The 104,287-nt window shown below is 49.8% G+C and overlaps 7 protein-coding genes and 1 non-coding gene across 28 annotated transcripts; 7 read left to right on the forward strand and 1 right to left on the reverse strand.

Moving 5' to 3' along the window:
- Positions 1-9,611: 9,611 nt before the first annotated feature.
- Positions 9,612-27,162, forward strand: ERBB3 (erb-b2 receptor tyrosine kinase 3). Of its 2 annotated transcripts, XM_027106611.1 has the most exons (28): positions 9,612-9,822; positions 13,642-13,793; positions 14,313-14,499; positions 15,199-15,324; positions 15,955-16,020; positions 16,193-16,311; positions 16,420-16,561; positions 16,938-17,051; positions 17,160-17,280; positions 18,901-18,974; positions 19,114-19,204; positions 19,451-19,656; positions 19,861-19,993; positions 20,201-20,291; positions 20,516-20,670; positions 21,075-21,128; positions 21,473-21,614; positions 22,215-22,334; positions 22,460-22,558; positions 22,749-22,934; positions 23,093-23,248; positions 23,490-23,565; positions 23,748-23,894; positions 24,209-24,306; positions 24,403-24,591; positions 24,752-24,823; positions 25,033-25,327; positions 25,515-27,162. In XM_027106611.1, the coding sequence occupies exons 1-28, from the start codon at positions 9,741-9,743 to the stop codon at positions 26,036-26,038; spliced, it is 4,017 nt and encodes a 1,338-aa protein (XP_026962412.1). In that variant the 5' UTR covers positions 9,612-9,740; the 3' UTR covers positions 26,039-27,162. The 2 variants fall into 2 exon arrangements, with proteins under 2 accessions (XP_026962412.1, XP_026962413.1); XM_027106612.1 differs by lacking the exon at positions 13,642-13,793 and having other exon boundaries at positions 9,694-9,822.
- A 920-nt stretch (positions 27,163-28,082) lies between these two features.
- Positions 28,083-39,051, forward strand: PA2G4 (proliferation-associated 2G4). Of its 3 annotated transcripts, XR_003432838.1 has the most exons (16): positions 28,083-28,421; positions 30,226-30,354; positions 30,616-30,721; positions 30,814-30,883; positions 31,131-31,223; positions 32,798-32,861; positions 33,089-33,167; positions 33,344-33,422; positions 33,513-33,646; positions 34,301-34,395; positions 34,521-34,648; positions 34,807-34,860; positions 35,079-35,145; positions 36,647-38,027; positions 38,410-38,432; positions 38,702-39,051. XR_003432838.1 is itself a non-coding variant. In XM_027106634.1 (14 exons), exons 1-13 carry the CDS (start codon positions 28,334-28,336, stop codon positions 35,142-35,144), a joined length of 1,185 nt encoding a protein of 394 aa, XP_026962435.1. In that variant the 5' UTR covers positions 28,084-28,333; the 3' UTR covers position 35,145; positions 35,982-36,202. The 3 variants fall into 3 exon arrangements, 2 of the variants coding, with proteins under 2 accessions (XP_026962435.1, XP_026962436.1); XM_027106634.1 differs by lacking the exons at positions 36,647-38,027; positions 38,410-38,432; positions 38,702-39,051 and adding an exon at positions 35,982-36,202 and having other exon boundaries at positions 28,084-28,421; XM_027106635.1 differs by lacking the exons at positions 36,647-38,027; positions 38,410-38,432; positions 38,702-39,051 and adding an exon at positions 35,986-36,202 and having other exon boundaries at positions 28,084-28,421.
- A 94-nt stretch (positions 39,052-39,145) lies between these two features.
- On the forward strand, positions 39,146-44,837 carry ZC3H10 (zinc finger CCCH-type containing 10). Of its 4 annotated transcripts, none has more exons than XM_027106632.1 (3): positions 39,146-39,565; positions 40,350-40,413; positions 41,869-44,837. In XM_027106632.1, the coding sequence occupies exon 3, from the start codon at positions 41,924-41,926 to the stop codon at positions 43,220-43,222; it is 1,299 nt and encodes a 432-aa protein (XP_026962433.1). In that variant the 5' UTR covers positions 39,146-39,565; positions 40,350-40,413; positions 41,869-41,923; the 3' UTR covers positions 43,223-44,837. The 4 variants fall into 4 exon arrangements, with proteins under 4 accessions (XP_026962433.1, XP_026962434.1, XP_026962431.1 ...); XM_027106633.1 differs by having other exon boundaries at positions 41,872-43,852; XM_027106630.1 differs by lacking the exon at positions 39,146-39,565 and adding an exon at positions 39,611-39,900 and having other exon boundaries at positions 41,869-43,852.
- Positions 44,838-47,676: 2,839 nt separating this feature from the next.
- On the forward strand, positions 47,677-63,119 carry ESYT1 (extended synaptotagmin 1). 4 transcript variants are annotated; one of them, XM_027106621.1, is made up of 31 exons: positions 47,677-49,059; positions 50,848-50,889; positions 51,060-51,194; positions 51,299-51,372; positions 51,489-51,561; positions 51,718-51,807; positions 51,979-52,034; positions 52,458-52,581; positions 52,670-52,846; positions 52,963-53,045; positions 53,321-53,369; positions 53,498-53,584; positions 53,687-53,779; positions 54,738-54,809; positions 54,990-55,076; positions 56,407-56,556; positions 56,883-57,038; positions 57,168-57,344; positions 57,500-57,582; positions 57,692-57,740; positions 57,848-57,937; positions 58,081-58,176; positions 58,450-58,521; positions 58,614-58,700; positions 60,662-60,802; positions 60,912-61,054; positions 61,161-61,259; positions 61,343-61,474; positions 61,552-61,657; positions 61,906-61,955; positions 62,151-63,119. In XM_027106621.1, the coding sequence occupies exons 1-31, from the start codon at positions 48,676-48,678 to the stop codon at positions 62,188-62,190; spliced, it is 3,297 nt and encodes a 1,098-aa protein (XP_026962422.1). In that variant the 5' UTR covers positions 47,677-48,675; the 3' UTR covers positions 62,191-63,119. The 4 variants fall into 4 exon arrangements, with proteins under 4 accessions (XP_026962422.1, XP_026962420.1, XP_026962421.1 ...); XM_027106619.1 differs by having other exon boundaries at positions 51,284-51,372; positions 62,151-63,053; XM_027106620.1 differs by having other exon boundaries at positions 51,284-51,372; positions 51,724-51,807; positions 62,151-63,053.
- A 5,425-nt stretch (positions 63,120-68,544) lies between these two features.
- MYL6B (myosin light chain 6B) lies at positions 68,545-72,843 on the forward strand. 6 transcript variants are annotated; one of them, XM_027106645.1, is made up of 8 exons: positions 68,551-68,779; positions 70,045-70,279; positions 70,994-71,021; positions 71,234-71,377; positions 71,607-71,780; positions 72,310-72,387; positions 72,542-72,579; positions 72,717-72,822. In XM_027106645.1, the coding sequence occupies exons 2-7, from the start codon at positions 70,091-70,093 to the stop codon at positions 72,568-72,570; spliced, it is 642 nt and encodes a 213-aa protein (XP_026962446.1). In that variant the 5' UTR covers positions 68,551-68,779; positions 70,045-70,090; the 3' UTR covers positions 72,571-72,579; positions 72,717-72,822. The 6 variants fall into 6 exon arrangements, with proteins under 6 accessions (XP_026962444.1, XP_026962446.1, XP_026962442.1 ...); XM_027106642.1 differs by lacking the exon at positions 68,551-68,779 and adding an exon at positions 68,816-69,332; XM_027106643.1 differs by lacking the exon at positions 72,542-72,579 and having other exon boundaries at positions 68,545-68,779; positions 72,717-72,843.
- Positions 72,844-73,059: 216 nt separating this feature from the next.
- Positions 73,060-76,298, forward strand: MYL6 (myosin light chain 6). Of its 3 annotated transcripts, XM_027106655.1 has the most exons (7): positions 73,060-73,198; positions 73,469-73,496; positions 74,351-74,494; positions 74,700-74,873; positions 74,971-75,048; positions 75,359-75,403; positions 76,107-76,298. In XM_027106655.1, exons 1-6 carry the CDS (start codon positions 73,196-73,198, stop codon positions 75,385-75,387), a joined length of 456 nt encoding a protein of 151 aa, XP_026962456.1. In that variant the 5' UTR covers positions 73,060-73,195; the 3' UTR covers positions 75,388-75,403; positions 76,107-76,298. The 3 variants fall into 3 exon arrangements, with proteins under 3 accessions (XP_026962456.1, XP_026962455.1, XP_026962454.1); XM_027106654.1 differs by lacking the exon at positions 75,359-75,403; XM_027106653.1 differs by lacking the exon at positions 73,060-73,198 and having other exon boundaries at positions 73,361-73,496.
- Positions 76,299-77,132: 834 nt separating this feature from the next.
- On the reverse strand, positions 77,133-96,170 carry SMARCC2 (SWI/SNF related BAF chromatin remodeling complex subunit C2). Of its 5 annotated transcripts, none has more exons than XM_027106613.1 (29): positions 95,963-96,170; positions 93,770-93,889; positions 93,064-93,149; positions 92,530-92,611; positions 92,342-92,434; positions 91,675-91,744; positions 91,375-91,444; positions 90,623-90,698; positions 90,322-90,453; positions 90,104-90,219; positions 89,307-89,431; positions 88,249-88,308; positions 88,055-88,092; positions 87,656-87,786; positions 87,300-87,371; positions 85,440-85,553; positions 84,848-85,001; positions 84,074-84,166; positions 83,721-83,840; positions 83,567-83,629; positions 82,976-83,234; positions 82,576-82,737; positions 82,239-82,303; positions 81,912-82,047; positions 81,669-81,835; positions 81,136-81,270; positions 79,755-80,136; positions 79,006-79,428; positions 77,133-78,448 (listed from the first exon to the last, which is right to left on the reverse strand). In XM_027106613.1, exons 1-29 carry the CDS (start codon positions 96,071-96,073, stop codon positions 78,372-78,374), a joined length of 3,732 nt encoding a protein of 1,243 aa, XP_026962414.1. In that variant the 5' UTR covers positions 96,074-96,170; the 3' UTR covers positions 77,133-78,371. The 5 variants fall into 5 exon arrangements, with proteins under 5 accessions (XP_026962414.1, XP_026962417.1, XP_026962418.1 ...); XM_027106616.1 differs by having other exon boundaries at positions 77,280-78,448; positions 79,345-79,428; XM_027106617.1 differs by having other exon boundaries at positions 77,280-78,448; positions 83,721-83,837; positions 95,963-96,104.
- Positions 96,171-96,981: 811 nt separating this feature from the next.
- On the forward strand, positions 96,982-97,063 carry TRNAS-CGA (transfer RNA serine (anticodon CGA)). Its single transcript has one exon. It is a non-coding gene; the product is annotated as a tRNA-Ser (tRNA).
- Positions 97,064-104,287: the final 7,224 nt, after the last annotated feature.

Genomic DNA, 104,287 nt, shown 5'->3' on the forward strand with positions numbered 1-104,287 from the left:
TAAGCAAATTACAGAATGAAAATGGAACATAGACTGCACAGATACAACACAAACACAATAGGGTTTTTTTTTAATGTTAATTTAAATGTAGTTTTCCATTATGGCTTATCACAGGATATTGAGTATAGTTCCCTATGCTATACAGTAGGACCTTGTAGTTTATCCAGCCTATATATAATAGTTTGCATTTGCTAATCCCACACTCCCAATCCTTCCCTCCCCCACCCCCCTCCTTGGCAACCACAAGTCTGTTCTCTATATTTGTGAGTCTGTTTTTGTTTCATAGATATGTTCATTTGTGTCATATTTTAGATTCCACATGTAAGTGATATCATATGGTATTTGTCTTTCTCTTTCTGATTTCCTTCGCTTAGTATGATAATCTCTAGGTCTATCCATGTTGCTGCAAATGGCATTATTTCATTCTTTTTAATGGCTGAGTAATATTCCAGTGTATGTATATACCACCTCTTCTTTATCCATTCATCTGTCAATGGACATTTAGGTTATTTCCATGTTTTGGCTATTGTAAATAGTGCTGCTATGAGCATAGGGGTGCATGTATCTTTTTGAACTACAGTTTTATCTGGGTATGTGCCCAGGAGTGGGATTGCTGGATCATATGGCAATTCTAATTTTAGGGTTTTTTTAAATTAATTTTTATTGGAGTATAGTTGCTTTACAGTGCTGTGTTAGTTTCTACTGTACAGCTATACTTATACATATATCCCCACGTTTTTGGATTTCCTTCCCATTTAGGTCACCACAGAGCACTGAGTAGAGTTCCCTGAGCTATACATTAGGTTCTTACTAGTTATCTGTTTTATACATAGTATCAATAGTATATATATATGTCAATCCCAATCTTCCAATTCATCCCTTCCCACTTTCCTCCCTTGGTGTCCATATGCTTGTTCTCTACATCTGTGTCTCTATTTCTGCTTTGCAAATAAGATGATCTATGCCATTTTTCTAGATTCCACATATATGCGTTAATATATGATATTTGTTTTTCTCTTCCTGAATTACTTCACTCAGTATGACAGTCTCTAGGTCCATCCACATCTCTACAAATGACCCAATTTTATTCCTTTTTATGGCTGAGTAATATTCCATTGTATATATGTACCACATCTTTATCCATTCCTCTGCTGATGGACATTTAGGTTGCTTCCATGTCCTGGCTATTGTAAATCGTGCTGCAATGACATTGGGGTGCATGTGTCTTTTTGAATTATGGTTTTCTCAGGGTATATGCCCAGTAGTGGGATCGCTGGGTCATATGGTAGTTCTATTTTCGTTTTTTAAGGAACCTCCATACTGTTCTCCATAGTGGCTGCATTATTTTTAGTTCTTTGAGGAACCTCCATACTGTTTTCCATAATGGCTGTACCAATTACATTCCCACCAATAGTGTAAGAGGGTTCCCTTTTCTCCACACCCTCTCCAAGCATTTATTATTGTAGACTTTTTTTTTTTTTTTTTTTTTGCGGTATGCGGGCCTCTCACTATTGTGGCCTCTCCCGTTGCGGAGCACAGGCTCCGGACGCGCAGGCTCAGTGGCCATGGCTCACGGGCCTAGCCGCTCCGCGGCATGTGGGATCTTCCCGGACTGGGGCACGAACCTGTGTCCCCTGCATCGGCAGGCGGACTCTCAACCACTGCGCCACCAGGAAAGCTCTATTGTAGACTTTTTAATGATGGGCATTCTTACTGCTGTGAGGTGGTACCTCGTTGTTTTTATTTGCATTTCTCTAATAATTAGCATTTTTTCATGTGCCTATTGGCCACCTGTATGTCTTCTTTGGAGAAATGTCTATTTAGGTCTTCTCTTCTCTTCTCCCTGGTCAGGGAACTAAGTAAGATCCCATACGCTGCATGGCGCAGCCAAAAAAAAAAAAAAAAATTTAGGTCTTCTGCGCATTTTTTGATTGGGTTTTGTTTGTTTTGTTTGTTGTTGTTGTTATTGAACTGTAGGAGTTGCTTGTATATTTTGGAAATTAAGCCCTTGTTGGTAGCATCAGTTTGCAAATATTTTCTCCCAGTCCGTAGGTTGTATTTTCGTTTTGTTTATGTTTTCCTTTGCTGTGCAAAAGCTTATAAGTTTGATTAGGTCCCATTTGTTTAATTTTACTTTTATTTCTATTGCCCTTGGAGACTGACCTAACAAAACATTGGTATGGGGACTTCCCTGGTGGCACAGTGGTTAAGAATCTGCCTGCCAATGCAGGGGACACGGGTTCGAGCCCTGGTCCAGGAAGATCCCACATGCCAAGGAGCAACTAAGCCTGTGTGCCACAACTACTGAGCCTGTGCTCTGGAGCCCTTCAGCCACAACTATTAAGCCTGTGTGCCGCAACTACTGAAGCCCACGCACCTAGAGCCCCTGCTCCGCAACAGAGAAGCCACCGCAATGAGAAGCCCAAGCACAAAGAGTAGCCCCCGCTCACCACAACTAGAGAAAACCCGTGTGCAGCAACAAAGACCCAACGCAGCCAAAAAAAAAAAAGCAACAATGGTATGATTTATATCAGAGAATGTTTTGCCTACGTTCTCTTCTAGGAGTTTTATGGTGTCATGTCATATTTAAGTCTTTAAGCCATTTTGAGTTTATTTTGACACAACAGTTTTTTTAAATTTTACTTACTAGATTACTGGTTTATTGTAAAAGGATACAACTCAGGGAGCAGCCTGATGGAAGAGATGTATAAGGCAAAGTATGTGGGAGTTTCCATGCCCTCTCCAGGTGCCACTCTCCCCACATGTCCACATGTTCACCAACTCAGAAGCTCCCACAACAGATTTTTCAAAAAATAATAACAATATTGGACTTCCCTGGAGGTCTAGTGGTTAAGACTTCTTGCTTGCACTGCAGGGGGCACAGGTTCGATCCCTGGTCTGGGTAATATTCCACATGCTGTTTGGCCAAAAAACAAAACAGAACAAAACCAACAAAACGATATTATTAATAACCATACACTAATGAATTTATAAGTCTAGGTGAAATGGATAAATTTCTGGGAAAATATAAATAGCAAAATGGATCGAGAAGGAATTTAAAACCAGCAAGCATTAAAGAAATGTAATGTTAATCAAAGGGACTTCCCTGGCAGTCCAGTGATTAGGACTCCGTGCTTTCACTGCCTTCGGCCCGGAGCAGCCATAAACAAACAAACAAATAAATAAATAAAGGTTTGAAAAATAAATAAATAAAATGTTCATCAAAGACTTTCCTGCCAAAAGTTTTGACCCAGATGATTTTACAGATATGTTCTACTGATTTTCAAGAACAGTTTCTTACTACTTCATGCAAGTTTTTCAGAAACTAGAAAAGGAGTGTGCAATTATTATTATTATTATTTTTATTTTATTTTATTTTATTTTATTTTGTTTTTTGCAGTACGCGGGCCTCTCACTGTTGTGGCCTCTCCCGTTGCGGAGCACAGGCTCCGGACGCGCAGGCTCAGCGGCCATGGCTCACAGGCCCAACCGCTCCGCGGCATGTGGGATCTTCCCGGACCGGGGCACGAACCCATGTACCCTGCATCGGCAGGCAGACTCTCAACCACTGCGCCACCAGGGAAGCCCCAGACAATTATTTTTTAATATACTAAGTTAACTAGTATTTTACTTAGGACACTTGTATATACACACATAAGTATAAGATGTATGTATATACATATACGTAAGATGGACCAGTAACATTCATTTCATGCGTTTTCATTATCCAGTTTTAGGATCAAGATAACGACTATTGGTTGGGTAATATTCATGCTGTACTCAGAAATTTTTTTTTAAATAAATTTTAATTAATTTATTTGTGGCTGCATTGGGTCTTCGTTGCTGCGTGCTTGCTTTCTCTAGTTGTGGCAAGCAGGGGCTACTCTTCGTTGTGGTGCGCAGGCTTCTCATCACAGTGGCTTCTCTTGTTGCAGAGCATGGGCTCTAAGCACGTGGGCTTCAGTAGTTGTGGCACTCGGGTTCAGTAGTTGTGGCTCCCGGGCTCTAGAGCACAGGCTCAGTAGTTGTGGCACATGGGCTTAGTTGCTCAGCGGCATGTGGGATCTTCCTGGACCAGGGCTCGAACCCGTGTCCCCTGAATTGGCAGGCAGATTCTTAACCACTGCACCACCAGGGAAGTCCCAGAAATTATTTTTTATTTTTATTTTTTGCCCCAAGGCATGTGGGATCTTATTTCCCTGACCAGGGATCAAATCCGCACCCCCTACATTGGAAAGACGGAGTCTTAACCACTGGACTGCCAGGGAAGTCCCCAGAAATCTTTTTAATGTTCTTATTAGTTGTAATTGTGTATGTGGGGTTTTGTTTGTTTGTTTTTGCATTAATCACTCTTGCAGGGGCTCTTTTGTTTTTGTTTTTTGGTGCGGGGGCCGCACCGGGCGTGCATTCAGGATCTTAGTTCCCCACCAGGGATCGAACCAGCACCCCCTGTAGTGGAAGCCTGGAGTCTTAACCACTGGACCGCCAAGGAAGTCCCTGCAGGGGCTTTATGTTAAATGAAACTTACTTGGCATATACATTTTACCTCTTCTAAGTGTTTATTTAACAAGGTCCATTTCAAAGGATTCTGTATGTAAAATACCTCCCCTGAAGTTTTCTCCCCTAAAAAATAACTTTTTAAAAAAATGCCCAGTTTTTCTAACTATGTAGTATTAGAATTTTTTAGTATTAAAAATTTACTACTATTGGGACTTCCCTAGTGGCGCAGTGGTTAAGAATCCACCTACCAATGCAGGGGACACAGGTTCGAGCAAGGGACACAGGCTCAAGCCCTAGTCGGGGAAGATCCCACATGCCATGGAGCAGCTAAGCCCGTGTGCCACAACTACTGAGCCTGCGCTCTAGAGCCCGCGAGCCACAATCACTGAACTCGTGAACCACAACTACTGAAGCCTGTTCGCCTAGAGCCCATGCTCCACAACAAGAGAAGCCACTGCAATGAGAAGCACGCGCACTGCAACGAGGAGTAGCCCCTCTCGCCGCAACTAGAGAAAGCCTGCACGCAGCAACAAAGACCCAACTGCAGCCAAAAATAAATAAATTAAAAAAAAATTTTACTACTATCAACAAATGATGCTGGAACAACTGGGCATACACATGCTGGTGTGGGGCAGGGGGAGATAATGGGGAAGGAGGAATTGCCAAAAGGCACAAGGAAATTCTCCTGGGTGATGGATATGTTCATTATTTTGATTGTGGTTATGTATGTCAAAACATCACATTGTAGACTTGATATATGTGCAGTTTATTGTATATTAATTATATCTCAATTATACCTCAATAAATCGTTGCCAGGGTGGGGAAGTCTTTAAACATATCAAGATCAGAAACCATAAGAATAATAGTGACTAATTAGATTATACCAAAATTAAGGATTTCATAATTGACAGCTAATGATAAAATTTAGGAAGAGATATTTGCAATGTCTAAAATCAATGAAGGACTAATATGGTAAATACATATACACTAAACTGCTACAGGGAATTCCCTGGCAGTCCAGTGGTTAGGAGTCGGCACTTTCACTGCCGGGGCCTGGGTTCAGTCCCTGGTAGGGGAAATAAGATCCTGCAAGCCAAGTGGTGCAGCCAAAATAAATAAATGAATAAAATAAACTGCTACAAATCAATTTTTTTAAATGGGAATCTCAATAGAAAAATAGACAAAGGAGGGCTTCCCTGGTGGCGCAGTGGTTGAGAGTCCGCCTGCCGATGCAGGGGACACGGGTTCATGCCCCGGTCTGGGAAGATCCCACATGCCGCGGAGTGGCTAGGCCTGTGCTGAGCCTGCGCGTCCGGAGCCCGTGCTCCGCAACGTGAGAGGCCACAACAGTGAGAGGCCTGCGTACCGCAAAAAAAAAAAAAAAAGAAAAAAAGAAAAATAGGCAAAGGAAAATGAATAGGCAATTCATAAAAGGAAAACCAAAAGTAAGAAAAAATTTGAGATGTTCAAACACATTAAAGAAATGCAATGAGATTTTTTTTTTGTTGTTGTTGTTGTTGTTGTATGTGGGCCTCCCACTGTTGTGGCCTCCCCTGTTGCGGAGCACAGGCTCCGGACGCGCAGGCTCAGCGGCCATGGCTCACGGGCCCAGCTGCTTCGCGGCATGTGGGATCTTTCCGGACCGGGGCACGAATCCACGTCCCCTGCATCGGCAGGCGGACTCTCAACCACTGCGCCACTAGGGAAGCCCTTTGTGTGTGTGTGTGTGTGTGTGTGGCAATGAGGTATTTTTAATTCATGGCAACTTGGAAATTTGAGTAATGTCCAGGACTTCCCTGGTGGTGCAGTGGTTAAGAATCTGCCTGCCAATGTAGGGGACACGGGTTCGAGTCCTGACTCGGGAAGATCCCACATGCCATGGAGAAACTAAGTCCGTGTGCCACAACTACTGAACCCACATACCACAACTATTGAAGCCTGTGTGCCTAAAGCCCGTGCTCCAGAGAAGCCACTGCAATGAGAAGCCTGCACTCAGCAAGGAAGAGCAGCCCCTGAGAGCCACAACTAGAGAAAGCCCCGCGGGCAGCAATGAAGACCCAACGCAGCCAAAAATAAATAAATAAAAATAACGTCAAGTATTGGCAAGAAGGTTGGGATACAGAAATCCCACTATTAATGGTGTGACATTCCAGAGACTGTGGAGCTCAATATGCAGAAGAAATTATCACAGAAACAAAGCAGACATGTGCGTACAAGGATATTTATTGCAGCATCGCTTGTGGTAGCAGGAAGCTGGAGGCAATCATTGGAGTAGTGAACAAATAAAGGATAGGGATTCCCACAATAGAGTATCTTGCAGCAGTTAGGAGCAAAGGACTAGAAGGCCACGAGGGGCGTGGTCAGAGAAAGTTTGTTTTGTTTTATTTTTTTAAGATGGTAGATATTACAGCACACTTGTATGCTAATAGGAATGATCTAGTAGAGAGAAAAATTGATAATACAGGAGAAAGGGGATAATACAGGAAAAAGACAAGAAGAAATGGACTGACGGGGCTTCCCTGGTGGCTCAGTGGTTAAGAATCCGCCTGCTGGTGCAGGGGACATGGGTTCGAGCTCTGGTCCCAGAAGATCCCACATGCCGCGGAGCAACTAAGTCCGTGCGCCACCACTACTGATCCTGCACTCTAGAGCCCGCATGCCATAACTACTGAGTCCGCGTGCCACAACTACTGAAGCCCACGTGCCTACAGCCCAAGCTCCGGAACAAGAGAAGCCACAGCAATGAGAAGCCCGCGCACTGCAACAAAGTATAGCCCCCGCTCACCACAACTAAAGAGGCCAGGTGCAGCAACGAAGACCCAATGCAGCCAAAAATAAATAAATAAATTAATTAATTAAAGAAATGGACTGAGGTGTAGAACTGGAGGGTCGGGGTGAGGGTGGGGTGAGGGATGGGAATGGGAGAGTGACAGTTAGCTTAAATAGCAGCAATGACAATTCACTGTAACAAGATGGAAGTCAGAATACATAAGTGAGGATGGAGGTAATTTGGCCAGATTGGTGTGAGATAGATAAGGATGTCTTCTTTTGATTACTTTTCACAATAAAACAAGAACCAAAGGAAAAATAAAGGGATGCTGGATAACTGCAGAGAGCGTTCGTAAATAAAGCCTCCCTTCCTTCATTTATTGAGTCAGAGCAGCACCCAACAGAGATGGCCCCTTACTTGTCAGCTTTATCCAATGTTTACATCCCTGATGTTTAGCATAATGTATTGAAGAATGGATACCAGCAAGCACACCTGGCTATCTAGTCGGGGAGGGGAGGGTTAGGGTTGGTGATAACAGGAAGAAATACAGCTAGCTTTCAGTAATGAAGACCTCCCTGTCTTTTCTCAGTAAATACAAACGACAACCTTTAAGTAAATATGACTGCTCTACAAACAAAGAAACTAAGGAGGGTTTCCTCCTTCAGAACCAGAGCCTGAAGACTAACTAAGTCAAGGTGGATGAGTGATAAAATGAAAGTCCCCTTAAGTGCTGTTAGCTCAGTTATCACGGCAGTTTGATTCTGAGCAGGGGAAGCTCCAGTCTCGGAGTGACAGATGAAATCCTAGCAAAAAGCCGGAGTCCCTTCTTCTGATCACCTGATCATCTCAGCATTGTCACCGGGTGGATGACCTTGGAGTAGTCCTACATTTCCAGTTCTGTAAACTAGAGTGAAGTCCCCTAGGTCACATAATTTTTATGTTAAGTGAAACATTCTCTAAGTTGAGGAAGCACTTGAAAACCACGTGGTATATGTATGTATGTGTTAATGTTGCTATTACTATTATGACTGTTATGTAAGTGGTCAGGGCAAGATCAACACCCAGAGGGCAAAGGTAGCCTCCAGAGAGGTAGCCTCCCCAGAGAATGGGCCCTCTAGGATGAAGATCGATACAAAGCAAGTTTAAAGAATTTTAGCCAGTAATCTTTGCTCGGAGTCAGAGGTGGAATTTTTCTTAATCAAAGTTAAAATGTTCTCGAAGTCTTCAGGCTTGAAACTCCGGGGAAGATAATTAGGCTCTCTGGGCAAGATCCGGAATGCAACGCCGTGTGGGGCCTCACTGCCGCCGGTTGGGCACCAGGGGGTGCCCGTCGGATCCACTTGGAGTCTGGCTAGGTTTGGGGCAGCCCCTCGCGGTGCGCCCCACCGCCTCTGGCCAGAATCCTGGAGCTAGTGCTGGAGGTGCCCAGGGTTCATGCCTTTGGGGGACGCAGTCTCTAGTGCCCTCTCCGCGTCCCCCTCCTTCTCCTCTCCAGCGACAGCCCGGGCCCGGAAGGCCTGGGAAAGTGAGCGCCTGTGGTGGGAACGCTGGCCGCCCCGACGGCGCGGTCCGACCCCAGTGTGCAAGGGGAGGCAGCTGTTCTCCCAGGCGGCCTTGGGGGGCAGCAGAGGGGACGGCGACAGGTGCGGGAGCCCCTCCCGGAGTGGAAGTGAAAAGGCGGGCTTCGGGGTCTGTTCCCAGGCTGGAAGCCACCCCCGCCCCCCAACCAAATCCCCGGGAGAGGCCGGGCCGGCGCCGGGTCTGGAGGAGGAAGCGGCCGGAGACACTGCAATTTCACGCGGCCTCTGGGGCTCGGGTTCCTCGGCAGGGTGCATGAGTTATGGGGTTTCGAGGCGGTTCCGGGGAAACTGAGGTGGCCTGAGCGGGCGGCAAAAACACCCTCCCCCTCAAAAACACACTCGGAGAGAAGCATTCACATTCAGACGGAAAATCCCCCAAGTGACCCAACCGGCTAGGGGAGTTGAGTGATTTGGTTAGTGGGCGAGGCCAACTTGCAGGGGGTCGGGCTTTGGAGCGCTCTCCCCACCCCCATTACCTTTCTCCTTTGGAAGCATTTGGGGGCGTTTGGAATCTTGGCCTCCCCTTACTTCAGCTCCCGGAGAAAAATTAGGGCGAGACCCGTCCTGGATCTGCGCGGCCAAGTTGCCGGGCACTGGGGCGTGGGGCGCGCTCGGGGCGGGCCGCAGAGGCTCCAGCAATCGCTACTCCAGCCTCGCGCCCGAGGGGGCGCGGCCGAGATTCACCCCCTCCCCCTGCGCTCCCTTGCAGACTACACCCCTCCCCTGCCATCCCGCCCCAAACTCCGGCTCCGGCTCCGGTTGCACTTTGCAACCTCCTCTGCCGCCGCTACCAAGTCTCCGGCGGCTCAGGTGGCTCCGCTTAGATGTCCTAGTCCAGGGACGCCCCCCGGCCGGATTGGGCTGGGCTCCCCTCACTCTCCGCTGGAGTCATGAGAGCGAACGGGGCTCTGCAGGTGCTGGGCTTCCTCCTCAGCCTGGCCCGGGGCTCCGAGGTGGGCAACTCGCAGGCAGGTAAGCGGTGCGGGAGCACCGGCAGGCTCGGAACCTGGGATTCCGAGACAAATTCGCGGGGTGCCGGAGGCCAGGGGCAGGAGCTCGGGCTCTGCGAGGCTGGGGGTGCGGAGCCCCGGCGCGCTGGGGCCCCCTGGGCGGAGACCGTCAGGATCAGGTTCTCGGCGTGGTCCGGGCGGGGACGGGATTCCCGAACCACTACCTTGCCCCGGCCACCTCCTCCCTGCCGTGTCGCGGACCCTCTGATTTGTCTCTCCGGATAGGGCTGATGCCGAAACAGTTCACACTTCTGAGGGGCCCTGCAGGGAGGGGAGCTGGGACCTCCATTCTGTAAACGTGAGGGGATGATTGGAGGTGGAGATCTTGGAAAGAGCGGGGCAGGGAAGGGGGGGTTCTCGGTTTGTTCCCAACCTCCTGCCCCCAGGGGCTCAAAAACCTCCAGTTTTGTTGTTTTGCCGGCAGGGCGGAGCTGTGGAAGGGGGGAGGTTGTTGTTGTCTACTGTTGGAAAACAAGAGAGGCACCTCCTCTTCCGTGAGTGGGCCTGCCCTGTGGAGAGCTGAGATTAACCCAAGGGCCAAGTCCAGGTGACAGCAGGGTGAGAGGCCCCGCAGAGGCTGACTGGCCTCTTTCTCTCAAAATAATAAAGTTAGCTGGTCCCCGACTTGACCAAACTTTTTTGTCAAGACCCAGATCAATTCAACTAATACTTATTGAGCATCTACTATGTACAAAGCACTGAGCCAGGAGCTATAGGGTCAAGGACTTCCAGACGCTATTTCTCTGTCTTTTCTCTCGCCAACCTGAGGGCCAACAGGGCACCTGTCCTGTCTTCTGAGCCCCCTGTCCTTGGGGTGGGGCGTCCTTCTTAGGCCCAGAGTCACCCCCACCCCCATTCTGTTTATTGTCTGGCTGTCTCTAGCAGTCTAGACAAGAGTCAGATTGCTCCTCTGTTCCTCCTCCCACTCCCATGCCAGCTGAGCCCACCTCTTTGGGGTGTCTCTGGGACCATGGACACCTGAGGGGTGCTGGGGTTGCTGGCACTGGAGGAACCCTGTTGATTTCCTCCCCTCCCCCCAGATCTCGGCTTGGGGTTTGGCACAGTCAGGGCCCCTTCCCCAGGGTGGGAGTGGGAGAAACACCTGTGCTTCCCTCACAGTTGCTGGGCCTAAATTTAGACCCTGGGATCTTGAGATGTGAACACTCCCAGCTGGTGGAGGGCGGGGGTCTGGGGATTGGAGTGGGAGAGACTGAGTAAAGTGACTGTGTATCACTGTCCCATCCAGACCCCTGGAATCTTCAGCTGGGAACCCAGGAGTCCCAGATCCTGGCCACCTTCCCTGAGGGAGACAGGAGGCAGGCATGGTTGGGTCTCTTTACCCTTTATCTGGATCCTGCAGCCTCTGGGCATCCGGCCCTGTCTCAGTCCTTCTATAGCCCCTTTGTCCTGGCTGTGATGGGGGGTGGGGGACTTTGGAGAGGAGGCCTCTGGTTAAGGAGGGGCTGGAGATTCTTGCTGTGACCCACCCCAGTGCTCTTTACCAAAGGGGGGGGTCTGTGCCACTGGCCCTCCCTGTGCCCCTAATCCCTGCGTATAGCAGGGACTTTCTAATTCCCCTACCCCCCCTCTCCTCCCCAAGCTGCCTGGTTCCTCCTCAGAGGTGCTGTTCATACTCTCTTCCCACCCAGCCCTTTGCTCCTATTTGTGTAATATGGACTTTACCCTCAGGGTGGCAGGGAACTGGGATCTCGAACACTGTAGCCTCCCAAGCACAGACACAAAGTTTGCACAAACACATATGGGCAGGTGGAATGGACGGGGCCACCTGAAATCCTTCCAAATAAGGAAACCCAAGGACAGAACCAGTGTAGATTTCTGGGCCAGTAGGGGAGCTGTGTATGTGTACGTGTGTGTGTGTGTGTGTGCGCGCGCGCGTGTGTGTGTGTGTGTGTGTGTGTGTGTGTGTGTGTGTGTGTACACGCCCACACCTCACTTCCCTGTGCAGAAATCGTGGCTCCCTTATCTGGGGAGAAGGGTTGGCGCCTTGACTTGGAAGAGGGGGTGTCCTGCCAGGAAGGGGGTTGGGGTGGCGCTGTTCCAGAAACGACTAACCTCCTAGTCGTTTCGTTTTCAACCCAAGGATCCTAGAGTTCCCAGGCTCCTCTGGGAGCTCCCAGCCTGTTTACCCCTCTGCTGGGTCTAGCTCACCCCTTTCCCTTCATGGGGTGTGATCGGGAATGGGAGCCCTTCAAAGGTCAGGTGGTCAGACTAGGGGTGCATCAGGGAGGAGGGGTTGGGGCCTCACCAATCTCCCTCCCTCCATTCACTCCTGCCTCCCACTAGGCTGCCACTGCCTCAGGGAAGGGTGGCTGGGACAGGTGGTATCTACCCCCCTCCCCACGGTCTTTCACTGAGCCAGAGGAGAGACAAGTTGTAGGGAGGGCTTCAGGGTCCAACATTTCCCATAGCCCCTATGTCCTCCATACTTACAAAGTAAAGTGAACCCCCAAGACTGACATGCCTCATGTACCTCGAGTCTAGGCTGTCCCTAATGTGAGTGAGAGTGCCATGTTGGAAGCATTCTTTTTTTAAATTATTATTAATTAATTTATTTATTTTTGGCTGTGTTGGGTCTTCGTTTTCTGGGCAAGGGCTTTCTCTAGTTGCGGCAAATGGGGGCCACTCTTCATCGCGGTGCGCGGGCCTCTCACTATCGCGGCCTCTCTTGTTGCGGAGCACAGGCTCCGGATGCGCAGGCTCAGCGGCCATGGCTCACGGGCCCAGTTGCTCCACGGCATGTGGGATCTTCCCAGACCGGGGCTCGAACCCGTGTCCCCTGCATTGGCAGGCAGATTCTCAACCACTGCGCCACCAGGGAAGCCCTGGAAGGCTTCTTAATGAATCTCCTCTGACGATGAAATTGGGTAGAAGGCTTAGAATGGAGGCAGTCGGCTGCTGTTTCCATCCGGCTTCTCTGTATTTGCTGAAAAATACTCTAGGGCTGGAAAGTGTGATGCTGAGGGAGCTGGAGTGGGCTGGGACGGGGAGCAGAGTGAGAGGAAAGCCAGAGTTGATGAAGGGGGTGCGAGGTGGGCAGTCAGCTCCCTATCTTCCAGCTTTATAGACAGAGCTCACACTGAGCCCCCCACACCACCACCAGAGGCCCCCTGCCAGTGAGGTCACTCGTCTGAGCCCAAGGCTTGAGGGGAGAGAGGGGGCCAGCGGCTGAGGACAGGGTGTCTGGGGACAGGGTGGGGCAGCCCCCTCCTCCTAAATAGAATCGCCTCATTGTGGGCCGTACCGTGGCCCCAGGCACTGCCCCCGCCCTCTGCCCCCATCCCACCCTCAGTAGACACAATAGGGGCTGTGTGCTGCCCCAAAGAGATATTTATTCCAGGACCTAGAGAGGCAGGATGGGGGTAGAGAAGTGCCCTGGTTGGAGCGGGGGAGGGAAGAGGAGGGTAACCAAGCTGTGGTCCTTTTCTAACTTCTTTCTAGGGAGGGGAAAACAACCCCACATCCTCCTTGATTAACTCCTTAGCATCTAAAGTAGTACCCAGTAGAGGCACAGAGGAGGCCCAGGTGGGAAAAGGCAATCTTTCACCTTCCTGTTCAGGGGGCAGTGAAAGGATTCTGGGAAAAGAGGAAGTTGAGGCTCTCAGTCTGGCCTTGGCATCTGCCTCTAGGGCGGAGGCTTGGAGGCAGCTGCCTCTGATCGTGCTAAATGTTACTGGAAGAGGGCAACCAAGGGGTGGTCCTGGGGGACAGGGCCGAAAACTTGTGTCCAGGCCTCTGCCATTCTTACCTCCACTTGGAACAGTGTGCCCTGGGACTCTGAATGGGCTGAGTGTGACCGGCGATGCCGAGAACCAGTACCAGACATTGTACAAGCTCTACGAGAGGTGTGAGGTGGTGATGGGGAACCTGGAGATCGTGCTCACAGGACACAATGCTGACCTCTCCTTCCTGCAGGTTAGAGTGCCGACCTCCTTCCTCGACCTCTTCCCCCTTGTCCTCCCTACAGAAGCCTCTTTCCTGTCCTCAGGGCTGGAGTTGAGCATTCCTAAGACTCCATGGTTCCTAAGATCCAAGCCAGTGTGTTTATGGGGCAATGATTGGAATCTGGGGCCTGTGGACTGGTCGCTGTAGCCAGGGATGCACAGGGGCTGGCCCTGAGAAGGGGGCAGGGGCACGTGGGGTTCTGCACCAGGGACCAAGAGGCACCTGAGGAGGTGAGGGAAGGGATAAGCAAGGACCCTCCTGGCCTGAGGAGCCCTGAGAAGGAAAGGCTAGGAGCCTAGAATTCCTCGGTTATTTCTACAGCTTGTCTTCACTTGCAGAAGTCGTGTGGCGCCTGCTACTCCCTACTCCAAAACAGGACTTGGAAAAAATTAGAGGAGCTAGAGCTTCCTCAGTGCCTTAGGGAGGGAAAGCGGATTGACACTTCTTGCCCCACTCTCCCTCTCACCCACACGATCTGCTCCATCACAGTGGATCCGAGAAGTGACCGGCTACGTCCTTGTGGCCATGAATGAGTTCTCTACGCTGCCACTGCCCAACCTCCGAGTGGTGCGGGGGACCCAGGTCTACGATGGGAAGTTTGCCATCTTTGTCATGTTGAACTACAACACCAACTCCAGCCATGCTCTGCGCCAGCTCCGCTTTACTCAGCTCACTGGTCAGTTCCTGATGATTCCTTCCAGGCCTGCCCCTCAGCCAACCTGCTGACAGGTGCCTCTTTGATGATGACCCAAGACTGCTCCCTCTAAGTACCCCCGTTCAACCTGCCCACCACCTTGACCACCACGGTCTAAAGGTCCACTCCTCCTTAAATGATAGAGGGCCCTAACAGGGAGCTGAGGCATCTGTCCCCAGGGAGGGTCCTTATGTCCTGGTGGGGCTGGAGTTGGAGCTGAGGCTGTTACACATTCTTCTAACTTCCGAGTACAGTGTCCCTTGATGTCCCTCCTTCCCTGGGAATGGGAATCCTCCCTCCCGCCCTCACAAGTCGCCCCAAGCTGGAGGACTAGAGGGGTTAAATACCACCTGGCCACCTTCTGATTCTGCCTGTCCCAGTCAGTTGAAAAACACACAGGTAGGGCACACGGGGGTGGGGAGGTGTGGATTTGAGTCAGGGATCTACTCTCCTTCTTTCCCTTCCCCTCCCCAACTCGCTAAACCGGATCTGGACAGGTGTCTGAGGGGGAAGGACTTTCTTTTGGCCTGCTCCTCTTACAAGGCGCGCCTCCTCTGCAGTTTGGATTTAATTGGACATATCCGCCTGCCCATGTCCTCTGCTCAGACTGGTGGGGAGGCAGGGAGAAGGAGGACTTCCCTGACTAGCCCTTGACCCCGGCACTTCTCTTCCCTACCTCAGAGATTCTGTCAGGGGGCGTTTACATTGAGAAGAATGATAAACTTTGTCACATGGACACAGTTGACTGGAGGGACATCGTGCGGGACCGAGAAGCCGAGATAGTGGTGAAGGACAATGGCAGGACCTGTGAGTGGCCATGATCAAGACTGCCCCCTTGCCCCCACCCAACCAGAGTGACTCCTTTCCCCTCATCAGTATGTCCCTAATGTGAACCCAGCTGCCACTGAACAAACCTTGGGCTCTAACCCAAGGAGCCTGCCAGGAGGGAGCAGGTCAGTCCCCTAGAACCCGAACCGCAGAAGCAGCGTGTGAAGGAAAGGGGCTAAAGAACTCTGTGCTCTGAGTGGGAAGCCAGGTCTCTGGACTGCACATCCATTTCTCTTTCCACTCCTACATCGTTGCTTCTTAGAACCTACCTAGCCCTGACCGCAGTCTGCCACTCCCTGTCCACTCACTCACACATATTCCTACTGGGTTCAGTTTGCCAAGAAGAACCAAATTCCTGGGTTGGGACTGGGCTGAGTGAGGCATGTGCCCCGGGCCCTCCCCTCAGCTGCCCTGTGGGTGGTGTGGAGGCGCGGCTCCACCCCTTGCTGACAGGTTCACTTGAGCCCAGCCCAGCTCCGCTGGGGTAAGGAGGGATGCTGCCCTGGCTCTTCGCTTCCCGGGACTGGGTGCCTGTGTGCTGACATCATACCCTGTTGATCTGAGCAAGCCTTTCTGACAGCCGCTTGTGCTACTTTCCCTCCCAACCAGGTCCCCCCTGTCATGAGGTCTGCAAGGGGCGATGCTGGGGTCCTGGACCAGAAGACTGCCAGACACGTGGGTTTACTTCATTTTAAAGACTTCAAACTCATATACACTTTCATATCCTTGCCCACCCCAGCCTGTGTCGACAGGGGGTAGCGATGAGCCTCTAAGGCAAGAGGGTGAGAGATAGCCTCAGAATACAGTCCTGTGAGCCCTGACAGCTGTGCTTTCTCTCCGTCCGTAGTGACCAAGACCATCTGTGCCCCTCAGTGTAATGGTCACTGCTTTGGGCCGAACCCCAACCAGTGCTGCCACGACGAGTGTGCAGGGGGCTGCTCGGGCCCTCAGGACACAGACTGCTTTGTACGTACTGTTACCACCGCTTGCCTGTTCTGAAATGGGATGTGGGCTTTGGGGAGGAAGTAGGGGTCCATATGTAACATGAGTCTTATGAGCCTTCTGTGTTCCTAGGCCTGCCGGCTCTTCAATGACAGTGGAGCCTGTGTACGCCAGTGTCCACAGCCTCTTGTCTACAACAAGCTAACTTTCCAGCTGGAACCCAATCCCCACACCAAGTATCAGTATGGAGGAGTTTGTGTAGCCAGCTGTCCCCGTAAGTGTCTGAAGGGAAGGAACAATGGTAGTGGAACGAGGATTTTAGATGAAATTTTAGGAGGCAAAATGGATCAAGTTGGGTGGTTAATAGAGGATATAGAGGGCAATTGGTTGTGATCATCTAGTCACCCCTAATGAATGACCCCTATGTCCCGTTCCCGCATCTATCTCCCCATGACTTCCAGCAATTGCTCCTAGCTCTGCTCTTTGGATCCAAAGAGCAAAGGGCCTTTCTAATCCATGAGACAGCACTTAAGGAACCTCGGGTGGTCGATTGGAGCAAATGCAGTGCAGAGCAGGAGGAAGGAGGTTCAGTTAGTTGGTAGTTGGCAGTGTTCCTCCCTCATCTCTAATGGTGCCCTCCTCCCTCCTAGATAACTTTGTGGTGGATCAAACATCTTGTGTCAGGGCTTGTCCTCCTGACAAAATGGAAGTAGATAAAAATGGACTCAAGATATGTGAACCTTGTGGGGGTCTGTGCCCCAAAGGTGAGTAAGAGATGGTAAGGAGTTGGTGAAGAGATACCCTTTCCCCTGAGCCTACTCAGACTCCACCCCCCACACCCCCTCCCCAGTGAGCCTCTTCTGTGTTTACAGCTTGTGAGGGGACGGGCTCTGGGAGCCGCTTCCAGACTGTGGACTCGAGCAACATTGATGGATTTGTGAACTGCACCAAGATCCTGGGCAACCTGGACTTTCTTATCACCGGCCTCAATGGGTTAGAGATTCTGCTTTCATCCCCTGATCCCCCACCCCATCCACCTGCTCACAGTTCATTGCATTGGTTCAAGCCTTCGTATGTGGAGCTGATCAGGAATCTAGATCATAAAATCTTAGAGGCCACAAAGGACCTGACAGTGCTTAACTGCCCAGCCAGGGCTTGAATCCCCTCAGATACCCCTAAGCAATCCAGCCAGCTGAGTGGCAAGGGACAGGGACGTTGTGTCCTCCTTCTTAAAGGTTTCTAAATGTTCTTACTTAAATTGGATAAAAATCTGTCTCATGACTTCCAGCTGTTTCCCCTAGTTCTGCTTCTTGGTTTGGAGCCACAAAGAGCAAAGGGACATTCTAATCCACAGGACAGCATTTACAGTGAGTGAGTGAGTGAGTGAGTGAGTGTGTGTGTGTGTGTGAGTGTGTGTGTGAAACGTTAGGGCCACCTGTCTACTTTGGACAAAATTTTAGATCTAAAGTTGCAAAAAATGGTATAAAGATTTCCCATACACTCTTTATTCAGATCCCCCAAATGTTACCAATGTACCACATGTTTATCATTTCTGTCTCTACACACCACACACACTATATATACATGCTCTTGTTTTTCTGAACCACTTGAAGGTAAATTTCCAGACATGGTGTCCCCTCACCCCACTGAAATACACATTTCAGTGTGTATTCCTTGAAAACAAGAACATTTTCTTACAAAACCATAGTACAATTGTTTAAATCGGGAAATTAGCATTGATACAAAATGTTATCTAATCTACAGACCTTAATCACATTTCGCTAATAGTCTTGCTCATGTCCTGGATCACACATTTACATTTGGTGTCTTTTCAGTCTCCTTTAATCTGTCACAGGTCATGACCTTGACATTGCTGATAGAGTACAGGTCAGGTGATTGGTAGTGTGTTCCTCAGTTGGGGTTTATCTAATGTTGCCTCACACTTAGCTTCAAGTTATGCATTTTGATAGGAATACTACAGTTGTATTCTCAGTGCAAAGTATCAAGGAGGCACATGATGTTGATTTGTTCCATCATTGGTGATGATGCCTCTGGTCACTTGGTTAAGGGGGCGTCTGCCAGCTTTTCTACTGTAAAGTTACTATTTTCCCTTTGCAATTAATAAGTATCTTGTGGGGAGATATTTGCCTGAAGCAGTTTTTATGAGAATTGCCAAATGATGATTTTCTAACTCCATTATTCCTCCTGTATTTATTTGTAGGCATTCTCGTGTGAGGGAGAGCCTTCCCTTCCTGTTTATTTACTTACTTGTTTGTGTGTTTAATCTGTGTGGATACTTGTTTTAGTCAACATTTCAGAGTCTCTTACAATCATCATTCCAGTTGTCCTTGGTCTGTTCATTGTGGGGCCCCTTCATGATGGCTCCTGTGTTCTTTGGGCTTATACCCCTCATTCTTTGAGCATTTCCTTACTTTTTTGCACAGGATGCTGTAGGCTCATGTTATATTTCTCCTGCCTCAGCCATTTCTCCCAAGAGTCCTGTTTCCTTTTAGTGGAGAACGCTGTTTGGAAACTAAGTTCTGAGGCTAGGCGTGCTCACTGCTACTTGGTTATGCCTCTACCTTGTTGACTGGTTTTTACTGTTCTCCTCAGAGACCCCTGGCACAAGATTCCTGCTCTGGACCCTGAGAAGCTCAATGTCTTCCGGACAGTGCGGGAGATCACAGGTGAATGGGAGGCGAGCCTGCCCTTACTGAGTATACCACTTGAGAAAATCATGTGCCAGGCGTCAGGGGAGGGACCGGGCAAACCTGAGGAAGGAAGGGGAGAGGCTCCCCACTCATGTGCCCCTCTCCAACCCCTCAGGTTACCTGAACATCCAGTCCTGGCCTCCCCACATGCACAACTTCAGTGTCTTTTCCAACCTGACGACCATTGGGGGCCGAAGCCTCTACAAGTGAGTAAGGGGTGTGGAGGTCGTCGCATCTCCAGGCAAAGAACCCAGTTTCTCAGGCATCCTTGAGTGAAATACAAGGCATGGTCTCATACAGTGGGAGTTTGATGGGGCAAAGGCTAAAGGAGGGGGGAGTCCCTCTCAGTGGGTTGATTAGCCCAGAGCAAATTTGTTGAATGGAAATGAATCCACTGCGTGCTCAGGTTTTCCTCTGTAGTCTCCCCTCTCATCCAGTCTCCTTGTTCTCAGCCGGGGCTTCTCACTGTTGATCATGAAGAACTTGAATGTAACATCTCTGGGCCTCCGATCCTTGAAAGAAATTAGTGCTGGGCGTATCTACATAAGTGCCAATCGACAGCTCTGCTACCACCATTCTTTGAACTGGACCAGGCTGCTTCGGGGGCCTTCGGAAGAGAGACTGGACATCAAGCATAATCGGCCCCGCAGAGACTGCGGTGAGGGAAAGGGCCCACGGACGGGGCGGTGGAATCAGGCAGGAGAGGGGTATAAGGGCTGCTCTGCCCTGCAAGTGGGAGTAGGGATGGGGGACAGAGCCAAGGAGAGGGGGACATTAGGCTGGAAGCAGTAATGAGCAAGAGTTCAGGAAAAGGCTTGTTAGGAGACCTCAGACTCCTCCTAACCCACCCCTTCCTTTCCAGTGGCAGAAGGCAAAGTGTGTGACCCACTGTGCTCCTCTGGGGGATGCTGGGGCCCAGGCCCCAGTCAGTGCCTATCTTGCCGAAACTACAGCCGAGGAGGTGTCTGTGTGACCCACTGCAACTTTCTGAATGGGTACAGTGAGGGGGGAGAGTCAAGAAGGGGTTGGGGGATGGACCCAAGGGATGGAGCTGTTCACGTGGCACCTGAAAGCCTTTAGACAACTTTCTGTATATGCCTTGGTGGGAATTAGGTAGGAGGCCCTGTGGTTGGGAGATCAGAGCATAAAGGTCAGGCCTTGGAAGTGACCCACCTCCCTTTACCCCCGGCCCCCCACTGCAGGGAGCCTCGTGAGTTTGCCCATGAAGCTGAATGCTTTTCCTGCCACCCGGAATGCCAACCCATGGAGGGCACTACCACGTGCAATGGCTCGGTACAGTAGCAGCACCAGGATCTCTAAGGGAGAGAGGGCGGGGCAACACTGGAGGGTCTAGGGAATGATATGGCCAAATTTCAAGGCCATAGAGAGGCACAGGGAGGTCAGATAATGCTAGGGTCTGTGAATGGAGGATCCTAAATGGCTGGGCTAGTTCTTGTTGGGAAGTGTGGAATTGATCTTGGAATACCATACTTCCTGACCTTCTCTCTTCCACCCAGGGCTCTGATGCTTGTGCCCAGTGTGCCCATTTTCGAGATGGGCCCCACTGTGTGAGCAGCTGCCCCTTTGGAGTCCTCGGTGCCAAGGGCCCCATCTACAAGTACCCAGATGCTCAGAATGAATGTCGGCCCTGTCATGAGAACTGCACCCAGGGGTCAGTGATGGGATGATAAAAGGGTGTTGGCAGAGGGGTAAGAGTACAGAACTATAGGGAAAGAAGATGGTGAGGAGAGCAGAAAGAAAGAAGGAACTATGACTTAAGAACCACTCCCAGCTGTGTAGTGAAGGACTGGAGAAAGGGAAACTCAGTAACAGCACAAAATGACGCTACAATTTGGGGAACCTGGAATAACCTCAGCTCAGGGGAGTTTCATTCAAGAGAGGGACTCAGGGAGGATTGGTGAGCCAGAGATGGGAGCCATGTCTTGGGATATGCTTTGGGCTTCAGGATGGGATGACATGGTAGGGTCTGAAACAATGTACATTGAGAGTGTTGGAATTGAGCTTCCTGTGGAAGTTTACCAAGCTCCCATTTAAGGAGGTGACTTTCTTCTCCAGGTGTAAGGGACCAGAGCTACAAGACTGTTTAGGCCAAACACTGGCACTGATCAGGTATGGTGGGCTTGGAGATTTAGGGAGCTGGGAATATTTGGGGAAGGGCCGTTACCTCCTGGGAAGATTAAGTCTCTATTCATTCTGGCCCTCTATATACAGGCTACTATCACTGGACCTGGGGACACAAGAATCCAGGCTTCTGGTCTTCCCTTCCTAAGATTAACTTGCAGTAGTCTTGGGGTGGAGATTGAGGTTAACCCCTTCATATTGCTCAAGGATATATGTAGATGTGAATGTTAACTTCTTGCCCCAGATCTGCGCTATACCTTTAGTACAGGTGTAAATGACATTTGTAAGGGAAGTGTAGACCCAGGATAATTCTGGGCTTCTCTGTCCCACAGCAAAACCCATCTGGCAATGGCTTTAACAGTGGTAGTAGGATTGGCAGTGATTTTCCTGATCCTGGGCAGCACTTTTCTCTATTGGCGTGGGCGCCGGATTCAGAATAAGAGGGCTATGAGGCGCTACTTGGAACGGGGTGAGGTGAGTGCCTAGCTTACCCTTGAAACATACCCTATACTATCACCCTTTAAGATCCTCTTCCTTCCCCAGAGCTTTGATCCCTTTCTTCAAGGAGGTAGTATGGTCCATTAGAAAGGACTCTGGCCAGAGAAATGGGAGACATGAATTCTAGTCCTGATTTTGCCATTAATTTGCCGTATGACTTTGAAGAAGTTAGCTTCCTTCTCTGTGCCTCAGTTTATGCATGTATACAGAGGAAATAACAACATTCATCCTTACAAGGTGGCTGTAAGGGTAAAAGGGGATGATGTATGTGAAAGTGCTTTGAAAAACAGAGAGAATTGTATAAAAGTACTCAAGGTGATAGTATTACCAACTCTCTCCCAACAAAGGGAAAACCTGACCCTCTTGATTTCTGGTCTCATGAACACAAACGACTTCCTCAATCCTCAGGTCTTTTATTCCCCCATATGCCTGCAATGCTTTCCAAGACTAGAGACATTCCTCTTCCTGCTCCCACCCCTTTGGGCTTTGCTGCTCTTGGCATCCACCTCTGGGGAGGGGGTTGGAGAGGGACACGGGAGTGGGCTTTCCTGAGTACCTCCTTTCCATCTGTTCCAGAGCGTAGAGCCTCTGGATCCCAGTGAGAAGGCTAACAAAGTCTCGGCCAGAATCTTCAAGGAAACAGAGCTGAAGAAGCTTAAAGTGCTGGGCTCGGGCGTCTTCGGAACTGTGCACAAAGTGAGTGGCCCACAGGAAGTCTGGGGAGGTGGGAAAAGGATCTAGGGCAAAGGAGGGAAAGATTCAGAGACAGGACTATCCTGGGGAGAATGACCTTAGGCTGACTCCTGCCCAAAATTTCCCAGGGAGTGTGGATTCCTGAGGGTGAATCGATCAAGATTCCAGTCTGCATTAAAGTCATTGAGGACAAGAGTGGACGGCAAAGTTTTCAAGCTGTGACGGACGTAAGTGAAGGCAGGGTGTTCTGTGTGCCACTAGGAGAGGGCTGATATTAGATACGATTATGTAGCAGCACGGTCTCGTGTTAGCAGATACCGTGTTAGCCATGTTGATGTCTTCGAATGTTGGGGGAGCCCTGGTCTGGTTTTATGTGACCCTGTTTGTTCCCAGGATGACCCTTCTTGTGTCTCTTAGCATATGCTGGCCATTGGCAGCCTCGACCATGCCCACATTGTACGGCTGCTGGGACTGTGCCCAGGGTCATCTCTGCAGCTCATCACTCAGTACCTGCCTCTGGGCTCCCTGCTGGATCATGTGAGACAACACCGTGGGGCACTGGGGCCACAGCTGCTGCTCAACTGGGGAGTACAAATTGCCAAGGTGAGAGGAGACTGGAGGAGTTCTAAGATGAAACTGCCTGTGGGCCCACAGGGAGGGGACCAGGAGGTTCAAGTGTTGAGAGGTGCCTTAGGGTTTGAGGTGATTCTGAAGCTCAAGGACCAATTTCCCCAACCTTGAGAATACTTCCTTCCCTATAGGGAATGTACTACCTTGAGGAACATGGTATGGTGCACAGGAACCTGGCTGCCCGAAATGTGCTACTGAAATCACCTAGTCAGGTTCAGGTGGCAGATTTTGGGGTTGCTGACTTGCTGCCCCCTGATGATAAGCAGCTACTGCACAGTGAGACCAAGGTAAGGTGACACAAAGGCTGGGTAAGGAGGCAGGGGTGGAGTGAAGCATGGGGACGGGAAGTACTCTGTGGTCTCTTTGAGAGGCCAGCAGATGCTGCAGGGTTAGTCCAAGGAGAAGAACCTGGAGATGCCAGAAATAAAAGTTTAGAGAGCAGCAAAGAACGACGGAGAACATGGGTTTAGAAATGCTAAGAAAATGTGTGGAAATCAGCTGGTGACACCTTTGTCTTTAATCCCCCAGACTCCAATTAAGTGGATGGCCCTCGAGAGTATCCACTTTGGGAAATACACACACCAGAGTGACGTCTGGAGCTATGGTCAGTCCATCTGGATGCCCACCATACCATCACTGGTCCAAATTCCAAAGATGCCTTTTGAGACCCTTTCTTAGAATCTCTAAGCCCTTCAGATCCTGGGTCAGATCAAGTTCTGCCTTCTCTTCATCTGCATGCCCATGTCTACTATTTTGCCATCAACTAGTCATGTCTTCCTATACCAGGAGTGACAGTTTGGGAGCTGATGACCTTTGGGGCAGAGCCCTATGCAGGGCTGCGACTGGCTGAAGTACCAGATCTGCTGGAGAAGGGGGAGCGGTTGGCACAGCCCCAGATCTGTACCATTGACGTCTACATGGTCATGGTCAAGTGTGAGTTACCTGCTGATTTCAGCCTTTTTTTTTTTTTACTCCATTATTGCTTCATTGGACTGAAAACCTAAAAAGCATAGATAAACAATGCTCAGTGATGAAAAGTGAATACCCAGGACAGCGGTGCATGCCCCAAACGGTCTCCACCCAATAAACACTAAGCACTCTCCACATTATTGATGCCAATGGCATCTACGTGGATGTCAGGCTCCCCACACAAAGATGAGGGAACAAAGCGTCAGCCATTTTCTAAGTAGCTTCCCTCCCTACTCCACTCCCCTCTTATCGCTCTCCTTCCTACATCTTACCCCCAGGTTGGATGATTGATGAGAACATTCGCCCAACCTTTAAAGAACTAGCCAATGAGTTCACCAGGATGGCCCGAGACCCACCACGGTACCTGGTCATAAAGGTGAGTGGAGATTAGGAGGTGCCAAGGAGATCTAGAGAAAAGGGAACTTGGCTGGAACCAGGATGTACCTTAACAATCAACCACCTGCCCTCACAGAGAGAGAGTGGGCCTGGAATTCCGCCTGGGGCAGAGCCCCCTGCTCTAACAAACAAGGAACTGGAGGAAGTAGAGCTGGAGCCAGAACTAGACCTAGACCTGGAGTTGGAGGCAGAGGAGGAGAACTTGGCAACCACACTAGGCTCTGCCCTTAGCCTGCCACTTGGAACACTTACTCGGCCACGTGGGGTAAGATTTTCCAGTTTCCCAAGACTTTCTGCACCCTAAGCCCTCTGTACACCTGCGCCCTCACGAATCCCACAGATGTCCCTATTAACTATTCAAAGGCCGCTGTGGTGAGTAGATTTCTCTCTTAATCTAAACTTCTTCCTCACTTGTTTCATCCTAGAGCCAGAGCCTTGTAAGTCCATCATCGGGATATATGCCTATGAACCAGGGGAATCTTGGGGAGGCTGCCCAGGTAAGGTCTGTCTCTTTAAGAGGATGCCAAGAGGCTGGGTGGCAGTGTCTTAGGATTGATAGGGGTAGTGTGGGAGACTTTAAAAACCTCTGAGGTTTAATCAGTGTCCTACAAAACAGAAGGCACTGAACGGCCCAAGCTCCTTCTAAACAAATCTCTCTTCTTCCCTCATTTCTGTGTAAATCTCCACGTATTATTTTCCTCCTTAGAAGTCTGCAGTTCGTGGGTGTAGTGAACGGTGCCACCGTCCAGCCTCTCTGCACCCAGTGCCACGGGGACGCCTGGCATCAGAGTCATCGGAGGGCCATGTGACAGGCTCTGAGGCCGAGCTCCAGGAGAAGGTATCCATGTGTAGAAGCCGGAGCCGGAGCCCACGGCCACGAGGAGACAGTGCCTACCATTCCCAGCGCCACAGCCTGCTTACTCCTGTCACCCCACAGTCCCCACCAGGGTTAGAGGAAGAGGATGTCAATGGTTATGTCATGCCAGATGCACACCTCAAAGGTGCCTGACTTTCTGTAGCGCTTTCCTCAAATCTTTCTCTAATCCTCCTTCCACAGGCTCCTCTTGATCCTTCTGTCTTCTCTGATCATATCCCTCCCTATTCATTTTTTCCTAAGACTCCCCCACTCCTCACTGCCTATTACAATGAAGTAATACCACATACCTAGCCTCTCTTCTCAACCCTCAGGTACCTCCTCCCGGGAAGACACCCTTTCTTCAGTGGGTCTCAGTTCTGTCCTGGGTACTGAAGAAGAAGATGACGACGACGAGTATGAATACATGAACCGGAGGAGAAAGTGCAGTTCATCTCGTCCCCCTAGGCCAAGTTCCCTTGAGGAGCTGGGTTACGAGTACATGGATGTGGGATCAGACCTCAGTGCTTCCCTGGGCAGCACACAGAGTTGCCCGCTCAACCCCGTGCCCACCATGCCCAACGCCAGCACAACTCCGGATGAAGATTATGAATATATGAATCGGCGACGTGGTGGAGGAGGTCCTGGGGGGGATTATGCAGCCATGGAGGCCTGCCCAGCAGCTGAGCAAGGGTATGAAGAAATGAGAGCTTTCCAGGGGCCTGTACACCATGGCCCCCAGGTCCATTATGCCCGCCTCAAAACTCTACGTAGTTTAGAAGCCACTGACTCTGCCTTTGATAACCCCGATTACTGGCATAGCCGGCTTTTCCCCAAGGCTAATGCCCAGAGAACATAACCCCTGCTCACTGAGGTACTCAGGGAGCATCTGATGGCAGCTAGTGCCTCTGGAGGGTACCCCTCTTCTCCTTAGTCTGTCTCCCTCACAGATCTCAGCCCCATTTCCCTAGTCCTAGACAATTCCAATCAACCTTTGGAGGCCTTAAACACTCGGACACAAAATTCTTGTGGTATTAGCCAGCTTTGCACTTTTTCTCTTTCCCAAACCCAGGAAAGGAGATGGTTTTCCCTATTTTATGTGCTTTCCCAGTCCCATTCCTCAACTTCCTTGGGGGAACTCCCTGGCGATATGAAGGATTACTCCCCATGTCCCTTTCTCTTAGACTCTGACTTGTTGAGACTAGGCTTTAAAGTGTGCCTTTGTTGCCCATCAGACTTCGAAGGAAGAGGAAAGGGGGAAACCTGGCAGGGGAAAGCAAAATTTTGGCTTGTGACCCTTAACCCCCTAGAAAAAATGAGAAGCTTAAAATCTTGTGAAGAGGTTGGGAGTAGATATTAATGATTACTATTAACTGAGCATTTACTATGTGTCGAGCATCATGCTAAACTTTACCAACATTATCTAACTTAATCCTTGACACCAATTCTGTATGCTAGGTATTATCCCATTTTACAAATAAGGAAACTGAGCCTTAAAGAGATTAAGTAAATCAAATAGCAGGTCCGGATTCAAGATTTTCCAATGCATGTGCTCTTACTGTAAAGTATCAAGGAAAACTGATATATAAGTCAGAGCCCTTGAAGGGGCATTGTCTTCTTGTTTTTGCACTGAATCAAGTCTAACTCCAGCAACTACAGCCTGCTCCTACACCCAGACTTCCTATCTCAGAAGGTGGGAGTAGGGGGTGGTCAGAAGGAAAAATAACTGGGCATCTCTGTGTAAACCATAACCTACATGTGCTGTATATGATCTCCACCCAAGGGACGGATTCACAGTGGTCCCAAGAGCCACTTTTAGGAGCTATTCTCATCCAGTAGTGGGAAGCTTCCAGGTGGCATAGAAAGAGGACCCAGCTTCAGACTTCTGTCCCCATGGATGGGAAACTGGGGGTATCTGTTGTTAGCCCTGAAGTTTTTTTGTTTTGTTTTTATACGTCTGAATAAAAATGCCAACGTTTTGCAGCTTCTTGTCTGTCAAATAAAAACCTTTAGTGTGTGAGGTAGACCGCCCCTTTTCTCTGTCCCTCAGCAGTGGATAGCTACCACTATATGCTTCTTTCTCTGTCTCCTGATAGGCCTACTCGGCCCCATGTAGCTTTCTCCAGCCCTACTTTTCCTTATTCCCTTAAGACCAGCATAGGGCACAGTCCTTCTCACTTAAGGGTTTTACTAGGAATCTACAGGGCAACCAACTGGGAATAACAAAACAAGCAAAAACAACACGTTTAGGAAGTTAGAAAAAGCCCTAAGAGGTGGAATACTGAAAACGCAAATGTTTTAGAACTCCCATTCTCTTAAATCTCCGTGAACACTTCCCCTAGGTGCCATCAAAGCCTGTTGTTAAACAATAGTGCCATCTTCAGTGGGAGTCCCGTCTCTAGATTGGGAGGCTGTAAACGGATAATCCTTCAGAAGTCTGGCTGCTCAGTTAGCCCCTGCTGCACAGACTCCTGATCTCCTTCCACACCCGCTCTGCCCCTCCCCGTTCTCGCAGCACCTGAGGACGAGCGGACTGGCCGGGCCGGTCCCTCCTGCCACTCCAGGGATCCGGGGAAGGGCGTACGCGCCCTTAACGCAATCTCCACGACTCGCCTCTGTTCGGCTCCACCCTGCCCCGCAGCCTCCAAACACACTTCCCCGCCGTAGCTCCGCCCCTTCTCCCTTAGCCCGTCCCTCTCTATTACGGGTTCTCGCTCAGCGCTCCTGGTGATTGTGGTTTTTCCGGGAGAGACCACGCTTCTACTCACGCTCTCCAACGGCTCCGCCTTCCCGCCGGAGCCTGACCCTTCCCAGCGTGCTCGGCGATTCCGGCGTGCGAGGCCCTCGGAGGGCAAGGCCCCAGGGCCTGGCTTAGGGACGCGAAAGGCAGGCTGGGAATTGTAGTTTGATAGCCCGCGAGGGGGGCTAGAGCCTGGCGGTAGGAGGGACTCGTTGTCCCAGCGTGCCCTGCGCCTCAGCCCGCGCGCTCGCAGTTTCTCGCTCTCGCCCGCCCTCCGCTCCCTAGCTTGCTCGCGCTTTTGCTCGCGCTCTCCTCGCGGATCGAAGGGACTGTGGCTACAGCCTGTGGCTGGGAAGGGCGACAGAGGCGGCGGTTCAGGAGAAACGAAGCTGCAGGGGTGGTGGTGGTGAGAAGATGTCGGGCGAGGACGAGCAGCAGGAGCAAACTATCGCCGAGGACCTGGTCGTGACCAAGTATAAGATGGGGGGCGACATTGCCAACCGTGAGTGCGGCCTCAGGGGTCCGGAGATCGAGGCTGGGAGGGAGGGGCAAGGGGGACGGTGTTGAGCTGGCCCCTGAGGGGCTGGAGCGGTGGGGTCATGCAGTGTGGGCTAGTGAGGGCCCCGCGCAGGTTTGCTGGAGGTGGCGTGGTGGGGAGGCTCCGTGTCACGCCTGGGACCTGAGAGGCTAGGCCTGGGCTGGAGTCTCTGGAGATGCGGGCGGGCGAGCGGGCGGCCGGGAGGGGCGGAGAGCTGGGCCTCCGGCCGGCTCCAGCCCTAGGTGGTTAGTAAGGAGGCGAGGCGTATCTCTTGCCCCTCACCCTTCAGTCCGGATCTCTGTCTCTGATTTTGGCAGCAACGAAGCCATCTCGAAAAGGAAGAGCCCCTCTATTTTGTAGCGGCTCTCCGCCGTCAGGAGCCTAGCCGGCACGTGTTGCCAGGTCCCCTGCGGATCGCCGGCTCTCTCCGCTGTGGTCCCTGACACCAGCTTCCCTACCACGTGCTTTGTTGTAGTTTTTCGTTCTTTACTTCAGCTCCTTCCTTGATGGGGGCCGCCTTCTACTCTTGGGCCAGCTCAGGGACCGTTGGAGGGCACCCCATAACTCTTGGAGATGTATCTCACTGTTCTCGAAGTTATTCATCACTACCTCCAATCTGCGCAGATGGCTTTAGTTAGTCGTCAAATTTGATTGTTCTCAAGGGTTTCACAACTTTAGGAGTGTTTTGAGGTCCTCCCCCCAACTAGGCAAACCTGTGAATAGTACTGTTAAAGGGGGGACTGATGTTAGAATCTCAGAATATTAGGACTGTGCTCTGACTTACTCAGTAGCTGCCCCTGCCACTCTGGACAGATGTCTCACTTTCTGACTTCTCTTTTTCCAATTTAAAACCCAGTTAGGGGGACAGAAAGTGCTTGTCTTTGGGCTTTTAAATGGTTTTGACAGTAAAGATAGGCATTTAGGATGCCTTTGATCCTATGGCTGAAAACCTGAGGTTTTCAGACTTCCAAAGAATCACCAAAACTTGGATCACAGAAATCAAATCTGAAGTCCAGGATGGGCCGCGGAGAGGGTATCCGGTGAACAAAACAATGCTTTATAACATAATGGGCATGGAGTGGTCTGAATCAGAAAAAAAATTTTTTCCCTCTTGCAGTTTATAACTTCTGAGGCACTTGTGATTCCAGATACCAGTTTGAAACTCTTTTGGGTCTCATACCTCTTTGAAACCTGCTAAAAGCAGAGCTTGCTGAAGCTCAGGGATCTTAGTTTAAGTCTCCTTGACTTGTTATTTGAAGAAATAAGTTTACATAAATTGGGATTACTAACATTTAATTGGGGTGTCTGGGAAGGGAAGAAGGTAGCATTTAACGGTGCATCAGCTTGGAGTCAGCAATTGCATGTCTATCTTCCTGTTGTCCCTGACGCCTATAAATTTCCTCCAGGCTGCTTTGCATGTATGTTGGATACCTTGGTGAGAACCCCCTTAAAGTTCATAATCCTGTCCTACCACACCACAGATACCATCTTTGAAAGTCTCCCTTGCCTAAGGAGACAGATGGTGCATACCCAGTTGTCACACTATATAAGGGAGGAAAGGGAGTGTTGGCTTTTTTATTTCAGGAAAGGAAGGTAGAGATTTCGAGATTATAGGGAGGTACATTGCAAGAGACAAAACTTATTCCCTCTTTCATCCTTTGAGCAATGGCACTAGGGAATATTAGAAACTCTAAGTCCAACTTCTAGGTGTTTCTTGGATGGTAACTTAGACAACACATGCAGGACTGATACGGGGTTCTGTTCCCAGGGGTACTTCGGTCTTTGGTGGAAGCATCCTGTTCAGGTGTGTCGGTACTGAGCCTGTGTGAGAAAGGTGATGCCATGATAATGGAAGAGACAGGGAAGATTTTCAAAAAAGAAAAAGAAATGAAGAAAGGTAAAAATAATCCCTCACGAATTTCCTAAGTTTGACCCTTATTCAGTCCTGTTTGTTTTATTGTAATGATGCAACCCCTACCCCAGCACTCGTTGAGATATTTGGAAATTTGGAATGGCAGGGGAGATTCAAGCAGTTTCCCACCCAATCCAAATTGATCAAACTTAAGCAAGACCCTGAAGAAAATCCACTCATCTTTCTGAGGGGCAACAGGGCTCCAAGAGAGTGAGCAAGGCAGTAAGGCTGATTGTCTCTTTACAGGTATTGCCTTTCCCACCAGCATTTCAGTAAATAACTGTGTATGTCACTTCTCCCCTTTGAAGAGCGACCAGGACTATATTCTCAAGGAAGGTGACTTGGTAAAAATGTAAGCTTAAACTATTTTAGAGCACTTGTCTTCTTCCTAAGCATTCACAGTAGTGCCAGTTGCTAATGCTGTACTCTGCTCTTGCCTTTCAGCGACCTTGGGGTCCATGTGGATGGCTTCATCGCTAATGTGGCTCACACTTTTGTGGTTGATGTAGCTCTGGTAGGTGGACCACTTTGAACGCTGTTCAGCCAGTGGGGAGTGGAGGAGGGCGCACTGCTGCTTGCTTCTTATCCCCAGCCCCACCACCAAGCAAGTTTTGAGAGAGTATCTAGAGAAATGAAAGAGGAAAGGGTGTTTTCTCTCCTGACCACTGGCTGCGTAATGGACACAAACAGATATTAACTGAAAGACCAGCTGTGTTAAAGAGCTTTCCAGGAAGGCACTCACTGCATTTCCTTATCTACAGGGGACCCAAGTAACAGGGCGGAAAGCAGATGTCATTAAGGCAGCTCACCTTTGTGCTGAAGCTGCCCTACGCCTGGTCAAACCTGGAAACCAGGTAAGCTGTTGAGTCCAACTCCAAAGCTTGTTAGAGCCAAAGATGCATTAGGCATCTACAGCTATTCTATACTGAAAGAGAAGAGGCAGGAATTAAAGAGTAATACCAAAGAGCAGTTAAATCTGAGTGCCTACCTTAGATGGTATCGTGCTAGGTGTAAGGGGATATGTGTTCCCTTTCTCATGGAGCCTGTAGAGATCCTTTTTCATATTTTGGATGTGCATCTTTCCCCAAAATAATTTGAGATAGAGAGCTTACAATAAAACACAGATACCACAGTTTTAAAACTCAATTTTAGAAGCTTATAAAACAAAAATCATAATAGTACCAGTAAATTGGTGGCAAAGAGGCCAAAGCCCCTTGCAAGACAAAATTAGGAAGCCCAGGGATCATAAACTGCTCATGAATTCATACAATTTAGTGTGTTAGACTATTAATGGAGATTTTTCTCTAACGCTTAGATTTCAGAGACCTGTTCAATACTTAAAGCATCCTCTTTTTTTCTGTGCTCTCTTCTTTACACTTTTCATCAGTTTGTCCCCATTGTAACTTAATTGCATCATTTTTACTTAAACCTCTGTTGTAGGTTTCTTACAGTGGTACCTACTTCGTAGAGCTACCATAAAGCACTTTGAACAGTACTTGGCACATAGTAAGCCCTTGTGTCAGCTATTATTATTTTGCACGTTAATTATTTTTATTATTTATATACTGTGTCTTTTCATTATTTATATTGTGTCTTTTCACTGAAAGGTACTGTTAATATAGTGGCTGTTGTCTAGCTGTGACATTAGACTTTCTGAATTCTCACCCTGTTGCCACCCCATACTGATTTTAAATAACTTCAAGTTCAAATTTCCTCATCTGTAAAGTGGGGAAAATTAAATTGTGCCTTATTATCACATGGCTGTGAAGATTGAGATCATCCATGTAAAAAAGAGTTTCTATACCCTTTCAACAGGTTAGAATTCCAGGTATAATGGACTAAACACTATGGTCAGAAAACCTGGGTTTATACCAGGTTCTTTTGGTTAACTGGTTTAACCCTGGGCAAATCATGTAACCTTTCTGAGCCTCAGTTTCCTCGTCTAGATTGGGTTGTAGATCTGCACTATTCACCTTAGAGAATCATTATCTAAGTAGACCATCTTCGTGAAAGTGCTTTGTAAAATGGTATGCAAATGTTATTTCTAGGTTGTAGGGATGATAGGGCCTATGAAATGAAAAACCAATGCGAATCATTGCACTTGCTTGAGGATATTAGATCTCTCAGTTCTTTTTTTTTTTTTTTTTTTTGTGGTACGCGGGCCTCTCACTGTTGTGGCCTCTCCCACTGCGGAGCACAGGCTCCGGACGTGCAGGCTCAACGGCCACGGCTCACGGGCCTAGCCGCTGCACGGCATGTGGGATCTTCCTGGACCGGGGCACGAACCCGTGTCCCCTGCATTGGCAGGCGGACTCTCAACCAGTGCGCCACAAGGGAAGCCCTCTCAGTTCTTTTATGCTTCTTGTTCTCATGGTAGACAACTTACTAGCCCGTGTATCTTATCTTTTATTTGATCTTGTACTTCTAGAACACACAAGTGACAGAAGCCTGGAACAAAGTTGCCCACTCATTTAATTGCACACCAATAGAAGGTGAGACCTCAGATAGTAGGGTTGGGGGTCTAAGTATGAGTGGTTTTGCAGAATTAAGACTTTTGCTCCCTTGAGGATCCATCTTGGCTCTGACATAATCCAAGCCAAAAACCTCAGTGCCCTGTGTTTCCATAGCCAGGCACTTTGCTCTCATTACTTGGGTGGGTGGGTTGGAAACCTTTTGGGATTCTAGGTGAGTGGTACCATAGACTTTGTCCAATCTGCAGGTATGCTGTCACACCAATTGAAGCAGCATGTCATCGATGGAGAGAAAACCATTATCCAGAATCCCACAGACCAGCAGAAGTAGGTGCCCTGTATGCCACCCTGTACCTTCTGTCATACCAGACTAGTCATGAATTTATCCTTCCATACTCCAGGCTAATCTTTTTTTTTTTTTTCAGGCTAATCTTATCTACTTTCTACTCTAAACTCCAGGAATTATTTATTGCTCTTTATGGTTCCCTTTCTGTTCCTTTTAGGAAGGACCATGAGAAAGTTGAATTTGAGGTACATGAAGTATATGCTGTGGATGTTCTCGTCAGCTCAGGAGAGGGCAAGGTGAGGAATGTTTACCAGAGCTAGCGGGGTGGGGGGGTGGTGCTGAGGGTGTGTTCCAAGAGCACCAGACCAAAATGTGATCTTTTTTAGGCCAAGGATGCAGGACAGAGAACCACCATTTACAAAAGAGACCCTTCTAAGCAGTATGGCCTGAAAATGAAAACTTCTCGTGCCTTCTTCAGTGAGGTTGAAAGGCGTTTTGATGCCATGCCTTTTACTTTAAGGTACTACTGCACTTACAAGCTCAGGGCTTGGAACCAGTCTGACCCATAGACCACACACCCAGGAGCACTCTTTTATTTATTTATTTATTTTTAATTTATTTTATTTATTTATTTTTGGCTGCGTTGGGTCTTCCTTGCACGCGTGCTTTCTCTAGTTGCGGCGAGCGGGGGCTACTCTTCGTTGCGCTGCGCGGGCCTCTCATTGCGGTGGCTTCTCTTGTTGCGGAGCACGGGCTGTAGTCACGTGGGCTTCAGTAGTTGTGGCTCGCGAGCTCTAGAGCGCAGGCTCAGTAGTTGTGGTGCCAGGACTTAGTTGCTCCGTGGCATGTGGGAACTTCCCGGCCCAGAGCTCGAACCCTTGTCCCCTGCATTGGCTGGCGGATTCTTAACCTCTGTGCCACCAGGGAAGCCCCCAGGAGCACTCTTCCTTCCCCCACCTTTCCCTCCCTCTCTCTCCTTTCCTGCCTAGACTTGTAGCTCCAGCCTGTGTGCATGCCTTCTCCCCTCTGCCATCTCCCTCTCATAGAAGGTAGTGTAAAAAAGCAATCCTACGCATGATTTCTGCCTGAGGGTAGGAGTTATTTAAAAACATGAGCAAAATGGTAAGACATGATAAGGAGATAAGGATACCTGAATTTGTCTCTCCCTCCCCAGAGCATTTGAAGATGAGAAGAAGGCCCGCATGGGTGTGGTGGAGTGCGCCAAACACGAACTGCTACAACCATTTAATGTTCTCTATGAGAAGGAGGGTGAGTTCTAAGAAGAGAGTTGTACTTTGGAGCCCCTGATTATGGTTCCCTCCTCCCTATAGCTCACAGAAAAGAGGATGGATGACAAGGGAACATTTTATCAAAATACTTCGTTTCTCTCATAGGTGAATTTGTTGCCCAGTTTAAATTTACAGTTTTGCTTATGCCCAATGGCCCCATGCGGATAACCAGTGGTCCCTTTGAGCCTGACCTTTATAAGTCTGAGATGGAGGTCCAGGATGCAGAGCTCAAGGTTAGTGTGGGATGGAAAGGGGCGGGCACGTGGCACTTGTCTTGGGAGTGAGGAATAAGTGATGGGAAGGTCCTGAAGAGAGCTACAGTGCTGAGAGTAGCACTTGGTGTTTGCTCCACATTCCTCAAAATTTGTTTTCCTTCTTCTATATGTTCCAGGCCCTCCTCCAGAGTTCGGCAAGTCGGAAAACCCAGAAAAAGAAAAAAAAGAAGGTTCGTTACAGTCATCCCTCTCTGGCAGGGTGAACCTGATCCCTCTGTATTCCACCTTCCTGGGTCATGGTGGGTGTATAGATTTCTGTATGTCCTTATTTCTCCCCGTCTCAGCCCTGACCTAGAGAATTAGGATATTTTTGTCCTTGGTCCCCCAGACACTACCCTAAGTTGTTGGAAACTGACATGTCTTCTCCCTCTCCTTTCCATGAATGTAGGCCTCTAAGACTGCAGAGAATGCCACCAGTGGGGAAACTTTAGAAGAAAATGAAGCTGGGGACTGAGGTGGGTCCCATCTCCCCAGCTTGCCACTCCTGCCTCATCCCCTTCCCACCACACCCCAGGCTCTGTGAAATGCAGTTCGTCTTCTCCACCCAGGACCACCAGCAGAGCGGGGTCTCCCTGTCCTCGTCCCAGTCCCCCAACCCAGCCCCCTTCCAACAACAACCAGCTCCAACTGACTCTGGTCTTGGGAGGCCAGGCTTCCCAGCCATCGAAGACTACTTTAAATAGAAAAGAGAAATTGAATAATAAAATCAGGAGTCAAAATCCATCGTCTTCAAGCCCCTCTTTCTAGCCTTTTTCTACTATTCTCTGCTTGGTCGAGGTTTATGACCCTACAACAGAACGGGGAAGAGGCTAAAGTAGCCGCCACCACTAAAAACTCAGCTGAAATTTTTTTATACCACTCCAGCGTCAGCATTTTCCCATCTGTTGGGGCTTGTTCCTCTCTCTTGTCCCACTCTCCCCAAGTATTTTATCAGGGCTCAAAATAGAGGAGCTATTCTTCAGACTGTTTTTCTTCACATGTGGCAGATTCCTTTTATGATCCAGGCTGTCTAGTCAGGCCCCTCCCATTTTTAGGAGCTGGAGCCTGCGTTTACCAAGGGATTCTCATCTATCAAATGGATCCTCATTTGTAAATCTTTGTAGTCAATTTTGTTCTGCAGGACATTTTTTTCCCCCTCCACAAGGCTGTAAAGAAGTAATCCATCTCAACCATGTCCATTTCTTTGGAGTCAGTGGGATTCCTCCCTTGCTCTATCTTAGAAACCTGAGTCGGAAGCTCCACTGTGGTTTTGTTCCCTGTATGAAATATTTTGACCTCCCTTTCTTGAAAGAAAGACCTGGAACCAGAGGAGCAGACTGATTGAAGAGACAAAACTCCTGGCTTTCTGAAGCTGTGGACTTGGATGAATTGCTAGGGGTTTGGAGAGAAAGTTGACGAATTTCAGTACCTCTGGCATGCTGTCCCAGGGAACTAGGGCTCCCGCTAACTTACAAGGTTTTTAAACACATTGAAAATGACATGGCGTTAAAATAAATTTGGATTTGCTCATAATCATGTGTCTTTGTTTGCTGCTCTTATTTGATGGCGGTGGGAGAGTGTGAGTTGAAGTGGTGATCATTTGGAACCTGTTTTGTTTTGTTTTGTTTTGTTTGGCATGCAGAATCTTAGTTCCCCAACCAGGGATTGAACCCATACGGAATCTTAACCACTGGACTGCCAGGGAAGTCCCTGGAACCAGTTTTCTATAGCCATATTTTACCTTTCTAAAACAAGGAATACCTTGAGTTGGGGGGACATAAATCCTGGGTTCTCTGAAAAGAGTACGTTTTCTATGGGAGTTTGTGATTTAGTTGTCTGACGTAAAAACATAAACCTTGCTGCCGACACTGTTCGGGACATTAATGTTTACTGCAAAAAGTAAGAACACTGTATGCAAGTGATTATCTTGATTTAGGAAGCCAGGAAGAATGCATTTAGTGTTATGCAATTTTTCAGGGCCAGCCTGAGATTGGATGGGTAATTTGTATTAGAGCTGCTTCCGCATGAGGCATTGCTGACCTGAAGATACTATGCTGAGTGAAACTGAACACATCCCTTCATGAGAACTTACAGAGAGTGGGCAATCAACAGGTGAGATCCCAGTGGATTTGATATAAAAACAATCCTGGGGTTTTTTGTTTTCAAACACATTACCTTCTGCTGGTGACAATACTAGAACCGCTTAGGCACTTGGAACAAGGGCCCTAAATTTAGAAACCTTGTTTTTCCAGAGCTAAAAAGTGAAATTTTATAAAGAGAAACCACTAAAAAAGGGATTATAACAAGCCGTACCGTATCTTACAGTGAATAAGGTGAAGTCTGTATGATGAAGAGTTCTCTTTCATCCATAACTGTAGCCAAATCTTTGGGTGTCTTTTCCGGGTACTTCTGACCTAACCATACCGTGAGACTGGGAAGTTGTCTTGCCACCAAATACCATTCTTGCCCTAAAGAAACGTGTAGCTCATCTTGCTTCCCCTCTGTCCATTGATTTGATCTTCACCCTATGCAGAAGGAGAATCACTTAAGTATTTTCTGAACAAGATGCATCGTGGCCAGGAATATAGTGATAATCTGCCTCAGGCATTGTAGAGAAAGACCGGACTTGGCTAGGAAAAGAGTTTATCTTCGATAGTTACAAAGTTCTCTGTAGTATGACAGCTTTCTCGACTCCTCACTTTACATCCTTTCAATGTTCTGAAATCTTAGGACCTTTGTAAGTTCCAAGATCGAATCTCCCTGCAGCAATTTAGTTTAGAAAATAAGGTAAACCAGTAAAACAAATCAGGAGTTTTTGTTCAATCTGCACCTATCCATAGTAAAATGGAGGATATCGCCAACAAACTGCAACTCCCATGAAGCAATGAGAGGGAAGGCGGAAGTAGCTGCCCTTTGCTCGTTTGCACCTCTAGGTCTCTTATTGGAAATATGTGCTCATATTTAAATAATACAGTATCCTCATAATAAAACTGGGGAAAGGGGAATTTTGTAACTCAAACTCAAAATACTGTTTTCCAACAGAACTTTCCTAATTCAATCACTTCTCAGATACCTAAGGCCGAAACCCATTGTTACTCCCCTCGGGCAGCCCCGCCCCTAGGGGCAGGGCGAGACAGCGGAAATGACGACAATGAGCGTTCCATTAAATATCCGTAGGCGGGCCTCTAGCCCTCTCTCGGCCTTAGCGCCATCTTCGGAGGTGAGTGTCTGTGCTGCTGTGTTCGGTTTCCGAGTACAATCCACTAACATCTGATCTCTGCAGTTACCATCGTTATAGCAAACTAACTGCAGACTTTTTTTCTTTCCCCGTAGAAACCTCCGCGCCATGAGAGCGAAGGTAAGCAGTCCCTGGCAGTGATCTGAGGCTGTTAAGAATTGGCGATTGTGGGGGTAGACCTTGGCAAGGGAAGTCCGCCATCGTTCCGGGATCGCTGGGTTCTCAAGGGTGCCCAAGATATGTTGGGAGAGGAAGGATAGTTTGGGGAGAAGCAAAGGAAGTGGTGGGTAAGTGCTGTGGTGAGAGAGGCTGGGAGTGCGAGAGAGGGCGGGAGTAGAAGAGCGCATGCGGGATTCTGGGTTTTACGTCTGGGATCCGGGTGGGAGTCCAAATTGTTGATGTGGTTACTCATATAATGCTCTTCATATCCCTGCCTAAACTTGTTACTAAAACTAATGATACCTTGTTTTATTGTCTGCCTCTGGTTATGATCGGTTGCCAGTGGAGGAAGAAGCGAATGCGCAGGTATGCTGAGACATTTCCAGTACAGGAGGGGGGAAGTGGAGCGCGCCTTGGATAAAACTTGGGAGGAACATTTGGTTTAGAAATCTAAAACAACTTTAGGTGAAAAACGTTATGAGCATTGACTGGCCAAAGCCGGGAGTTGGGACACAAGACGGTAGCATCGTATTGTTGATTTTACTCCTCCCTTGTATTGTCTAGATGTAAAATGGGAGGGAAAGACTGAGCTCGGGTTTGTGGGCAGGAGGTGTATACTTATGTCTGGTTTTCAGGCTGAAGCGCAAAAGAAGAAAGATGAGGCAGAGGTCCAAGTAAACTTGTACACCCATGGAAGCCACAGGAGCAGAAACACGGGACGCCAGAGGCCAGGGACGCTGGTACAAATTGTTGGACTGCTTGCCTACTGTCTAGAATTTGTCTCAGTGGATCTGGAACATCGATGGCCATTCTGATCGCCTCGACCGCCTTTGAGAGACCCACTTTGCTCGTATCAAAACGGCCCCTTTTGGCCCTTTGCCCTGGACCTTTTGACATACTGGACTAGTTCTATTCTCAGTTGTGGCTGAATGTAACATGTAACAATAAATCATATCTTTTGCTGTCTTAGCTGAAGAAAAAAATTCGTCTTGTGTGTTATGTGATTTTTATGGTTCCATTGGCTGGGGATTCTGTACCAGTACAGTCGACCTCTCTACCCCGTGATGTAGAGGAAGTCAAGCAAGCTCCTTAGGCTGCAAGTCGGGTGTGGGGGTTCTGGCCCTCGGAGCTGCTGGAGCATTGGGTGCCCTTTACTTCCTGGAAAGGGTGTTACACACGTCAGGGAGAGTGTTCAAGCTGATCTCGCGGGCACAGGGGCAAAATGTGGTTCCCCTCCTCCCTTGTCTAGGTCTGCATTACAAAGTCGTTTTGGGAGCTCTTGGCTGTTGGGTTAGGTTGCCATGGTGACACGCAAAGCTTGCTGGGAACTTCCTGCGGCTTGTCGCGCAAGTACTTCGCACACCATAGAGTGTGGTTCCGGGTCTGGTGGCTAGAGTGTCATTTCTTCCGCAGGAAGCGGAAGGGCGATAGGGTAGGCGGCTCTTTGTCGAAGCTAGAGGACCGGCAGGCGGCAGCAGCAACTACGGCGGCGGCGGCAGGTGAGGGAGGCGGGAGACTTAGGTGGAGGCCGCGCCCGGAGGGGAGGAGTCGGGGCCGGCCCAGCGGCTGGGCTCGGCCGGGCTACACAAGGCCCCCCAGGACCGACTTGGCTCTTCCTCACGTATCAGGGCCGAATCCCTTTTCTGACTGACCCCGCTTCGCGAGCAAACGCCAGCTCTGTGACGTCACAGCCCTGCCCATCCCCTCTGCTTGATGTCACCTGGAGTCCCCTTCCCCGCTTCACTAAGTGCTCCGTTTAGTGTCCTATTCACCTGGTCCCCGGCTGAGCTCCGGCGGCACTGCACAGAACCTGCCAGGCTAGAGACATGCTGCGGTAAACTCCTAGGACTTTTTTCGCAAACTCTGGGGTGTTGAGAAGCGTCACAGTCACCGCTCTCAAGTCTAATCCGCCATCCCATTGCACTGTCAGTCGCTGCCCTTGCACGGCTCCCTGTTCGGAGTTCCTAACCCCAACCCTAGGCCGGGCTTTGATCCCCACATCCTCCTTCACCTTGAGACGGGGTGCCCCTCACGCTTTGTTCACTTAGGGCTGGTTTTCCAACCCCTCCTCCTAGGCTCTCCAAATTAGTTCTGTTCCTTACTACTCTCTTCTTACTGGCAGCTTCTCCCTTTGACAGGGGAAGTTCAATTTGAATCCTAAGGAAATCTTGACGTGCCCAGAGCTCTTGCCATTTTGTCAGACTTCATTCTTATAACAACCACCCCGTAGTTCTCCATTCTTACCCCTTCTCACACCCAAGTCTCTGTTTTTCTCCTGTTCAGAACCCAGCAGTGATGTGGAGGTGGAGACCCACAGGAGCCCCGGACTTCACCTGAGCTACCTCAGGTATCAAACAATCCTGGGAAAGTTGGGTGGGGAGGAATATCAGATATGATTATCAGCTTCTGGTGGGACTTGTAACACGGGTCAGGCTTGGATAGATGCCATTTATTTTTCACCAGGTCATTTCCCTTTTAGTGAAAATTTGTGTCTTCTCTTTTCCCACTCTTTTTTGCTTGATTGTTTCTGTCTTTCTGAGACTACCTCCCTTTGGAGGAAGATGACCCCTCTTTTACAGATTTTCTTGCAACTCTGGCCTGTGACCTAGTCGGTTCATTTTAGGGTTCATTTTGTCTTGAAGGCAAAGTCAAGGCAATGGACCGGGTGGTTGGGGGCGGTCAAGGCCAAAGAAATTGGAAAGATTCCCTTATACTCAAGGGGAAACAATATAAAGGTTTCCTATTTGAACAGCAGGGGGAGCCTGAAAAGGCTAGGAAAGGCTTAGGAGGTCAGACACGTGGTAGCAGGGACTCCTAGTCTTGTTGGCTGTGGGGAGAGGACAGCGCTAGAACCAGGGCAGTGGACTGACGTTCTTGAGCTCTTTTGGGAAAGAGGAGACTTTAAAAGCTTTTATAGAGTCTGTAAGTAAAGAGCATCTTTATAGGGCAAGGAATGGTGTGGCTTGATGTCAGTGGGATCTTCCGATGGAGGGATAGGAGGGGTATAGAATGGGGAAAGAAAGGTCACTTGTTCCTGTGAAAGTAACTCCTTCCTATTGCCTTGATCTTGCCACAAATGGTTTTGTCCTTTTTAGGTCTATAAGTAGAGATTCCAGCTGTAGAACTCTTCCCCTGAAATGGAGGGGGAGGGGGCTGACCACCCTAGAGTTGAGAATAATGGTAATATGAGAGAGAATACCAAAAAATGACAGGTTTAGGTATTGCCCTAAAGCTGGTGATACCAGTCTTTTTACTCAGGATTTCGTGGGGTCTAGAGATCTGATAACTTCACAGAGTCCTCACCTGAGATCCCATGGAAGAGGGGGTCAGGGAAGTAATGTCACCAGTACTCCATTATCCACGGCCCTTAGTAGCTCAGCAGCTTATCTTAGCCACTGTTCTCAGTCTCCTCTTAGCCTAATGAGACACCAACAGCAGTTTTAATTTTGATTCCACAACTTTAATAAGGTCAGTTCAGAAGGGGAAATAAAATCCAACACTGTTCTCTCCCTGCTCCCTCCTTGGCATATCACCATTAGTGAGATGAGGTAGCTTCACCCCAGCTCCCTCCCTCCGACAGCCAGGCAAGTGTGAATCATTCTGACCTAGACCAGGTGCACAGGGCCTGGGCAAGACTTCTGACAAGCCAGCCAGTCCAGGCAGAATTCTCATCTGTTAGATTCTCCATCTCCAGAGCCATTATGCCTCTGGCCTGCCTCTTGCTGGACTGCCTGCCGTACAGTCAGCAAGAGTTTGGCCTCACTGGAGGACTCCTGTTTGACACAGCTCTCCTCTTTCCTAGCAGTCACCAAGGGTGGCAAGAAAAGGAAGAAAGCCCTGAGTTGGGGGGGACCAGGATGCCTGACCGGGACAGCTATGCCAACGGCACTGGGAGCAGCGGTGGAGGCCCTGGAGGCGGTGGCAGCGAGGAGGCCAGTGGGACAGGGGCAGGCAGTGGCGGGGCCAGCTCAGATGCTATCTGTAGAGACTTCCTGAGGAATGTGTGCAAGCGAGGCAAGCGTTGCCGCTATCGCCATCCGGACATGAGTGAGGTGTCCAACTTGGGGGTGAGCAAAAACGAGTTCATCTTCTGCCATGACTTCCAGAACAAGGAGTGTAGCCGCCCAAACTGCCGATTCATCCATGGCTCCAAGGAGGATGAGGATGGCTATAAGAAGACAGGAGAACTGCCCCCTCGGCTGAGGCAGAAAGTGGCAGCCGGCCTGGGCCTTTCACCAGCTGACCTACCAAATGGGAAGGAGGAGGTCCCTATCTGCCGTGACTTTCTCAAGGGTGATTGCCAGAGAGGCGCCAAGTGCAAGTTCCGTCACCTGCAGCGGGATTTTGAGTTTGACGCCCGAGGTGGAGGAGGTGCTGGTGGTGGGGGCTCAACAGGCCCAGTTCCCCCAGGACGACGTCATGACCTCTATGATATCTACGACCTCCCTGACAGGGGCTTTGAGGACCATGAGCCAGGCCCCAAGCGCCGGCGAGGTGGATGCTGCCCCCCAGATGGCCCCCATTTTGAATCATATGAATACAGCCTGGCTCCACCCCGAGGGGTGGAGTGCAGGCTACTAGAGGAAGAGAATGCCATGCTCAGGAAGCGGGTAGAGGAGCTAAAGAAGCAGGTCAGCAACCTTCTGGCCACCAACGAGGTACTGCTGGAACAAAATGCCCAGTTCCGCAATCAGGCTAAGGTCATGACCCTGAGCTCCACTGCACCAGCAACTGAGCAGACTCTGGCCCCCACCGTGGGCACTGTCGCCACTTTTAACCATGGCATCGCCCAGACTCACACTACTCTCAGCAGCCAGGCTCTACAGCCTCGCCCCGTGTCCCAGCAAGAACTGGTGGCCCCTGCGGGAGCTCCAGCCGCTCCCCCAGCTAATGCTGCACCGCCTGCTGCTCCACCACCCCCACCCCCACACTTGAACCCAGAGATCACGCCACTGTCGGCTGCTCTGGCTCAAACAATTGCCCAGGGAATGGCACCCCCACCTGTCTCCATGGCTCCTGTGGCTGTATCTGTGGCTCCTGTGGCTGTATCGATGGCCCAACCCTTGGCAGGAATCACAATGAGCCACACCACCACTCCCATGGTGACTTACCCCATCGCCTCCCAGAGCATGCGTATCACAGCCATGCCACACTGATGGGGCTAATGGACATTCCCCTGGAATAGCCTCCCAGGGCTGGGGTCGAGGGGCCCTTACCTACCCACTCGCCTAGCCCTCCCAGGCCCTGTCCAAAGGGCTCACTCATGAACTAGGACAAGAGACTACAGGAGTTTGCTTCTGAGCAGGGGTTGGGTTGGTGTGTTTTCTCTCACCTCCCTTTTATGAGGGTCCTCTTGTCCATCTTCCAGCCTCACAGAGGGGGCTTGCATAGGAATGCAGACTGAAGCCAGCAGAGGAAGGACTGACTGAGGGGTTGTGTGTTCTCTGATGGGAATTTGGGGGACATCGCTGGTCTTGTCCTCTCTTCTGCACAGCACAGGTTCCAGCACTGGCTTTGGAAGAAAAAAATACCCTGCCCAGAGGGGAAGCCAGGAAAGATTGGGAAGTGGGTGGCCAGGAGAGAAGGCCTGATAGGAGCCTTCAGACAATTTGGGGCCTAGCTGAGTTGGACAATACAGGAACTGCTCCTGGGCCCATGGGAAGGCGGGGACCATAGTACTCCAGCCCAAAGACTAGGGGAGCATTCATTACCTTGGCTTGGCCTGGACATCCATAGGGCAGGGCCCACCACGTTCCAAAGAAATAAAAAAATATATTTTTAACAAATGGAGGCAGTGAAAACTTGCTTAGATATTCTGTGTGGAAGATGGGAGCAGTAAATTGATCTCCTGCCAAAATGAAATAAAGACCCCACTCTCACATAGTGGTAAGGATGGATGGAGGCCAGTGAAGAAGGGTAGGGACCCAGAACAAGATCAGATGGGGCTTTGGGGAAGGTATGTTGTGAGGTAAAAACATTGGAGCCACCTAGTCTTGTTTAAAAATAGTCCCATCTGTTTTGGTTTCTATCTGCAGGAACTATTCACAGGTTGCCTTAGTAACCAGGGCTCCTAGGGTCATTTAGGGGGCAGGTACTAAGAAGGGTGGATGTGCTGGGACATGGGAATGGGATACGTATCGACAGATCCTTCCCTTATTCAAACAGAGCAGGGCAGGTGGCAGTTGCTGTCTGAGTTGACAGCAGTTGATGTAACTCCTACCCCATCCCTTCCTCAGTCACCAGTGCCTTAAGCCTTCAAGGCTTAAGAGGTGCTGGGGAAAGGAGAGTTCTTCTGGGGACACAAGCCTCAGTGTTCGTCCCTTTCTTCCCTCTGCCTCCACATAGAACCACAGAGGTTTTAAATCCAATTAAGAGTCAGTAAGGCCAAGGGTCTCAGTAGCCAAACCTCAGTTCCTCCTCAGCTCATGGCTGATGGAGGGGAAACAACTCAAGTGTCTAGTCTATGGGACAGTGGATTTGGGGGTAGAGAGAGTGATCCTGGTTTGTTCTTTCCCCATGATATCTGCTGCTACCTCTTGCTCTCTTGTCTGGTTGATCACTCAGGTTACACCTGGGGTTGGAGATGGTGGGCTAGGTTAAGGCCAGTCATTTAAAAAAAAGGGGGGGGGGCGGCGCTGCAGCACGAAAGACTAAAAATGGGCAAATACTGAAATATTGTTTGTGGATTCTAAAAACCACATATTGATAAGCCTGATGTTGATTTTCTGGCACAATTCTGGTTTATTAAAAGAGATGGTTCATGAGCATTTAGACAAATGTGATCATAGATATCAACATGAATTCATCCTAGCCAAACCCTGACAAGCTAACTTTATTATTTTTTTGCCAAGTATCTCTAAAGAGTTAGATTTGGGAAACTGTAGATGTCGTATGTACTTTATTAACGTGCTCCAGCTAAAGACCACCAGGAATACACCTGCAATTGAACAAGTTGGGTTTAATGCTCATTGCAGTGATGGAGAGAGGATGCCATTTGGAACCACGGTGTGTCTTGCAAGAGGGTGTTAGGAAGGACCCTACAGGACTTGAACTTCATTAAGTGAGTCGGGGGAAGGTTCAAGGAAGTGGAGCTTCACTCTAAATTGAGTGCTGTCAGGGAAGCAGGGAAAATTTTATAATTGCATATCTTTATCTTCTCTAGAAAAAGGGCAGACTAAAGTGAAGCTGAAGCTGCATTAGCTGGGAGAGGGGGATGTTTGGTGTTTTGTGGTTTGCACACTGACCTTGTCTAGTGCTTAAACAAAATTGTGAAGTGATCTTGTTTTTTGCCTCACTTCATCACAGTCACTGAGTAGTCTTGTCTGATATTGGTGTTTTGTGAGATTGTGTCCAACAGTACCTGTGAGCCCAGGTCAGATCCTAATAATTCCAAAGCCTAGCTGTGTCAGGCCAGCTCCCAGATGTCAGGAACTGCTTTCCTCTTTCTCACCTGCTAAGTCATTGCAGATAAGAGAATAATTATGGGTCAGTTAACAGTAGGGTTTGATGGAATCAAAACTGAACATTTGTGCCTAGTAAATGTTGACTAGCACATTCATGTTAGAGAAATCCCTAGTCTCTAGTGATATACCCAAGGGCTATGGTTTTTTTTTTTAATTGTATAAAAATATGAAAAGCCCAGTTACCAACAGTAATACAAGGAAACACTAAGTAATATGGAAAGTGTCTGTAACTTGTATTGACTAAATTAATACAAAGGGTCAATTTGGACTGACCGACCTTCCCTCTAAAAATTGCTTGAGCCTATCTGAGAAACAAATGCAGAGATCTATATTAGCAATAATTCATGTGAGAACAACATGGGACTTCCAATTGGCTGCAAAAAATTAAAATCTTATTCTTCATAATATGTCAGTTAATAAATATCAAGAGGCTGCTATGTTCTAGGTACCTTTCTAGAAACTCCATAAGGGTAAAAGAACCATAGTGCTGCATTGTAAATATAGTAGTTCTACCACGTCTATCTGAGTGGAACCAGTTCTAAAGTATTGTGTGTTCTTCTAAATAGTTTTTGCAGAGGGCCATTGGCAAACCAGTGGGGTATCTGAAAAAAACTGGCAAGAGAAGACTGAGGGTTGACCAAATAGATGTCTTCAGATATATGAAGGGCTACCTTATGGAGAAAAAGGTCCTGTGTTGCTGCATGGGAAATAAGCAGAGAGTTCTAGAAAAATTGCTAACATGTGAGTACTTACTATAAACCAAGGTACTGTGTTAGGCACTTTACATGCAATATTTCACTGACACAATGGGCATTATTATTATACTTGTTTTGCAGAGGAGAAAGACTTAAAGAGGGTAATCAACCCAAGTCTCCACAACTAGTAAGGAATGGAACTAGGAATCTCTTCAGGCAGTCTGACTCCAGACTTGGCATAAGAAAGTTCTAATGATAGCCATCCAGCAATGGGACCACTACTTTCCAGTAACTTACAAGGAATAATACAGAGGAAGTTTCCTCAAATCCCGTTGCCCCTTCCATCTTGGAGAGTAGGCTGGGACCAGATTACCACATCCAACCCTGGGAGGCAGCTGTAGTTTACATATAAATGCAGATTGCAAAACCAGGAAGTCTAAGTGCTCTCCTCGCTTAGACACTTCCTCTAACAAATGGCCATTCTTTTTCGTGTTACCCACTTACTGCTTATCACCACCAGGTGGCACCTGGGCAGCAGAATTGTCAATGGGCGGGGACCCATCTTGTTTACTTGTTCCGGTGCCTTGCAGCTGCTGATTCTGTGGCTCCTGGGCCCCAGCTGGGAAGAGACCTTCCTGGGGATGAGCTTTTGTCCTCCATACACTGTCTTCAGTAGGAGGATCTGATGATCTAGATAGGATGAGAAAGGGGAAAAGTTTGAAAAGGAACTTCCATAGGTCACCCTCTTCATCCCCCAGCCTAAGGGATCCCTTCCCCTACTCCAGTGTTTGGCAAATTTCAGTTTATAGGGAGGTTTCCTTCTGAGGATGTTCATCCATTTTCCTGCTATAGTTCTGGTTCATCAAGTTGGTGGGCACTCACCTCCTCCAAACTCCTTGAGCTCCTTTTTTACCTGCTCATCTCTGAGAATACAGAGAACATAGGAGGCAGATGGAAAACTGTTCCTTACACAGTTCTGCAAACTGAAAGAAGCAGTTTAGATACTGTTTCAGAGAAGTAGAGAAAGGGAAGTGAGAAAATTTAAGATTAAGGGAGGGAGGGATAAGTTTTAAACAGCTTTGATGAAACATAGCCTGATGAAATCTATGTCCTGCAGAGCCAGATAAAATTTAACAGCTGTAAACCAAACAGAATAACACAAGCCCCACATACATCGCATTAGAAGGTAATCATGACCAATCTGTCCCTCCTGGGCTTCCAATCAGTCCAGTTTCTAAGTCCCTGGACAACAGTACACCTCTAAGTCCAGTTAACTAGTAACAAGAGTCATCATCAATATACCCTGCATTTTTTCCTTCCTAAACCTACACAGTGCGATGTAGAACTTAGTTCTACATCTGACTGTATTCTAAACCTTCCTTATAACCCAGGCAAATGAGAAACAGCATTGTCTCATTACTCTTGATTTCCCATTTTAGTGTCCTAGCAGTTCCTCAGGGTCAGGAATTCTTGGAAAATGTAATCATTTCTGCGGCAGCTGAGACCCCACCCCCCTTGGAGCCAATTTAGTTTTAATTTGCTCTTTAAAATAGAGATGACTAATTCTTGGACATAGAATGAACTAACTTGGAGATTTCTAAAGAGAAATAAAGCCTCACTTCCTATTCACTCCGCTTTTTTCCCCCCTCCCTCTTGCCTGAAGGCTAGATTATCTCAATTCTGTAATTTTCGGGTTCTCCAGTTTTCTCTAGAGTCTGTCGTTACACTGCATAGACAAAATAGAGGACTGGGAACAAGATAAACAGGGTCGATCATCGAACACTTTCATTCCAAATAGGGTAATTTACTTTCCTTTTATAAGGACAACCAGCAAAAAAAAAAGTGGAAGGATAAGGAATGTGCTTAAAGTATGAAAACGTGGGAAAGGAGACAAATGAACATGTAGGAATCGCAGACCAAGTTCTGCCAAACCGTCTGAAGGGAGGGGAAGGAAATCCCGACGCTCCACAACCCCTCAACTTCGCAACTCCAGCTCTCTCTAAAACAGAGTAATTGCCGGTGCGGCTCTGCATGACGTCATACCATAGGCACTCCAATCCCACGTGGGGGAGCTCCTGGTCCCGCCTCTCCTCTTGAAATTGTACGCCGCTCCTCCCCCTCTTTCTGGCTAATCTCATGCTGCTCTTTAGTCTTTTTTCTCCTTTTCCCGCCATCTCAGACCGCCCATCTTGGCACTCCGGTCCAATCAGGAAGGTACTGCCTCTCCCGAGCCCTTTCCTCTCCCCGAGGCAGGGGGCGGGGTTTCGGTCTTTTGACTCCACCTTCATCTATGCGGCACGGACCAACCCGAACCGTCAGAACGAATGGGCGTGGCTCTAAGTCCCCTCCCCCATTCTGGGGTTTATGGTTTGTAGGCGGGGAATCTGGTCTCAGAACTAGGCAACCTCTAGCTGGTCTCTGGGTCGGGCGGGTCCTCCCAGAGGTGGCAGCATGGACCGCTCTCCTGGAGACCGCCCCAGCCCAGTGGACCAGCCCTACGTTCCCTCCGACCCCCATGACCAGCCTCCCACTGCTCACGCAAAGCTGGACCAGAGTTCTGGGAACCAACCTGCCGGCCCAGGCGCCGCGGGTGAGGCCTTGGCGGTGCTGACTTCGTTCGGGCGGCGGTTGCTGGTGCTGGTGCCGGTGTACCTGGCCGGGGCAATAGGACTCAGCGTGGGTTTTGTGCTCTTCGGCCTCGCCCTCTACCTGGGCTGGCGCCGGGTCCGCGAGGAGAAAGAACGGAGCCTTCGAGTAGCGCGACAGCTGCTGGATGATGAGGAGAGGCTCACGACGAAAACTCTTTACATGAGCCATCGAGAACTACCTGCCTGGGTGAGCGACCACCCTCAATCCTCAGTGCAGCATAGTCCCCTTCTTGCCCCTTAGTTCTCGGGCTCTCCCTCCCTATCCTTAAAGTCAGCTCCGCATCTTGGGACGATGGGCCCCAGACTTTCCCCTTTGGCCCGCTAGCCTCTTACCTGCAGGGACGCGCCACTCTTTGGACCGACTATCCACTACCCGCCCCCCCTTACACACGCCGGGATCCCGATTCTTCCACAGAATCAGGACTTCTTCCTCTACGCTTGGGCAAGAGCAATAACATTTGGGGAGCCCGTCTCAGCCGTGGCTCTTCCTCCAGCCAAACCGCTCGAACGCCCCTCCTCGTTTCTGGTGCCACTCACACTGCTCCTGGGCGTCCCTGTTCCCGTTGCCGCTCAGTGGGTTCCCTCCTCTTTCCTGTCCTCCCCAAGACTTTTTTTTTTTTAAAACCTATTTAAGGCCATAAGGTTCTTCTCCCTCTTCCCGCTCATATCCCGAGACCCTCCCCAGGAGCATTGCCCAGTCGAGCTCCCGCACCCGGATGGACCCTCCGGCCCTAGCCTTCCAGCCTCAGGAGGCCTGGCCGCAGCGCAGCGGAGGCGGCTGCTGGACAAAGGGCGGGGGTACTGGGGGGAGGGTAGTGTGACTGCTGCAGTGCCCGCTGCCGCACTCCACCGCCCCTGGCCGGCCCCACCCTTTTCCGGGCTGCGGGCTGCGCCTGCTGGGTTGGGGCCAGGACCCTATTTCTACGCCCCCTCTCCTGTGGTAAGGGCCCCCGATGGCTTCTCAGGCCTTGCAGATGCCGAGCCCGTTACCCGGCCCTTCCCGGCCCCTCCCTTCCTGCTCCTCCCAGCAGAGGTGCCTGCCTGGGGGAATCAAAGTTGACACTAGGCAGGGCTTCCCTGGTGGCACAGTGGTTAGGGGTCCGCCTGCCGATGCAAGGGACACGGGTTCGTGCCCCGGTCCGGGAGGATCCCGCATGCCGCGGGGCGGCTGGGCTCGTGAGCCATGGCCGCTGAGCCTGCGCGTCCGGAGCCTGTGTTCCGCAACGGGAGGGGCCGCGGTGGTGAGAGGCCCGCGTACCGAAAAAGTTGACACTAGGCAAACACAGCTATGCTTCCCAGACCCTGGACTGGGGAGGAGAAAGGGGCAGAAATGGTCCCATGGGACTTGTAGCCCAGGCAGCAAGAGTCTCTGTTCTTCCTACTTCTCATCATGGAAACTAATTTTCCTCCTAAAGCAACTACCCCTCCTCCTCCCCCAGTACAAAGCACAGGTGTCTTTCCTTCCCATCAAGAGTAACACCGATTAAAAAGAAAGAAAACACCAGCCTGGGCCTGTATAGCTCTTCTGGCCCCTCCCTAACACAGGAGCCGCATCCTGCTTCACCTCTTGGTGTAGAAGCCCCAGTTCGAGGGGCAGAGGGAAGGCTGGTAAAAGGAACCAGGACTTCTCCAATCCCAGGATTTCCTCCTCAAACTCTGATTTGTCAGGACCTCCCCCTCCGGAAAGAATGTGCCCTTCTCTTCCCTCCTCCTCCTCTCTGCCCCAGCAGCTGTCATCGTTTCACACCCCTGAGCTATCTGCAAAGCAACTTAGTGTGGCTGACACTATCAGCTCCCAGGGCCCCAAACCCCCTGGAGGAATGAATCCTCAGGACATCCCGGCCCCTCCCCCAACCCCTGGGTGTGAGGAGGCCCTGTCACACTTAGCTTTCCTTAGTGAGCATCCACCTGGCATCTTAGGAAACTACGGGCAGAGGACAGTGCTCCTCACTATCTCCACGTTCTCCACCTCCAGGTCAGCTTCCCAGATGTGGAAAAAGCTGAGTGGCTAAATAAGGTGAGGGTTGCTTGTCTTGGGTTTTGTTTTTCCTGAGGGGGAATGGGGTTCGCTCTCTTGTCAGACCCTGCCACGCTTCAAATCTAGCCTCCCCATGGGGAGGAGTCTGAAGGAACTTGCCTTTAGAGGGAAGGCAGTGCTCTCCTATGACAAGCTCCCTTTCCTCCCAGATTGTGGCCCAGGTCTGGCCCTTCCTGGGCCAGTATATGGAGAAGCTTTTGGCCGAAACTGTGGCCCCAGCTGTTCGAGGATCTAACCCCCACCTGCAAACATTTACATTTACACGAGTGGAATTGGGTGAAAAGGTACGTGTGTAGGAGGGAAAGTAACGACAGGGAAGAGATGGAGCAGGGGAGATGGGTGGCCCAAAGGGGCCTTTCCCTCCCCTCTCAAGCATTCATCTCTGCAGCCACTGCGCATCGTAGGAGTCAGGGTTCACCCTGCTCAGAGGAAAGAACAGATCCTGCTGGACTTGAACATCAGGTAATGCCACTCACCACTCTTCCCGATTCCCTTTCCTGGTCACTCTGACTACTTCACTCCCCTTACCCACTTCAGCCTAGTACTAACCCTCTGTTCTCTTCCTCACCAACTCCCAGCTACGTAGGTGATGTACAGATCGATGTGGAAGTGAAGAAATATTTCTGCAAAGCAGGAGTCAAGGGCATGCAGGTGGGGCAGTTGTCAGGGGCCTCCATAAGAAGCCTTTGCCCTAAGTTTCATTAGATATGGGGAAGTGGGAGGTTGGGAAAACCAAGGCTGGGGAGGTCTGGGAGGGAAAGAAGGCCGTTTCTGAGGAAAGGCTTTGTTCGTCTCTTCCTGCCCCAGCTGCAGGGTGTCCTACGGGTGATTCTTGAACCACTCATTGGGAACCTTCCTATCGTGGGGGCTGTGTCGATGTTCTTTATCCGACGCCCGGTAAGGGAAAACGTTGAGGAGGGGTAGGGAAGCGGGGGAAGCAGAGAGGACTGGAAGCTATGGGGAATGGGGGAGGGAACTGACAAGTAGGCTGAGGGTCTGGCAACTGTTGGATGGGTGTGACCATGCCACCATATGCTCTGTCCCGATCCCCCTGCTCTTTGCTTCCAGACCCTAGATATCAACTGGACAGGGATGACCAACCTGCTGGATATCCCAGGACTCAGGTATGAAGGATTTATCGAGCACCTGCTAAGTGTTCCAGCCCTGGTTTGGGGGTTTAAGGGATACAGAGCAGTAAAAGATGCAGCTGATGCCCTCTAAGAGCCTTGACCGTAGTTGGGGAGATCAGACAAATACCCCTGAAAAGTTTCATACTGTGATTTTTCTTCTGTGGGGGAACTGTGCATTTTGGTAGAGAATGAAGTGGGCTACAGACTCCTCAGCCAGGGCAAAGGGCAAAAGAAGAGCTGCGATGGCAGTGAGGAGGGGACAGAGCAGTAGGTGGGAAATCAGGGTAGAAGAGAAGCAAAAAGGTATTTTCAAGAAAGGACTTCCCTCTAGCTTTAGGTCTCTCTTGGTTGTGGGAAACATAGTTGGCGGTGGGGAAATATTGACACACTCACCTCCTTTTCCAATCCCCCATTCAGCTCCCTCTCTGACACCATGATCATGGATTCCATCGCTGCCTTTCTTGTGTTGCCCAACCGATTATTGGTGCCCCTTGTGCCTGACCTTCAAGATGTGGCCCAGTTGCGTTCCCCTCTTCCCAGGGTATGGTCTCTCCCCTATTAGATAGATCATTCTCTCGGGAACCCTGTGGTGGGTCTTTAATTTCTCACAATATGATTCCTACCCTCAGGGCATTATTCGGATTCACCTGCTAGCCGCTCGAGGGCTGAGCTCCAAGGACAAATACGTAAAGGGCCTGATTGAGGGCAAGTCAGACCCCTACGCACTGGTGCGAGTGGGCACCCAGACATTCTGCAGTCGTGTCATTGATGAGGAACTCAACCCCCAGTGGGGAGAGACTTATGAGGTGGGAGAGCCAACAAGTGGGGCTATGTCAGATGGGGAGGCTCCAGGAGATTTGAGAGAATATGCTGATTGGATGATCTTCACACCTGCGGACCCTCATCCCTCTGTGTTCTTCAGGTTATGGTACACGAGGTCCCAGGACAGGAAGTTGAGGTGGAAGTGTTTGACAAGGATCCAGACAAAGATGACTTTCTGGGCAGGTGAGACTCTGCCTGTGTTAGGATTCTAAATCCCCAGGGCCACCAAGGTCTCAGAGGTAATTATAATCCTTTTCCAGGCCTGGGAATCATATTTTCATTTTCCTTCCCAGCCTTCCCACCCCTCATCCCCAGCACACACACATGCATATATATTTCCGGAGGGTAAGAAGGGAGTCTGAGATGTGCCAGTTATTTCTGTGTGGATGAGAAGGGGGCCAGTGAATGACATGTTGCTAATTGTAACACTCCCCTCTTTTCCCTTTCACTGCCCCCAGAATGAAGCTGGATGTAGGGAAAGTATTGCAGGCTGGAGTAATGGATGAAGTAAGTTGAGAGAAGAGGAAGGTGGAGGGTGCTGTCCCCCATTGTGTAGACGGTGGTTGCTACATTGGTGGGGAAGAGATTGGGTGTATATGATCTCTACTATACCTCACTTCTACCTCTCCCTCCAGTGGTTCCCTCTACAAAGTGGGCAAGGCCAAGTTCACTTAAGGCTAGAATGGCTTTCACTTTTGCCGGATGCAGAAAAACTGGAGCAGGTAACTAACACTGAAAACAGGAAGCTAGCAGGGGAGAAATACATAGCTAGAAGTATGGGCGGCTGGAGGGATGAAGGTCTGACTACTACCACCCCACACCAGGTTCTACAGTGGAACCGAGGAGTCTCCTCCCACCCGGAGCCCCCATCAGCTGCCATCTTAGTTGTCTATCTGGATCGGGCCCAGGATCTTCCTGTGAGTGTGGCTTCTGAGGGCAGGTGAACAGGAAGCCATGGGTGCAGCATTCCCACACTCTCCCTTCCCCTGGCCTGCTCTGCTTCAGTAGCAACAACATGTAACACAAGGGTTCCAAAGAGGGGGTCCAGGAGTACGATTTTTTTTTTTTTTTTTTGGCCTGCGTTGGGTCTCGTTGCTGTGTGCGGCCTTTCTCTAGTTACAGCGAGCGGGGGCTACTCTTCATTGCAGTGTGCGGGCTTCTCATTGTCGTGGCTTCTCTTGTTGTGGAGCATGGGCTTTAGGCGCATGGGCTTCAGTAGTTGTGGCACGTGGGCTCTAGAGTGCAGGCTCAGTAGTTGTGGCGCATGGGCTTAGTTGCTCCGCGGCATGTGGGATCTTCCTGGACCAGGGCTTGAACCCGTGTCCCCTGCATTGGCAAGTGGATTCTTAACCACTGCGCCACCAGGGAAGTCCCGTGAGTTATATTTTTAAATTATCTATTTAATCGATGTTTTCTAACTATTTGTATAAAGTTGTTCATAATATTCTCTTATAATCTTTATTTATTTTATTTATTTATTTTTGGCTGCATTGGGTCTTTGTTGCTGTGTGCAAGCTTTGTCTAGTTGCAGCGAGCAGGGGCTACTCTTCATTGCAGTGTGCGGGCTTCTCATTGTCGTGGCTTCTCTTGTTGCGGAGCACAGGCTCTAGGTGCACAGGCTCAGTAGTTGTGGCTCGCGGGCTCTAGAGCGCAAGCTCAGTAGTTGCAGTGCATGGGCTTAGTTGCTCTGCAGCATGTGGGATCTTCCCGCAACAGGGCTCGAACCCGTGTGCCCTGCATTGGCAGGTGGATTCTTAACCACTGTGCCACCAGGGAAGCACCAGGGGAAGGATTCTGATGACAGCTGTCCTTCCTTCACTGAAACAAAAACAAAAACAACCAAGATAGTGACTTCTGAATTCTACCCCCCCACAGCTGAAGAAGGGGAACAAGGAGCCCAACCCCATGGTACAGCTGTCAATTCAGGATGTGACCCAGGAGAGCAAGGTGAGGGCCAGGACAAGGATATCATTGTGCCAGGTGTCGTGTGTGTGTGGGGACAGGAGGAGGGAGGACTGTTCTTGGGATGAAGTGTTCCCTTTAGGATGCCTGTAAGAGGAAGGGTTTTCTGGAGAAACAGGACTGGGACTGTGGCATGTACCTTGATTACATCCTGCACATCTCCAGGCTGTCTATAACACCAACTGCCCAGTGTGGGAGGCGGCCTTCCGGTTCTTCCTGCAAGACCCTCGAAGCCAGGAGCTCGATGTGCAGGTGAGAGAATCACCTATCAGTCCCTCCTCGATACCCTATTCTGTCTTCTCAGATCTGCACCATTTCTTCTCTCCATCTTCTCCTTTGATCTCTATTTTCTCTTCTTGTTTTTTTTTTCGGCTGTGCCGTGTGGCTTTCGGGATATTAGTTCCCTGATCAGGGATGGAACCCAGGCCCTTGGCAGTGAGATCACGGAGTCCTAACCACTAGGCCACCAGGGAATTCCATGATCTCTATTTTCAGTCCACCTACCTAGACTCTCCACCTCTTCTACTCTCCACGGTTCCCCACCTGTCTCTCTAGAATCATTTTTATAACTGAGAATTGTGCACTTAAAATGAGTGATTTTTGTGGTATGTAAATTATGCCTCAAAAAAATTATTTTTTAAAAGAAGAGAAGGGGACTTCCCTGGTGGTCCAGTGGTTGAGACTGTGCTCCCACTGCAGGGGGCACAGGTTCAATCCCTGGTTGGGGAACTAAGATCCCATATGCTATGCGGCACAGCCAAAAACTAAACAAAAACCCTGTTAAAAGAAGAGAGGAACATATTGAGCACCAGCTAGACACCTAGCACTTTTTTTTTTCTGGTTTATTTTTATTTGATTTTAACTTTTTTTTTTAATTTTTAATTTGACATTGGAGTATAGGGTTAGCACAACATTGTGTTAGTTTCAGATGTACATCAAAGTGATTTAGTTATACGTATTCATATACCTATTTTTTTCAGATTCTATTCCTATATAGGTCATTACAGAGTACTGAGTAGAGTTCCCTGTGCTATATAGTAGGTCCTTATTGATTATCTGTTTTACATAGAGTAGTGTGCATATGCCAGTCCCAGCCTCCCAGACATCTAGCACTTTTAAGGTCATAGAAAAATCACAAAATACAGTATCTGCCCTCACGAAGCTTACTGGCTAGTTTCAGAGAGGAGACAAACATATATAACCATCTAAGAATGATTCAACATTAATCATCGGGAGTAAAATACCCATAGTATAGTGCTTAGGATGGCCAGAGAAAGGTACAGAGGCTGGAGTAACTAGAGAGTCTTTGTGAAGGAAGCAGGATTTTCAGAGGGTCTTAAAGTATCAGTAGGATTTAAATAGGCAGAGAAGAGCAGAATGAGAACTTTCCAGGTAATGAGACCAGAAAGAGCAAAGGGGGAAGGGACTGTAGAGTAGGCAGAGGACTGTAAAAGGATGGCCTGGAGTGGAGCAAAAGGTTTGATTGGCACAGAGAGAATGAGCTGCAGCTGTGTCATCATTTCCGCAGTCTACCTCCCTTTTCCCTAATCCCTCACTCCATCCCCTCCTCCTGTGCCTATAGGTGAAGGATGACTCCAGGGCCCTGACTTTAGGGGCGTTGACCCTGCCTCTGGCTCGCCTGCTGACTGCCCCTGAACTCACCCTGGACCAGTGGTTCCAGCTCAGCAGCTCTGGCCCAAACTCCCGGCTGTACATGAAACTGGTTATGAGGGTATGGAGGTAGAGGGGAAGGGCCTCGTGGATTCCTGGTGGTATTAAGAGTAAGGAAAGGGGATCCTCTACGATGAAATGAGCTAGTGTATCTGAAAGCATCTAGCAGACGCACAAAAAATGTTTGTTGATCTAACTGGGGGAAGACATGGTGTCTGAGTTGGGTGAGTGTGGAGTGAACCCCCCAGAGATAAGCACAGCCAAGGCAGGGACCTAGTTTCCCTGTCAGAGCCCCTGCTCTGCCCCGCCCCCCCCAGCCCCCACATACCTTGCCTGCTGGTGGCTAAATGCACTGCTTTGATTTGACAATCACACTACCCTTCCCAGCTCTTGTACTTGGATTCATCAGAAGTGCGCTTCCCTGCTGTGCCTAGTACTCCTGGAGCTTGGGACCTGGACGACGAGAGCCCCCAGACAGGCAGCAGTGTGGATGCCCCACCTCGACCCAGTCACACTACTCCTGACAGTAACTTTGGGACGGAGGTAAGTCTATATCTGGAAAGTACTGGAGTCTGTTTGCCCACCCTACGTGCGCAAAGCCTGTTTCAGGGTTGGGTCTGACAGTATTCTCTCTTTGACCGCCACCTGGTGCCCCATCTGTCCCTTTTACAGAATGTGCTTCGGATTCATGTATTAGAGGCCCAGGACCTGATTGCCAAAGACCGTTTCTTGGGGGGATTAGTGAAGGGGAAGTCAGACCCCTATGTCAAACTAAAGCTGGGAGGACGAAGCTTCCGGAGCCGTGTTGTTCGGGAAGATCTCAATCCCCGTTGGAACGAGGTCTTTGAGGTCAGAATTGAGGGCTAAGACTCTTCCCAGTCTTGCCCCATTCCTCCCCCAGCTCTGAGAGTGGTCTAAAAAACTTCTGGGGTTCAGTTGACTGGGGGAGGTGTCCAGTCATTCTGAGAAGAAAACGAAAGGATCCCACTATTTTCTCCCACTAGGTGATCGTCACATCAATTCCAGGCCAAGAGCTAGAGGTTGAAGTTTTTGACAAGGACCTGGACAAGGATGACTTTCTGGGCAGGTGAGGCGGTCGGGGGGCGTCCAGCGGGGAAGATGGGCTGGGCCTCTGTAGACCTTGGAGACAAAAGACTTGGCTCTTGACCATAGACCTTAATCTTTCTCCTCTACAGGTGTAAAGTGAGTCTCACCACAGTCCTAAACAATGGCTTCCTCGATGAGGTGAGCATGGAATTAGAATCAGCAGTCTGTCCTGATCTTGACGCATGGTTCATTCTCATAGTTCCTGTCCCCACGCCCCCAAGTCTTAACCCTGCCCACTTCCACAGTGGCTGACCCTGGAGGATGTCCCATCTGGCCGCCTACACTTGTGTCTGGAGCGTCTGACCCCCCGTCCCACTGCTGCTGAGTTAGAGGAGGTAAGGAAAGATGCTGGAGGAAGGAAGGGACCCAAGAGGGACCCAAGATGGGTCAAGGTAAACTCTTCTATGAGCTTTTAAGGCATATGCCAGGCCCCAGAGTGTCAGTTACCACTCCCCAGCTCCCATGTGTCCTTCCCCAGGTGCTGCAGGTGAACAGTTTGATCCAGACTCAGAAGAGTGCAGAACTGGCGGCGGCCCTGCTCTCCGTCTACCTGGAGCGGGCTGAGGACCTGCCGGTGAGATATGCTCCCCATACCCCATAGCTCCCTGGCCCTTCTTCTACATCCCTCAGGTTTGGATGCTCCTAGTGTATTTGGAATAGTAAATTCCAAATTCCGCTCTCCCAGGGTGGTGCTGGGGTGGGAAGAATTTTCTGTTCGAGGCCAGGAGGGTGAGGGCTGTCAAGTGGAGACATGGGGACATGGGCCACTGGCTGTGGATGTAATTTGTGAGGGGAGGGGGGAATCTGCCTAACTGGTCCAAATTTAAGAATAACATTCTCTTTCCAGCTCCGAAAAGGTACCAAGCCTCCCAGCCCTTATGCTACTATTGCCGTGGGAGATACTTCTCATAAAACTAAGGTATTAGGAAATGCTGCAGGACTAAGAATGGGAGGGATGAGAGGCGTAGAGGAGAAAATGTCAACACTGATCATACCCCTCATCTCCACCAGACTGTTTCCCAAACGTCAGCCCCTGTCTGGGATGAGAGTGCCTCCTTTCTCATCAGGAAACCAAACTCTGAGAGCCTGGAGTTGCAGGTACCGTAAATTCATTCTACAAACATTTTGCAGATTGCTGTCACAGGCCAGGCACTGAACCAGGCACAGGGCATTCAGAGATAAAAGATGTTCTTATCTTTTTGGAGCTCACACTCTTCTTTTAGGAGAAAAATAACCAGAGAATACTTCCTGACTGATAACTGCTGAGGTAAAGGCAGTGTAGGGAAAAAAGGAGGGGTTCTAACTCAGACAAGGGAAAAGGTGAGGTAAGAAAGATAGTTAGAAAGGCGTCCTTAGCTTAAGGGTAAATAGGCCCTGACCAAGAAAAGAAGGACAGGAAAACTCTTAAGGCTGAGAAGGGAATGGAGGAGAAAGAAGGCAAATTATACATTATAGAGGCAGGAAAGAGCAAGATCACAAAAAAATTATGCTAAGAATTTGGATTTTATCCTAAAGGCATAGGGAAACATTTGAAGGAATGAGAGGCAGCATTCAGATTTGCATCTTAGGAAGATGGTGTCGACATCAGGGTAAAAAAAATGAACTGAAGGAAGGAAGCACTGGAGGCAGGTAGGTCACTTAAGAGACTGTTAGAGTAATTGAAGCGAGAACTGACAAAGGCCAGATAGTGTTTGGTGGTTATTTTGACATGGAGGGGGAAGAGGAACAAAGAACACCTAGGTGTTAGCTCCTGGGGTTTTAGTGTGGATGGACAGATAAAGGTGCCATTGCCAACACGGGGAATGCACCGAGCAGGAGTTTTTGAAATTGAGATGTCTGAGGGCTGTCCAAGGGGAGACAGCCATCTGGAAGGTAGATCTGTGGCCCACTGTGGTGTTCCTCCCTCTCCCTCTTGTTTGAGCATCATGAGCAAGCAACAGGTAGCAGCTGCAGTCACAAGCGTGAGTGAGATCTCTCAGGGCGTGTGTAGAGTGAAAAGAAGACAAAGGTTGGACATGCTGGGCGCTGCAACAGAAGGGCAGATGGAGGAAGAAGAGCACTGAAGTGTGGCCAGGGTGGTGGGATGCTCCCCAGGAGAGAGTGGGTTCCAGAAGCCAAAAGAAGAGTGTTTCAAAAGACAGGAAGTGGTCAAATGTTACTGAGAGGTAAAATTAGGTGACTGAAAACTAGTCACTGACTTTTAAAACTAGGAAGTCACTGATGACTGGAGCAACTTCAGTGGCTGGAATGGAGTAGAAGCTAGATTTCAGTGGGTCGAAGGGTGACCAAAAAGTGAAGAGGTATGGGAGGTGGGGAGAGGATGGGGGAAGGTAATATAGGAGTGCTGACTTTCTCTATATGGAGTAAGTCAAATACCTTCCAAAGTTGATAGAACAGTAAGTAGAGAATTACATGAATAGAAACCAACAGAATGTCAAATAATGCGACTATTAACAACACTGGCAGAGGTAGAGAAGAGATGTAAATAAGCTCAATTTGTCATCTTGAATAGCAGGGAATCAGTAGATATTAAAGTTGGCAAATTCTGAAATAGAGGTATAAACATATTAGTTAGAATTACGCCAGAACAAAGAAAATAGGAAGGGCTCATTACATTTGGAGTATGGACATGAGGACAGGATGGGCAGGAAACAATTTTATTCTATTTTTACTATTCTTTTTTCTACCCTATGCAGGTATTACTGGGATAATTTGTGAAAGCTTAGGAAGTAAAGATAGTACAGTCTACTCTGGTTAAAAAAGAAAGGGAAGCAGGGAAGTGGGACCAGCAGCAACTATTACCACAGCTCCCCTGCCCTTCACGAAGGGGAGTCTCTCCAAAACCACTCAAGTGTCCAAGCATTTGGACCTGGAATGCCAGGATTAAATCACTTCTCTCTCTCTCTTTTTTGCCTCTGGCCTCGCTCTGCGGCTTGCGGGTTCCCCTACGAGGGATCAAACCCGGGCCCTGGCGGTGAAAGCGCCAAGTCCTAACCACTGGATCGCCAGGGACCTACCCAAATCACTTCTCTCTTGACGGCAGTCCTGTTGCTCCACAGGTTCAGGGTGAGGGGACTGGCGCATTGGGCTCGTTATCCCTGCCCCTCTCTGAGCTCCTCGTGGCTGACCGGCTCTGCTTGGACCACTGGTTTACGCTCAGCAATGGTCCAGGGCAGGTGCTACTGAGAGCACAGCTCAGGGTGAGTGCCAGGAGACAGTGGGCAAGGGGAGGGAGGGCGGGAGCAGAGGGCCATGTCCTTCTAGCCCGGGAGCGGAAGGACTCTGCGTGCTGCTTTCTTGTTTACCTAGATCCTGGTGTCCCAGCACTCAGGGGTGGAAGCTTACAGCCACAGCTCCTCATCTCTAAGCGAAGAACCGGAGCTCTGGGGAGGACTCCCTCACATCACTTCCTCAGCCCCAGAGCTCCGGCAGCGCCTAACACACAGTGACAGGTAAAGCGCTGGGTCGGAAAGATGGGACTCAGTCAAGGATACAAAGGATAAGCTACAGACTCCCGAGGCACTACCTCCTCCCAACGCTATCTCCATCTCTCCACAGTCCCCTTGAGGCTACAGCCGGGCCTCTAGGCCAGGTGAAACTCACTGTTTGGTACTACAGTGAAGAACGAAAGCTGATCAGCATCGTTCACAGCTGCCGGTGAGACTCCATCCCTCACATCCTCCAGGTTCTCCCCGTCCCTCCCCTCAGGTTGCCTCATCACCTCCTTCCTCCTGTCACAGGGCCCTTCGACAAAATGGACGGGATCCCCCCGACCCCTACGTGTCACTGTTGCTACTGCCAGACAAGAACCGGGGTACCAAGAGGAAGAGCTCACAGAAGAAGAGGACCCCAAATCCTGAATTCGATGAACGGTCAGTCAGTGAGCATTCAAGTGAAGAGATGGCAGGCTCGGGAAGGGCCCCTTCCCCTAACCCCAGTCCCTCCTCAGGTTTGAGTGGGAATTGCCCCTGGATGAGGCCCTTCGGCGAAAGCTGGATGTCTCTGTGAAGTCTAGTTCCTCCTTCATGTCAAGAGAGCGTGAGCTGCTGGGGAAGGTAAGAAGAGGGCAAAGGTGGACCAGGCAAAGGTGAGAGTTAGAAGTTGCTGGTGGAAAGGCTTGTAGTCCCTATTAGGGAGTAAGCACCCTGGTGACATTACTTTACAGATGTAAAGTATAGTACTTTATAGTACTTTACTACCCAATTACCTCTGCACTGGTTTGGGACCAGAAGTGTGTCAAGGTAGGATGTGGTCTTTGGAAACATCAAAAGTAACATCTCACCCCTACTATCCCCCAACACAGGTGCAGTTGGACCTCACTGAGATAGACCTTTCCCAGGGTGCAGCCCAGTGGTGAGTGTCTGATGAGCTGGGGATGGGCTTGGATGCTTAAGTAGGAAAAATCCCAATCATAGGAGGGAAAAAGGATGTAACCCAAGCTGAGAACCACTGATCCTCGGAAGTATAAGAGCCCTCAGATCTTGTCTCATTTGTAAGAGGACACAGAAGTCATCTTTCTACCTGAGCCCTCTCTGCTTGTTCCCACAGGTATGACCTCATGGATGACAAGGACAAGGGCAGCTCCTAGGAGCCGGAGATTACCAGCCTGACTGCTCTGTCTCCTTGCCTCGCCTCTCGCTGCATCACCGCCTCAATGTGATGAGCCTAAAGGTTGGGGCCCGGGGGCAGAGCCTGCACCCCTCAGCCCTCTCACCTCCCAGGCCCATGCTAGGGCCTTTGCGTGACCAAAGAGGAGGACCGTATGTTACCCTTTACTGCACGGCCTTCATCCTTCTGGGCTCCCGGGGCAGGGACGTGAGCTGGCTATCTCCTGCTCTGCCTGCACATTCTCCTTTCCGCCCAGCTCCTCAGGGCCTTCTGTGTCTGTGCCTGGCCACTGGCAGTGGCATTAGCTCATGCCAAATACAGCTTTTTGAAAGACCTTTTTTCTCCTTCTTCCCAAACAGCAGTCAGGGAGGGTGGAAAGGCTAACCTCTCCAGCTGAGAGCCTCTTGAACTACTGCATGCAGCAAATGTACAGCCACCCAAACCCCATGTCCAGTTCTATACCCACTTTCCTCAAGCCTGTCCTGAAAATTACACCTGCTGTGTTGACTAGGGCCAGCCAGTCTCTTGAATCACTCTGGGAGCAGTAGATTCCATCAACGCCTTCAGGTAGCCAATACCAGTCTTGGTGTGGGGCCTCTAGCTGGTGCTGTACAGGGGGCTTTGGCGGACCCAGGACAGCAGAGCCAATTTTTTGTCCAGGTGCCTAGGCTGTTAACTCACTGACTAGAAATGAATCTCTTAGCTTTGTACCAACTCTGCCAATCCACTGTATCTTACATTAAACGTCATACTCAAATCATCTGTGGCTCTTTTCCTTAAGGGCAGAGAATCCAGCCTACCCATCAGGTGTTTATTCCAAGTGTCAAAAGCCTTTATTCAGTTCACAAATGATGTCTGTTTATATTTTTAACAACTGATTATCAGTTTATTAAAAAAGTTGATTTAAAACATCTGCCATGGTGACTTCAACCTCGACTCCTGGCTCAGTACTGATGGAAGTAATCTTATTAACAATCGCAGAAGGACTGTGCGTGTCACTGAGTCGCTGTGGATCCTCACCTGAAAAATGATCCCAAGTCCTAGAGCCTTCACCACAGGAATTTTCCTTGTAGTTATTCTCACAGTCTTGGTGGGCATCCGTCCTTTCCCCTTGAGAGTCTTTTCCTTTGCGCCTCTGATCAAGTCAGCACATACCTTCTCCGAAGACATTACGCTGTAGCTGCTTAGAGTAATTCTAAGTCAGTGAATCTCCACCTCTGGTTCTCAGAGTCTCTCTTTAAGAGCCAGGCCGTGGTGCAGCTTCCTGACCAACTTGTTCCTCCGTGAGAGCAAACAGTGGTGAGGTAGGCGCAGGTGGACTGGAGCTCCCTGCAGCTGAGACTGCTTCTTAGAGATTGAGTCAAGTTCATTAGTGGTCAGAACCTACTGTGGATGCAATCACCAAGATTGTTGGTAGCGTTCAGGGTGGTCAAGGGACCTGTGTGAATTAGCTGCTATTGAGTTTCTGGTGCGATTCATTCCCAGTCACAGTGATGAAGTCTGTTACCGATTATTATCCTCTGGGCTTTCCAGGGAAAGGATTCCTAAACCTGGTGAACTTGGAAGCTCTGTGCCACAGCACAGGGTCACAGAGTATCAGTGGCATGTTCAGCCACATCCAAAAGGGCTTAAGGCCCCACCCAATGGGCAGCTACATGAGAAATATTTTATACCCATTCAGAGCTGCTCACCCTGAGCTCAGCTCCTTTCGGGACCCTTCCTGGAATGCAAGCTAGAGAGACTGTGCCCTATCCCTTCTAATTACCACGTGAAGGGAGAGTGAGATGGAGGAAGAGTGAACTACTGAAAACTGAGTCACTGGAATAGGAACTTGGAGATTCCGTAACTGCCTCAGGGGAGCTTTATCATCTTCTCTGGAATTTAAGATGCTGTCCACTGGGAGGAGAGGAAAGGCTCAAGGGAAAGAACTAAACTCAGCTTCCAAGGAGTTGTCAAAATCCACCTTATTAGCAAAAGCTGAATTTAAACTCTATGCCATTGGGACTTCCCTGTTGGCACAGTGGTTAAGAATCCACCTGCCAATGCAGGGGACACGGGCTCAATCCCTGGTCCAGGTAGATCCCACATGCTGCAGAGCAAGTAAGCCAGTGCGCCACAACTACTGAGCCTGCGCTCTAGAGCCCGTGAGCCACAACCACTGAAGCCCATGTGCCCAGAGCCCGTGCTCCATGACAAGAGAAGCCACTACAATGAGAAGCCCCCGCACCACAACAAAGAGTAGCCCCAGCTCGCCGCACCTATAGAAAGCCCATGCGCAGCAACGAAGACCCAACACAGCCAAATATATATATATATAAATAAATAAAAGAAACTTTATTAAAAAAATAAAAATAAACTCTATGCCATCAACTAACTCAGCTCCTAATTTTTTTTCCCAATAACTCCTTGGTACTCACTGCTGGTTCTTCTGCCATCTCTACTTCCTCCCCATAAACTTGAGAGCCTTGGCTGTGAGCAAGAAGTCTCTGTTGCCCTTCCCCAGACCCAAAAACTGAAGGGGTGAAAACCCCCAAAACACAGGGCAGAGGAACTTATATTTCTAAGGTCTCTCGTTTTATTATTCAATACTGGGCATGTAGCCCAAGGCCTGCTGTTCTAGCTGGCTTCAGAGATCTTGCAATGTGTGATTTTAAGAAGCACTCTTTACCTAGTTCATCACTTCCAAGTAATTACAATTCCAGAAAACTAAAGGACATGGCACAAATTCTTCCATCCCAGAAGGGTCCCTACTCTTTCCCAACCTTTTCAAGTTCAGGATACATAAGAGAAGAAGTACTGATCTACGTATTAAATACAAGATGAGACACAATTCAGTACACTGTTGCTCTTACACAAAGATGAAGTAAACTAAGGGTCATTAATCACAGGAATTAAACAAATGCTAATTTGTTATTTCTCAAACAGCTGGTCTTTGACACTGGCACCTCTTCCAGAGAAAGGCAGAGATGATGGCATATGGGTACACTGTCACTGATGTTTACAAATACTGCCCTCTTGGAATGTGGCTTTATTGGCCCAAACAACATGCTGTAGTTAACTGGGTGTGGCAACACATTTGTCTACCCGCCATTTGCCCCTCTTCCCTACCTACAGAACCCCAGAGCATTCTTAGTGGCATGGCAGTGTGCCAGCCCCAAGGGATTAATCACAATCCTCTTTGCTGGATACTCACTTTCCCAGCCTCCACTGCAACTCCGAGTGGCTCTATGATCCAGCTCTGGTCAATAAGATGTAAGAGGAATACACCTGGGGATGGAGCGCCAACAGAAGAGAGCCCTCACTGCTCCCTTCCTTTCTGCTTGGGTCATTAGTGGGAAGATGTGGCGCCTGGAGCTGCAAAGCTTTCTTTAAGGCCTGAGGTCGCTAACACAAGGAAGAAAAGCTAACATGATAACAGAGATACATATTTTATAAATTAGAGTTATATTATAACCTGCTTTTTTCACTTAACACATAAGCATTTTTACACTTCATTAAATATTCCTTGAAAATATAATTTATAATGGTCACAATGTGTACAGTTCCTTAGAATGATTGCCCCATAGTTTAACTGATTCTCTATTGTCAGAAATGAAGGTAGTTCTGCTTTGCTATTCACTGTGGGAACACAAAAGTATACACATCTCAAATGATTTCCTTAGGATAAGTATAATTGGTGGGTCAACTTATGTACTTTAATGACTTTTTTTTTTTTTTGGCCACGCCACGTGGCTTGTGGGATCTTAGTTCCCCAACCAGGGACTGAACCCAGGCCCTCAGCACTGAAAGTGCAGAGTCCTAACCACTGGACCACCAGGGAATTCCCTAACGACTTTTATTTTTTTAAATTTTTATTTTTTTTAATTTTTGGCTGCATTGGGTCTTTGTTGCTGCGCGCGGGCTTTCTCTAGTTGCGTCAAGCAGGGGCTACTCTTAGTTGCACTGGGCAGGCTTCTCATTGCAGTGGCTTCCCTTGTTGCGGAGCACAGGCTCTAGGTGTGTGGGCTTCAGCAGTTGTGGCATGCGGGCTCAGCAGTTGTGGCTCGTGGGCTCTAGACCGCAGGCTCAGTAGTTGTGGCACACAGAAGTCCCCTAACGATTTTTAGTACAGTCTTCCAAACTACATTCTAAGGAAATTATATGAATTCTCTACTCCCACCAGCATTACACAAAAATGTTTTCCTATATTCTCTTTTGGATATTACAATTTTAAAAATCTTTGCCAAATGATGGGCAAAATTTTGCCTACTTTTACAGATTTTTCCTGTCTCTTCCCTCACTATCAGATTACCAATTGTCATTTCTGGGTGAAATTAGTAAGCTTTCTCTCCAGTAGCAGTCCCCCTACCTGTCAATTTTCTAATCTTCGGCAGGAATTCAGAAAACATTTGTGGAGCATTGCACTAGAAAGGTACTACTGAAATGTAAAGGTAAGACTGCCCTAAAGAACTAAAAACCAATCTGACACACAACACAAAGGCAACAAAAGCAAAAATAAACAAGTGGGACTACATCAAACTAAAAAATTTCTGTATAGCAAAAGAAACAACCTACTGAATGGGAGAAAATATTTGCAAATCACTTATCTGATAAGAGACTGATATCCAAAATATATAAAGAACTCAAACAACTCAAAAGCAAAAAAGCACAAATAACCTGTTTAAAAAAATGGACATAAGATCTGAATAGACATTTTTCCAAAGAAGACATACAGATGGCCAATAGGTACATGAAAAGGTGCTCAACATCACTAATCATCGGGGAAATGCAAATCAAAACCACAATGAGGTATCACCTCATACCTGTTAGAATGACTATTATCAAAAAGACAGGACTTCCCTGGTGGTGCAGTGGTTAAGAATCCGCCTGCCAATGCAGGGGACATGGGTTGGAGCCCTGGTCCGGGAAGATCCCACATGCCGCAGAGCAACTAAGCCTGTGCGCCACAACTACTGAACCTGCGTGCCACAACTACTGAAGCCCACGAGCCTAGAGCCCATGCTCCACAAGGAGAAGCCACCACAATTAGAAGCCTGCACACCGCCAGGAAGAGTAACCCCTGCTCGCTGCAACTAGAGAAAGCCCGCATGCAGTAACAAAGACCCAACGCAGCGAAAAAAAACAAAAACAAAAAACAAACAACGATGCCACAACTAAGAGGTGGTGCAGCCAAAATAAACAAATAAATATATTTTTTACAAAGCTAGAAGTCATGATGCCATAACTACTTCTACTTGGCAAACTGCCAAAAGGCAGCCATAAAGGAAAGGAGGAGTAAAAAGATCAGATAAAACACATCTTCGAAATCAACTTCTGTGTAAGTGATGAAAGACACTAAAAGGCATCTGTTATGCCCTCACCCAGTCTTGTAACCAACCATATTATACAACCCATTTCTGTTCTTCCAAGCTTTCCCCAACCAGCATACATCACTTCTGCACTGCCCATAAAGTTAACTTATGCCTCACCTTTCTGACCTCCCGAGGGTTTTCTACTCTGACCCACTGCCTGCAGGCCCATGCAAGCCCCAATGTCCAGCAAGGTATGCCGCCAGGGCATTTACTGATTCAGCAAGTGAAGTTGGGCCTGCCTGGGCTGGTTCCCTCCCGACACAGATGAGACCTTTGATGAACATCTGGGGGATGTACAACAGAGGGAATATCACCAATATTTATAATAACAATAAATGGAGTATAACCTTTAAAAATTGTGAAGCACTGTTGTACACCTGAAACTTCTGTAATATTGTACAACTATACCTCAATTAAAAAAAAAAAAAACAGATCTAAAAAACAAACAATCTCCGGAAAAGAGATGTCCAGTGCTGGGAAGAGATGTCTTAGTCACGGGCTGGAGAACCCAGTCCTCCACTCCAAGGAGACCTGTGAGGAACCGACAAAGTGGCTGGCGCATACGCGGCGCAGAATGGAGAAATCTCAACTTAGAGACTGGGGCAGGTGACCCGGCTCAATTCCAAAATTTAACACTTACTTCAACTACCAGTTCATATCAAAAACTGTTCCAAGTCACTGTTCCAAGTCACTGTTCCAAGTCACACGGCTACTCAACAGCTTCTGTTCTCTTTCTACCAAACCGCAAGAGGAAGCTAGAGACCGCACCACTCTGCCCCGGGCAGTAAACGCTTCCTACTATTTGACCTCCATCCGGCCGGCTGCCACTGCAGCCTTTCCCCACGTTCTGCGTTCTCACCAGTGGATTCAGGAAAATATCCCCGCCCACACTAAACGCGTAACGCAGGCCTGAGCAAGGGAGATATCCTGAGGGACCGCGCGCGGTTTTAGGGTCAGGGAAGAGGATTGTAAAGTGCTCACTGCCTTTCGGTTCCGGGACAAGAATCACTTCCCAACGACCGTGAGTCACCAACCGCCGCCGCGGGCCGGAAGTCACTGAGCCGGCGTCCGCCCTGCTATGTAGGGCGGCGTTTCCCGTGAGCCCGCGGGCGCGCGAGGACTACGACTCCCGGCATGCTCAGAGGCCACGGGAATTAACCCTTCAGGGCCCGCGGATGCCCTGCGCCCCGCCTCCGCCCCTTACCTGGACCCCGCAGGGTGAGTTTTGGGGCGCTGGGGAGGGACTCTTTCCTTTATTTAAGGCTTAGGGGTGTGTGTGATGTACTCCCGGCTGGAGGAATGATTCTGACTTTCCTAAAATGAGACAATTTGCAGTAATGACATTCAAATTCTTTATTTGCGAGTGGGAGACCCATTATCAACTCTCTGAATCCCAGGGTCTAAGAGGTATCACTACTATCTTCCTCAGAATGCTATCTAAATCGTCTCCTTCTTTACCCCCAGAACAAAAGTAACCAGCAACCCATCCCCTCTTCCGTACTCCCCCCATCGACTTTCACCCTTCCCCAGCGCCCCCAGCAAGGTTTGTAACCTGGCTACTGAGTCAGGGTTTTATTATCCCTCCGGTTGGGTGTGAGTACTCATGGAGCCTAGGGGACCTCTCGCATCCTTTTGGATTAGAGATTTTAGAAATTAGGCCCTTTGCCTCTCAGAGCCTGCCCTTCCCCCCAGGTGCCACCACGGAGTCCCTGCAGGTTCAGCAGGCACCCTACCTTTGTCTGACTTGAATGACCATAAGCTTGTGGACAAGGTTCGTTCCTTGATCCTTGCCTTCATCCCCACCTCTAAAACAACACTGGACACAGGGTACAATGCGGGGGGTGGGGGTCACACTCTTCTGTTGCTATTCTTTCTCTATATTGTGCAAAGTTCCAGTTCTGGGCTGGGAGAGAGGGGGTTAGGGACTTGAGGTATTAAGGATTATTAGGCTGTGGGGCCAACTACCCTGCTCCTCATCCATGGTAAGAGGGAAATGGAAGGGCTGGTTGTTTCCTTCTCCTTTCACTACTCCCAGATTCCACTTGAACAATCCCAGTTCACAAGGCCCCCATCCCTGCCTCAGCCTTCAGGAGTCTAAAGCTGCTAGGAAAAAGGGCTATTCTGAGTCAGGCGGTTGGGGGCCTGAAATGCCTGGATGCCCTTCTTTGCCTCACCCCTATTTCAGTGTTTGTCACTGGCAAGCAACCTATCCTCACCCTGGAGGTTAACTCCCCCATTCGGGGCAGTCTCTGGCCTCCTCCTCCTCCCCCTCCCCCCCAAAGCGGCCATTGTTCTGGTCAGCATTTGGGGCGGGGTGGACAGAAGGGAGAAGACCTTGGAGCAGGAGTCCTGAACTGTAGGAGGCCAGGGGAGTGAGGGCAGGCCGTCATATCTCTCCTCTATCTCACCCTCCCCACAGCCAACTGGCTCCCTGCCCCTGCCCCCGCCCCTTGACATCCCAGACTCCCTGGCTATTTAAACAGAGATGGGTGCCCCCATCAGCACACTGTCCTTTGGCCACCGGACATCATGCCTCCCAAGAAGGATGTTCCCGTGAAGAAACCAGCAGGACCCTCTATCCCCAAGCCTGCTGCCAAGCCAGCAGCAGGGGCCCCTCCAGCCAAGACCAAGGCTGAGCCAGTGCCAGCACCAGTGCCAGCTGTCCTTCCAACCCCTGGGAAAACCCAGGAGCCCCCCATCGATCTCTCCAAAGTGGTGGTGAGTCCCTGGAAAATGAGAAAAGAGTTTGGAGGGGGTGGTACAAGGGTGGGATACAGCCTAGGGGACTAGGGGTATCTAGAAGGTAGGGAATCGGTAAGCACTGGATAACAGTGGCACTTTCTCTTAGTACCCCATTTGGAAGCATCCAGGCTTATGACTCTGCTGTTGTCTTTGTTGTCACGTGTGTGTATGTACACACCCACACCCCCCCACCTTCTCACCGACCCTCCTGCTGGAGGCAGGGCCTGTAAGATGGGGAACATCTGGGTTCTGAGGACAGTTTCAAGGTGAAGGGAGGGAGCTGCTGTCTGTGCCTGGCTGACTATTCAACACTAAAGGCCACAGCTCTGAACCCCAGGAGGAAAGGCTGAAGAGGACAGACTTGTTAGACAATCACAGCTGGGGGCCAGGGGTAAATTTAGCTTTTGTTCAGCCCCCAGTTATGTGAGGGATGCAGGGCTCAGGGCAGTAGAGGGAGGGGAACAGGTGGCATGGGATTAACCCCGTTCCCTGGAAACCCTCCCCCCAATAATTCCTCCTCTTGGGATTCTCCCAAGGTCTGGAGCTGGGAATGGGACTGAGGTGGCTGGGCTCCCAGCCTGGTCCCTTTGGGCCCCTCCCCAGAAGTGGCTGCCAGTTGGTCGGGAGGAGTGTTGGAGAGGAATTGAATGAGCCCTGTCATCTCTCCTCACCTGCTCTTTTCTTCCACAGATCGAGTTTAACAAGGACCAGCTGGAGGGTGAGGCGAAGCCCCTGAGCCCACTGTCCATCCCAAGTCCCTCTTCAGATCCTCCTTCTATTCCCCTAACTCCATTCCTGACCTTGAAAACTCCCACACTAGTACTCTTTGTGTTCCCCGTTCTGCTCAGCTCAAGCACATAGTTTCTGAATCTCCTTTCTCCTGGTGGTGATGGGACCCCTTGTCAACACTGACCCCTCCTTATACTTCAGAGTTCAAGGAGGCCTTCGAGCTGTTTGACCGAGTAGGGGATGGAAAGATCCAGTACAGCCAGTGTGGGGATGTGATGAGGGCCCTGGGCCAGAACCCTACCAACGCCGAGGTGCTCAAGGTCCTGGGGAACCCCAAGAGTGATGGTGAGGGGACCTCTGGGACGATGCGGGTTTTCAGTTTGGTGGTGGAACCGAGGAATGTTGGTAAGGTGACAAAAAATGCTGATGTGGGTCCCAGGACTTTAGAAACTGTCAGACGCAGGGGCAGAAAAGCATCGTGAATGTTGAAGGGATAAAACCCTTCATGGTGGGTATGGGAGCTGGGTCCTGGGTGACACTACAGTGACCTCTCCTTCACTTCTCTGATCTCCAGAGCTGAAGTCCCGGCGTGTGGACTTTGAGACTTTCCTGCCCATGCTCCAGGCAGTGGCCAAGAGCCGGGACCAAGGCACATACCAGGACTACCTGGAGGGGCTTCGGGTGTTTGACAAAGAGGCGAATGGCAAAGTCATGGGAGCAGAGCTCAGACATGTCCTCACCACCCTGGGTGAGGCAGGCACCAGAACTCCTGTGGGGCTGAGAGAAGGGGGTGAACTAAGGAGAAGCTTGGCTAAGTAGGCAGAGCCAGGGAGGGATTACTTTCCTGCAGATCATGGGCAGGAGACTGAGAAGGTCAGAGCCTTGGGGACAGTCTGAAGGTCTTACTCCTGTGGAGGCTAAAGTGTGTGGGCTGCAGATGCCTCCCAAAGGGCAGAGGAAAGGGGATGAGGTGGGAGATTTGAGTTTCGGTTTTGGAAGAGATGGTCGTACTCTATGATATGGTATGTCTCTTAATCCTCTGGAATTCAGTTTCCTTATCTGTCAAAACTTTCACCGGGTGTAACTGAGGTGAAACGGAAAGCAAGATTCAGGGACACGTTCAAGGCATGCTCATTACAGGGAGAGGATTCTCTTGGGGGACTGTTGCTGTGGGCAAGTCTCCAGGGTGGAAGAAGAGGAGGTACCACTCAGAAGAAAGAGGCCTAGGTTGATGAGGGAGGGAAGGCAGGGGCTAAAACGCCGTGTCTGGGGCTCAGGAGAGAAGATGACTGAAGAGGAGGTGGAGGCAGTTCTGGCAGGACATGAGGACAGCAACGGCTGCATCAACTATGAAGGTGAGGGGCCAGAGGAGCAGAAGGGACAGGGGAAGCGGGGAGGCAGGAAGTTCGAGGTATGTGGGTGAGGCATCCTGGGACCCATATTATCTAAAGTCAGGTGGATTATCATCAGGCCAGCTTCTGCAGCCCCTCTTGCCTCCTCTCTCTGCAGCCTTCCTGAAGCACATCCTAAGCGTCTGAGCTCCACAGGTAGGGCCCTCCCACTTCGCCTTGAGAGGCAAGCCTCCTTCCCTTCCCTCAGCCAGGGTGCAAAAGCAGGGAAGTACGTCTGCATGTCCTGCTGCGCGAGAGCGCCAGGATTTGGCAACTTTCATCTTTTTCCACAGGTGCAGTGGGGTCGGATACTTCCCCCCTCCCGCCCCCGCAGGCGAAAGCAAGTTCCTGCCACCAGGAGGCTATTGTTTCAAAATAAAGAGACGGTTCCTCCCTTGGTCTCCGACTCTTGCTTTCTTTATAGGTGGGGGAGGGAAGGAAGGAAAGGGAGGGCTCTCTTCTCCCCCCACCCCTCCCCAATCCGACAACCTCTGACTTTCTTGCTTCTCGGAGGAGCAGATTCCTCGCGCTCCACTCCACCCTCTTCTGCAGTTTCTGTGCCCCAGTTAGGGCTGCTCAGGAGAAATGAACAGCAGTGGGTCCCGCCCACCTCATTACTAATATAGCAGCGTCATCTGCATAAACCCGGGCCAGGATTCCTATTGGCTGGGTCGGCTGGGGGTGACGTAATTGGGACGTACTAAGACTAGGGTTGGGCCCGGAACCGGAGCCATTACTGCAGGAAAAGGTCCCGCAGAGCTGAGCAGTCAAGATGGTGGGGCCCAGCGCTGGGAAGATGAGCGGGATTTGGGGCGAGAGGCGGGAAGCCGGGGATAGGGGGCGGGGAGAAGGCAAAAGGTAGGGGGTAAAGGAACCTGAGGGCCTTAAAGGTTGGAGGTGGGGTTGGAGTGTCGGGGATCCTGTCCTGCTGGGAAGCGGGTCCCCAGCATGGAACGGGAGTTTGTGGTTCAGAGTTCTTGGGACGGGGATAGAAGCTTGGGGGATTGGAGTTAAGATGCTGACCGCTCCCCTCTTCTCTGAGCAGTGTGACTTCACCGAGGACCAGACCGCAGGTAGGTAATCTGACCCCTATTGAGGTCATGCTTAGGGAGAAGGACACTCCCTCTAGCACCCTCCAGCCACCTGTCTTCTCTTCAGCACCCCCAGGGGAGTACTTCGTGGATTCCCTTCTCCCTCCTTCTGGATCTTCCATTTTCTTTTCTCACTCTTTCTTCCTCCCTTCCCTTGTACTCTAGATCTGAGCCCCAAGCACTGGGTGAGTTTTAGGTGGTGTGGGCATGTGAAACAACTTGGTCACTAATGCCTGTTGTGTGTGGGGCTTGGGGACTGTGTATTAAGCTGCCTGTGCTCCCCTGTTCCTTAGTTAGCTACTTCTGCCTCTTTTCTCCTCCTGTGATAACTTTCCCCCTCCCCCAGCTTGGAATCGTGAAGGCTGTAGACAGCAGTGACCTGTTACTTTGTGAAAATGGAACAGGGGAGTTTGCTGAGGATACTTCTTTGTAGCTGTACTCTCTGAAAGGTCTCTGTACTGGAGGGGTGGGAAGTGGCAGGCTGGGATGACCCCAGTCCCAGGCTGCTGCTCCTACTTCCTTATAAGGACAGGGCCCAGACAGGGCGGTGGCAAATCCCTGCCCTGAGTAGTGAGGTGAGGAGGCTGGGCAGGCTGCTGCAGGCGGAGGGTATGTAAATGGCTGGTACCTCTGCCAAGGGGAGGAAGGCCGGGTATTTATGTGGGACACCTGAGTCGGAGGAAGGGACGCTGGATCACTTAGAGGGTTTGGGTGCACAGCGGTATAAATATCTGGTTTCCTCAGCATGATCAAAGTGGAATGGGCCACAGGGGCTGTAAGGGAGGGTTTGGGTCAACCCCCACGTGCCCAGTGCTGATGTTTATCTGAATCCTCAGAGTTCAAGGAGGCCTTCCAGCTGTTTGACCGAACAGGGGATGGCAAGATCCTGTACAGCCAGTGTGGGGACGTGATGAGGGCCCTGGGCCAGAACCCCACCAACGCCGAGGTGCTCAAGGTCCTGGGGAACCCCAAGAGTGATGGTGAGGGTCCTTAAGAATAACTCTGCAGTGTGGCAGTGGGTCTGCAGTCCTTAGCTGATGGCTTCGCTTTGTCTTCTTAGGCCCTGAACTCAAGCAGCTCTTGTCTAGCAAATCCCAGATAAGATTTCTCCTGCCTTGAGTGGGAACCACATAATCCCCAGTCCTGAGGATGCATGTGACTTTGCTTCCACCTCCTTTATGGCAGAGATGAACGTGAAGGTGCTGGACTTTGAGCACTTCCTGCCCATGCTGCAGACTGTGGCCAAGAACAAGGACCAGGGCACCTACGAGGACTACGTTGAAGGCCTTCGGGTGTTTGACAAGGAAGGGAACGGCACAGTCATGGGTGCTGAGATCCGGCATGTTCTCGTCACACTGGGTAAGGCTCTGCCCTTCCTTCTTGAGCTGAGGTGCCACCTGATAGACCTCACGTGTCACCCAATTCCAGAACGCTCACTCTTTCTTCCCCTCTGCAGGTGAGAAGATGACAGAGGAAGAAGTAGAGATGCTGGTGGCGGGGCATGAGGACAGCAATGGTTGTATCAACTATGAAGGTGAGGGACTAACTGGGGTCTCACGGAGGAAGCAGCCATACAGGGCAGGTCAAGTGCAGCATTTGGGGCTTTCCCTGTCCCTGGATTCAGGCTCCAAAAAGTGCCAACAGGCAAGGGGCAGGGCCCAGCCCAGCCCAGCCCAGGAGTGGGAGGCCAGGGGGGTATGACAGGAAAGGAAGGGCTTATGTGGCATGAAGGGTGGGAAAGGGATGGGAAGTAAAATAAATGGATGTCTAATCCCTCGCCGCCTGACCCCTTCACCCCATGTCTGTGTCTTGTCTTCACCATTAATGTCTCTTCCTTCCTGCAGCGTTTGTGAGGCATATCCTGTCGGGGTGACGGGCCCATGGGGCGGGTACGGCTCCTCCCAGCCCCTCTTCTCTAGTTGACCTCCCCAGTGTTTTTCTTCCCAGCCTTTGCTCTCTAGCCCCTGCCCTTCCCCTACTACCATCTGACTTCCTCCTGGCATGTGTCTGCATGGAGCTGACTGGGGAGGGGAGGGGTTCCTCAAAGAGGAAGACAGCCTGGGGGTGTGGTACCTCCTTCTCTCCTAGAATGGGCTGAGGTTTTGCTTCTTAGGGCGCTGGTGTCTGGGAACTCACACCAGCCTATCCCAGTCTTGCTTCATGGTCATCCTTTAGCCCGGGAGCACGGGCAGCTGGCAGCGGGGGGTGGGTTGCCTGTCCCACTGTGCTACTGTAGCTGAAGTCTCTTTCCCGTCCTTCTGCTGGGCAGCTCGGAGGTACCCTAACCCAAAACTCTGTCTTCTCCTCCCGCCAATGGCTGACAGTAGCTGTAGGTGTAGTTGAGAACTCTTCTGCCTCTGCTGTGTTCTTGCTGCTCAGGGTGGGGTGGGGAAATAACAGCTGGTGGGAGGGGAACTGGGGGCTGAGAGGACCGGTCAGACTCAAGGTGGCCCCTCTGCAAACTGACCCCAAGGTTGGTTGCTGTGGGCACATTCCTTCTTAGGCTACCTTTGTGGTCTCGTGGTCTCCTGGCCCCTGGTGGACCCCTCCCCTTGGCCCTGCTCCCTGGATCACCCCCTCTCCTTTCCACAGAGCTCGTCCGCATGGTGCTGAATGGCTGAGGACGTTCCCAGTGTGCACGGAAACCACGCCTTCCCTGTGGGAGACTGTGTATGTAGCCCAGGAGGCCTCCTAGGTGCTCTTGTCACAGTAGTTTTCCCAGATTGTCTCTCTTGGATGATGTTTGCCTTCAGCATTCACCAAATAAACTTGCTCTCTGCCCTACATGCGGTTCTGCTTTCCTTCCTGAGCAGGGTGAAGGGGAGGACAGTCTGGGGTCAATGGACCAGAGGCTGGGGAAAGCCGGCCGGCAAAGGGCCTCTAGGAACCATCTTTGCCTGATTTAAGAAATGCTGGCCTTAGTTATTGATGCTACAAAGGCTACCCCTTGGGGATTAGGAAAGCCATAAATCCCTGTAGCACCAACGCTGGCCACCCTTGTGCCATCCCATATGGTGCTGAGTCCTCTCCTAGCCCTCCCCAGCACTGAAGGCCTTTTGTCGGGGAGCCCGGGGAGTGTTTATTGGCACGAAAGCCAGGCCATATTAGCACTGCCTGAGCCTGTCTCACTTCAGCAGGGCTAGGGGCCAACAGTAACAAGTAGCTGAGATGCCTGCCTTCTCCCCGCCTAATAAGGGAAGATATGAAGCCACCACTTCTGAAAGGATAAATAGACAAAATCTCTGGGATGTGAGGATGTCCTTCCAAGTCTTAAATGGCTATTTTGAGGGCAGGTGAGAGCGAGCCTCTGCCCAGTCCCTGCACCAGTCGTACAGTCTGGACAGCTGTGCTGCCCTTGGCCTGTTTGGGAGAGAGGCCCAGTGCCTCTGCAGCCCCACCGATCGCCACTGCGAAAGACTCCAGGAGTGCTGCCCACAGCCTGATTCCCCACCCCCCCCGCCCCGCCTAACAGCCACAGGTAAGAGAACACAGAAGGCATCCACAGATGGAACTGAAAGCAAATTAATTTATAAAAAAAAAAAAAAGAAAAAAAGAAAAAGAAGAAGAAAGAAAAAAGAGAAAATTTACAGAAAACTTTTGAACAGAAGAAAGGTGCCAAGACGCAGAGGAAGAGAAATATGGGGACACGAGGAACACAAGGCCTGGTGGGAGGAACCAGGAAGAACTGGTGGAGAGCCTGGAGTCACTTTCGCCTTCACACCAAGGACGAAGAGCGGGGAGCTGGTACTGGGGGCACTGGGATCCGGGGAGCAGAGCTGAGCCATGAGCTGCGAGCAGGGGGTCGGCCCTATCCTAGGTCGGGCACCCCCTCCCCGGCTGCTGCCCCAAATCCCAAGGAATCCCTAGCTACTGCCAGCCACGGCTCTGATGGTCTTGGTGGGAGAGGGAAGAGGTGAGCGGGGTGACCCACCCAGCCCTAAGAAGGAGGTGCTTAAGTGCTTTTGACAATTTCACGTTTTTAGGACTTCCCATCCTCTTAGAGCCCCTCTCCACATCTTCTGGGAGCCCGCTCGCTGACAGAGCCCAGGCAGGAGGCAGCATAGCCCCGAGCGCCCTTTCTTCCTCTACTGCCTGCCACAGGAACCCCCAAAATGTGTCCCCACCAAATACACATACGCTGACATCAACTACGCAGGAGACTTTAAAACACAAAGCTGACATTCAGAGGGAAAGGGGCCATTGGCTGAGCTGGGGTGGCCTAAAACAGCAACACCGAGGAAGCAGCAGGAGAGATTAGTGGGAATAAACTGGGGGTGGGGTGGCCAAGGGGGTTCGGGAGCTGCCTCAGTCACTAACGAGAGGCCGGAGGAGACAGGTATCTGCACCCTGTTCTATCCCCAGAGCTCTCCCCAGAACCTAAATTCCCCTTTCCTAAAACTCACCTCCCTCCTCAAAATATGTAAAAGTTGGATTTTTTCCACTGGGTGGAGGGAGCTCCAATGTGGCTTTTTTAAAATCTCTACTTCCTTTTAAAGAGCTTCACTTTTTTTCAATCTATAAAAAATGCAATAGTTTTGAGGGGATGTACCCTTAGAAGTGGTTAATTAGAGCCTTGTATAAACACTTCCCCCAGCCCTTCCTTTGAGGGCAGCATCCCCATCCTATCTTCTCTCCCAGACATTAGAAACATCTTTTCAACAGAAGTCCTCGAATAATCCAATATAAAAGTGCATGCCTCTGACAGGCATGGTGGGGGCTTTGGAGGGGCAGGAGGAGCTTTCCTTACGTAGTGATGAACTCTCCAGGCTGGGGAAGGGTCCCAGTGGTGGGGAGAGGGCTGTTCCTGGAACCTTGATATCCATGGGGGGTGAGGGAGAGAGATGTCTGGCTGGCTCCTCACTGTGTGGGTGGCACAGGAGTGACTGTGCCTGGACTCGGGGCCGTGGGGTCTGGAGGCAGGGGGGTGCCTGGGTCTGTGGAGAGAAGGGAGCTGCATCAGCTGGGGTGAGCAGGAGAGAGGGCTCCAGACCCAGGCCACCAGACAAACAACCGGGCATGGCATGCAATGGACAGGAGGTGAAAGAGTACCCACGGTGTACAACTTCCTTTCCCCGACACCCTTTCCCACCATACGCTGGGAAAACTGGGATACCCCAAATCATCCTTCTGCCCCCAAGGGAACTCTCTACATGGGGCACTTGAACGTGACGGGAACAAGCAAAGGGAACGCCAATCATCATGCAGACAAGTAGCCGTTTTTCCAGTTTACAACGGAGATGCTCTGTGCCACAGGACTCCTCCATGACCCACCAGTGAAAGGCCCCAGCGTCATCCCAGGGGTGGCAGCTGCCAGGCTGGGGAATGGTGGAGGACAGCCAGAGAGGCCCTTCCCTCCTGTGTTCTAATTTTACCAGAGCGTTCAAAAAGGGATTGTGGAAGCTCTAGTACCTGAGCCCACCCCCCCCCTGCCCTCCAGCCCTCCACGTGGACCCCTCTCCCTCACCCTTCTCCCCTCCAGGACCCTTCTCACCTGGCAGTGGGCTGGCACTGGGCAGGAGGTTGCCCTGAACAGCTGCCACAATGGCAGGGCTCTGGGCTGCGGCGGATCCGAGCCCCGGCCCAAGAGGCAAAGAAGATGGCATGGTGGTGGTCGCCGGCAGGTTAGGATGTAGAGGGTTCGCCATGGACACAGGCAGGTTAGGGGGGGGGAGAGTGGCCGGGGCGAACGGGAGATGGTGGTGATGCCCATGCAGGTTAGGAGGAGGGGGGAGGTTAATACTGATGGAGTCGGCTAGGCTACCAAATGGGATGATGGATGGAGCAGGGGGGGGAGGCGGCATGCCAAAAGGCAAACCCAAAGGAGCATTACCCGCCACGCCTGGGTGCCCGCTGCCTGGCACTGCCCCTGGCATCATTGAGGGAGGAGTTTGTTGGTTGGGGAACGGTGAGGGGCCTGGGAATGAAAAGGAGAGATCAAGAAGATTAGAAGCATACAATCTCACTTGCCAACTCACTTTCACAGCGAGGATAACCTCGTCACTCCTAGGTGCCACCTTCCTTTTTCCTGATACTAGAATGAGTGGTAAAGCCTTGGAACAAAATTCCCAAAGTCTGGGACTGGGGAGGGATCCCTGCTGGCTTAGGGATATAACCAAGGTCAATCTATAGAAATCGAGGCTGAGCCTCATCTCCAGTCCTATCCCATATCCCCTCTGAGGGGAACTGGCACGGTCACCCGGATCCCTCCAGTCAGCGAGAGCTTCAGAACCCATCACTCACCGTGGGGTCCAGGGGGGGGTACCCCTGGTGGGACTGCCCCAGGCTGGGGGGCTCCAGCTGTTTGCTGCTGCTGTGGCACTGCAGTTGACCCTGCCTGCCCAATCTGGTCAGAGGGGCCCAAGCTTCCGGGAGGGGCCCCACTGCCCGCAGAGGCAGGGGCCATGGAGGCTGGAGCCAGAGCCAGGCCGTGGACAGCGGGTGGCCCAGCAGCGCCCGCAGGTGGGACAGGCTGGGAGCCCGGGGGCAGGGCTTGCGGGGGCGGCTGCTGCTGTTGGTGCATTTGCTGGAAGTGCTGCTGCCGGGCCCTCATCTCCGCGTACTTCAGCTGCTCCATGTGGAAGGCTTGTCTGTCGGCCAGGAGCTGCTGCCTCTGATACTCCAGCTGCCAGAGCCAATGAAGAACGGTTACTCGGGTTCAGGAGACCCCAGAGGCGAACGCCTTGTCCCCTGCTTTGTCTTCTGACAAACCCAGACTCTCGTTCTGCCAGTTCCCCACGCCAAATCTCACCCTTGTGCTTGGCTTCCTCCGTGCTCCCCCGCCCTCCCCTCTCCAATTCCCCCCACCAGGTCTTCTGGCTGCCCGCTGGCTTCTCACTGCAGTGGACTTAATCTGGTGGCAGCCCTTGCTCATTTCAGCTCCAAAGCTTTGAATCTGTCGTTACTTTAATCTGGAAAACCCCTCCAGTTCCTCTTGTCAAATCATGTTCTTTTCTTCCTTCAAAACTGGAGAAAAACTCACCACTCTTAGGAAGCCATCCCAGATCAAATCCCTAGCCTCTGAGCTTCAGCCTTTATTTTGTTCTCTCTCAGGACTTTTATACTTAATTGGAGACCTCTTAATTTGCATTTGTCAGATACCTGAAGCATTAACTGGTTTTGATGTCTCCATATTGTATGTTTGATATCTTCAATTGGGGAGATCAGGGTCAGAGTCCCTGTCTTCTAGTTCTTTTATATCTTCTCAAAATCAAAATGATTCAACACCTTGTCCATCCCATTCCCTTTCCAAGTTCACCTCCTGGATCTGAAGCCCTTACCCTCTCATCACGCCTTAAACCTGTTCAATCACTCAACAAATCTCTATTGAGAGTCTACTATGGGCCAAGCACCCTTCAAGGACCTGGAGATGCAGCAGTCAAAGAACCGACTAGAACGTGACCCTGGAGCTGACCTTCTGTGGGACCTCGGTCTCCAGGCTGCACCTGTGGATTGCTTATCCCCAGCTGCCTGGGCTGACTCCGGCTCCGGCCTGGGCTAGCCCGCTCTGCTGTGTTGCCCTGTTGGCCTCAGGCTCTCTGCACTGCTGCTCCCTCCATCCTAAACTGGGGCCCAGCCCAGTGTCAAGGTGGGACCCCACCAACACCCAGGGGACACAACTCACTGCTTCTCGCTCCCGGTCCATGATCGTCTCTAGCTCCTCAAAGTGCCGGAGTTTGATTTCCAACTTTTTCATCTGGGTCTCCACCAGCAGGGCCACCAGAGATTTGATCTTCCTCTCCTCAACGGCAGCCAAGTGCTAAGGAAGGAGGGGTGGGGCGGCCCGTCAGTGGGAGGACCCAGCTGAAGACGTTCCGGGACCGAGAAGGGTAGCATGGAGGCTGCCAGGTTTCAAGAAAGAACTTGCTGTGGTCACAACCCAGAAAGCAGCACAGGCTTGACCGATATTTTTAAAAGAACATGAAGAGAGAGAGAGAGTGGCAAAGGATAAGACAAGGTCAAATAATTAGAGGGTGAAAACAGGCCCAGTGGTAAAGGCTTAAAAAAGCTTAGAGAAGAGATGACCGAGTCTCCCTCTCACGATCAAAAGGGAAAGGAAACAGGCCAGCGTCGTTTAAGGATGACAAGAAAGGATTTCTTCCAGGTGACGTGAGATGAGGGAAGGGGCACCTCCTCCCCTGGGTCTCTGGTCCTCACCTTGGCCTTCACGGCAGCGGCAGCCAGGGCAGCGGCCGCAGCGGTGGAGAGGTTGCCCTCGCCGATGTCACGCTCCACCTTCGTCTTCCTTTCCCCCTCCGACTCCACCACTTCCTTCAGCACTTCCTCCTGCCCTTCCTTGGGCTCCTTCTCCTTCTCAGGATCAACTGGGCCAGGAAAAGGGTCTTGAGCCCTACAGCCTCGCTTCCTTCCTGGACCCCAACCACCATACTCGAGGCTCACCTATCGGGTCCCCGTCACTCTTCTCTGACTCCTTCTCGCTGTCGCCGTCTTTCCCTTTCTCATCATCCTTCTTGGGCGCCTCGCTGGTCTTCTCCTTTGCTTCTTCCTCTATAGCCCCAACTCCTTCTCGTGGTTCCTGGAGTCCCAGGAAAGGGGGGAGCATCAGGGCGCTGGTTCGCACACAGAGGGCCCAGACCAGGAACTGAGTTTACGCCTCTTACTTGGGAGGTCCAGCCCAGCCTGCCTGAGCTGAACGGAGCCGGCTCCCCCCACCGCGGTCCACGCCTGTCCCCTCTGCCCTCCCAGCCTGTGTGGGTCCCGCTATACCTTGGGCTCCTTCTTCTCCTCTGTGGCCTGGCCCTCCGCCCGCGCCTCGTCAGTCCCGCTCTCCTCTGGGCCCGGGGGAGAGGAAACGGGAAATGTCTGACACAGTCTGTCTACAACGCTCTTCCAACAGCCCCTTCTCCTAGCCAAGATCTTACTGGGAGGACCAGTGGGGAGCCACGGTACCTAAGGTAAAGCCCTGGGAAAAACAAAAGCCCCACCAATTCTCCCCATTCGTCTTGTGCTCTGAGGCCAAGTGGACGCAGGGATGGTGTGGGGAGGCCAGGTGGCTCAGGCTCTTGGTAAAAAGGGAGGAGTCCGGGAACGTGCCAGGTCTTACCAATCCGCTCAGGCTCATCAGAGGTGGTTCCTGCAATGCCACTGCTTTCCAGACCAAAGGCTGGGTCTGCTTTGCCTGTCACTTTGGCTGCTTCTTCCACTTTCCGAACGTGGGCCTCCACCAAGGCTGTGGGTACCTCTTCCTTCATTTTGGAGAACTCTTCTGTAAGACCCAGAGAGGGTGAGGCTGGGAGCGGGCGGTAGGCAGTTCTGGCTCTCCCTGTGAGAGCTTCCTCACAAGCCCAGCTCTTCATCTACACCTTCATGGAGCTGGACAGGTGCCTGGGCTGATGCCAGCAGCAGACAAGGCCAGGAAGGCAGCCAAACTTGAGGGGGTTTCACGGCCTGAGTACCCAGCCCTTCAAACGCAAACCGAGAGGGCCAGGACCCCTCCGCATTACCTAGGGCTGACTTCGCAGCAGCGGAGGCCACGCGAGGGTCGACAACAGAGGCCAGGAAGGCCACGGTGCTCATCACAGGGTTGCCGGACTGGCTGAAGGGGATGGGCTGGTAGGCCAGGGGGCCCAGGGAGGCCTCTGAGTCCTCCAGGTACGGGTCTTCAATGGGAAGCCGAAGAAAATGCAAGATGCATTCGTCCTGTGTGCGGCTTCCCACGTGCTCTGATACTTTGTTCCAGTCATCTTTGTACATTTCCAGTGCCTGGTGGTGGTGGAGACACAACCTCACTTAGCCACTTTCCTTGAAGGTCAACACCCCCATCCCACTAAACGGAGCTGCTTCAAAGCTCTCTGGGTTGTGGTATTTGTGTACTCTGCTGGATCCAAGGGGGATCTGCAAGTAGCACTAAGAAAGGACAAGGGGTTAACGAAATGGTCCCAGTCCCTGGCCTGGAGCTGGTCCTTGGGGCAGGTGCAGTGGGCGCCAGGAAGGAGAGAGGCTGGGGCAAGATCATGCTCTCCCCACTCACGAGTGCAGCCGGCCCCCTGGCCACTTCCGTTTTCATAGGGCTCCCCTTCCCTTGCCCTACTTACCTCCAGGAGTAGCAGGGTCTCCTGTTCTGTCCACTCTCGAGTGGCACTGGCCGCAGCTTTGCTCTGCAGGGGAAACACAGGTGGGTCAGAGGGAGGAGCCCGCAGCCTCAAGGAGCGAAGGTGCACCACGCCCAGGCAGCCCGCACCTCCGTACCTTGGAGGGGACGTTCTTCTTTGTGTACATGTCCGTGCGCAGCCCAAAGTTCTGCATGTCTGTCGGTTTCTCCTTGCCTTTATCAGGGAAGTTGAGCATTTGCTGGGAAGCAGAGGTCTGCTATTTGTGGAGGGGAAAGAAAGAGGTGAGTCCGAGTGACTGCCAGGAGCCAGGGGCAGACAGAGAGACAGGACAGACAGAAGGAGCTTCCTTCCCACAGCCAGGGACACCCCTGGGCGGGACTTCCTCCCTCACTGCTGTAGCTCCTCTGCTCTCATGGCTCTTCTTCCCAGGCAGGGGCCCCCCAATAAAGGGGCAAATAAGAAGCCCAGCGGGGTCTACACCCCACCTACCAGCTCTGGCTTGCCCTTAGCCGTCTCTGGCACCAAGTCATCCAGCTCTTTGCCCTTTCGCCCAGCCTTGGTATCAGCATCAACCTGGCGGCCCTGGGGGACAGAGCTTGGCGTCATGGAGGCTGGGCAGGAAAAGACCAGGCCGAGGCCCTGGAGGCCTCAAGAGCAAATGCCGGGCAGCTCGCAAGCTTGGGGGGCACTCATGCCACTGTTCCGTACTCCCTTAATGATTGTTTAGATCTGTAGTTGGCATGATATCCACTTGTATTCACATGGATCTTTACAGGTTCTCTTAGGATTTAGGAGCTGAACAAGTAGGCTCTAACCCTACACGTGTGACCTTGGGCAAGCCACGTAACTTTTCTCTTCTTAATTTTTGTGATGTATGAAATGGAAGTGGAAAAAAAATGGAAGTGACAAAAATTATGAAGCAAAAATGAAAAAATGTTGGAAATGTGACAAAGTTAAAAAATTTCATGCAACTTAATTTTAAGCCATTTTTCTCTATCCGCTCCGTCCCCTAATTAGCCTGTCTGCTCCCCAAGGACAAGAAGCATCTCTTCTGCCTCAGCAAGTCCTCACAGTCTTGGGCACAAAGGCTGAGAGAGGGTGCTAAATACATGGGGCTGATTCCTGTGGCCCTTTGCATCCCCTGGGAAAGGAAGAAGCCTCAAAACACTCCTGAACCATTACCCTAAAAAACCAGAAAAAGAAAAGTGCGAAGAAGCCCCGTTTTGCCCAATCCCGCCCTGTCCCCACAGCCCCTCGCCCTACCTGCGGGGTCTTGGGCTGCAGAGGCACCAGCCCAGACGGTGTGTCAGCCAAGACGTGGAAGTGCGAGGTGGGCGGAGGCCCCATGGGTGTTGGTCGGCTCTCGGCATCCACCTGGTAGTTAATAAGACCCCACTGTTCTAGGAAGGCATGGACTCTGTGAGGAGAGAGGCAGAGACACGGTCACACACGGGGAGGAGGGCTGGGGTGGAGCTGGGGCACCCTCTTCTCCACTCCTCCCACTCCCTGGGAAATACCGCCTCCTCCCAGCACCTATATGCCAGTGACACCCACGTCCACATCCACAGCGGGAGCCTCTCTCCATACCCACCCAGCTACTAAACATCTCCCCTTGCATTATCTCGCTGGGTAGGCTCCTTCACTACGGACGCGCCCCTCCTCCATTCCTCCGCACTTCCGAGAGCGCCCCTGCCATTCCCTAAGTCACCCGTACCCGAACCTGAACTTCGCCTTTCTCTAGAGATGTTCTTTCCTGCTCGTCCCCTATGCTCCTTGCCGGCCTCTCTACATCAGCCAAGAGACATCTGTGGGCATTCATCCTCAGGTACCCGCTGCCCCTCAGCTGCAGACCCACCTCATGATGGCACAGACATCACCCGCCAGGTTCCTGCGGCAGGCAGTGGACGTGAGATACTCTTGGGGGTTCAGCCGGTAAGTGTCGATCATGAAGTTTCGATAGGCCAGGTAGCTTAGAAAAGAGAGAGATGAACGATGAGAGGGCTGAAGGGTAGGTAAAACGATAAGAGAGCTAAGGACTCCTCCTGTGTGACAGACAGAGAAGAACACCGCAGCTGACTCAATACACACTGCGGGTCACTGTGTGCTAGACACGAGGGGTTCAAACCTTTGATGGGGTTTTTAGTTAAATGAGTTATCTCCTTAGCTGTACTTGGGGATGTTTCATCCAACGTTTTTTGGCTGTGCCACTCGGCTTGCAGGATCTCAGTTCTCTGACCAGGGATTGAACCCAGGCCACCGCAATGAAAGCCTGGAATCCTAACCACTAGGCCACCAGGGAACTCCCTCAATCCAACTTTTGAAAAGGAATCAAAAGGTAAGAGAAAGTGCCCTTAATTCCAAAGGCAGCTGTTAAAGGGAAGTCCTGATCGGTGCCTCCACCTCCTCAGCATGGCGTAGTCTTGAGAAAACGTGTGTCAAAGGTGGAAAGGTCTAAGTTCAAATCCTAGTTCTATTGTGATGGCCTTCAACTTTTTGAACCTCAGTTTCCTCATCTGTAAAATGAAGTGTCTATTGAGAATCAGAAAGGTCTGTAGAGGTTTAGAACAGTGCCGGGCACACTGTACTAGCCCCCAAAATGGTAGCTATTGTGTGGTATAGTGTAAAATTTGAGAACATGAGCCAGACTAAAGGACTCAGATCCCAGCTTTACTACTCAAGAGCTGTGTGACCTTAAGCAAGTGACTTAACACCTCTACACCTCAGTTTCCTTATCACTAAACTGAAGATAACAGGACCTACTTCTAAAGCTGACATGAATATTAAATTATTCAAGGTATGTAGGACACTTAGGATAACACCTGGGAGATAGTAAGCTCTCAATACATGTAGGCAATTATCATTTACTATTTTACACCAAGAGTGCAAAGTGTAGAACAGTTCTAGTTCCAACTCTGCCTGCAGATCAAGTTGCACTCCTGTCATCTGTCACTACTTCCTCTGGAGAGAGTAAGGCTTTTTCACACACTGTTCTCCTCAGGAAGAGGAGGAGGAGAGAACCATACCAGGCTTCAGGGAAAGAAACATGGTGGAAGGGAAGGTGGCCCCGGAGCAGGGAGTGGGGAAGCTGAGGAGCAGCTGGGAAGCCAGCTGGTTCAGTCCTCAGGGGGCCTGGGCTCAGCACTAAGTCCCACCTGCCTCACCATATATATCCTGGAGCATCCCTAACCATGGAAAACACCAAACTGAAGCCAGGCAGATTTGGCCCAGCAGGAGGAGCCTTGAAGGAGATGAAGACTTCTGAGCCCCAAGCCCAGACTTTACAAAACACATCTCTCCATCCCTTAAATTCACAGACTGGGGTCTTAATAGTTCCTCCTCCCATTTTTTCCTATCAAAACCTACTCTAAGGGACCAATAGCAGTCAGTTACATTTTAGTCAAAGCTACTACTTATGCTAGAGACATGTGCATTTTAGACAGCATGAGTAATTATGGATGGAGAGGCTCTGTAGGCACCGGAGCAGATACCTGTTTTGAGCAGAAGAGGCATATGCTTAACATGGCCCCCAGGCAAATCCTAGAGAGCAGTGGTCACAGTGCTGGGCTGAGGCTGCCTGTGGGCAGAGACCATGTCTCTGTAAGCCTAGCACAGTGCCTGGCTCATGGAAGGAGCTCAAGAAATGTTTGCCACACTGGACTGGGAGGAACAAATGGGGACACAGGAGGCAGAGCATCATGAGCTGAGATTTCCTTACATTTCTGGAGTCTTGGACTTGTTCTTGCCGTTGAAGAACTCAGGGAGAGCCCGCCGCTCTATGGCATGAACACTGCAAGACAAGAAAGGGTACATTCGGAGGCTCTAGAGGAGAGATGAGACCCCAAAGGGAGGAAAAGCCTGGAAGATGGGGCAGCAGGAAGGAATGAGACGCTTGGGGAGAACTCTCCGCCAGGGCTGGAAGACTCTGAGACCAGGAGCTTCCCTAAAACTGAACTGTACCCCGGTCTACCTGGCTGAGGAAGAGGTAACTCATTTGGAGGCAGGAGGAGGAACAACATGTTGATCTGTGGAGCAGGAAAATGAGGATGTAGTGAGAAGGTGGAGCACCGATACCTATTATAGTCAAACCAGGCAGCATAGCTTGGGATGATGATGTGATGGGTCTGTTCGGTCACGTTGTCCTCATGCAGGTCCGGATTCTTGGTCTGCTCCCCCTTGTTCCCCGTGCTGTTCTCATCCTCATCCTGCGAGTATGGAGGCTGCTGGACTCTCAGCATTCCCATCTTGCCCCTAGCAACCCCCTGCTTCTCCTATACCCCAGGAATGTGGGCACTAAAGACGGGATGGGAATGAACAGTTCTGGGCCCCGGGACTCAAAGCGTCAGAGTTTTGAGCAACAGCTAGAAATCGGGTGGGAGAAGTCTGGGCAGTGGAAAGTTCTGGGTAGAAGGAACTTTATAATCACAAGTCAGAATCACATAGAGAGGTAGGGCCTCTCTAAACTGGCTCCACCTTGCCCGTGGTCTCCATGCTTTCATCCTCTTGCTCATCTGAAAGAGAGAGACAGCAAGATAGCAGGCTGGAGCCTCCTCAGGGGCCGCAGAACTAGTGTGCTTTCGGAAAGGCCCCGGCAGGCTAGGGGCAGGTGGCAGCCTCCCCTCCCCTCCTTTAGGCGTTGACCACCTGCCCCAAGCTCCCCATCTTACCCAGGTCAGTCATGGTGCCTCCTTTGACTGGGGCTGACTCCGAGTCCTTCTTAGTATTGACTGCCAGGGGAGAGAGTCATTTTCACAGACAGGTTCTGCCTAAATCAAGCCCTCGCCTCTCCACCGCTAACAGTCCCGGAGAGCTCACTTTCTCCAAAAGCTTGCCCCATCTGATCACAAAACGTAGCAACTTCCTCCAGTCACAATCATTCTGTGGCTTGAAACTTTCTCCCCTTCCTGCCACTTTCTCCCCTTCCCCAACCAAAAATTCATTTAACTCAACTTTTTTCTTATAAAGAAGCATCTTCTACTCTATGAACACTCATCAATCATTCTTGTCTTTGATTGGCCCTTATCTCCATTCATGTGTCTGTAAGTTCTTCATGGACTGAGACAGAGTCTGACCAAATCACTCTGTAGAGGAGTAGTTGGATCTTAAACATTTTTGAAAGCAGAGGACATTTTCCTCCACTGAATTCATACACAGCAGCTCAGGAGAAAACATAAATAGAGAGGAGAGCTGCTCTGATTGATGAGGGGGTGGAAGCCGGAACTCCTCTCTCTCAGTGGCCTCCCCTATCCTACTCCGGAAACCCACTCCTGGATGTCTATGGAATATAGACTGTAAACCAGTACTGCAGAGCAATGGTCTCCAAAATGGGGACGCAAAAGAGGGTCCACTGAAATACAGGCAAAGAATATCAGAACCTCTCTTTATATTTTTTAATCTTATCCTCTACATTTGCCCATTTTTAGACAATGTATGTGTTTTATAACGCTCCTAAAGTAGTGGTAAATAGTACACGTGTATAATTTGTGCTCAAATATATTTTACTGACGGTGTGTAATAAAAAAGAGTTTGGAGACAGAGCACAGTCCACAACTCAGATATGAAGTTCAAGGCTTGTCTGATGAAAATGGTTTCAGTAACCAGCTAAGCTGAAGGGAAAGATCCTCTACACCTGGAGCTGGGCCTGGGAAGTCAGCCCACCCAGGGGGTTTGACACAGGAAGAGCCGGACAGGGAGCGGGGGCCCAGGAGCTTGGTCTGGCCCATACCTGTCTTGGGCAATGTCACCTCTTCCACATTGGGGACCGGTGAGGGCTCATCCATGTCCTTTGTCAGGTCTTCTTGCTCCTCTTCTCTGTGGCCACGCTTTGACTTGGTGTAAGGTGTTGAGGGACTGGGAAGGAAAGAGAGTGAAAGAGAATCTAGTCACCCCTGGACAAGGAATCCCTGGAAGGTGAGGTCCAATGGAAGGGAAGCAAGAAAGACTCCCAAAGAGACGGTGAGGTACAACATGATAAATATAATTAACACTGCCGTACGGTACACATGAAAGTTGTTAAGACAGGAAATCCTGGGAGTTCTCAGCACAAGAAAAAAAAATGTTTTTACTTATTTATTTTTCTATTTCTTTAATTTATTGTCTACATGAGACGACAGATGTTCACCAAATGTATCATGATAATCACTTCATGATGTATGTAAACCAGATCATGATACTGTATTCCTTAAACTTATACAGGGCTGTATGTCAACTACACCTCAATAAAACTGGAAGGAAATAAAAAAGGGAGAGAGAATCCTGAGGGCAGAGCTGAGCAAAGAGAAACCCATCACTACAGAGTAATGGGAAGAGGCGAAGGCCTTTCATTTGGAGATTAAGCTCTCTGTGAGTTTACTAGTGGCCGGGATCAGAAGTATCCACTGGACAGCTGAAGACCTCCTCATCCTCCCGCTCAGGCTCAGCCAGGTCAGGGCCCAGTGGTTACGGGAGGCAATTTGTCCTTCCTTCCTTCACCATGGTGTGGACAGAGCAGTAAAGGCGGGGGCGGGTTAGGGGCTGGCCTACCCTTTCTTAGCATTCTTCTTCTTAGCTTCTGGGGTCGGTGAAGGGGATGGGGAGCGCTTCCTCTTCTTATAGTTCCCCCCCTTCTTGTCCCGTCGATCCGAATCTGGGCTGTTCACCTGCAGGTTGGAGAATTGGGGCAAATGTCAGCCAACAATCTCCAGCAAAGACCTGTTCTGGGACTTGTGCTAAGGGATCAAGGAGAAAAGAAGAGCTTTCACCTCATCCGTCAGTGTCTTGGCTGAAATCTTCTTTCGGCGGGAGACAGGGTTTTTGTCATCATTTACTTCATAGTCTTCCTCATTCATCCATTCATTGAAGGTGTCTGTGTCCAGGATCCACTTTGCATGAACCTGAAGTACAAAGGCAGACTGTCCTGGAGAGAGGCCTGGAAGCCCCAGTTCTGTCTGCGGATCCTTAACAGAGGAGCCCAAGGGCACAGGAGCCTCTGCTTCACCTCCAAAAAGTGGTCTGGCCCTGGCATTCTTCTTGGGGGAGGGGGCACAGACAAGAAAAGCTCACCTTCCTAGGTTTCTCAGGAGTCGGAGCATCTTCCACAGATGCTTCAATTTCACTGGCTGGGATCCACGTGTCGTAACTGCCACGGAAAATTGAGCATAAAGCACAATGAATGGGATAGAGTTGTGGAAAAATAAAGTGCAAACCTTTTACCTTTCTCATTTACAAAAAGTATGGGTTGTTGGGTTATTTGTTGGTATGATTATTTTTCCAATTAATATTGGGATTCTTTTCACTATAAAGTAATAAAAATGACTATAAAATATTTCAAAAATAGAAAAGAATCACTCTAACACAAGTTCTTGTGACCCAGTAGCTTTTTCTGTACAATTTTGTTTTTATATAATTGCATTGATACTAGATGTTATCGTACGTCCTACTTTTTGCAATATTTATCTACAAATCACGTGTTATCTCTATCAGTTTAAAGATTGCAAAATAGCCCACTGACTAGATATATAAATTTGCTGAAACATTTTCCCACTGATATTGAGATTATTTCTAATGTTTACTTACCAAAAATTATACTACGCTAACCATTTCACACAGAAAGCCCCAATCCTTTTAGACTAAGCCTTGTCCAATAAGTCCAAACTTCCCCCAAGACAGAGGATTCGCGTAATAGGTGGGAGGAGAACAAATTAACGTTAGACCTAAAAATAACCCTCGAAGAGTGCCTTCTCGCTTTACTAGATGTTCTAGGGCTTCTCAGTCTGGCTCTTGTACTTAAACCTGCCCCAGGAACCCATCCTCACCTGTCAGGATAGTAGCCCCAGTGCAGAAGAACCTGCTTATCCCTCTTCATGACTGGCCGTACCCATTCCTCTGGGGATAGAGACAGAGCAGAGAGAAACATAAGCTAAAGGGAGATACACACAAAATAACTCTGTACACAACTCCTGTTGCAGCAGGGGATCTGGAAATAGGAACAAAGGTGGTAAGAGGATTCAGGGCTGAAAGGAGAGAGGAGCCCAGGCACTGCATAGCTGCTAAGCAGTCCTCCACCTCCTAGTCCAAGCTGTCCACTGCAGTGACCAAGAAAACCCTGGTCTCACCTTCCTCCAGGTTCCCTGGGACAGGATACACAACATGGGAGGCATTGTTCTTATCCTCAGTGACCGTTCCCTGGATGGCACAAGGAGAAGCAGGTAAGTATGGTCCCCTCCGAATTACTCATGGATGTAAATAAACCAAAGTAAGGTTTAACCACAGATCTGCCTTCCTCATCATATTTTGCTCAGAATGGTATCGAAGTTGGTTTGCATTCTCTAAGCACACATCAGCTAAGTGGCAGAGAGAAACAGCTGGGATTGTGCAAATAATGGAGACAAATCAAAGAATTTTAAATTGCAGATAATCCTCTGAGTAGATAATCTGTCACACATGGGAAACGTACAGTCGATTTTATGTCCCTGTATGTCCCAACAACATCTGCTTGTTATTATAGAGTTCCAAAGAGCAAAGATTTCATTGATCTGAAACCAGGCAACCTCTAGCTCAGTGGAAGTAGATGCTCTTCCCCCAGGCGCATGCGGTCTCTAGGAACAGTGATCCAAATCTGCCAAGACTGGGAAATGGGAGGAACAGCGAAAGAGAGGCTCAAGGCTTTCATTCTAATACCTTTCCAAGTAGGTAGGGCTACCTCAGGGCTGCTGCTTGTACGGAAAACTTCAGAAAGAGAGTCATGGGGTTTCTAAAACCTCTCCTGACCCACCCACTCACCTGATGTCTCTTGATAATGTCTTTTAATTTCCCTAGCAGTTTGGGTTCAATTTCTGGGCACAGAAAAATGTTAGGTCGAGACAGGCAATTATTCTGTAGGGAGAAGAAATAAATGGGATGAGATTACAGGGAAGGGGTTTTGGATTCTCACCAAGGGAAGGGAGATGGATGGAGGAGGTTCCTATTACCTGCACCAAGGATTTCTCAATGGTCATGAACATTTCCACGTTGCGGTCCATGCGTGATGGATTCTGGAAATCGTAACGCCGCCTTGTAAAGAGGCAATAATCTAGTGAGTGGTATAGCTCAAGTCTGGGGATGAGGTCAGAGTATGTGACTTTTTTAACATGGGAAATTAGGAGGCAATCATGCCCTCAGCTTTGCCAAAATCACCTGGGATCTGGGGTTCACTGATCATAACTCCGTGAATCACTTTGTACTTAGTGCGAAAGGACGAAGAAAAGCTTGAGATGCCAACCTAAGAATCCCTTTTCCTCTACAATACACACACTGATGCACATACACATACTCACTCATTCTTGGAGACTATTTTGGCTCTGACTCCCAGCCAACCTAGCAGGTCAGGCCTACTGACCTAGCAAAGTAAGAGACTTGCAAGAATGACTAGGCTCTCCCACCCCACAAAGACCCCAGGGAATCATAAAGGGGGATTCCCTCTAAACTACATGTAAGAAGCACAGAGAGAAGAGAAGGCATCTCACCATCCCTGGTCACTCTTGAATTTGTAGGCAGCTGCAAGTATGTGGCACAGGGAGCCTCCTGCTTTGAAATCTAGGAAACATTTGATCTACAAAATTGAGAAGGGAAGAAGTATGTGAGAGTTACATCCTAAATTTTCTTATGACTTTAACAATCCTTTCACAAAATCCTATGCTGAATTGATCTCCCTCTTGAAGCTGGAATTCTTTAACACCTGTGCCATTCTATCATGAGGCCTGGAAGAGAGGAGAGAAAGAAACCAATATTCACAAAGCCCCGCCATGTGCTTTACTGGGTTACCTCGTTAACCATTACAGAAACCCTACAAGGTAGGTGTATTAATCCCATGGAGAGATGAAGAAACCAAGACTCAAAAGGTATAAATGGCTTGTCCAAGATCACAGAGACACCAAGTGGCAGAGCCAGGATTTGAACACAAGCTTGTGCAAATCCAAATCTCATATGTTTTAACCATGCCATGAGTTTCATGACTGAGCTTAGACACCGTGAGATAACCTGTTGCACAGAATATTCCTAGGACAAAGGGAATGGTAAACTGGGGACTCTGCTAAGCCAGTAACACCCCAACCAGGGAAAGGGATGGTAGGAAATAACCCAAATCTCAAAAATTACGAAATTTACAAAAACACAAAAAAAACAACTCCCTCTCGGGTTTGGAGGCTTTGCCCCCGTGCTTTTTGCACTCACCGGCAGTTTAGTGAGCGGTGCATTGCTGACATGTTTGCCAAAAACTTCTTCCTGAAATTGTAGCAACTGTACAACCAGGCTAGACAGGGACTTGTTGGTAGGTGGTTCAGCTTGTATATACTGGGGAAACAGGGAAAAGGAAAGAAAAATAGACCCCAGATCAATTATCCACCATCTCCCTTATTTCTTCCCCAGGAGCTCTGGAAGCATCTGGGGCAGAAAGAAATAGTGTCTTCTTCCCCCACGTGTCTAGTCTCTAAAAAGAAAATGGCAGAAGGAAGGCCCTAGATGCCCCTCACCAAGAAGTTGAAATTCTGCTGCCTCCAGCCTAGGTTACCAGTCTTTGGTGTTGGAGGTAAAGGCAGTCTCCTACTCTCCCTCAGCAACACCCTAAAAATGGATTTGCAGGACCCTGATCTCTAGACAACAGCACTGAGAGTTGTAAAATTCTGAAGATTCACGGAGTTCAGGCCACAGAAGCAACATCTTCAAGGCTCTAAGCGAGACAACAGTCTACTCCTTGGGGTAACTTTGTGGAAGGTCAAGATTCCCTCGATAATACAGCCTAATAAAAAAGATGCAAGGAAGTAAGGTAGGGCAAATGGACTGAGAGAATAGTTTGTACATTCTGCTTCTGCTAGGGCTGGGCACAAATGTCTTCAGAGGCCTTGCTAGATGGAAAAAAAAGACCAGCTACTACCCAGCCTGGTGGGAAATAGCAAGACATCTGTCCTTTCTGAGGAAACTGTATCGGAGACAAGCAACCCTGGGCCTTCTTAAATATTTCCATATTATGCTACCTAGCATCCTAGCCTTCTGTTCTCATTTAAAAACTGTGCCAAGAGGCTAACTTTCTCTTTACCTTTTGACCCCTTTTTCCTCAACCCTGATCACAGAGAAAAGTGCACCTTTCAGTGGGAGGTGTAAAGAGATCCCTGAAAGAAAAGGCAAATGACAGAGAGCTAAGAGCTTGAAAGCTGAACCAGGTCACAGGCTGTCAATCCTCCCAGGGCCACAGACTAAGCCCCTAGACTGATCTCCCTTCCAAAAGGTCAAAGGTAGATGCCTGGGAACCAGAGCCTCACGCTGGGGTACAGACAAGCCACAGACCCAGCAGCTGTTTGTCAAGATCCTGACACCCAGAGAGACCTCCCAGGCTCATGACCAGGATCAGGGGGGCGTTCTCCTAAACCACCCATCACACTTCCGACAGGCTGCAAAGCTGGGCAGGAAGAACTGGGGAGCTGAAGGAAAGTCAGAAAGAGAACCCCTAACTGGGGGTAGTGAGAAGGAAGAAGGGCAGACCATCTCCAGAGAAAAGCCCTATGTAGAGATGCTCCTTTCAACCAGGCCTATAGACAAAGACACCACCAGGAAGAGGTCTGGTAGAAGAGACAGGTAAGGCTTGAACCCTTTGTTCACTACATTATATCTCCTGTTATGGGATGGGGGACTACGGACATAAAGTGTGTCCTAGACTCTGAACCCCAAACCCAAGGCAATGCAAGGCCAGGTGGTGAGGTGACTTCAATGTGAAGCTGAGGAATGGTTTTATAAGGGGTAGCTGCCCAGGAACTCATATACCCTGACTCCCAAAGAGGTTCTGTTGCCCCTTGTACGGAGATGGGGGACGAGCGATAGACAGGTGATCCCGGGGTGGGGGCCTTTTTCAGGCTGATGAGCAGTCGAGGGCCTGCTCTGTAGCTGTTTACCCTCCCGCTTTCATCATCTCTCTGAACACACACAAAGCACCGGGGAGGCCTCAGCCTTGCTGGTACCTGGCCCCGTGGGGAGCTCTGGCGGGCACCGTGCCGGGCACGCTGTGTGTGTGTGTGGGGGGTGTGCATTCGGCACCCCGTCCACCCCCGGCCGTCTCTCCCGGAAAAGCCCGCAAAGCGATGGCTTATGGACGGTGGGCAGCTGGCACCGGGACCCGCCGGGCCAGCGGAGAAAAACAAGGGGCAGAGGGCGCAGCAGTGGGGGCGGGGGCTGGAATCAGAGGCTGGGGGGGGGCGGTAAAAGAGGCTGGAGGAGGGGCGCGGGGCGGCGGAGGGCGCGCTGGGGCCGCTCAGGACGCCGCGGGGGAGGGGCCGCGGGCCGCGGGCCGCGGGAGGGTGGGCAGGATCCGGGGGGGCCGCGGGCCCTCGGTCCCTTTGTCCCGCCCCCGGGCCCCGCGCGGCCCTGCCCGCGTACCTTTTTGTAGTTCTTGCCGAGCCAGAGCCGCACGTTGTCGAACTGGGTCACGGTGTCCGCGGCCTCGTAGTACTTCACGTTGGGGCCGCCGTCCTTCTTCCGCACCGCCATCTTCTCGGGCTCGGGCCCCGCCGCCGCCCGCCCCGCTCAGCTCCCGCCTCCTCCTCCGCCCGCCTCCCGCCGCCTCCCGCCGCCGCCGCGGCCGCCGCCTCCCGCCGCCTAGGCTGGCCCCGGCCCGCGCAGCGCCCCCTGCCGGCTGGTCGCACGCGGCGGCGGCGGAGCGCGGGGCGCTGGGCGGACCCTGGCGGCCTCCCCGGCGGCGGCGGCGGCGGCGGGAGCTGCCGGAGCTTCGGGGAGGAGGCTGTTTCCTGGAGGGGGCGCACACTCCCCTGAGATCGCCCTTTACCGACCTGAAGCCTTTTCTCTTCTTGTCTTTCAGCCCGGGAAGTGGGGTACCTCTCTATCCTACCCCAAGGGGATGCCCGTGGCATGAGAAGCCCCCAGCTCATAGCTCCGGGTAGTCCTCACCTTGCCCATTTCTAACCCCACGGAACCCCTAATCCCAAGGAACCCCGGACCCCTTTCCGCAAGAAGTTCTTTCCTTTCATCCATCCCCAGGAGTTCCCCGTTTACGCTCTTTCTGAGCCTCCTTCGCCCCTAAGGCCATGTCCCAGGTCCGCCTCTCACTCCGTAACCCGAGGAGTCCCCTAGCCGCTACCCTGGGGGCCCAGCCCCTCCTCTCCAACTGCTTCCTCTGCAGGCCTCACCGTCGCCTCCTGAATAGCTTTACGCTCCTTGAGACCCTCATCTTCGTGGGGCGGGAGACCCTCCTTCCTTGGGTCACCCGGTCCACCAGACTCTATTCCTCTGAGCGGCGTGGAGGAAGAGGTAAGGAGCGGGGCGGGAGGAGGTCACAGGGTGTGTGTGTTTGGGCCTGGCCCGGCTTCCCTGTGTCGCACTCCCTCCGGGTCGCTATGCGGACCCCTTCTGTAAATGCGCGGCGGAGAGTGGTTTTGGAAGTCACGGTGGCCGAGTGGTTAAGGCGTTGGACTCGAAATCCAATGGGGTTTCCCCGCACAGGTTCGAATCCTGTTCGTGACGGTCGCTTTTTTTTTTTCTCCTCAAGAGTGTGTGAAGGGAGCCCCTTGTCTTCCACGTGTCTTTCGTGCACTTCCCTTTGTCTCAGAAACAGAAGCCAGAAGGTCTCACCTCTGGATTTGGGGGGAGGGGGCGGGAATGAGGGTGACCATGAGAAGCGTAATTATGCACCACTGTATTGGCTGCTAGGATACAAGGCACTTTCAGAGTTCTGTAACTTCAGCTTTGCAAGCAGAGTTTTGGCATACCTTGTTTCATTCTTTTGGGAGGGCATAGCAAAGGATTTGGTTGAAGAAAGGTTAAGTTTTGTTCAGGAATGTGAATAACTGTTGTGTATAATAGTCAAAACTGGAGTTTCCAGGTAAAGAGGGCACCTCTGGATTTCATGACCAGACGTCACATCTTGTAGGCCTGATTACAATGAAGACCCGGGAAACAAGGCATTCTCTCACTGGGATTGCTGTGAAGAGCTGCACCTCAGGTATCACAGGGCTAGTGGGGAGTAACCTATTGAATCATGAACGCTGCCAATCTAGCTGGAGCCAGAGTGTGCGAAGATAACTCACTTTTTATTGAGTGCTCATTATGTGTTCTAAATTCTCCATGTTCCAAGTTCCTAGCTAGGGTATTAATCCTTCTCTAGCCTCTAACCCTCCTGTACTCACCTCAGCTCGTTCTTCCTATTCCCAATTGCTCACTGTGGGGAATATCTAGGATACCTGTTGAAGATGTTCTCTTTGTATTTTATTTCTTGCACAGCCACATCTCCAAGAAGGTTCCCCAGGGGGCAGGGGGGTTCAAAGGTAATTCACAGAGCTTTTTACACATTTACACTTTGGAGTTTCCCACCTTCCTATCATTGCTTATGCTGTTTTTTCCATTCATGCTGTTTTTCCCTCACCACTTCCTTCCCCCTGGCCCCCACACCATTATTATTTTCCATCCTCCCTGTCTTTTTACCCCTCCTCTTTGAGGTTCTTGATTACAACAGCTAGAACTTACCACCACCATCCACTAGGTTGAATGCAAGGCATCTCCTTTGACACGCTTCTGCAAAAATTAATTAAAATAAAATAAAACAAGTTACATTATTCTACCTCCTAAATAGTCTCAACTGTGTCCACTTTTCTCAGAGGTGAGTGCAGGCTGGACCCACCACTTGCTGAAGGTAGGGGTACTTTTGAGGACCACATGAGTTGATGTATATATAAAGCTTCACTAAAGCATCCACACTACCCCGGTTTAAGGTAGCCGGGGACCTTAAACCCTTCCATGGTTGCTTTTTGTATTTCATGACCTGGTCCCTTTTTTTCTCCCCACTTTTTCATATTCACTACATTTCATCCACTGGTATTCTGTTAGTTCCTGGTGGCATATAGTATTTTTCTGTGTTCATGCTGCTCTCTGCCTGAAATAATCTTTCTCATCCTTACCTTCTTCTCAGTCTCCACTTAAATGTTGGTTCTCCTGGGAAGTCTTCTCTAACCACCTGTCTCCCACCATATCCTATTCTCTAATCTTTCTATGTGAAATCCTTCTTCCCCCATAGAATATACACTCTTGGCACATATAAGCCACTCCAAAAAAACCTTTTTGCGTACATGGGTGTTTTTTAACATAGTCATGTGTACATGCTTTAATCTTCACTCAGACTGGACTGTAAGCTTCTTGAGAGTAAGGACTGTGTATTTTATTTGTTTGTACCTCCTCTACTAGGCCTTAGACATAGATGTGATAAAAAAAAATGTACTGAATGAATAGAATCTAATAGGTTCTGTACTGGACTTCCTACCAAATCCCATTTTGCACACACTCTCAAATTTAAATATCTGAAGAGCCAAGACCAAAATTGACCAGCAGAGGGCAACCGACAACTATGTTGTGAAGAGAAGAAGGCCCCCATGGTTTACAAAATGGAGGATCTGGATCCAGAATAAACTGGCTGAGGTTGTTTGGTACTTGAGATACTACTTTTCACTCTCAGATGCTTGACTTGTAACTCTGGGGGTGAGAGGCCAAGACTTCGAACCTTCCTGTACAATAGATAATTTCAAATTGTAACCATCCCCATAGCCCACCACCCACACAATTCCTTCACCCTTCCATCCCAACAAATCCTCTCTCTCTATCCTTATATTTTTCTTTGTGTTGCATAACCAGGCCCCCTTTCTCACTATTCTTACGTATTTACTACATTCTACCCACTGGCATTCTTCATTTTCTGGTTCAGTATTTGGCCTTGCTCTTCTGAGCTGAAGTTACCTTCTGCACCTTGGCTTGCAGTCCCACTCATTTCAACCTCCTAAGGAAGCTTCCATGAATATCCTTCCATAACAAGTTAAAATTCTCCTACTCTACTCATTCAATCCTTCATTAATTTAGGACAAACAATACTATACCTTCACTTGACACTTTCAAATCACCATGTTGTTTTCTACTCTTTTTTTTTTTTTTTTAAATAAAATGTGTATCCTCTGGGACTTCCCTGGTGGTCCAGTGGTTAAGACTCTGAGCTCCCAATGCAGGGGGCCTGGGTTCGATCCCTGGTCAGGGAACTAGATTCCGCATGCTGCAACTAAGACCCGGTGCAGCCAAATAAATTAAAAAGTAAATAAAATAAAATAAAATGTATACCCTCTGCCTCCAGCTCCATGCTATCTTTAATAGCCTGTGGTAGAAAACTTTGCTATGTTTCAAACCACTGATTTCTTACTGGGCTTGAGAGACATTGTACTTCCTTGCTTTTCTCTTAGAACACTGTTTCTCCATCTCATTTTCTCCCTTCTTCTGAGGAGTTTTACTAAAGCTTCATTCTTTTCCCTCCTCGAGAAAGAGAAACCCCAAGCTACCATTCCAGGCATGGCCTCTCAGCCACACCATCGTCCTATATCTCCAGCTGCCTATATGTCTGCACAGCTGACCTAATGTCACCTAAAACAGCAGTCCCCAACCTTCTTGGCACCAGGGACCGGTTTCGCGGAAGATGGAAGATGATTCTTCCACGGACAGGGGTTGGGGGGGATGGTTCAGGTGGCAGTGTGAGCCATGGGGGGCGGCAGATGAAGCTTCGCTGGCTCGCCCCGCCACTCCCCTCCTGCTGTGCAGACCCTTACCGGTCTGAGGCCTGGGGGTTGGGGACTCCGACCTAAAACACAAACAAAACTTTTTCTTTCCCAGAATCACATTCTCAACTTTTTCCATTTGTTAGTACTATTCTCTCAATTCCATCTATTTCCAACCTTAAGAATTATCAGACATTTTCTATTCTGCCATGCCCATCATTCATCAATCATTGCTTCCTCCATCACATCATCTATTTCATGCTTGTGTTACAATGGCCTTCCAGGTGCCCCAGTTTCACCACACTTAAATCTCTAAAACACTGCTTTCATCGTATTAATCCCGTCTAGGGATTTCAGTGCCCTATCTGTTCAAACACATGCTCCTATTATCAATATGCCTTGCCTAAATCACCCATTTTTTAAATCCTTAATTCTTTCCAGTAAGATACCCTAATCTAATCAGGCTGGGTGTCTCCACATCACAGCCTAATTCCTTCCTTCTGTCTCTTCACCTTAAAACCAATGACTAGCTAATGCCACCCTATACTGATTTTTTCAGCTACAAATTCTTAGATCTTAATCCAAATTGCTTTTATGTGACTAAAAAGCTAGTGTGGGGAAATCTAACACACAGGAACTTATTATCCCCTTGCAACTTGTTGACTTGTTCCAAATGTTAAGAGGCTTGGATCTCTGAAGTTCATCCAGTAAAGCAAATCATTAGAGGACTTGAGCTGAAATGATCTCAACCTACACTTATTTCAGGAATGCTCTCATAGCACAAAACATTTCTGGAACTCCTTCACAGCTAGTTTATGAGCCACATTTAAATGATTCATTACTTCAAAATTACTTTAAAAAAAAAAGCTGAGCACTAGCCACCTTTATCATGCATCTGTTTTCCAGATTCTGTTCCAGATTACTTCTGGAAGTCCCTAAGGTCACATTCTTCGCTTTCTTCGCGTTCACTCTAGTGGCTGTATTCATTCCTGGAATTTCTTGATCACCTTTGGGAAGATAACTCCCAAATCCACGTCTTTAACCCTAACTTCTTTCTCTTAAGCTGTAGACCCACATTTCCTTTTTCTGGCTAACCCCCTCTTATGGGGAAGCACTTCCAACCGATTGTTCCCCAAATGAGCTCATTACTTCACCCCGGAAACCTGCTCATCCTCTTCTCCCTATTCAGGTTAACGACACTTTCCTCTCATTCACAGATTAGAAACCTCTGTCTTTATCTGTGACTCATCTTTAGTTACGTGCCCCTTGTTATGTGCACTGGTTGGGAGCCCAGGCTCTGGAATGACTTTCTGGGTTCAAATCCCAGTTCTTACTATTAGCTACGTGAATTTTGTCCTTTGTCTCGGTTTCCCCACATAGAAAATGGACATGATAATAGTCTTTTTTTATAAAGCTGCTGGGATGACTAGATGTTTAATATTTAGTTCGTGACTCACGGTACGTGCTCAACCTGGCTGTTAGCCCCTTTCCTCATTGCCAATATCTGATCCTATTTGGAACTCAGCTCCAATGATTCCTGAGAAAACTTCCCTCCTGCATCCCACCAGGTAGACGGTTGACCCCTTTCCTCCTGTTGTCCCATTGTACTTAATTCCTACCTATTAGCAATATGCTATTCTGTATTTCCCGTTATTTGTTCAAGTGTACGTCACCTAAGCTTTAAATTCCTTTCAAGGAATATACAATTATTTGTGTATCTCAAATGCCTAGAACCACGTCTGGCACTTGACTGGCATGCTGTAAATGTTGGCTGAGTGAATCTGGTCAGTTACTAAGGCCTGTTGATTTTTCTCCCCTCATGTCTCTGTCCTCTTTCCTGGTCTATTTCAAGTTCTAATCCTCTCACGTGAATTACTGCAAAGCTTACTAATATTGTCACCAGATTTTCATCGTTTTCCCATCGTCATCAGAATCATGAATTGGAAGTCACTCCTCTTCTCAAAAACCTACCTGTAAAACTAAAGTCCAAATTCCCTGCCATGTATTCAAGGCCTACCAAGAATTGTCCCTAAATTATCTTTAGTTTTATCTTCCATTACTTCCTTCAACAAACTCTATGCTTCAGATTACACTAGTCTGTTCCCTCTTCAACATGTCCTTCACCTTCACTTGTTTTTATTCATGGTATTATCTCAGCTTAAAATAGAGATTGCAAACTCTGGTCTACTCCCAGAGAGATCAGTACCTTACCCAAGGTTACACATCACAGAGCTGTTGTCCTTGAAGTCTGGGCTCCTAGCCACTCCACTATCTTGCCTTCACATCTCCAGACCAAAACATCTCCAAATATGGCCCACAGGGACCAGAAGCATCATGTGAAAAATGCCAGTCTCTGAGTATGGGGCCCACTAAGCCCCACTCCCAGGTGATTCTGATGAAGTATAGAATTAATGACCTCTGCTCTAGAAATGGATCTTCCCTGACCACCAGATCTAGGGCAGAAACCCTGCTTTGTGTCTGTCCTGACCCTTACCCCAGTTTGTAATTACATTAATTACAGTTTGTAATTACATCTCCCCTTTTCCCAATTTATTTTTCTCCTAGGACTCATGCTACCAAACATAACATGTTTTTCTTATTATCTTGTTTCTTGTCTGTCTCCTCAACCAGAGTTTTACAGCCAGGAGGGCAGGGGCTTTGGTTGTTTTGTCACAGCTGTATGTATCTCCAGCACACAGGACAGTGCCTGGAGCTCCATAAGTATGGGTTGAATAAACTGATGAGTAAGTAAAAAAAAAAAAAAAAAAAAAACTCTGGTGGAGTCTATGTTTTTGTTTTGTTTTATTCTTTTTTTGGCCCACATTAAAAAAAAATATATTGAGCCAACATTTAAAAGTTGTGACGTTTAGCATAAACATTAGGATGTCCAAAAGTTCTTGAAAAAATAATAGGGGCAACGTTGGGCCCCTGTTCTTGTATAGCAGTGACCAATCAGAGCTGCACTGCCAGCTGCCCATTCGCTCAGGGCACATATTTGTCGCCTAGCCAGTTTCAAAAATCTCTCTCAACAAATACAAGCGTACAGTGAAGAGATTAGGCTAATGGTGGGACAACTGGACCTATGTCCTGATGTTACACAACATAAAGAACATCTCTCCTGTGATGTCTTTTATCCCCAGAACTGGTTAATTTGAATCTCTCTGACTCTAGGGGATTCCCTGGTGGTCCAGTGTTTCAGACTCTGCGCTTTCACTGCTGAGGGCCCAGATTCAATCCCTGGTCCGGGAACTAAGATCCCACAAGCCACGCAGTGTGGCCAAAAAAAAAATAATAATAATCATAATCTCTCTGACTCTAGATCTAATCCTGTTTAGGAAAAATAGGGGTTAGAGGAATAAGTTAAAGGACGCTGTGAAGAAGCAATCAGTCAAATCCGAGACCACTCTAAACAACTGGCCCAATTCTCTTCAACAAATAAGTGTTACCAAAAAAAGGTTGTTCCAGGAATCCAGACTGAGAGAGTTAAAACACATAACCTTTTGTAATGGCATGGTTCCTGGACTGGATCCAGGGTTGGACAAAAATCAGCTCTAAAAGTACTTTTCTTAGACCAACTGGGGAAGGGTGAACATAGATTTGTATTAGATTAAGGATACGTTGTTAACTTTAAGCATTTGTTATTTTGGCAACGTAGAAAGATGTTCTGAATTTTCAAATGTATATACTAAAGTAAAAAAACAACAAACCCTCTCTACTTCCCTGCCCACTGTCCTGACCTTAAAAGTCTAGAACAGGTTGGCACATTTTGTGTAAAGGACCAAATAGCACATTTTAGGCTTTGTGGTCCGTAGTTCTATGGCAACTACTCAGCTCTACTGCTGTAATCTAAAAGCAGCCATAGACAATACACATAACACAAATGGGCATGGCTGTGTTCCAGTAAAACTCTTCCCACAAAATCAGGCAGCAGCATGCAACCTGTAGTTTGCCAACCTCTGATCTAAAACAAATACACCTCTTGGAGAAGTCTTTCCTGGAACCTATCAGAATCAGTGGCTTTATCTTCCCTCTGCTCACATATTGCTTGTGGTAAGATCCACTTCCCACATTTATGATGTCTTCTTATACACTCATCTCAATTAGGGAGTAAGTTCTTTGAAGGTAGGTGCCATTTGGCTACATGAACCACCCCCCCCAGCCCCAC

This window comes from Aethalodelphis obliquidens, unplaced genomic scaffold, assembly GCF_003676395.1.
Source record: "Aethalodelphis obliquidens isolate GAN/ISIS:26980383/991018 unplaced genomic scaffold, ASM367639v1 scaffold8, whole genome shotgun sequence".
In the NCBI taxonomy this organism is placed as follows: Eukaryota; Metazoa; Chordata; class Mammalia; order Artiodactyla; family Delphinidae; genus Aethalodelphis; species Aethalodelphis obliquidens.

Excerpts from the sequence above, each read along its gene's own strand:
- ERBB3 (XM_027106611.1), top strand. The coding sequence starts at position 9,741 with ATGAGAGCGAACGGGGCTCTGCAGGTGCTGGGCTTCCTCCTCAGCCTG. Across the intron at positions 9,823-13,641 it reads GGTGGGCAACTCGCAGGCAG|TGTGCCCTGGGACTCTGAAT; the intron begins GTAAGCGGTGCG and ends CACTTGGAACAG. Across the intron at positions 16,021-16,192 it reads ACCAGAAGACTGCCAGACAC|TGACCAAGACCATCTGTGCC; the intron begins GTGGGTTTACTT and ends CTCCGTCCGTAG.
- PA2G4 (XM_027106634.1), top strand. The coding sequence starts at position 28,334 with ATGTCGGGCGAGGACGAGCAGCAGGAGCAAACTATCGCCGAGGACCTG. Across the intron at positions 31,224-32,797 it reads TGGTCAAACCTGGAAACCAG|AACACACAAGTGACAGAAGC; the intron begins GTAAGCTGTTGA and ends TTGTACTTCTAG. Across the intron at positions 33,647-34,300 it reads GCCATGCCTTTTACTTTAAG|AGCATTTGAAGATGAGAAGA; the intron begins GTACTACTGCAC and ends CTCCCTCCCCAG.
- ZC3H10 (XM_027106630.1), top strand. The coding sequence starts at position 39,780 with ATGTCACCTGGAGTCCCCTTCCCCGCTTCACTAAGTGCTCCGTTTAGT. Across the intron at positions 39,901-40,349 it reads CAGGCTAGAGACATGCTGCG|AACCCAGCAGTGATGTGGAG; the intron begins GTAAACTCCTAG and ends TCTCCTGTTCAG. Across the intron at positions 40,414-41,868 it reads CTTCACCTGAGCTACCTCAG|CAGTCACCAAGGGTGGCAAG; the intron begins GTATCAAACAAT and ends CCTCTTTCCTAG.
- ESYT1 (XM_027106619.1), top strand. The coding sequence starts at position 48,676 with ATGGACCGCTCTCCTGGAGACCGCCCCAGCCCAGTGGACCAGCCCTAC. Across the intron at positions 53,046-53,320 it reads AAAGATGACTTTCTGGGCAG|AATGAAGCTGGATGTAGGGA; the intron begins GTGAGACTCTGC and ends CACTGCCCCCAG. Across the intron at positions 57,039-57,167 it reads ACAGTAACTTTGGGACGGAG|AATGTGCTTCGGATTCATGT; the intron begins GTAAGTCTATAT and ends TCCCTTTTACAG.
- MYL6B (XM_027106641.1), top strand. The coding sequence starts at position 69,310 with ATGACCATAAGCTTGTGGACAAG. Across the intron at positions 70,280-70,993 it reads TCGATCTCTCCAAAGTGGTG|ATCGAGTTTAACAAGGACCA; the intron begins GTGAGTCCCTGG and ends TTTCTTCCACAG. Across the intron at positions 71,781-72,309 it reads ACATGTCCTCACCACCCTGG|GAGAGAAGATGACTGAAGAG; the intron begins GTGAGGCAGGCA and ends TCTGGGGCTCAG.
- MYL6 (XM_027106653.1), top strand. The coding sequence starts at position 73,439 with ATGCTGACCGCTCCCCTCTTCTCTGAGCAGTGTGACTTCACCGAGGAC. Across the intron at positions 74,874-74,970 it reads GCATGTTCTCGTCACACTGG|GTGAGAAGATGACAGAGGAA; the intron begins GTAAGGCTCTGC and ends TCCCCTCTGCAG. Across the intron at positions 75,049-75,358 it reads TGGTTGTATCAACTATGAAG|CGTTTGTGAGGCATATCCTG; the intron begins GTGAGGGACTAA and ends TCCTTCCTGCAG.
- SMARCC2 (XM_027106613.1), bottom strand. The coding sequence starts at position 96,073 with ATGGCGGTGCGGAAGAAGGACGGCGGCCCCAACGTGAAGTACTACGAG. Across the intron at positions 92,612-93,063 it reads TTCAAGAGTGACCAGGGATG|GCGGCGTTACGATTTCCAGA; the intron begins GTGAGATGCCTT and ends CCTCTTTACAAG. Across the intron at positions 92,435-92,529 it reads TTGAGAAATCCTTGGTGCAG|AATAATTGCCTGTCTCGACC; the intron begins GTAATAGGAACC and ends TTCTCCCTACAG.